Source organism: Anas platyrhynchos, chromosome 32 (genome assembly GCF_047663525.1).
Source record: "Anas platyrhynchos isolate ZD024472 breed Pekin duck chromosome 32, IASCAAS_PekinDuck_T2T, whole genome shotgun sequence".
Taxonomy (NCBI): domain Eukaryota; kingdom Metazoa; phylum Chordata; class Aves; order Anseriformes; family Anatidae; genus Anas; species Anas platyrhynchos.
In genome coordinates this window covers 5,650,181-5,788,997 of record NC_092619.1, presented here as the reverse complement: position 1 = coordinate 5,788,997, position 138,817 = coordinate 5,650,181, and the positions used below count along the sequence as shown (strand labels likewise).

Sequence of the window (138,817 nt, the reverse complement as noted above, 5' to 3'; positions counted from 1 at the left end):
TGTTGTGAAACCACTGCTGAGAGAGATCCATATAGTTGATATCGTCCTCTCTATTTTGGATGTATAAGGATGCCTCTGAAGCTAGAAGGGGTAATAGGCCGTTGTGATGGTGGTAGCACACTGTTTGCTAACTATTACTAACCATGTATTACAAATTATTTATTTTTATAGTAATAGAAAGTGTTCTTAAGCTTTCATTTGTGCTGACTGCTATTTTGTCTTTTTTTTTCTTACTAGGAAATTAAGAAAGAAATCTCAGCCTTCTGGTCCGACAAGTAGTCTTCAACATACTTAATTTTTACTCTCCATAGTCTTTTGTTGCACACTGTTCGGTTATTTGTAAACAACTTAGTAAATAGTATCTCATATAGGTATATAAAATTTCATATATAGGTCTTTTAAGATATTTTAAATAAATTTGTTTATTTGATCTTTCTTAAACATATTTAAGTACTTTTATTTCATATTTCTGTTCTATATATGTAGCTATCTATTTATTATCATATATATATATATATATATCTATATATATATATATAGGATAATAGAGAAGTGAGAAACAAAGGAAAGAAACCAAAAGCACCTTCCCCCCTATCCACCCTCTTCCACCTCCTCCCGCCGAGCGGCGCAGGGGAACAGGGGAACGGGGGTTATGGTCAGTCTACAGTGCTTCTTCTCTGCCACTCCTTGGTCACTCTCGTCCCCTGTGCTGTGGGGTCCCACCCACGGGATGCAGTCCTTGCTGAACTGATCCGGCGTGGACTTCCCACAGGCAGCAGCTCTTCCAGAACTGCTCCAGATATGGGTCTGTAGCACGGGGTCCCTGAGCACCCCCAGACCCCTCTGAGCCCCCCCAGAGCCCTCCTTAGGGCTCTCCCCTGCACCCCCACATCCCTTGGGAGCCCTTTGACCACCCCTGAAGCCCTCTGAGTACCCCCAAACCCCTCCGAGCATCCCCAGAGCCCCCTAAGCGCCCCCGTAGCCCTCCTCAGGGCTCCCACCGTTACCCGCCAGCCCCTCAGGAGACCCCTGAGCATCTCCAGACCCCTCCCAGCACCCCTGGAGCCCTCTGAGCACCTCAGGAGCCCCCTAAACCCCCACAGCCCCCCCTCAGGGCTCCCCCCGTTACCCCCCCTGTTCCTCAGGAGCCCTCTGAGCGACCCCAGATCCCTCCGAGCACCCCCAGACCCTGTCCAAGCCCCCGGAGACCGCCTCAGGGCTCCCCCCATTACCCCCCCACCCCTCAGGAGACCCCTGAGCACCCCCAGACCCCCCCTCGCCCCCTCCCGGCCCCTCAGGAGCCCTGTGAGCACCCCCAGACCCCTCAGAGCACTCCCGGACGCCACCCCCTCGGCCCCCCCACGCCCCTCGGAGCCTGGCCCCGACCCAATCTCCCTCCCGAGCCCCTCCCCCCCCCCCAGGTGACTCCCACCTGGCAGCCACACAGCCCGGCCAGCACCGAGGTGTCACTTGCGCCAAGGGGGACACAGAGGGGACGGCACTGCCACCGGGCCCCGAAAAACCCGGGGACAGAACAATAATGGATGATGCTCAGAGGTCCTTACAGGGAAAGTGAGCTTTCTAGAAACATCTTTTACCCTGATCTCCTGGGAGGCAGCAGACTTCTCCATGGGTTGGGTCAGGTTGGCGTATGCGGCCCTCTGTTCTGCTCAGAAGGGAGTCACTTATGACAGTAACCCTTCTCTTTTTCTTGATGGAGGTGGTCGTGATACTGGGGAAGGCTGACTTGCCCTAGAAAACCCCTCCAACCTGGATGGACCTTCATGCACATCATCATTTGTGTGTCCATTAGTTCCAGAGTCTGTTGTTTCAGGGCACCTGAAAGGAAGGTGAGGTAGGCAAGGAAGGGTTCGCCTGCTGCTCCGAGCAGATCTAAACTTCCATCCCTTCGTCACTGAGATGCACTCCTTCTGCCTGATGGCCAGAGGGTAGGGGATCCTCCATTTCCTCTGCTGTGTCTGCCTGACGCATCTGTCCCAGGGCTGGCAGAGTACAGTTCAACCTTCTCCGACTCCCTGGTGCTCCTCAGCCTGCCCACCTCCTCCCAAAGCTCTGCCAGGAGGCTGAGCAGTTCTTCTACCTGGGCGCACCTACCACAGGTGGACTCACAGGATGGGATGTCAGGAAGAGTTTCTTCATGGAAAGGGTGGAACCGGCTGCCCAGGGCACTGGTGGAGTCCCCAGGCCTGGAGCTATTAAAGAAATGCGTGGACTTGGCGCTAAGGGCCGTGGTTTTGTGGTGGGCCTGGTGGTGTTAGCTGACGCTTGGACTTGAGCTGAAGGCCCTTTTCCAAGCGCAAGGGTTCTGTGACTCTTTCACTGGTTGAGTAGGCACCATGCAGTCACCGGGCCCAGGGAAAAGACGTCCTTGGTGGCCTCCAAGTTAGCTCAGCGTCATGGCACCGAGTCACTTTGAAGGAGCTGCTGGAATAACGAGACAACAACCTAGTTCTATTAAAATATATATTGCTCTTTTGAGGACTGCTGCGGGGCTAGCAGCACCACAGCAGTGGAAATCTCCGTCCTGACATTGCGTTATGCCTTGAAGTCAGGATCAGGGTGGTTTGAACTGCCAGGGAACGGACCATGGGTTCCGGGTCTTTCTCTGAAGGCTGGAGGGCTGCAAAAGAAAGAAGAGCAGAGATGAAAACCCACTTCTTGCAGAGATCCCCAGGCATCCCCTGCAGAGCATGCCAGCCCCACTCGACTCTTCCCCAGGCCAGGAGGAGCAGGAGGGACAAAGGAATCCGTTGAAAGCTGCTGCTCAGCAATGTCCCAAATGCAGCCACCAGTCCTTCCCCACCTGCGCACCACAGGTCAAGTGGGGCACCTTCACAAGCTGGTTCCCTCACCACCTGCCTCCATCCCTTGGGAGGATTCACACACTCCAGGAATCTCCTGGACTCTTTCCTCTCGCTATTGTGCTTCCCCATGAGAGCAAGGGCTAGCAATCGTGACCCTGCTCCTAGCTGCTTGTAGGCTGTCTCATCTCCCTCTTCGTCCTGGTTGCGTGCTCTACAACAGGCTCCCACCTTCTGTCAGCCTTACTGCCCTTTCCCCTGACTCTTCCTCAGGGACACTCAACCCTTTCAGCGGCACTGCCCAGCTCCAGGCTGGGAGGCCATTCCCTGACACCACGGGCTACCCCGTCTCCTCTCCCTCGTTCCTATGGTTGCATTGCTCCTCCGCCCCGAAGCATTTCCCTGGAGCAGGGCAAGGCACGGGGGCCTCTGCCGCTGTCCCCCCAGCCCTAGCACACCCCCCACTGCCCTCACTCACCGCTGAGGATTTCATCCAGCTTCTCCTCGCTCTGGTCCTTGCAGTAGCGTGCAGCAAGACCTAGACACAGAGAATCTTATCAGAGGCCCGCTCCCCAGCAGCTGCCTGGGGGGCATGCCTTCCTCCTCATCCCATTCAGAAGGATCCTCTGGAGTGGAAGACTTCTCAAAGAGAAAATAGCGGCTCCTCTGGGCGGGCGGTTGCGGCATTGTGGGACGTGGGCTATGCTCGGGGACTCCTCGAAGGCCCTGTGCTCCTGCCCTGTCCGTCACTGCCGTGCACCGACACTGAGCGTCCGAGCCATGGCTGTGCTCTTATAAGGTGGAGCCCTGGGGTGTCACGAAGTGACGTCACAATGGGTGCCCACCCAGCCCAGGCACGTGCCACAGTGGCACCCATTGTGACGTCACTTGGTGACACGCCAGGGCTCCGCCTTATAAGAGCGCAGCCGTGGCTCGGACCCTCAGTGTCGGTGCACGGCAGCGACGGATATGGAAGGAGCACAGGAGCCTCAAGGAGACCCTGAGCGCAGTCCAAGTCCCACAATGCCGCAACCACCCACCCAGACGAGCCGCCCTTTTAACCTTGCGAGCTCTCCCACTTCAGAGGCTGCTTCTGAATGGGATGAGGAGGGAGGCATGCCCCCCAGGCAGCCCAGGCTGGCCTGGCAGGAGACCTGGTCTTCTAGGGGCAGCAACCAGCCAGCAGAGGACAGCTTGCTGGCAGAGGACAAAACCCCAGTCAAGGCCATTTTGCCGGTAGAGGACAGCAGCCTGGCAGAGGCCATTTCTCAGGAAGTGGGCAGCAGCCCGGCACAGGACAGGAGACCGGTAGAGGACAGCTTAGTGGTTGAGGACAGCGGTTCGACACAGGATAGCAAGAAGAAGTCGCAGCTGCTGGATTCCAGTGAGTCTTAGGGATGGGGTGGGGAGGGTTGGGGACACAGAGACCGCAGCTTGACTCCAGGACTCCTTTCCTGGGTAAAGTGGCGCTTGGGCTGACGGGACTGAGCTTCCTCCGCAGCACCACAGAATCCCAGGACGCTCTGGGCTGGGGGGGACCTCGGCGATCACAATGCTTCCCCCCAGCCCATGCTGCCCAAAGCCCACCCAGCCTGGCCGTGGGCAGTGCCAGGGAGGGGGCACCGCAGCCTGCGCCAAGGCCTCACTGCCCTGGGCGTGAAGGAGAGAAATCCCTGCCTGGCCAAAAGAAACCTGCCCTCTTTGAGGTTAAAGCTGTCACCCCTTGTCCTGTCACTGCAGTCCATGATGAAGATCCCCCTCCAGCTTTCCTGGAAGCCCCTTTGGGCACGGGGAGGCTGCAGCGAGGTCCCCCCGCAGCCTTCTCCAGGCTCCACAAGCCCAGCTCCCTCAGCCTCTCTTCCCAGCGGAGCTGCTGCAGCCTCTGGGCATTCCCGCGGCCTCCCCACGTCCTTCTGGGGCTGGGGCCCTTCCTCTCCTCACCCCTGCATTCAGCCCCTCTCTGCAGCACTCTTTGCTTTCGTCCTTTCCAGGTAATATATGGAAACTGCGCAGAAACTCGGCTGTGCAATCTATCAGGGCATATGTCAGACGGAAAGAAAAGGTAATGGCAGCTACTTGCATCGCAGCAGTGCTCCTGGAGCTGCCCTCCAGGGGTCCCACACAGCCCCAGACCCCTCAAGGCTTTGGTCCTGATGGCCGTGGGTGTCCCCCTAATGCTCTGTTGGTGTCTTTGTGGCTGCCAGGGCAACGAGGAGCAGAAGATAGTTTTCCTCATCGAAATCTGCGATCTGTGCAGATGTGTCACCGAGAAGGGTGTGCCGATGAACTTGCATGGCTTCTGCAGCAAACATAAGCTGGTGGAGCACATCATGGTGAGAGGATGTGCAGCGGGTTGGGGAAGGGGCAAGGCCCCCCGGCACCAGCCCCCTGGGAGGCAAGGGCTGGGGCAGCGCTGGCTCTGCTGCTGCTGGGTGCCGGCGGCTCCAAGGTCTCATCCTGCTTGCGCTCTGCAGGTGCTGATGGAAAAGGAGCCCGTGGACAGCTTGCGCACAGAATTCTGGCAGATCGCCATGGAGACTGTCGCCCTCCTCAGGTGCGTGCCCAGCCCCTGGTGGCAATGTCCTGGTGGCCCTGAAGCTGGCAGGGAGGCTGCCCGTCCCTCCCAGGGATGCCTGGCCAAGGGAGGTCCATGTCCTCCTTCATAAGCCTCGAGGCACTGCATCCAACAGGCTCCTCTCTCTCTCTCCTTCAGCAACACCGTACCAACAGCACTGCATGGCAAAAGGGAGAGTCTCCTGAACGTGTGCTGCAAGAGCGTCTTCTTTCTGCCTCCGGAGTCGGACATGCCAGAGACAGAAAGAGCGCTCTACGCCAAGGTATGTGCTGGGTGAGGTACCGGCACCCCCAGTCCTGCTGAGCTGCTGCCTTGCTTCCCCGTGCTGACACAACCAGAGACCAGTGCAGGGCCGGGGCCCAGATTTGCTTTCCCAGCCTCACCCTTTCCCCTTCCCGGGCATGATCCCGTGCTGTAGGATGTCTGCACGCAGCGGCTTTTTAGCCCCAAAGCCACCCCTGAACTCCAGAGGGGCTCAGAGCCAGCTCCTGAGGGTGAGGAGGGCCACAGAAATAATTCGATGCTCTTCTGTCCTCCCTGCAGACTATGGATGCCTTGGACACCATGCTGGAGGGCTTCGTACTCAGCTGTCCCATCACCAGTTTCAACACAGAGATGCAGAATATGTTGAAGGTTTGGCATTTGCAAAGAATTTCCAAAGAATCCTCTCAGGTCACATTTGCAGACCACTGTCAACCCCCAGCAACTTCTCTCCTCGCAGGTGATGCTGGACTTTGCTGGCTCCAAAAACTCAACTGTGCGTGAGAGAGCTGTGAGGAGGATTGAGAGGCTGATTACTTTCATCCGCTGGTATTTGGTGACCAAGGTAAGGCACAAGGAACCCTCCACCCTTTCCTGCATCCCAGAGCATCCTGCCATGCAAGGGTGCCTGTGAGGCAAGCCTCGATGTACGTGAGGGCCTCAGCACTGTGAATCGAGGGTCTTTGTCCCTCCTTCACCCCTGCTCTTCCCTCCCCAGGCCCTGCTATCTCTGCCTCCACTAAGCCCTTTGTCTCTCCTCCCTTTTTCATACAGATCTTAGAGAACTTTGAAATCTATAGCGAAGATGAGCCCAAAGATTTCAACCTGTGCATCCCCATCCTGGGCAAGCTGCTGGGCCACCTCTTGCTTTTCAGCAGTGGCGATGATTCCATGGGACACGCAGCTTTGAAAAGTCTTTTTCACATGTACACAGTCGTCACAGAAGGAAGAGGTAAGAAGGTGTGGTGGGCAATGTCCATCTGCACACAGACATCTGCTGGTTTGTCTACCTGTTCTCCCCGAGTATTGTGAAGGATTGTTTTTGTGCTTGGTGGAGGCTGCCCACAGAATTCTGCCAGGTTCCCTGACCTCCTCTGCTCCTCACAGCAGCTTCCCGCAGCATTCTGGCTATCGTTTTCCGCAGAAGCTAGACACTCACCTGATGTCCAGGAGCAGTTCTCTGCTGCTGTCCTTCCCAACCCTCCCCAGATCACCTACCACACTATTTTGTGGTCTCCCCCAGTCTAAGCCATCAATCGATGAGCACTTCCCAAACCACATCTTCCCTGAGGAGTGAACAGCAGAGCCAGCCGTGCATCACCAGGGATGGTGACGCCCTCCAGAATGCTCCCTGACTGTTTGCTCCCTGCCGTCTTAAAGGCAGGTGTCAGGGGGCTTCCTGCACGTCCTGACCCCGAGCAGAAGGGGGTCTGTGACACGCTGCTACCCCCACAGCACCCAACGCCATTGCTTCTCCTCCTTCTGCATCATCCCTGAGGTCCCTCTTGCTCCCAGCACTCCTCACCTTGTGCTTTACATCCCTGCCCATCACTCTCCTCGCCATGGGTCTGAGCCTCCCTCCTCAACCATTCCTAGTGAAAGTGCTTTTCAATATTTGGCAAGCTTGTTGGCAAAGATGCTCTTCCCTACTGACTCTTTGGTGTTGCCCCCTGTTTAGAATGCATATTGAGAGAGGACATGGAAAAGTATGCAAAGAGACACCAGAGTTTGGAGGATACAACATTTCTATTTTCTATAACATCAACTCCCTGTGAAATTGCCAAGGTAATGAGCTCTGGCCTTGCTGGGGATCTTGTCCGCAGCATCAGCAGGCATCTCGTGTAGGCAAAGGGGTCCAGAACCGGTGGGGCTGGCACGGCCTCACTCGCCCTGGTGAGAGGGTTCCTCTTGTTCCCCGAGGGCCCTCTCTCCAGAGCTGCCCTTGCTGCTCAGCTAAGCAGCACCCTTGGGACACTCAGTGAGGCATGTCTTCCCTCCTCCTTCTTCCCACAGGGGTTTGGAGGACATCTCTTCCCTGCTGAGAGGCTGGACATCATCCTCACAGCCCTTGAAGCTTTACAAGACTCCAGCATCCATGACAAGCAGGGGGCCTTCAGTGTGCTGGACGCAGCCTTGGAGGACGCTGGCTACTGGCTGACAGATGTAAGTGGCCTGTGGCCATGGCCCTGCCCTTGAGCTCTTCCAGGCGTTGTTCCTCTCTCCTTCCCTGCCTCCCTCCCCGCCTCCCTCGCACATCGGGGTCTCTTGGGCTCCAGAAGCCACCTGAAGCCAGCAGAGAGCAATGGAAGGGGCCAAAGTTTGAGTGGCAGCTGTGGCAATGGCTGCGGTCTGCTGGCAACACCATTCCCACTTTGTCCCCCAAGGTGCCAACGATCATGGAGTGCATCAGGAAAAACCTGGGCAGCATCCACACAGCATCGGCGTGGCAGTGCCTGGACTCCCTGCTTCTCCAGCTGACCAACGTGATGCCCAGGAGTGAAGTCAAGAACCTGCTGCAGTTCTCTCGGCCACGTGGCAGGTCCTGGCCTTAACATCCTTGAGGGCTTGTTCCGCGTCGGGAGATGCACCTGGAGACTCTCTGCTTGCCACACCAATGGCAAAGGGCAGGACATCCCCAAGGAGCACAGCCCTCCTTCCCACCAATGTGTTCCAGCCCTACTGGGCCAGCCAGGGCTGCAGCAGCCCAGCTGTCCAAGGCAGCCCAGAGTCCCCCTGCCCCCAGGGAACACCAGCTCAGCCCCCTCCTGCCTGCCCAGGCTGGGCCCTCAGTGCTCCCCAAGTCACAGGGGCTGCAGGACAGCCTGGGTCCTCTGGGGCTGGCCCAGTTTGTGGCCCTGCGGCTGAGGCAGCCTCACTGACAGAGTATTCTGGGCTTGCAGCACTGACCTGGGCATGTGGGAGGTGATCCTGGCCATGCCGCAGACCTTGGAGAAGGTTTTAAACATCATGATGGAAGACTTGCCGCTGTGCAACTGGTGCACCGCAGTCACCGAAGACACCTGCATCTGTCGCTTGGCTGTGAGTTCCCAGATGAAACCTTGCTCCCAGCAGGGCTACGTGTGCCCCTTCAGGCACACAGGCACAGCCCTGTGCCCGTCTACCCCCAAACTGCCAGCTCCCGCAGGACGTACGGACACATGGTCCCTGGGGCCGGCAAGCCCCCGTAGCTCCCCGCGCCTGGTGCCTCTTTGGTGCCAGCTGGCGCTGCCCCATCCCTGCCCAAAGGTGGGAGAAGAAGAGGCTGCAGGGGGCCCTGCCAGGCTCTCACTGCTCTTTCTTGCAGATGCTGGCCCAGAATCACATTTCTGAGGAGGACTTTGGTAACCCAGTGCACCTCCAGAGCTACCTGAAGCACCCAAGCCCAGAGATGCGCTTTTTGGTTCTGAAAGGGCTCTGCACCGTGTCAGAGAGCCCTGAGAAGGTGAGCGGGCCATCGTCATGCAAAGCCATGTTGGCAGCCTGGGGCTTTGCTCTTCTGCCCTCCCGTCCCTCCCCGCTGCCAGGAAGCAAGGCAGGAGGCTGGTGCTCAGGAACCAGAGCCCTTTGCCCAGGGTGGTCTCTCACTGCCTCACGGAAGGGAAATGGTGTCTTTCCTACAGGCAAGGAAAATTCAGGTCTTGCTGCCAGACATTGTGGAGGCTCTGCAGGACACCAACACAGACATGCTGATGAAGGCCCTGCCTGTGCTGAGAAACGTGATGGCTCATGTGGAGAGGTGGAAGGCCAGTGGCCCGGCTCTGCAGCTGGCTGAGAAGCTCCTGCCACTCTTTGACCACGTAAGTGTGCTGCGGGAGCCCGAGCCCTCAGCTGGGCCCCCTGTAACGAGGGCTGCCCTTCAACCCGGCCCTGTGGGCAGCACTCAGGCAGGGCCTTCCCAGTCTCCTCGTCAGCCCAGGCGCTGGGGAGCTCTACTTGGGCATGGCTGGTGCGGCTGGTGGCGAAAGTGGGTGGCTGGCGGGCAGCCTGCGATGGCAACCGATTGCGTTGCCCTTCACGGGCACCAGGCCTTGCAGCTGCCCCTGAGCAGCTCCTTTGGGAAGGATCCAGAGCTGAAGCATCTCACAGTGCTTGGAGATCCCTTCACATCAGTCAAGCTGATGCTGAAATTCCTCCTGTCCTCCTCCCTGCCAGGAGTCCAGCCAGGTGCGGGAGCACTCCATCTGCCTCTTCCAAGCTGTGGTGAAGGCTGTGCTGCGGCAAAGGAAGAAGGAAATTAAGAGGACAGTGCACAGGAGCCTTCTCCCACTCTACTTTCACATGAGAGACCAGAGTGAGAGCGTAGCAAAGGTACAGATCTCAGAGCTGAGCAGTTAGGTGGGCAAGGGTGTGCTGATGCCACAGGGTTGCTCTGGGGGATCACAGAATTTCTAGGTTGGAAGAGACCTCAAGATCATCGAGTCCAGCCTCTGATGTCTGGCTGTGATCTCTGGGATCTCTCTCATTGTGAGCTGCCTCCGATGGTGGCTGTCCCGTGGCCTTGCCTTGGCCACTGAACCCAGTGCACGCTGCTCCCCACCACAGCCTCCCATAACACGCTGGGAAAGGCTCGCAGCCCTGCCAAGAGGAGGGGACAGAGGGTCTCCTTCCCAAGGCTGTGCTGCTACCTCCCAACCTCTGCTGCTCCGCAGGCCTCTGGGGAAGCTCTCGCCGTGGCTGCAAAGTTTCTGCGACGCAAAGAGCTCAAGCGCTTGGCCAAGACAGAACAGACGTGGAACATCAGGGAGTGCTTGGTAAGGACCCATCTTGGTTTGCCCCAGCTGGGCAAACGTGCCCGGCCAGAGCCCGCTGCCTGCAGCCGCATCCTCGCTCCCTTCCTGCCAGCACAGAGCCCCAGGGGGCTGTTCTGCAGGCCCCTCTGCCCTCCCTGCCCCCAGGATGCTGGAGGAGACCCTGGAGAGGGTGTGCAAGCCCCGTGACCCTGCGTTCTCTCTCTCTCCAGCTGCAGCAGGACAGAGGCAGAGTAGAAGAATACCTGCAGCAGAGCCAGCCCTACCTGCAGGCCACTCAGACCAACTTGCGACTTGAGGCCGTCAGATTCATTGGTGAGCCCAGCCCCTGAGTCCCTCTTGGGGCAGCCTTTGGCAGCCCCAGGCACAGCCCTGTTGCCCCCAGAGCCCCCCGACTGGGCCCTTGCTCCAGGGTGCAGGAGGGGGCACAGCCTGGCTGGCCAGGCCAGGGGCTGCACTGCTGGGAGCGTGCTGGGGAGCGGGGCTCTGATAAGATTCTCTGTGTCTAGGTCTTGCTGCACGCTACTGCAAGGACCAGAGCGAGGAGAAGCTGGATGAAATCCTCAGCGGTGAGTGAGGGCAGTGGGGGGTGTGCTAGGGCTGGGGGGACAGCGGCAGAGGCCCCCGTGCCTTGCCCTGCTCCAGGGAAATGCTTCAGGGCGGAGGAGCAATGCAGCCATAGGAACGAGGGAGAGGAGACTGGGTAGCCCGTGGTGTCAGGGAATGGCCTCCCAGCCTGGAGCTGGGCAGTGCCGCTGAAAGGGTTGAGTGTCCCTGAGGAAGAGTCAGGGGAAAGGGCAGTAAGGCTGACAGAAGGTGGGAGCCTGTTGTAGAGCACGCAACCTGGACGAAGAGGGAGATGAAACTGCCTCTTCCTGGCCTGGGGAAGAGTCGAGTGGGGCTGGCATGGTCTGCAGGGGATGCCTGGGGATCTCTGCAAGGAGTGGGTTTTCATCTCTGCTCTTCTTTCTTTTGCAGCCCTCCAGCCTTTATGTAACGACCCGAATCCCACGGTCCGTTACACGACAGTTCAAACCACCAAGATCCTGACGTCAAGGCGTTACAGAATGTCAGAACTGCTATCTCGACTGCTGTGCTGCTGTTAGCCCCGCAGCAGTCCCCAAAACCCTTTTGTAAATATTACTATAAATCTTTAAATATTACCCATTTTATAAGTATGACTAAATTCAGATCGAGTTGAGACTTCATTTGTAACAAGCCTAACGTTCAGCTCTCCAGGAGTAGACCCAATCTTCCAAGTTCCTGTTATGGGTCCCTTTTCTCCTGACCCATCCTGGAACCTTCAAAGAATTTCTGAATCCCTGGAACCCTCTAAAAGCTTCCGAATCCCTGGCTGTGCCTGTATCTAGAGGTGTCTAGCAAGTGGTTAACCCACCCAGTGCCTCCCAATATTGCTTAGAGGCCCCAGCACCCTCCCAGTGCCCCCCAGTGTTGCCCAGAGCTCCCCAGCACCCTCCCAGTGCCCCCCAGTAATGCCTATGGACCTTCAGCACTCTCCCAGTGCCCCCCCAGTATTGCCCAGAGCGCCCCAGCACCCTCCCAGTGCCCCCGAGTAATGCCTATGGACCTTCAGTACTCTCCCTGTGCCCCCCCAGTATTGCTCAGAGCCCCCCAGCACCCTCCCAGTGCCCCCCAGTGCTGTCTTCAGCCCCCTCAATTCTGTTCCAGTGTGCCCCAGTAATGCCTGGAGACCCCCCCAATTCCCTCCCAGTGACCCTAGTGCTGTCCTGAGTGTCCCCAGTTCCCTCCCAATGCGTCCCAGTGTTGCTTAGAGCCCACCAGCACCCTCCCAGTGCCCCCCCCCCAGTAATGCCTGCGGATCTTCAGCTCTCTTCCAGCGCCCCCCAGTGTCGCTCAGAGCTTCCCAGCACTCTCCCAGTGCCCTTCAGTAATGCCCAGAGACCTCCTGTAGGCATTACTGGTGGGCACTGGGAGAACACTGAGGGGCTCTAGACAGCAATGTGGGGCACTGGGGTGTTATTGAGGGGCTCTGTGCAGTACTGGGGGGCACTGGGAGAGTACTGGGGGCTCTAGCTACTTCTAGGTGGGTACTGGTGGCTCAGGGGAGCACTGGGAGGGTACTGGGTGGTCTCCAGGCAGTGCTGGGAGGCACTGGGAAGGAATTGGTATGCTCTGGGCATCACTTGGGGATGCTGGGAGGGTACTGGGATGCACTAGATGCGTACACTGGGGACTCTGGGGAGCACTGGGAGGAACTGTGAGCACACTGGGGCACGGGGGCCAGCACTGGGGGTTACTGGGAGGGTACTGGTGACCTCTGGGCAGAACTGGGGGACACTGGGAGGGAGCAGGGGGGTCTCTAGGCATTACTGGGGGTCACTGGGAGGGTGCTTGGGGACTCTGAGCAATACTGGGGGGAACTGGGAGAGAACTGGGGGCACTCAGGACAGAACTAGGGGGCACTGGGAGGGAACCAGGCATCTCCAGACATTACTGAGTGGCACTGGAACAGAACTGGGGGGGCTAAAGACAGCACTGGGGAGCACTGGGAAGGTATTAGGGGTCTCCAGGCATTACTGGGGGCACTGGGAAGGAGCTGGGCATCTTCAGGCATTAGTCATTCAGTCATGCAGATGCCCACGTGCCCAAGAGTCACGCTACTGAAGAACATCAGAACAACGAAGAAGTGGATCGAGCTTCGAAAATCAAAGTGGCTCAGGTGGACCTGGACTGGGAACGTGAGGGTGAGCTGTTTGTAGCCCGATGGGCCCATGAAACATTAGGACATCTGGGGAGGGATGCCACTTACAGATGGGCTCGTGATCGAGGGGTGGACTTGACCATTGAGGCCATCACACAGGTTACCCATGAGTGTGAGACCTGTGCTGCAATCGAGAAAGCCACGAAAGTAAAATCTCCCTGGAACAGGGGGAGATGGCTAGGGTTTCAATATGGTGAGGCCTTGCAGATTGACTATATTGGACCACTCCCAAAAACTCGCTAAGGCAAACGGTACATACTCAGCATGGTAGAAGCAACTACTGGGTGGCTGGAAACGTACCCTGTAAACCACACCACGGCCCGAAACACTGTCTAGGGCCTGGAAAGACAAGTATTGTGGCGTCATGGTACACCAGAGAGAATTGAGTCTGACAATGGGAGTCATTTCTGAAACAATCCTTTTACCTTCTGGGCCAAGAGGCATGGTGTTGAGTGGGTGTAGCACATCCCTTATCAAACGCAAGCTTCTGGGAAGGTTGAGAGGTACCATGGACTGTTAAAAACTATGTAAAAAAAATGATTGTGATTAGTATTGGACTGGCAATGACATCAATGAATATGAAAGGGAAAAAGCAGGGGACTTTTCTGTCACCCTCGCTTAAAATTTCTTTATTGGGATGGATTTAGGACAGCTGTGCTCGGGATGGTTTAGTGGGGACTGTTAGTGTTAGGTCAGAGGTTGGACTCGATCATCTTGAGGTCTCTTCCAACCTAGAAATTCTGTGAAATTCTGTGATTCTCTTACGAGCATTAGGTGCTGGGACGTGGAAACAATGGGACACAAATCTACCAGAAGCCACTTGGCTAGTTAACAATAGGGGGTCTGACAGCCGTGCTGGTCCTGCTGAAACAAAACCCCTACACACTGTGAAAGGAGCTAAAGTTCCCGTAGTGCATGTAGGAAGGTGGATGGGGAAGGCAGTGTGGGTTGCTCCTGCCTCGAGAAAAGGCAAACCCACTCGTGGGATTGTCTTCGCCCAAGGACCGGGTGTGGTGGTTTTACCGTGCTGGGCAGCTAAACCCCATAAACGCTCTCTCACTCCCCCTCCTTTAGATGAGGAGGGGGAGAAGTAAAGCAAAGAACAACTCACGGGTTGAGATAAGGATAATTTAATTAAAGGGAAATAATTATAATAATTAAATAAAGACTACCATGAACTAAACAATTTAACTAAGGGAAAATAAAAGGGAAAGGGGAAAAGGGAGGGGAAAAGGGAAAATAAAAAGAAGGGAGGAAAACAAACAAACAAAATAAATGAAGGCTATATGGAAGTGCAGAGGAAAGAAATTATTCTCTACTTCCCACAAATGAGCGATGATTGACCACGTCCTTGAAGCAAGGCCTCAACGCACGCAGCCGGTGTTCGAGAGGAGGACCGACGTCTTCTCAACGAGAGCCCACCCCTCCCCTCTTCTTCCTGTTTCCACCTTTTATTGCTGAGTGTGACATCCCATGGTATGGAATATCCCTTTGATCGGTTTAGGTCAGCTGCCCTAGTGATGTTTCTCTCCTCACTTTTCGCCCATCCCCTAGGAGGGTTAGAGAAAGGCCCAATACTGTGCCACTGCTGCTCAGCAGTAGACACAACACTGGTGTGTTAACACTGCTGTTCCAGCTACAAGTGCAGAGTACGGCACTGTATGGGCTGCTGCCGGGAAAGTTACCATCCCAGCCAGACCCAGTACAACCGCCACCCCTTATTCCATAACATTTGTGTCACACTCAGATCCCCATACTTTAGCATACAAGCATTCTCATCATTATTCCTTGTCCTTTAACAGGACAAGGATTTAACAGGACAGGATTAATAGGCAGGTGTATCTTCTCATTCCATAGGTCTTTCTTGGAAAATGTTCATAAGAACTGTTGATGATTAGGTCTTCATCTGCCAAAGTGGCCACTCAAGGCAGGTGGAGTTGGATGTCTGGACACGAGCACCAGCTTAGCTCAAGTCCTTGTTGCACTTCCCGGCTCCTTGCAACGTTGACCTGTCGTTGATCCTACAGCATCTTCCTACAACATCTAACTTAGATTATAGATTAGTTTTCTCTAATCCGGCCCGGTCGGATTCAGAGTACTGAACCAGTCGGACGTTCACCAAAAACACATTAACTGTCTGGGGGTCCGTTCAGACATTCACCAAAAACGCATTAACCGTCTGGGGGTCCATTCAGACATTCACCAAAAACGCATTAACCGTCTGGGGGTCTGGTTAGATTCAGAACACTGAACTATCACGGATAACCACCCTCACCCTAGTTGCACTTAATGAGAGCTATCACAATGCAATCAAGTGTGGGTTATTACAGCAACAGATAATCAGGTTCTTTTGCATTGCCGGTGATGGTGACAGTCTGCAAAAGCAAGCTAGTATGCATGAAATACACAGGTGTTATAGGTGTTACAGGTGTTACAGATGTTATAGATGTTACAGATGTTACAGGTGTTACAGGTGTTACAGATGTTACAGGTGTTACAGGTGTTACAGGTGCGCAGCCTAGAAATAAAACTCGTTAAAAGTTCATCATAAACCAGAGTTTAACATACAAACTAATTGTCAGTATAAAACATAATACAGTGAGTATTAACAGAACAATAACAGGGTGAAGCATCTTGTTGAAGATTCCCTTGGCAGCTGGCAACCATCCAAACAAAGTGTCCCACCAACGGTGTCTCTCATCTCTCTTTACTCTTTCCATCACTCGATGTATTTCTTGTGTATCATGATGGACAGTAATCAGTCGTGTCCATTTTCTCGTACTTGTGTCATCATCTGCTTCAGGTCCTCATGTACCAGCAATTTCTTCACCAAGGTAAGGTTCATTCCTATAGGAGTAGGCAGCAGTTCATGAAGCAGAATATAATTAGATGCAATAAGTTGATAAGAAGAGACAGGAACTGAGTATTTAAAATCACATCCTAGAATTTTGGTAAAATTGCAAACACAAACATTAGAGTGATTACTGGTATCTACCACTGTATTATCTACAACTATAGAATCACAATGAGTTCTCATGCAAACGCAACCTTTCCCAATATATACAAGTACAGTTTCAAGGGTTTCATTAGGATGTATCTCAAAGTGGCAAATATTTTGCTCAGTGTCAAGAGAAATGTCTTGAGATTCCAGCGTGTTACTTTCACAGATGAAACCTTTTTGTTCATGCACAATACATGCATTTACATCAATTGTTTGCCACTTTCCTCCCTTTTGATGGGCCCATACTTTACGCTCTTTAGGATAAAGTATAGTTCCATTATGATTGAGTCCTAATGCAATGATTGGATATACATTGTATACAGTGGCATTACTTATAGTAAGTATAAAGGCAACAATTTTATCATTTTCTGCATAATGGGTAAAGTTGACTAATTGCCACCAAGCTTGAAATTCTTTTTCAAATTCTGAAGCATTATCCTAAATCAATTTTCAAATTTCAGTGGGCAAAGTTCCTCCTTCTCCCTCTCTAATAATAGCTGCTGCTACAGCTTGTATCCATAACTGCGCTTGGATGCAACTCAAGGCAAGGGAGGTATTGCCTTGGGCTTTTCCAAGGGCATTTACAATTAATTGATGATCATTTTCCTCAATTTGTTTCCAATGGGGCAAAACATCTGATAGAAGCCATTGATTTGCTCCTAAGGCCAATAAGGATTATTTTATTGGTTTTTCCAGTTTCCTTAGGTCATCTGTAGTAGCAGTTATTCTACTCATTAAGACCTCAGCATCAATGCTATTTAAGATACCTAATCCTGTCCCTAATAACCCAGTTGCATCCCATGGCACGCGCTGAGATTGTTTTGGAGAACGTCCATGTAACCATGCTAACCAGCCGGTGTAGGCAGTTCTCAGAAAGGTGGTACATTGTGAGTTAATTTCAGAGATACTAATGTGCAGCGCTAGCTCTACCCTTTTTAGGGACCAACTAGGGTTAAAGAGAATTTGTTGTTGTCCCACATTTTTAATTATGTAAGGACCTGTGTTGAAGATGGAAGGAGTTAGACCAATGGGAAGCTGAGTCGGTTCGTTTTCAATAATCTGCAGGGGCAGAGGCTTCTTATCCTTTGACCACGAATCCAGACATGGCTTGAAGTTCAGCCATTCTTAGAGAATTGTTCCAACTCCATTCATCTTTTGAAAATATTTTGTTTCCATGTAGAACTAAAGTAGAGAGATTTAGGTCCTTTCTGTTTTGAGATGTTCCAGTGACTGCTATACTGTGACAATACATGGTTAAATGCCATGGTGAAACACCTCAGCTCCAAGCACAGCCACAGTAGCTAAGTTTCCTTTAAGGTCTGTAATTGCGTCAAGGTCAGGGTAAAGCATAGCATCATTAATCCAAACTGTTGATTCGTCATCTTCCAGCTGTCCCTATACAGTTCGCTCAGGGTTCCTGTGAACACAAAAGAAAATAAAATATGCTCGGTTGTATTCAACCGGCAGGGTTAGAAAGAGGGTGAAATAGCAATCTTTGATTTCCCATGCATAGAAATATTTGGGAGTAGTTAGCACTATTGCTACTGTTAGAAACACAGAGGGCTTTCACTATCTCTGCCATGTTTGGAACTGTGGCATTCAAAGGTGTAGTGTTAGCATTTAACTGTCTGTAATCCACTGTAAAATGCCATTGCCTGGTTGGTTTCTTTACTGGCCACACTGGTGAATTGTAAGGTGAATTGGTCCTTTTAATAATGCCTCTTTTTTCCAATTCTGTTATCACCCCGTCAATCCCCATAAGTGCTGCTGCTGACAACAGATACTGCCCGATCATTAATGATTTTAGAGGGGATAGGGGTATGGATGTTTGTAACAGGCTCAGTCTCATGGTGCCTGAATCCCTTTGATGTGTCGCGAAACTCCACACAGTTCCATCAGGGAGTTTCCACATACAACCATGCAGTCTGTCAAATCCTAAAATATTAGTGTATGCAGCACCAACTAATACTTCTACCCTGGTTAATTTTTGTTCCTCTGGCAACCAGAGTGAAATTTTTACAGTGGGGCACTGTTTTTCCACACCATTGATTCCCGTGAATTTAACCCTGCATTGACCAGGTGTTATGCTCAGGGTTTGTGCTGTCTCATGTGTAATTACTGACATTTGGGTCCTGGTATCAATAAGAAAATTTACCAATATTTTTGGGGGTTCAACAGGAATAGCGATAATAGGGTCAGAGTGTTCATTAGAGAGCCATTGAATTGCTAATGCCCGCTGAGCAGGGTGGCTCATTGCCCTCCCCGGGGATAAGAGTTTTTTGCCGACACAACTCACCTCGTTCCCTATTAGGTTTCAACCTCTCTTTGAATTTGGGATATCTGGGATTTTTAGTGTGGATTTGGCGGACTCGCCGAGAGTGGTCTTGGGATTTAATACTGGATGAATTAATCCAGCCCATTCGGTGTCCGTACTTATCTATGTCTTGTACCAATTCACTCCAGGTGGGAATAGGGGAGTTAGGATTTCGCCTACAACCACTATCATCATCCCTACAAGCAGCTAGTATGTGATCTTGGGTGTTTGCTACAAACATCTTAAGACAATCAGGGAGTCCACAGATGAGGGGTTAACCGAACCGGATCAATAGGAGCTAACATCGGGAATTTCCTAAATTCATCTCTTTCATATATCGCTTGAATACAGGCTGCTTTCTGTACTGCTACAGCCAGGTCATCTCCTGGTGTGGTGGTTAAAAATACTCCAGGTCTCCAAAAGCCTCCTACCTCTTCCTTACACAACATCATTCGATCTCCTCCTTTAAGAGAAACTTGACACACATACTCAACTTCTGATTCCCCTGACCGCCTTGAGAACTTCTCCTGTATTTTAACCAACTCTGCTGGTGGCAACGGAATTGTTTGCACAGTAGTGCGGATTTCATCATTATCATCAATAGTAGTCTCAGTCTTAACCAAAGGTCTCAAGGAAATGGATTGGGGTTCAGAATCAGAAATCTCTTCAACACCATCATCACTGTCAGACCAGAAATCACTGTCCCAGCTTTCAGGTTCTACACTATGCAGCCCTCCACGAATCTGTATGACCGGAGTGCAAGGCTGTACTTTGTTTAACAGATGACTAACCCTCTCCAGCAATTGTTTAAGATGATTATCCTCATGCACAAGTTTATCATTTTCACTCACAAGTTTGTCATTTTCATCCAAAAGTTTATCCACTCTGATTCCTAATGTTTTTCCCGTCTCCCTTTCAAAGGCCAATGATGACTTCAACACCTCAATCTCTGATTTCACAGAATCACACCGAATCACAGAATCTCTAGGTTGGAAGAGACCTCAAGATCATCGAGTCCAACCTCTAACCTAACACTAACAGTCCCCACTAAACCATACCCCTAAGTTCTACATCTAAACGTCTTTTGAAGACTTCCAGGGATGGTGACTCCACCACCTCCCTGGGCATCCCGTTCCAGTGCCTAACAACCCTTTCAGTAAAGAAATTCTTCCTAACATCTAACCTAAAACTCCCCTGGCGTAACTTTAGCCCATTCCCCCTCGTCCTGTCACCAGGCACATGGGAGAACAGGCCAACCCCCACCTCGCTACAGCCTCCTTTAATGTACTTATACAGAGCAATAAGGTCACCCCTGAGCCTCCTCTTCTCTAGGCTGAACAAGCCCAGCTCCTTCAGCCACTCCTCATAGGACTTGTTCTCCAGGCCCCTCACCAGCTTCGTCGCCCTTCTTTGGACCCGCTCAAGCACCTCGATGTCCTTCTTGGAGCGAGGGGCCCAAAACTGAACACAGTACTCGAGGTGCGGCCTCACCAGAGCCGAGTACAGGGGGACAATCACTTCCCTAGTGCTGCTGGCCACACTGTTTCTGATACAAGCCAGGATGCCGTTGGCCTTCTTGGCCACCTGAGCACACTGCTGCCTCATATTCAGCCGACTGTCCACCATCACTCCCAGGTCCTTCTCTGCCTGGCAGCTCTCCAACCATTCCTCTCCCAGCCTGTAGCTCTGCTTGGGGTTATTGCGCCCCAGATGCAGGACCTGGCACTTGGCCTTGTTGAACTTCATGCAGTTGACCTCAGCCCATCGGTGCAGCCTATCCAGATCCTCCTGCAGAGCCTTCCTACCCTCGAGCAGATCGACACACGCACCTAGCTTGGTGTCATCTGCAAACTTACTGAGGGTGCACTCAATGCCCTCGTCCAGATCATTGATGAAGATATTAAAGAGGACCGGCCCCAGCACCGAGCCCTGGGGGATGCCACTAGTGACTGGGCTCCAACTGGACTTGGCTCCATTTACCACAACTCTTTGGGCCCGGCTATCCACCCAGTTTCTAACCCAATGAAGCGTGCGCCAGTCCAAGCCAAGAGCAGCCAGTTTCTTGAGGAGAATGCTGTGGGAGACGGTGTCAAAAGCCTTGCTGAAGTCAAGGTAGACCACATCCACAGCCTTTCCCTCATCCACCCAGCGCGTCACTTTGTCACTTTGTCTGCCCTCCGGCCCTTCTTGTAGATGGGCGTCATGTTTGCTAGCCGCCAGTCAGCTGGGACCTCCCCCGATAGCCAGGACTGCTGATAAATGATGGTTAGGGGCTTGGCCAGCTCCTCTGCCAGTTCTCTCAGTACCCTTGGGTGGATCCCATCCGGCCCCATCGACTTGTGCACATCCAAGTGCCGTACCAGGTCACCAACCAGTTCTTCGTGGATAGTGAGGGCCACATCCTGCTCCCCGTCCCCTTCCACCAGTTCTGGGTACTGGGTATCCAGAGAGCAACCGGTATTGCTGCTAAAGACTGAGGCAAAGAAGGCATTCAGCACCTCCGCCTTTTCCTCATCTCTTGTAACTAAGTTTCCCCCCGCATCCAGGAAAGGATGGAGATTCTCCCTAGTCCTCCTTTTTGTGTTGATGTATTTATAAAAGCGTTTTTTGTTATCTTTAACAGCAGTAGCCAGATTGAGCTCCAGATGAGCTTTGGCCTTCCTAATCTTGTCCCTGCACAGCCTCGCTACATCCTTATAGTCCTCCCTAGTGGCCTGCCCAATTTTCCAAAGATTATAAACCCTCTTTTTTCTCCTAAGCTCAAGCCACAATTCTCTGTTGAGCCAGGCTGGTCTTCTTCCCCGCTGGCTCATCTTTGGGCGCATGGGAATAGACTGCTCCTGTGCCATTAGGATTTGCCTCTTAAAGAGCGCCCAGCCTTTCTGGACCCCTCTGCCCTTCAGAACCGCCTCCCATGGGACTCCACCAACTAGTGTCCTGAGCAGCCCAAAGTCAGCCCTCCGAAAGTCCAGTACAGTGGTTTTACTGGTTCCCTTCCTGGCCTCGCCAAGAATAGTGAACTCCACCATTTCGTGGTCACTCTGCCCAAGACTGCTCCCAACAATCACATCCTCCACCAGTCCTTCTCTGTTTGTGAAGAGAAGGTCTAGCAGGGCACCACCGCTGGTAGGTTCACTAATCAGCTGCGTCAGGAAGCTATCTTCCACACTCTCCAGAAACCTCCTAGACTGCTTTCTCTGGGCTGTGTTGTGCTTCCAGGATATGTCAGGGAAGTTGAAGTCCCTCACGAGTACAAGCGCTGACGATTTCGCAACTTCTGTCAGCTGCCTGTAGAACTCCTCATCCGTCTCCTCATCCTGGTTCGACGGTCTATAGCAGACCCCGACCAGGACACTAGCCTTGTTGTCCCTGCCGATCCTAACCCAAAGGGACTCGACCTTGTCATTCCTAGCCTCGAGTTCTACAACATCGAAAGACTCTCTAATATAGAGAGCCACACCGCCACCCCTTCTGTGCTGCCTGTCCCTTCTGAAGAGCCTATAGCCAGGCATCGCAGCACTCCAGTCATGAGACTGGTCCCACCACGTTTCCGTGATGGCAACCAAGTCGTAGCCTGCCCGCTGCACGATGGCTTCCAGCTCCTCCTATTTGTTACCCATGCTGCATGCATTGGTGTAGATGCACTTCAGCTGGGCCTTTACCTTATCCTCCGGCCTTGCCATTGCTCCTCCTGGCACAGCCCCAACAGTCCTTGCTTCAGCCCCATCCCCCTTCTTACCTAGTCTAAAGCCCTATCATTGAGCCCTGCCAGCTCCTGGCCCAGGATCCTTTTTCCCCTAAAGGATAGGGACCCGTCTACAGCCATCAGACCAGGTGCTGAGTAAACTGCCCCATGGTCAAAAAACCCAAGATTTCTGCGTAGGCACCAGCCCCGGAGCCACGTGTTTAACAGGTGGGCTTTCCTTGTCCTCTCCGTACCCCTCCCTGTCAACGTAGGGATGGACGAAAACACTACCTGCACTCCTGCTCCGTCCACTAACCGTCCCAGCCCCCTAAAGTCTCTTTTGATAGCCTTCAGGCTTCTGTCATCAATGTCATCACTGCCCGCCTGGACTATCAGGAGAGGATAATAATCAGAGGGGCGTACCAGGTTGGGGAGCTTCCTGGCAACGTCCCTGACCCTGGCCCCAGGGAGGCAGCAGACTTCCCTACGGGTAGGGTCAGGCCGACAAATAGGGCCCTCTGTCCCCCTAAGGATAGAGTCTCCCATGACAATCACCCTTCTTTCTTTCTTGGTGGAGGCAGTCCTGATGCGTGGAGTCGACCTCCTCGCCCTAGGCATCCTCCTGGGAACACTTTCTATCTCTTCCTCAGTTGGTGGTCTCTCAATCTCCAGGGCCTCAAACCTGTTTCGTAAGGGCACCTGGGAAGGTGGGGCCGGAAGGGGAGGGCATCGCCTGCCCTGTCGCGCAGGGACCTGTCTCCACTCCTCCTCAACTCCCAGATCCCCTCCCTCTGCCCGACGGCGACAGGGCAGGGGGTCCACCCCCGTTTGGGGTGTCTCACCCCGGTACCTCTCCTTGAGGCCCTGCAGGGAGTTGCTCCAGAAGTCTATCTCCCGCTCACACTCCCTGATGGCCCTCAGCCTCTCCACCTCCTCCTTGAGCTCTGCCACCATTTCAAAGCTGTATGTTCCGCATCAGAGATCAGTTTGGGAGCAGGAGTTTCCTTAGCTTTTTGCCGAGCACAAGACAAACAGGCTCCTAACACAGCACAAATCACACCTTTACCCTTTCTTTGACCAGTCTTTTGTGAAGCCTGACACTGCTCAATGCGCTCTACCACTTTCTCCTCATCTTTCCAAAACTTTTGGGAAAACTCCTTGTAGTGGGTTTACGTGGCAAGGTTTTGGTAGCAGGGAGCCATAGGGGTGGTTTCTGTGAGAAAGATCTAGAAGCTGCCCCATGTTTGGGAAGGGCCCCATTGTTTTCCAGATCTGAGCCAATAAGCCATGTTGTTTTGCGCCTCTGTGAGAGCATATTTAAGACAGGGAAAAAAACGCTGTGCCACACAGCAGCCGGGAGAGTCAAGGGAGTGTGAAAACAGCCTTGCAGGCGCCAAGGTCAGTGAAGAAGGAGGGGGAGAGGTGCTCCAGGCGCCGGAGAAGAAGTCCCCTGCGGCCTGTGGTGAGGACCTTGGTGAAGCAGGATGTCCCCCTGCAGCCCATGGAGCACCACGGCGGAGCAGGGTTCCACGCTGCAGCGTGTGGAGGAGACCACGGTGGAGCAGGTGGCCCTGCACCGATGGAGGCTGCCGCCTGTGGAAGACCCCTGCCGGAGCAGATTCTGGGCCACACCTGTAGCCCATGGAGAGGAGACCACGCAGGAGCAGGTGACCTGGCAGGAGCTGCTGCCCGTGGGGGAGCCAGGTTGGAGCAGTCTGCTCCTGAGGGATGGACCCCGTGCTACGGACCCATATCTGGAGCAGTTCTGGAAGAGCTGCTGCCTGTGGGAAGCCCACGCCGGATCAGTTCATCAAGGACTGTATCCCGTAGGTGGGACCCCACAGCACAGGGGACGAGAGTGACCGAGAAAGAGTGGCAGAGAAGAAGTGCTGTAGACTGACCATAACCCCCATTCCCCCGTTCCCCTGCGCCGCTCGGGGGGAGGAGGTGGAAGAGGGTGGATAGGGGGGAAGGTGCTTTTGGTTTCTTTCCTTTGTTTCTCACTTCTCTAGCTTGTTAGTAATGAGCAATAAATCTTACTATCTGTCTTCTTATGCTGAGTCTGGTTTGCCCGTTACAATAATTATTGCGTGATTTTCTCGTCCTTATCTCAATCCTTGAGCCCTTTTCACATATTTTCTCCCCATTCCTCTTTGAGGAGGGGGAGTGAGAGAGCGGCTGTGGTGGAGCTCGGCTGCCCACTCGAGCGGAACCACGACAGTCCTTCCCTGCCTGGGAAGGGGCACATTTGTATTTTTGCAGTAGTTTATCCATAGCAATCCTGCTGACTACACCAATTTTACTGTCGCGTTAAGGGGTTTAGCTGATTAACCGTTACGGGCCCGATCGGATTCAGAGTACTGAACCAGTCGGACGTTCACCAAAAACACATTAACTGTCTGGGGGTCCAGTCAGACATTCACCAAAAACGCATTAACCGTCTGGGGGTCTGGTTAGATTCAGAACACTGAACTATCACGGATAACCACCCTCACCCTAGTTGCACTTAATGAGAGCTATCACAATGCAATCAAGTACGGTTTATTACAGCAACAGATAATCAGGTTCTTTTGGATTGCCGATGATAGTGACTATCTGCAAAAGCAAGCTAGTATGCATGAAATATACAGGTATTATAGGTGTTAGAGGTGTTACAGATGTTATAGATGTTACAGGTGTTACAGGTGTTACAGGTGCGCAGCCTAGAAATAAAACTCGTTAAAAAGATCAAAGACTCTATAGAGATTTATAAGCAAGTATTCAGATCTCACCCAAAGGCGTCCCAATTGGGGGGAAGAGAGGCCCAGCCCGTCGACTGATCCCAGGAGTCAGGAGGTCCTAAGGATGTTGTATGTCCTCGGGATGGTATCTCCCCTGACGGTGGTATCTTCCCTGCCATCCCCTCTCTCTTGGGCCAATTTATATTATTTTCTATCTTTTAGGTGGAGCTTGAGTGGCTCTAGTCAAGCATATCTTAGTTATGATTGGTGTAAAGTTTTCCCATCTCTGTTTAAAGTAATAGGCTCCGAGAAATTCAAAGCGCATGCTCAGTGAAGGGTGGTCGCACCTTGGAGGCAGGTAGCTTTTGGGATGGAGGTGTGTTTTGGTATTATAATGATATTATAATGAGCAAAAAGTACACTAGGGTACAGCATTTGTCAAAACATGACAGGTCTTTGGCTTAGGGTGGCAAAAAGTGCAGCTTTGTGCACAAGAACAATCGAGGCCCCACCTGATTACAGAGCCCAGCTGTGGTGTCTCCACTCCACTCTACGCTCCGTGCTGTTCCTTAGGGCTAGCACACCAAGTTTCCCCAGCGCGATAGCATCTAAGGTTGGGAGCCTAGGGAATAATGCAGTTATGCCCTACCCTGAATGCCTCTTCAATGCTGTACCTTTTCCTTAAAAATGTGAATGTTAGTTTTATTTTCCTAGTTACTTCAGGCAATTACACCACAACACGTCAGCCCCTGTAACAGATCCATAGCCTGTCCAAAGCCACTCCAAACACTGCAAAAGGCCCTGCAGGCACTCCAGCTCCTGAAGTGGGCCCAAAGTTAAACCAACCCCTGTGGCAGGCCCTGTCACTACTCCAAAACCTGCAATAGACCCTGCAGCCATTCCAACTAATCCCAAAATCCCTGCAGACAGAACAACTCCTGTGTTGGGCCCTGCAGACACTCCTGCCCCTGCAGCCACTCCTGCCCCTGCGATGAGCTCCATGGCTGGGCCAGAGAACCAACTTGTGCCAGTATCGGTTGCCTCTTCATGCAAGAGTAAACAATGGGTGTGAAAATCAGTTTTTCTTAAGAAAGGAAAGAAACTCCTACCCAGACAAGAAAGGGGGAAGAAGAAGATGAGGAAGATTTCCTCAAAGTTGTGCCATCATGGAAGCAGGAGGACAAAGAAGCAGAGGTCATATAAGCATCAGAAACCACCAATTCCTATCCTAGGATAAGCTACAAGATATGGGGACAGATTTCATCTATCATCTCGGTGAGCACATTGTCACTTGGCTGCACCAGTGCTCCAAGAAAGGGGTCAATAGCCTGGAATTAAAGGGCAGGGAAGCAAAGCTGCTGGGATCCCCGTCTAGGGAAAGACTGGCTGACAAAACAATTGGAAAAGGGGAAAAAAGAACTTACTCCTGTTAACATTAAGGAAAGGTCTCCCTTCAAGAAAAATCTTGTCAACCAGGCAAGTGGACCACCATGCAGAGGGGTATCCGGTACCTGAGGGAATTAGCCATGCTGAAGGTGATTAGTAGAAACCTAGACAATGAGCAGCTATCCAAAGATGCAGATGAAGTCATGTGCACATGACCCATGTGGCAGAAGTTTTTACAGAGCGCACCATCATCTTGTGCTAACTTGTTGGTAGTAATGAGCTGGAAAGACCAAGAGAAACCCATGGTGGATGAATTGGCTAGACAACTCTGGCATTACAAAGAAAGTCTCTGTTCTTCCCTATGGGCCTGCATCCTGTCTAGAGAGAAACTTTCCCAAGAGGTCCAAGAACTACAAGAGAATACATCTTCCTCCCCACCTGCACGAACCAATAGCTCAGCTATTAGGTGTAAGCATCCCTCTGCTCAATAAAGTTGATATAGTGGGTGCATACTACATGTCACCCTATGGTTTTGACTGTGTGACCATGAAGAGGCCATGAGAAAACGGGATGCAAAAATCTACCCTACCTCCACCCTAGAGGCATAGATGCATGAGGCACAAGGAAAAACATTGGCAAAAAGCGGTTCTTCCGAGAAAATTGCTGCTCCAGTTTCTAGTCAGCAGTCCTCCAAACTAGAGGTTGGACTTAGAGGTTGGACTCGATGATCTTGAGGTCTCTTCCAACCTAGAAATTCTGTGTGAAATAGAATAATGAATACCATGATCTAGAAAGGCCTGACCTCAAGCCAGAAGGAAGATGGGGGCAATTGGGTGTATTGGACTTTGAGCCTGGCACATCACACCCACAGAAGAATCAGGTTCTAGTGGACAGTGTACTGTAATGCCATCAAGCTACAAAGGGCCAGAACCCATTTGCATTTCTTGAATGACAGGGGGGTCCCAAGAGTTAACTGCATTAGAGGCTGAAGTGAGTCTAACTGTGTGGAAGAAGAGTGGCAAAATCACCCCACTGAGACTGGCCCAGATGCTCTGTGAATACTTGGCCTAGACTACTTCAGGAGCGGGTATTTCAAAGATACAAAAGTTTACTGGATGGACTCCGGACATAACTGCCTTGCAGACAGAGGATATCAAACATTTGTCCACCTTGCTCACTCTCTGTCCTGGTTTTAGCTAGGATAGAGTTGGTTTTCCTCCTAGTAGCTGGTAGGGTGCTATGTTCTGGATCTAGGAGAAGAATGTTGATAACACACTGATGCTTTGGTTGTTGCAGAGCAGTGCTTACACTGAGCCAAGGACTTTCCAGCTTCTCACTCTGTCCTGCTAGCAGGCAGGCTGGGAGTGCAGCAGGAGCTGGGAGGGGACAAACCCAGGACAGCTGATCCAAGCTGGCCAAAGTGGTATTCCGTCCCACCTGATGTCATGCTGAATAATATATAAGGGGTGGCTAGCCGGGGTGGTGGGGCTGGCTGCTCGGGGTTAGGCTGGGCATCTGTGAGTGGTGCGCAACTGCATTGTGCATCACTAGTTTCGTACACAGGATTAGTAGTAGTACTATTATCATCATTATTGTTGTTGTTGTTATTATTATTATTATTATTTTCCTGTCTTAATAAACTGTCTTTACTCACAGGCTTCAGTTTTCTCGTTTCTCTCCCCCATCCCAGAGAAGGAGGGAGGAGGGTGAGCAAACAGCTGTGTGGTGTTTAGCTGCCGGCTGGTTTAAACCACAACCCCCTATTTCATCGAAGTTTGCAGACACCCATCTCAGTACACCACCTTGCTCTTATCCCAGCATTTCCATCATTTCACCAATGTCTCATCAACCCTCACCAGCTGTTCCTTGAAACTCAAAACCAGGGTCTTATCACTTACTACAAATTGGGTGAGCTCTGGCAACACAGCAGTATACTCTGAGGGACAATTCTCACTCCTTGTGGCCAGAGACAACCTTCCAAGGTGCACTTTGTAGCAGTTTTTTTTTCTCTCCTGCTCTTTCCTACTATGAAAGAAAGCTCCATCAGGGTGGAAACCACTCCTAAAGCAGGCATCGCAACCCATCAGCCTTCTTGAGGCCTGTCAGCCAACCAGACAGAAGTCGCCTCACCAGCATCGTCCAAGCCATGGGCCTGCCGCTGGCCTTGCAGCTTCTTGGCTAGACACACACAAGCCTTGTGCCTGCTGCAGTCCAGTCATGGACTCAAGCAGAGGGGTCAGGACAATCCATATGTGGGCCTTCTTTCTGTCTGGGTCCTCCTGGGTATGGAGGCAGAGAGGATCCCACAGTCAGCATGCCAGCCAGGTGCCTTCTGCTGGCCTACCAGGGCTGCTGGCAGATGTCAGCCAAAAAGTACAGATCCCAGTTAGAAGTCAAGGGTGACCTGTCAACTACTTCGGACAGAAGTGACCTTAGAGTCCCTTTCGGTGACACGTTCCTGCTGCTGCCCTATCAACTGCAGAAACAGAAGTGACCTCACAGTCATTTCCATAGTCACATTCCTTCTGCTGGTGCAGGAGAGCCTAAGGCAGAGCTGAGCTCCTCAGAGCATTCCTACCCGTCTCTTCTTTGTGGTCCACAATGTGATCAGATCCATGGCCCCTCACATTCATCTTTGAATGCCATGTGACTGCACAGCAATCTCAAATTTCTGCCCTGCCCCAAACGGCCAAAGCATAAGTTGAGGGTTAGGACATGGGTTGGAAGTGAGGAGGTTAAAGCACAGGAACAGGATCTTAGGATGTTAATTATTCATGTATGCGGTTGGGTCTCACCTTTCTGGGGTAGAGATTAAGCAAATGTTTAATGGTAGGATTTGTTGTTCTGCTTGGGGTGTCAGGTCTGTGGTTAGGTTATGTAAAAGCTCTTTGCTGTAGGGTTTTGTTTAGGGTATTTCTGCCAAGCACTGTAGGTTTTAACAGAGCATTTTAATGCTAGTGTTAAGGGCAGGGATCAGGGTGAGCAAGAGCGTAAAGGTAAGGGAAAGGGGCTATCGGCTGAGTTTTGTTTCAAGGGATAGTTTGAGGTCAGGATTACAGTTGTGGAGCCCTGTCAGGGACTGGAGTAGCATTTAGGTTTAGGGATAAAGATTACACATTAAAATAGGGGAAGGGCTTCACATGACTGTTTTAAGACTGTTTTACAGCAGGATCTACTTTACCTGAACCCTCTTACCTTTTCAAAATCATTAATTTTTGCTGGCCAAGCTCCTCTTCCCTACCCCAAATCTCATCTTTCTCATGGCCAGCCTTCTCCTGAACTCCCTGTATCAGTAATCTGTTTGGGAGCAGGATTCTCATGACATTCATAATCTCGGGGTATCTGTCTCACCTCTGTTGGCTACTCTGTTCTTGAGAAAGAAGCAGCTCCTAAGCCAGCATGGAGCACTCTGCACAGCGTGCCCAGCAGGTCTGCACCACTACAAACTTATGTGTCCTGCCTACAAGTTTTGGTTCAAGAATGGCTCCTATGTTTCCAGAGTAATTTTTCCCAAGTCCTCATGTATGCTCCGGTTTCCCCCGGGCATCTTGGAGGCAGCATCCCCCTCTGTGTAGAAAACTGAAAGCAGTCCTGAAGGATGACTTTAGGCAAAAGCTGACACCTCTGTCATTACAACCCCTGTCCAAGACCTCTTCCCCTATGGGTCCTACCCAATACTTAGGAGGAGTGGATTTCACAAACTGTGTGCAAAACAGGTGCCTTCTGCTGCCCTATCATGGACCCCGGCAGATGTGAGCCTAAAGGCACTGATCCCAGCCAGGAGTCAAGGGGTGACCTGTCACCTACTTCAGAAAGAGCTCAACACACAATCCACTTTAGAGACATTGACTTAGGAACAGATGAGGAATTTCTGAGGCAATACATACCTCATAATACCATACCTTCAAAACACACCCTTTTTGGGCCAGAATCTGATCAGGTAGATATGAGCTGGTTGTGACCCTTCAAGCCCGTGGCACTGCTGCTGGACTCCCAGACCCTCTGATGCCTGTGAGCCAGTTCCATGTCAGTCCTGGGAGGTGCTAGGGCAGGAGTGACCCTTCAGAAGGGGCTTTGGGCTTCCTCAATTGTCCTGGTGCTTATTAGCACCTTCCTGGCTCCTTCCAGAACTCAGAGGGAGCCTTCTTGTCCATCATGAGTCCCTGTACTGGTTCTGGCTTGGACAGAGTTACTCACAGAATCACAGAATCACAGAATTTCTACATTGGAAGAGACCTCAAGATCATCGAGTCCAACCTCTGACCTAACGCTAACAGTCCCCACTAAACCATATCCCTCAGCTCTACATCTAAACGTCTTTTAAAGACTTCCAGGGATGGTGACTCCACCACTTCCCTGGGCAGCCTGTTCCAATGTCTAACAACCCTTTCGGTAAAGAAGTTCTTCCTAAGATCCAACCTCAAACTCCCCTGGTACAACTTAAGCCCATTCCCCCTCGTCCTGTCACCAGGCACGTGGGAGAACAGACCAACCCCCACCTCGCTACAGCCTCCTTTAAGGTATCTGTAGAGAGCAATAAGGTCGCCCCTGAGCCTCCTTTTCTCCAGGCTGAACAAGCCCAGCTCCTTCAGCTGCTCCTCGTAGGACTTGTTCTCCAGGCCCCTCACCAGCTTTGTTGCCCTTCTCTGGACTCTCTCCAGCACCTCCATATCCTTCTTGTAGCGACGGGCCCAAATTGAACAGAGTACTTGAGGTGCGGACTCACCAGAGCCGAGTACAGGGGGACAATCACTTCCCTAGTGCTGCTGGCCACACTGTTTCTTATACAAGCCAGGATGCCGTTGGCCTTCTTGGCCACCTGAGCACACTGCTGCCTCATATTCAGCCGACTGTCCACCATCACTCCCAGGTCCTTCTCTGCCTGGCAGCTCTCCAACCACTCATCTCCCAGCCTGTAGCTCTGCTTGGGGTTATTGCGCCCCAGGTGCAGGACCCGGCACTTGGCCTTGTTGAACTTCATGCAGTTGACCTCAGCCCATCGGTGCAGCCTATCCAGATCCTCCTGCAGAGCCTTCCTACCCTCGAGCAGATCGACACACACACCTAGCTTGGTGTCATCTGCAAACTTACTGAGGGTGCACTCAATGCCCTCGTCCAGATCATTGATGAAGATATTAAAGAGGACCGGCCCCAGCACCGAGCCCTGGGGGACGCCACTAGTGACTGGGCTCCAACTGGACTTGGCTCCATTCACCACAACTCTTTGGGCCCGGCTATCCAGCCAGTTTCTAACCCAACGAAGCATGCGCCAGTCCAAGCCAAGAGTAGCCAGTTTCTTGAGGAGAATGCTGTGGGAGACGGTGTCAAAAGCCTTGCTGAAGTCAAGGTAGACCACATCCACAGCCTTTCCCTCATCCACCCAGCGCGTCACTTTGTCGTAGAAGGAGATCAGGTTCGTCAAGCAGGACCTGCCTTTCATAAACCCATGCTGACTGGGCCTGATCGCCTGTTTGCCCTGCAAGTGCTGCATGATGACTCTCAAGAGAATCTGCTCCATGAGCTTCCCAGGCACTGAAGACAAACTGACAGGCCTGTAGTTTCCCGGATCTGCCCTCCGGCCCTTCTTGTAGATGGGCGTCATGTTTGCTAGCCGCCAGTCAACTGGGACCTCCCCCAGTAGCCAGGACTGCTGATAAATGATGGTTAGGGGCTTGGCCAGCTCCTCTGCCAGTTCTCTCAGTACCCATGAGATGGTCCTATTGTTATGTGTCTTGCATGTGTTTCAGCTTTTGTTTAAGGATAAACAACTATTTAAGAATGCCCTCCAGATACCTGCCCCAAGGCAGAAGAGTTAGAAATGGCAGGGAGTGTGGGAGGATATGGGCAGGCACCTAGAGCAGAGGGCACCTACATTGCTTTGGAACTTCACTCCTGAACAAGTGCGGAATCCTTAAAACTGTAGAAATGCTTGAAAAGGAGATGTTTTCACCTTGGCAATTCCAAAGGGATGCAAATCGCTTCAATATGCTGGGACTTGGTCTGTGCTTACTGAGCCTCAGTCAGTGCCACTCCAAGCACTGACAGGCCCTGCAGGTGTTGGAGTACACCTCTGGCATATCCTGCAGCCACTCCAGCTCCTGTGACAGGTCTAGTCTGGGATTAGACCAGACCTGTGGGGTTAGACCACAGGTCTGGTCTAATCCCAGACTAGACCAGACACCACAGGTCTGGTCTTGCTAGGCCAGAGCAACAACCTGTGCCAGTATCAGTTGCCTCTATATGCAGGAGAAAACAATGGATGTGAAAATCCAGCTCCTTAGAATGGCAGAGAACTACTACCCAGAAATGAAAGGAGGAAGAAGAATGTTGATCTGTGAAACCTTGACATAGACTTCCCCACGAGAGGCTACTTCAAAGATCCAAAAGGCACAGGTGGGGTTTTGGGGTAGCTGCCGTGGAGACAGGATATTAAAGAGCTGTCTACCTTGCCCAGCCTCTGGGAGGACAATTCCATTTCCAGAGTTGTTGAAGGTCAAAGAAGAGCAGATGCAGATGGTTACCACAGTGTTCTACCAGCATGTCCCCAGGCTGGACATCAGTCAATCATGAGCAATTGCACTGTGCATAACTTGCTTTGTACATAACAAAAATAATAATAATAATTACTATTATAGTTATTTCTTTTACCTTTCAGTCCTTTAAACTGCCCTTATCTCAACACATAAGCATCTGGGGGGGTTGGTGTGAGCCAACAGCTGTGTGGTGCTGAGTTGCCCGCCAGGTTAAAGCAGAATATGTTTGACAACCACACTCTAATAACACAAATCACACTTGTAAAAGTCATCTCTCCTGTGTTCAGAGAAAGGCAGTCAGTGACGAATTTGGTCTGCTTCAAGCACCACACCCCAGGAGAGACCCTGCTGCCTTCAGGAGGTGTCAGCCCTGAGGCCTTGGGAGACACCTCGAGGGAGCACAATGGCACAGAGCAAGCAATGTCATGGTCGGGTGCTGTGCTGCTGAGCTGGGCCGGGCTCCTGGGAGCTGGGGTTGCTCGTGGCAAGCGGGCAGAGCTGCAGAGAGAGCTCTGTCCAGGAGCAGCTCCTCTGCACAGTGCAGCAGGGCTGGGAGCTCTGACCACAGGTGACACGGGGAGTAGAGAGCAGGAGAGAGGCACTGGAGGCAGTGAGGAGAGCCACAGAGGGCAGCGAGTGGCAGGACATACCTGCAGACTCTTTACATCATGAGTCTCTGGCAGCAGGGCAATGCAGGTGGGGTTGCCAAAGGGGTCTTCTACAGCTGGCACATCCGACGGCTGATAGCATCTGTCAGGATGACTTTTACTCTACATTTAATGTGGAGTAGAAGAAGTTGTAGACAGTGGCATTTATAAAAGGGAATTTCCAGAGGAAGACTGGGTCTTGGTTTACCTGAAGAGGAAAGCTTTTTTGGATTCTGTGCTTTCAGATTCTTGCAGTGGAGGGGAATCTGAGTGAGTCTGAGCACACAGCTTTTGGGATGGGGTGTGTGAGCAAAGACAGGGAGGAGATGTGAGGACACAGAACCAGCTGCCAGCAGGGACATGGGCAGACAGCAGGGACATGGGCAGGACAGGCGGTGATAGGGAGCTGCTGCCAGAATTGCTGTGCGAGGAAGGGCTCAGGCACCTCCCTGCCATCCCCTGCAGGGCAGGCACCTTCCCAGGGACACCCCCTGCTCTCCTCTCCCACCAGCACAGCCTCTGTCCTCAAGCCCCCAGTGTCCCAAGCAGGAGCTGCCTCCTCTGCAGGCAGAGCTGCAGCACAGGAGGATCTGCTGAGTGTCTGTCTGTCCCTCCCTGGCCTTGCCTCCCCTGGCAGCAACACACTGGCATTCCTGCTGGCTTCTCCACCTGGCCATGCTGCTGCTGTTCTTGTTTCCAGGCTGGCTGGGGATGGGGGTTTCACATGCCCATGGAGTGAGGCCTTGGTGTGCTTGGAAGAAAGGGGAGTACAGGGACAGGGTGAATGGTCTGGGGATATGCACTTAGTCTGGATTCAGCAGTGTCCTGGTTCTTCTCGGGTGAACAAGTAAGTACAATTATCCTGCAACTCACAGACATGCCAGCAGAAGAGACTGGATGTCCCCTCTGAAGGACACTCTGTGTTAAAGGGACAGTCACTTTGTCTCTGAGGATCCACAAGGTTTCACTTGGAGTGCAGCACGAATGAAAATATACAAAAAAGAAATTCGCACAGCCCCACTGTGCAGTTGGGTGAATTTGGAACAGCAATGTAGATAATCACCTGATATCAGAAGTGAAATTAATCAGGGATTACCATGTTCCCCTTTTCTTATTGTTATAGGTGAGGACTGACTACTACGCTGACCACAACCACTACAATTCCCTGCTTCCAGAGACACTCTCAGGATACGTCTGTCATAACGCATGAAAGGGACCTGAGCAATGTCTTCTGGAGAGGCCAAAATTGAATTAGTTATGACATAATTCTGTACTATCTTTCTGCCTTTTTCATCCTTGGGCAGGACCCCATGCCCAGACCCAGCAAATGCCCAACAGCAGCTCTGTGAGTGAGTTCCTCCTGCTGGCATTCACAGACACGAAGGAGCTTCAGCTCCTCCACTTCTCGCTCTTCCTGGGCATCTACCTGGTTGCCCTCCTGGGCAACGGCCTCATCCTCACCGCCATAGCCTGCGACCACCGCCTCCACACCCCCATGTACTTCTTCCTCCTCAACCTCGCCCTCCTCGACCTGGGCTGCATCTCCACCACTCTGCCCAAAGCCATGGCCAATTTCCTCTGGGACACCAGGACCATTTCCTATGAAGGATGTGCTGCACAAGTCCTCTTTTTAGCTTTCTTGTTTGGAGCAGAGTATTGCCTCCTCACCGTCATGGCCTACGACAGCTGTGTTGCCATCTGCAAGCCCCTGCACTACGGGAGCCTCCTGGGCAGCAGAGCTTGTGCCCAGATGGCAGCAGCTGCCTGGGGCAGTGGCTTTCTCGATGCTGTCCTGCACACTGCCAATACATTTTCCTTGCCCCTCTGCCAAGGCAATGCTGTGGAACAGTTCTTCTGTGAAGTTCCCCAGATTCTCAAGCTCTCCTGCTCAGATGCCTACCTCAGGGAAGTTGGGGCACTTGTGTTTAGTATTTCTTTATTATTTGGTTGTTTTGTTTTTATTCTGGTTTCTTATGTGGAGATCTTCAGAGCCGTGCCGAGGATGCTCTCTGAGCATGGCCGGCACAAAGCTTTTTCCACATGCCTCCCTCACATGGCCATTGTCTCCCTGTTTGTCAGCACTGCAACAGTTGCCTACCTGAAGCCCCTCTCCACATTTTTGCCATCCCTGGACCTGGTGTTGTCATTTCTGTACTCGGTGGTGCCTCCAGCAGTGAACCCTCTTATCTACAGCATTAGGAACAAGGACATTAAGGATGCCTTGAGGAAACTCTTTGGTACCTACATTTCAGCATTAATAGTGGGCCCCATATCATAATAGGTCTCCCAAGTCATCTGAAAAAACTGTAAGGAAAATTTGTTGTAATTATTTTTCTTTCTTATTATTTCCCATATCTTTGATGTTTTGACTGAGTGTTATTCTTAAACTCCTGCCTGTTAATTATTTATTTATTCTGATCTAATTAATTCATGTACCTATAGAACCAGTCTCTTTTGTGTAGATAAAGACAATAACTAATACAGCAGAAATTCATTGGTCTCAGCTGCCATCTCTTCCCATCTCCTCTGCAGCTGGGCGAGCAGCCCCAGCACACAGAAGGGGCTCAGGGCCATGAGCCCAGCTGCCACATGGAGGAGAAGCCCCAGTGGCCCTCAGGGCTGCCCCTCACTGCCTGCTGGGCTCTGCCTGTCTGCTGCCTTCAGGTCAGGGCTGCTGCTTCCCTGGAGCCATGGCCATGGCCAGCAGCAGGACGTGGCCTTTTCACTGCTGCTCTCTTTTGGCTTTCATTTTGTTCTCTTGTGCACTTGTATTTGGGTAAGACCGTAGATCTCCTGTACTGTTGTTTCTGCAGTGGCGTCCCTATGGCTGCAGGCAGCAGCAGGCAATGTGCAGCCGTGGGTCACAGCTGGCCTCCCTGATACCACGGCAGTAACAAAAGGGGCTGCTCAGGGATTCAGGTTTTCTGGGCTTCTTCATGGAGCGAAGGACACACACTGAATCTCTCAGGAGGGTCTGTGAGAGACCAAGGACTCAACCAAGAGCTCCCTTTATAGTGGCACTTGCCCAAGCAGACAACAACTGGTCTTCAACTGATTTCCATGGGACTGCACCCCCTGCAGAGGGTTGGATGGCCAATGCCAGCCTGGAGAGGAATCCGGAGCTGTCAGGAGATGTAAGGGGATCTCCAGGAACAACATCAAATGAGTGACCATCCAAATAAATGCCTTGTAAAGGAAAAGGCAAATTTGAGGAGTTCTTGGGCTAAGGAGGGCTTTCGTATGCCAAGAGAGGTGGTGAAGAGCCAGCAGACAAAGGCCCATAAGACTATAGAGTAATTGAGGCTCTTTGGAGCCTCGTGGGCCAGGTCTGTTGCAGCACTTGTCTGCCATTTGTGCCCTTAGAGACACCCCATGGCCCTACCAAGCACTGCCCAGTACTGCTGAGCCACCAGGGCAGATGGAAAGGGGCTCAGCAGCAGAGATCCCCATGGAGTTCAGTCTGCTGCCCACCCTGAGCAGCACAGACAGGGCAGAGACCCCGGGGGCACCACAGTCCCCTGGTTCTACAGAGCAGCACTGCCAGCTCGGGGCTCTGTGGGGAACATGGACAAGGAAGAAATAACGGCTGGCCAGGCCAGCACAGACACATTGTCCTGGGTAAGGCTCTCTGGGAGCAGGGAATGACCTGGGGAAGAGCAAGGCAGCATTTCTGTGCCTGCACTGGTGGGTAAAAGAGAAAAAGAAAGCTCTTTGTGCAGACACCTCGGAGAAGGCTGCGCTAAGGCTTGGCCAGGCCTGGGGAGCAGGGCTGGCCCTGTGGGGCACAGGCACTGTGTCCTGGGGATCTCCCAGGCAAGAGACCAGGGCTCCTACATAGGCAAGGACCTCCATTTCTCTGCACCATGGACACCTCCTTACTCAACACATCCAGCAAATAAACACCTATTAGCAACTTGCTTCTTTTCTTCTAGAAGAATTGGGGGAAAGAATAGCAAATGTAAGTAAACTCACAAATTGCAAACCACAGAAGGCCTTGAAGATGTGCAAGCACTGCTCAGAAACAGTGACAACAGTTGTGGGTGATCAACATTGTTCTGGTTACGTTATCAAAAACAGAGCACCACAAGGGGCTGCTCTGCAGAGAGTATTGTGGAGAAAGAGAATTGTGGCTTGAGCTTAGGAGAAAAAAGAGGGTTTATAATCTTTGGAAAAGTGGACAGGCCACTAGGGAGGACTATAAGGATGTTGCAAGGATGTGCAGGGACAAAATTAGAAAGGCCAAAGCTCATCTGGAGCTCAATCTGGCTACTGCCGTTAGAGATAACAAAAAATGTTTTTATAAATATATCAACACAAAAAGGAGGACTAAGGAGAATCTCCATCCTTTCCTGGATGCGGGGGGAAACTTAGTTACAAGAGATGAGGAAAAGGCGGAGGTGCTGAATGCCTTCTTCACCTCAGTCTTTAGCAGCAAAACCGGTTGTTCTCTGGATACCCAGTACCCTGAGCTGGTGGAAGGGGATAGGGAGCAGGATGTGGCCCTCACTATCCACGAAGAACTGGTTGGTGACCTGGTACGGCACTTGGATGTGCACAAGTCGATGGGGCCGGATGGGATCCACCCAAGGGTACTGAGAGAACTGGCAGAGGAGCTGGCCAAGCCCCTAACCATCATTTATCAGCAGTCCTGGCTACTGGGGGAGGTCCCAGTTGACTGGCGGCTAGCAAACATGACGCCCATCTACAAGAAGGGCCGGAGGGCAGATCCGGGAAACTACAGGCCTGTCAGTTTGTCTTCAGTGCCTGGGAAGCTCATGGAGCAGATTCTCTTGAGAGTCATCATGCAGCACTTGCAGGGCAAACAGGCGATCAGGCCCAGTCAGCATGGGTTTATGAAAGGCAGGTCCTGCTTGACGAACCTGATCTCCTTCTACGACAAAGTGACGCGCTGGGTGGATGAGGGAAAGGCTGTGGATGTGGTCTACCTTGACTTCAGCAAGGCTTTTGACACCGTCTCCCACAGCATTCTCCTCAAGAAACTGGCTACTCTTGGCTTGGACTGGCGCATGCTTCGTTGGGTTAGAAACTGGCTGGATAGCCGGGCCCAAAGAGTAGTGGTGAATGGAGTCAAGTCCAGTTGGAGCCCAGTCACTAGTGGCGTCCCCCAGGGCTCGGTGCTGGGGCCGGTCCTCTTTAATATCTTCATCAATGATCTGGACGAGGGCATTGAGTGCACCCTCAGTAAGTTTGCAGATGACACCAAGCTAGGTGTGTGTGTCGATCTGCTCGAGGGTAGGAAGGCTCTGCAGGAGGATCTGGATAGGCTGCACCGATGGGCTGAGGTCAACTGCATGAAGTTCAACAAGGCCAAGTGCCGGGTCCTGCACCTGGGGCGCAATAACCCCAAGCAGAGCTACAGGCTGGGAGATGAGTGGTTGGAGAGCTGCCAGGCAGAGAAGGACCTGGGAGTGATGGTGGACAGTCGGCTGAATATGAGGCAGCAGTGTGCTCAGGTGGCCAAGAAGGCCAACGGCATCCTGGCTTGTATAAGAAACAGTGTGGCCAGCAGCACTAGGGAAGTGATTGTCCCCCTGTACTCGGCTCTGGTGAGTCCGCACCTCAAGTACTCTGTTCAATTTGGGCCCGTCGCTACAAGAAGGATATGGAGGTGCTGGAGAGAGTCCAGAGAAGGGCAACAAAGCTGGTGAGGGGCCTGGAGAACAAGTCCTACGAGGAGCAGCTGAAGGAGCTGGGCTTGTTCAGCCTGGAGAAAAGGAGGCTCAGGGGCGACCTTATTGCTCTCTACAGATACCTTAAAGGAGGCTGTAGCGAGGTGGGGGTTGGTCTGTTCTCCCACGTGCCTGGTGACAGGACGAGGGGGAATGGGCTTAAGTTGTACCAGGGGAGTTTGAGGTTGGATCTTAGGAAGAACTTCTTTACCGAAAGGGTTGTTAGACATTGGAACAGGCTGCCCAGGGAAGTGGTGGAGTCACCATCCCTGGAAGTCTTTAAAAGACGTTTAGATGTAGAGCTGAGGGATATGGTTTAGTGGGGACTGTTAGCGTTAGGTCAGAGGTTGGACTCGATGATCTTGAGGTCTCTTCCAATGTAGAAATTCTGTGATTCTGTGATTCTGTGAGTAACTCTGTCCAAGCCAGAACCAGTACAGGGACTCATGATGGACAAGAAGGCTCCCTCTGAGTTCTGGAAGGAGCCAGGAAGGTGCTAATAAGCACCAGGACAATTGAGGAAGCCCAAAGCCCCTTCTGAAGGGTCACTCCTGCCCTAGCACCTCCCAGGACTGACATGGAACTGGCTCACAGGCATCAGAGGGTCTGGGAGTCCAGCAGCAGTGCCACGGGCTTGAAGGGTCACAACCAGCTCATATCTACCTGATCAGATTCTGGCCCAAAAAGGGTGTGTTTTGAAGGTATGGTATTATGAGGTATGTATTGCCTCAGAAATTCCTCATCTGTTCCTAAGTCAATGTCTCTAAAGTGGATTGTGTGTTGAGCTCTTTCTGAAGTAGGTGACAGGTCACCCCTTGACTCCTGGCTGGGATCAGTGCCTTTAGGCTCACATCTGCCGGGGTCCATGATAGGGCAGCAGAAGGCACCTGTTTTGCACACAGTTTGTGAAATCCACTCCTCCTAAGTATTGGGTAGGACCCATAGGGGAAGAGGTCTTGGACAGGGGTTGTAATGACAGAGGTGTCAGCTTTTGCCTAAAGTCATCCTTCAGGACTGCTTTCAGTTTTCTACACAGAGGGGGATGCTGCCTCCAAGATGCCCGGGGGAAACCGGAGCATACATGAGGACTTGGGAAAAATTACTCTGGAAACATAGGAGCCATTCTTGAACCAAAACTTGTAGGCAGGACACATAAGTTTGTAGTGGTGCAGACCTGCTGGGCACGCTGTGCAGAGTGCTCCATGCTGGCTTAGGAGCTGCTTCTTTCTCAAGAACAGAGTAGCCAACAGAGGTGAGACAGATACCCCGAGATTATGAATGTCATGAGAATCCTGCTCCCAAACAGATTACTGATACAGGGAGTTCAGGAGAAGGCTGGCCATGAGAAAGATGAGATTTGGGGTAGGGAAGAGGAGCTTGGCCAGCAAAAATTAATGATTTTGAAAAGGTAAGAGGGTTCAGGTAAAGTAGATCCTGCTGTAAAACAGTCTTAAAACAGTCATGTGAAGCCCTTCCCCTATTTTAATGTGTAATCTTTATCCCTAAACCTAAATGCTACTCCAGTCCCTGACAGGGCTCCACAACTGTAATCCTGACCTCAAACTATCCCTTGAAACAAAACTCAGCCGACAGCCCCTTTCCCTTACCTTTACGCTCTTGCTCACCCTGATCCCTGCCCTTAACACTAGCATTAAAATGCTCTGTTAAAACCTACAGTGCTTGGCAGAAATACCCTAAACAAAACCCTACAGCAAAGAGCTTTTACATAACCTAACCACAGACCTGACACCCCAAGCAGAACAACAAATCCTACCATTAAACATTTGCTTAATCTCTACCCCAGAAAGGTGAGACCCAACCGCATACATGAATAATTAACATCCTAAGATCCTGTTCCTGTGCTTTAACCTCCTCACTTCCAACCCATGTCCTAACCCTCAACTTATGCTTTGGCCGTTTGGGGCAGGGCAGAAATTTGAGATTGCTGTGCAGTCACATGGCATTCAAAGATGAATGTGAGGGGCCATGGATCTGATCACATTGTGGACCACAAAGAAGAGACGGGTAGGAATGCTCTGAGGAGCTCAGCTCTGCCTTAGGCTCTCCTGCACCAGCAGAAGGAATGTGACTATGGAAATGACTGTGAGGTCACTTCTGTTTCTGCAGTTGATAGGGCAGCAGCAGGAACGTGTCACCGAAAGGGACTCTAAGGTCACTTCTGTCCGAAGTAGTTGACAGGTCACCCTTGACTTCTAACTGGGATCTGTACTTTTTGGCTGACATCTGCCAGCAGCCCTGGTAGGCCAGCAGAAGGCACCTGGCTGGCATGCTGACTGTGGGATCCTCTCTGCCTCCATACCCAGGAGGACCCAGACAGAAAGAAGGCCCACATATGGATTGTCCTGACCCCTCTGCTTGAGTCCATGACTGGACTGCAGCAGGCACAAGGCTTGTGTGTGTCTAGCCAAGAAGCTGCAAGGCCAGCGGCAGGCCCATGGCTTGGACGATGCTGGTGAGGCGACTTCTGTCTGGTTGGCTGACAGGCCTCAAGAAGGCTGATGGGTTGCGATGCCTGCTTTAGGAGTGGTTTCCACCCTGATGGAGCTTTCTTTCATAGTAGGAAAGAGCAGGAGAGAAAAAAAAACTGCTACAAAGTGCACCTTGGAAGGTTGTCTCTGGCCACAAGGAGTGAGAATTGTCCCTCAGAGTATACTGCTGTGTTGCCAGAGCTCACCCAATTTGTAGTAAGTGATAAGACCCTGGTTTTGAGTTTCAAGGAACAGCTGGTGAGGGTTGATGAGACATTGGTGAAATGATGGAAATGCTGGGATAAGAGCAAGGTGGTGTACTGAGATGGGTGTCTGCAAACTTCGATGAAATAGGGGGTTGTGGTTTAAACCAGCCGGCAGCTAAACACCACACAGCTGTTTGCTCACCCTCCTCCCTCCTTCTCTGGGATGGGGGAGAGAAACGAGAAAACTGAAGCCTGTGAGTAAAGACAGTTTATTAAGACAGGAAAATAATAATAATAATAATAACAACAACAACAATAATGATGATAATAGTACTACTACTAATCCTGTGTACGAAACTAGTGATGCACAATGCAGTTGCGCACCACTCACAGATGCCCAGCCTAACCCCGAGCAGCCAGCCCCACCACCCCGGCTAGCCACCCCTTATATATTATTCAGCATGACATCAGGTGGGACGGAATACCACTTTGGCCAGCTTGGATCAGCTGTCCTGGGTTTGTCCCCTCCCAGCTCCTGCTGCACTCCCAGCCTGCCTGCTAGCAGGACAGAGTGAGAAGCTGGAAAGTCCTTGGCTCAGTGTAAGCACTGCTCTGCAACAACCAAAGCATCAGTGTGTTATCAACATTCTTCTCCTAGATCCAGAACATAGCACCCTACCAGCTACTAGGAGGAAAACCAACTCTATCCTAGCTAAAACCAGGACAGAGAGTGAGCAAGGTGGACAAATGTTTGATATCCTCTGTCTGCAAGGCAGTTATGTCCGGAGTCCATCCAGTAAACTTTTGTATCTTTGAAATACCCGCTCCTGAAGTAGTCTAGGCCAAGTATTCACAGAGCATCTGGGCCAGTCTCAGTGGGGTGATTTTGCCACTCTTCTTCCACACAGTTAGACTCACTTCAGCCTCTAATGCAGTTAACTCTTGGGACCCCCCTGTCATTCAAGAAATGCAAATGGGTTCTGGCCCTTTGTAGCTTGATGGCATTACAGTACACTGTCCACTAGAACCTGATTCTTCTGTGGGTGTGATGTGCCAGGCTCAAAGTCCAATACACCCAATTGCCCCCATCTTCCTTCTGGCTTGAGGTCAGGCCTTTCTAGATCATGGTATTCATTATTCTATTTCACACAGAATTTCTAGGTTGGAAGAGACCTCAAGATCATCGAGTCCAACCTCTAAGTCCAACCTCTAGTTTGGAGGACTGCTGACTAGAAACTGGAGCAGCAATTTTCTCGGAAGAACCGCTTTTTGCCAATGTTTTTCCTTGTGCCTCATGCATCTATGCCTCTAGGGTGGAGGTAGGGTAGATTTTTGCATCCCGTTTTCTCATGGCCTCTTCATGGTCACACAGTCAAAACCATAGGGTGACATGTAGTATGCACCCACTATATCAACTTTATTGAGCAGAGGGATGCTTACACCTAATAGCTGAGCTATTGGTTCGTGCAGGTGGGGAGGAAGATGTATTCTCTTGTAGTTCTTGGACCTCTTGGGAAAGTTTCTCTCTAGACAGGATGCAGGCCCATAGGGAAGAACAGAGACTTTCTTTGTAATGCCAGAGTTGTCTAGCCAATTCATCCACCATGGGTTTCTCTTGGTCTTTCCAGCTCATTACTACCAACAAGTTAGCACAAGATGATGGTGCGCTCTGTAAAAACTTCTGCCACATGGGTCATGTGCACATGACTTCATCTGCATCTTTGGATAGCTGCTCATTGTCTAGGTTTCTACTAATCACCTTCAGCATGGCTAATTCCCTCAGGTACCGGATACCCCTCTGCATGGTGGTCCACTTGCCTGGTTGACAAGATTTTTCTTGAAGGGAGACCTTTCCTTAATGTTAACAGGAGTAAGTTCTTTTTTCCCCTTTTCCAATTGTTTTGTCAGCCAGTCTTTCCCTAGACGGGGATCCCAGCAGCTTTGCTTCCCTGCCCTTTAATTCCAGGCTATTGACCCCTTTCTTGGAGCACTGGTGCAGCCAAGTGACAATGTGCTCACCGAGATGATAGATGAAATCTGTCCCCATATCTTGTAGCTTATCCTAGGATAGGAATTGGTGGTTTCTGATGCTTATATGACCTCTGCTTCTTTGTCCTCCTGCTTCCATGATGGCACAACTTTGAGGAAATCTTCCTCATCTTCTTCTTCCCCCTTTCTTGTCTGGGTAGGAGTTTCTTTCCTTTCTTAAGAAAAACTGATTTTCACACCCATTGTTTACTCTTGCATGAAGAGGCAACCGATACTGGCACAAGTTGGTTCTCTGGCCCAGCCATGGAGCTCATCGCAGGGGCAGGAGTGGCTGCAGGGGCAGGAGTGTCTGCAGGGCCCAACACAGGAGTTGTTCTGTCTGCAGGGATTTTGGGATTAGTTGGAATGGCTGCAGGGTCTATTGCAGGTTTTGGAGTAGTGACAGGGCCTGCCACAGGGGTTGGTTTAACTTTGGGCCCACTTCAGGAGCTGGAGTGCCTGCAGGGCCTTTTGCAGTGTTTGGAGTGGCTTTGGACAGGCTATGGATCTGTTACAGGGGCTGACGTGTTGTGGTGTAATTGCCTGAAGTAACTAGGAAAATAAAACTAACATTCACATTTTTAAGGAAAAGGTACAGCATTGAAGAGGCATTCAGGGTAGGGCATAACTGCATTATTCCCTAGGCTCCCAACCTTAGATGCTATCGCGCTGGGGAAACTTGGTGTGCTAGCCCTAAGGAACAGCACGGAGCGTAGAGTGGAGTGGAGACACCACAGCTGGGCTCTGTAATCAGGTGGGGCCTCGATTGTTCTTGTGCACAAAGCTGCACTTTTTGCCACCCTAAGCCAAAGACCTGTCATGTTTTGACAAATGCTGTACCCTAGTGTACTTTTTGCTCATTATAATATCATTATAATACCAAAACACACCTCCATCCCAAAAGCTACCTGCCTCCAAGGTGCGACCACCCTTCACTGAGCATGCGCTTTGAATTTCTCGGAGCCTATTACTTTAAACAGAGATGGGAAAACTTTACACCAATCATAACTAAGATATGCTTGACTAGAGCCACTCAAGCTCCACCTAAAAGATAGAAAATAATATAAATTGGCCCAAGAGAGAGGGGATGGCAGGGAAGATACCACCGTCAGGGGAGATACCATCCCGAGGACATACAACATCCTTAGGACCTCCTGACTCCTGGGATCAGTCGACGGGCTGGGCCTCTCTTCCCCCCAATTGGGACGCCTTTGGGTGAGATCTGAATACTTGCTTATAAATCTCTATAGAGTCTTTGATCTTTTTAACGAGTTTTATTTCTAGGCTGCGCACCTGTAACACCTGTAACACCTGTAACATCTATAACATCTGTAACACCTCTAACACCTATAATACCTGTATATTTCATGCATACTAGCTTGCTTTTGCAGATAGTCACTATCATCGGCAATCCAAAAGAACCTGATTATCTGTTGCTGTAATAAACCGTACTTGATTGCATTGTGATAGCTCTCATTAAGTGCAACTAGGGTGAGGGTGGTTATCCGTGATAGTTCAGTGTTCTGAATCTAACCAGACCCCCAGACGGTTAATGCGTTTTTGGTGAATGTCTGACTGGACCCCCAGACAGTTAATGTGTTTTTGGTGAATGTCCGACTGGTTCAGTACTCTGAATCCGATCGGGCCCGTAACGGTTAATCAGCTAAACCCCTTAACGCGACAGTAAAATTGGTGTAGTCAGCAGGATTGCTATGGATAAACTACTGCAAAAATACAAATGTGCCCCTTCCCAGGCAGGGAAGGACTGTCGTGGTTCCGCTCGAGTGGGCAGCCGAGCTCCACCACAGCCGCTCTCTCACTCCCCCTCCTCAAAGAGGAATGGGGAGAAAATATGTGAAAAGGGCTCAAGGATTGAGATAAGGACGAGAAAATCACGCAATAATTATTGTAACGGGCAAACCAGACTCAGCATAAGAAGACAGATAGTAAGATTTATTGCTCATTACTAACAAGCTAGAGAAGTGAGAAACAAAGGAAAGAAACCAAAAGCACCTTCCCCCCTATCCACCCTCTTCCACCTCCTCCCCCCGAGCGGCGCAGGGGAACGGGGGAATGGGGGTTATGGTCAGTCTACAGCACTTCTTCTCTGCCACTCTTTCTCGGTCACTCTCGTCCCCTGTGCTGTGGGGTCCCACCTACGGGATACAGTCCTTGATGAACTGATCCGGCGTGGGCTTCCCACAGGCAGCAGCTCTTCCAGAACTGCTCCAGATATGGGTCCGTAGCACGGGGTCCATCCCTCAGGAGCAGACTGCTCCAACCTGGCTCCCCCACGGGCAGCAGCTCCTGCCAGGTCACCTGCTCCTGCGTGGTCTCCTCTCCATGGGCTACAGGTGTGGCCCAGAATCTGCTCCGGCAGGGGTCTTCCACAGGCGGCAGCCTCCATCGGTGCAGGGCCACCTGCTCCACCGTGGTCTCCTCCACACGCTGCAGCGTGGAACCCTGCTCCGCCGTGGTGCTCCATGGGCTGCAGGGGGACATCCTGCTTCACCAAGGTCCTCACCACAGGCCGCAGGGGACTTCTTCTCCGGCGCCTGGAGCACCTCTCCCCCTCCTTCTTCACTGACCTTGGCGCCTGCAAGGCTGTTTTCACACTCCCTTGACTCTCCCGGCTGCTGTGTGGCACAGCGTTTTTTTCCCTGTCTTAAATATGCTCTCACAGAGGCGCAAAACAACATGGCTTATTGGCTCAGATCTGGAAAACAATGGGGCCCTTCCCAAACATGGGGCAGCTTCTAGATCTTTCTCACAGAAACCACCCCTATGGCTCCCTGCTACCAAAACCTTGCCACGTAAACCCACTACAAGGAGTTTTCCCAAAAGTTTTGGAAAGATGAGGAGAAAGTGGTAGAGCGCATTGAGCAGTGTCAGGCTTCACAAAAGACTGGTCAAAGAAAGGGTAAAGGTGTGATTTGTGCTGTGTTAGGAGCCTGTTTGTCTTGTGCTCGGCAAAAAGCTAAGGAAACTCCTGCTCCCAAACTGATCTCTGATGCGGAACATACAGCTTTGAAATGGTGGCAGAGCTCAAGGAGGAGGTGGAGAGGCTGAGGGCCATCAGGGAGTGTGAGCGGGAGATAGACTTCTGGAGCAACTCCCTGCAGGGCCTCAAGGAGAGGTACCGGGGTGAGACACCCCAAACGGGGGTGGACCCCCTGCCCTGTCGCCGTCGGGCAGAGGGAGGGGATCTGGGAGTTGAGGAGGAGTGGAGACAGGTCCCTGCGCGACAGGGCAGGCGATGCCCTCCCCTTCCGGCCCCACCTTCCCAGGTGCCCTTACGAAACAGGTTTGAGGCCCTGGAGATTGAGAGACCACCAACTGAGGAAGAGATAGAAAGTGTTCCCAGGAGGATGCCTAGGGCGAGGAGGTCGACTCCACGCATCAGGACTGCCTCCACCAAGAAAGAAAGAAGGGTGATTGTCATGGGAGACTCTATCCTTAGGGGGACAGAGGGCCCTATTTGTCGGCCTGACCCTACCCGTAGGGAAGTCTGCTGCCTCCCTGGGGCCAGGGTCAGGGACGTTGCCAGGAAGCTCCCCAACCTGGTACGCCCCTCTGATTATTATCCTCTCCTGATAGTCCAGGCGGGCAGTGATGACATTGATGACAGAAGCCTGAAGGCTATCAAAAGAGACTTTAGGGGGCTGGGACGGTTAGTGGACGGAGCAGGAGTGCAGGTAGTGTTTTCGTCCATCCCTACGTTGACAGGGAGGGGTACGGAGAGGACAAGGAAAGCCCACCTGTTAAACACGTGGCTCCGGGGCTGGTGCCTACGCAGAAATCTTGGGTTTTTTGACCATGGGGCAGTTTACTCAGCACCTGGTCTGATGGCTGTAGACGGGTCCCTATCCTTTAGGGGAAAAAGGATCCTGGGCCAGGAGCTGGCAGGGCTCAATGATAGGGCTTTAGACTAGGTAAGAAGGGGGATGGGGCTGAAGCAAGGACTGTTGGGGCTGTGCCAGGAGGAGCAATGGCAAGGCCGGAGGATAAGGTAAAGGCCCAGCTGAAGTGCATCTACACCAATGCACGCAGCATGGGTAACAAATAGGAGGAGCTGGAAGCCATCGTGCAGCGGGCAGGCTACGACTTGGTTGCCATCACGGAAACGTGGTGGGACCAGTCTCATGACTGGAGTGCTGCGATGCCTGGCTATAGGCTCTTCAGAAGGGACAGGCAGCACAGAAGGGGTGGCGGTGTGGCTCTCTATATTAGAGAGTCTTTCGATGTTGTAGAACTCGAGGCTAGGAATGACAAGGTCGAGTCCCTTTGGGTTAGGATCGGCAGGGACAACAAGGCTAGTGTCCTGGTCGGGGTCTGCTATAGACCGTCGAACCAGGATGAGGAGACGGATGAGGAGTTCTACAGGCAGCTGACAGAAGTTGCGAAATCGTCAGCGCTTGTACTCGTGAGGGACTTCAACTTCCCTGACATATCCTGGAAGCACAACACAGCCCAGAGAAAGCAGTCTAGGAGGTTTCTGGAGAGTGTGGAAGATAGCTTCCTGACGCAGCTGATTAGTGAACCTACCAGCGGTGGTGCCCTGCTAGACCTTCTCTTCACAAACAGAGAAGGACTGGTGGAGGATGTGATTGTTGGGAGCAGTCTTGGGCAGAGTGACCACGAAATGGTGGAGTTCACTATTCTTGGCGAGGCCAGGAAGGGAACCAGTAAAACCACTGTACTGGACTTTCGGAGGGCTGACTTTGGGCTGCTCAGGACACTAGTTGGTGGAGTCCCATGGGAGGCGGTTCTGAAGGGCAGAGGGGTCCAGAAAGGCTGGGCGCTCTTTAAGAGGCAAATCCTAATGGCACAGGAGCAGTCTATTCCCATGCGCCCAAAGATGAGCCAGCGGGGAAGAAGACCAGCCTGGCTCAACAGAGAATTGTGGCTTGAGCTTAGGAGAAAAAAGAGGGTTTATAATCTTTGGAAAATTGGGCAGGCCACTAGGGAGGACTATAAGGATGTAGCGAGGCTGTGCAGGGACAAGATTAGGAAGGCCAAAGCTCATCTGGAGCTCAATCTGGCTACTGCTGTTAAAGATAACAAAAAACGCTTTTATAAATACATCAACACAAAAAGGAGGACTAGGGAGAATCTCCATCCTTTCCTGGATGCGGGGGGAAACTTAGTTACAAGAGATGAGGAAAAGGCGGAGGTGCTGAATGCCTTCTTTGCCTCAGTCTTTAGCAGCAATACCGGTTGCTCTCTGGATACCCAGTACCCAGAACTGGTGGAAGGGGACGGGGAGCAGGATGTGGCCCTCACTATCCACGAAGAACTGGTTGGTGACCTGGTACGGCACTTGGATGTGCACAAGTCGATGGGGCCGGATGGGATCCACCCAAGGGTACTGAGAGAACTGGCAGAGGAGCTGGCCAAGCCCCTAACCATCATTTATCAGCAGTCCTGGCTATCGGGGGAGGTCCCAGCTGACTGGCGGCTAGCAAACATGACGCCCATCTACAAGAAGGGCCGGAGGGCAGACAAAGTGACAAAGTGACGCGCTGGGTGGATGAGGGAAAGGCTGTGGATGTGGTCTACCTTGACTTCAGCAAGGCTTTTGACACCGTCTCCCACAGCATTCTCCTCAAGAAACTGGCTGCTCTTGGCTTGGACTGGCGCACGCTTCATTGGGTTAGAAACTGGGTGGATAGCCGGGCCCAAAGAGTTGTGGTAAATGGAGCCAAGTCCAGTTGGAGCCCAGTCACTAGTGGCGTCCCCCAGGGCTCGGTGCTGGGGCCGGTCCTCTTTAATATCTTCATCAATGATCTGGACGAGGGCATTGAGTGCACCCTCAGTAAGTTTGCAGATGACACCAAGCTAGGTGCGTGTGTCGATCTGCTCGAGGGTAGGAAGGCTCTGCAGGAGGATCTGGATAGGCTGCACCGATGGGCTGAGGTCAACTGCATGAAGTTCAACAAGGCCAAGTGCCAGGTCCTGCATCTGGGGCGCAATAACCCCAAGCAGAGCTACAGGCTGGGAGAGGAATGGTTGGAGAGCTGCCAGGCAGAGAAGGACCTGGGAGTGATGGTGGACAGTCGGCTGAATATGAGGCAGCAGTGTGCTCAGGTGGCCAAGAAGGCCAACGGCATCCTGGCTTGTATCAGAAACAGTGTGGCCAGCAGCACTAGGGAAGTGATTGTCCCCCTGTACTCGGCTCTGGTGAGGCCGCACCTCGAGTACTGTGTTCAGTTTTGGGCCCCTCGCTCCAAGAAGGACATCGAGGTGCTTGAGCGGGTCCAAAGAAGGGCGACGAAGCTGGTGAGGGGCCTGGAGAACAAGTCCTATGAGGAGCGGCTGAAGGAGCTGGGCTTGTTCAGCCTAGAGAAGAGGAGGCTCAGGGGTGACCTTATTGCTCTGTATAAGTACATTAAAGGAGGCTGTAGCGAGGTGGGGGTTGGCCTGTTCTCCCATGTGCCTGGTGACAGGACGAGGGGGAATGGGCTAAAGTTACGCCAGGGGAGTTTTAGGTTAGATGTTAGGAAGAATTTCTTTACTGAAAGGGTTGTTAGGCACTGGAACGGGATGCCCAGGGAGGTGGTGGAGTCACCATCCCTGGAAGTCTTCAAAAGACGTTTAGATGTAGAACTTAGGGGTATGGTTTAGTGGGGACTGTTAGTGTTAGGTTAGAGGTTGGACTCGATGATCTTGAGGTCTCTTCCAACCTAGAGATTCTGTGATTCGGTGTGATTCTGTGAAATCAGAGATTGAGGTGTTGAAGTCATCATTGGCCTTTGAAAGGGAGACGGGAAAAACATTAGGAATCAGAGTGGATAAACTTTTGGATGAAAATGACAAACTTGTGAGTGAAAATGATAAACTTGTGCATGAGGATAATCATCTTAAACAATTGCTGGAGAGGGTTAGTCATCTGTTAAACAAAGTACAGCCTTGCACTCCGGTCATACAGATTCGTGGAGGGCTGCATAGTGTAGAACCTGAAAGCTGGGACAGTGATTTCTGGTCTGACAGTGATGATGGTGTTGAAGAGATTTCTGATTCTGAACCCCAATCCATTTCCTTGAGACCTTTGGTTAAGACTGAGACTACTATTGATGATAATGATGAAATCCGCACTACTGTGCAAACAATTCCGTTGCCACCAGCAGAGTTGGTTAAAATACAGGAGAAGTTCTCAAGGCGGTCAGGGGAATCAGAAGTTGAGTATGTGTGTCGAGTTTCTCTTAAAGGAGGAGATCGAATGATGTTGTGTAAGGAAGAGGTAGGAGGCTTTTGGAGACCTGGAGTATTTTTAACCACCACACCAGGAGATGACCTGGCTGTAGCAGTACAGAAAGCAGCCTGTATTCAAGCGATATATGAAAGAGATGAATTTAGGAAATTCCCGATGTTAGCTCCTATTGATCCGGTTCGGTTAACCCCTCATCTGTGGACTCCCTGATTGTCTTAAGATGTTTGTAGCAAACACCCAAGATCACATACTAGCTGCTTGTAGGGATGATGATAGTGGTTGTAGGCGAAATCCTAACTCCCCTATTCCCACCTGGAGTGAATTGGTACAAGACATAGATAAGTACGGACACCGAATGGGCTGGATTAATTCATCCAGTATTAAATCCCAAGACCACTCTCGGCGAGTCCGCCAAATCCACACTAAAAATCCCAGATATCCCAAATTCAAAGAGAGGTTGAAACCTAATAGGGAACGAGGTGAGTTGTGTCGGCAAAAAACTCTTATCCCCGGGGAGGGCAATGAGCCACCCTGCTCAGCGGGCATTAGCAATTCAATGGCTCTCTAATGAACACTCTGACCCTATTATCGCTATTCCTGTTGAACCCCCAAAAATATTGGTAAATTTTCTTATTGATACCAGGACCCAAATGTCAGTAATTACACATGAGACAGCACAAACCCTGAGCATAACACCTGGTCAATGCAGGGTTAAATTCACGGGAATCAATGGTGTGGAAAAACAGTGCCCCACTGTAAAAATTTCACTCTGGTTGCCAGAGGAACAAAAATTAACCAGGGTAGAAGTATTAGTTGGTGCTGCATACACTAATATTTTAGGATTTGACAGACTGCATGGTTGTATGTGGAAACTCCCTGATGGAACTGTGTGGAGTTTCGCGACACATCAAAGGGATTCAGGCACCATGAGACTGAGCCTGTTACAAACATCCATACCCCTATCCCCTCTAAAATCATTAATGATCGGGCAGTATCTGTTGTCAGCAGCAGCACTTATGGGGATTGACGGGGTGATAACAGAATTGGAAAAAAGAGGCATTATTAAAAGGACCAATTCACCTTACAATTCACCAGTGTGGCCAGTAAAGAAACCAACCAGGCAATGGCATTTTACAGTGGATTACAGACAGTTAAATGCTAACACTACACCTTTGAATGCCACAGTTCCAAACATGGCAGAGATAGTGAAAGCCCTCTGTGTTTCTAACAGTAGCAATAGTGCTAACTACTCCCAAATATTTCTATGCATGGGAAATCAAAGATTGCTATTTCACCCTCTTTCTAACCCTGCCGGTTGAATACAACCGAGCATATTTTATTTTCTTTTGTGTTCACAGGAACCCTGAGCGAACTGTATAGGGACAGCTGGAAGATGACGAATCAACAGTTTGGATTAATGATGCTATGCTTTACCCTGACCTTGACGCAATTACAGACCTTAAAGGAAACTTAGCTACTGTGGCTGTGCTTGGAGCTGAGGTGTTTCACCATGGCATTTAACCATGTATTGTCACAGTATAGCAGTCACTGGAACATCTCAAAACAGAAAGGACCTAAATCTCTCTACTTTAGTTCTACATGGAAACAAAATATTTTCAAAAGATGAATGGAGTTGGAACAATTCTCTAAGAATGGCTGAACTTCAAGCCATGTCTGGATTCGTGGTCAAAGGATAAGAAGCCTCTGCCCCTGCAGATTATTGAAAACGAACCGACTCAGCTTCCCATTGGTCTAACTCCTTCCATCTTCAACACAGGTCCTTACATAATTAAAAATGTGGGACAACAACAAATTCTCTTTAACCCTAGTTGGTCCCTAAAAAGGGTAGAGCTAGCGCTGCACATTAGTATCTCTGAAATTAACTCACAATGTACCACCTTTCTGAGAACTGCCTACACCGGCTGGTTAGCATGGTTACATGGACGTTCTCCAAAACAATCTCAGCGCGTGCCATGGGATGCAACTGGGTTATTAGGGACAGGATTAGGTATCTTAAATAGCATTGATGCTGAGGTCTTAATGAGTAGAATAACTGCTACTACAGATGACCTAAGGAAACTGGAAAAACCAATAAAATAATCCTTATTGGCCTTAGGAGCAAATCAATGGCTTCTATCAGATGTTTTGCCCCATTGGAAACAAATTGAGGAAAATGATCATCAATTAATTGTAAATGCCCTTGGAAAAGCCCAAGGCAATACCTCCCTTGCCTTGAGTTGCATCCAAGCGCAGTTATGGATACAAGCTGTAGCAGCAGCTATTATTAGAGAGGGAGAAGGAGGAACTTTGCCCACTGAAATTTGAAAATTGATTTAGGATAATGCTTCAGAATTTGAAAAAGAATTTCAAGCTTGGTGGCAATTAGTCAACTTTACCCATTATGCAGAAAATGATAAAATTGTTGCCTTTATACTTACTATAAGTAATGCCACTGTATACAATGTATATCCAATCATTGCATTAGGACTCAATCATAATGGAACTATACTTTATCCTAAAGAGCGTAAAGTATGGGCCCATCAAAAGGGAGGAAAGTGGCAAACAATTGATGTAAATGCATGTATTGTGCATGAACAAAAAGGTTTCATCTGTGAAAGTAACACGCTGGAATCTCAAGACATTTCTCTTGACACTGAGCAAAATATTTGCCACTTTGAGATACATCCTAATGAAACCCTTGAAACTGTACTTGTATATATTGGGAAAGGTTGCGTTTGCATGAGAACTCATTGTGATTCTATAGTTGTAGATAATACAGTGGTAGATACCAGTAATCACTCTAATGTTTGTGTTTGCAATTTTACCAAAATTCTAGGATGTGATTTTAAATACTCAGTTCCTGTCTCTTCTTATCAACTTATTGCATCTAATTATATTCTGCTTCATGAACTGCTGCCTACTCCTATAGGAATGAACCTTACCTTGGTGAAGAAATTGCTGGTACATGAGGACCTGAAGCAGATGATGACACAAGTACGAGAAAATGGACACGACTGATTACTGTCCATCATGATACACAAGAAATACATCGAGTGATGGAAAGAGTAAAGAGAGATGAGAGACACCGTTGGTGGGACACTTTGTTTGGATGGTTGCCAGCTGCCAAGGGAATCTTCAACAAGATGCTTCACCCTGTTATTGTTCTGTTAATACTCACTGTATTATGTTTTATACTGACAATTAGTTTGTATGTTAAACTCTGGTTTATGATGAACTTTTAACGAGTTTTATTTCTAGGCTGCGCACCTGTAACACCTGTAACACCTGTAACATCTGTAACACCTGTAACACCTGTAACACCTGTAACATCTGTAACATCTATAACATCTGTAACACCTGTAACACCTATAACACCTGTGTATTTCATGCATACTAGCTTGCTTTTGCAGACTGTCACCATCACCGGCAATGCAAAAGAACCTGATTATCTGTTGCTGTAATAACCCACACTTGATTGCATTGTGATAGCTCTCATTAAGTGCAACTAGGGTGAGGGTGGTTATCCGTGATAGTTCAGTGTTCTGAATCTAACCAGACCCCCAGACGGTTAATGCGTTTTTGGTGAATGTCTGAATGGACCCCCAGACGGTTAATGCGTTTTTGGTGAATGTCTGAACGGACCCCCAGACAGTTAATGTGTTTTTGGTGAACGTCCGACTGGTTCAGTACTCTGAATCCGACCGGGCCGGATTAGAGAAAACTAATCTATAATCTAAGTTAGATGTTGTAGGAAGATGCTGTAGGATCAACGACAGGTCAACGTTGCAAGGAGCCGGGAAGTGCAACAAGGACTTGAGCTAAGCTGGTGCTCGTGTCCAGACATCCAACTCCACCTGCCTTGAGTGGCCACTTTGGCAGATGAAGACCTAATCATCAACAGTTCTTATGAACATTTTCCAAGAAAGACCTATGGAATGAGAAGATACACCTGCCTATTAATCCTGTCCTGTTAAATCCTTGTCCTGTTAAAGGACAAGGAATAATGATGAGAATGCTTGTATGCTAAAGTATGGGGATCTGAGTGTGACACAAATGTTATGGAATAAGGGGTGGCGGTTGTACTGGGTCTGGCTGGGATGGTAACTTTCCCGGCAGCAGCCCATACAGTGCCGTACTCTGCACTTGTAGCTGGAACAGCAGTGTTAACACACCAGTGTTGTGTCTACTGCTGAGCAGCAGTGGCACAGTATTGGGCCTTTCTCTAACCCTCCTAGGGGATGGGCGAAAAGTGAGGAGAGAAACATCACTAGGGCAGCTGACCTAAACCGATCAAAGGGATATTCCATACCATGTGATGTCACACTCAGCAATAAAAGGTGGAAACAGGAAGAAGAGGGGAGGGGTGGGCTCTCGTTTGGAAGACGTCGGTCCTCCTCTCGAACACCGGCTGCGTGCGTTGAGGCCTTGCTTCAAGGACGTGGTCAATCATCGCTCATTTGTGGGAAGTAGAGAATAATTTCTTTCCTCTGCACTTCCATATAGCCTTCATTTATTTTGTTTGTTTGTTTTCCTCCCTTCTTTTTATTTTCCCTTTTCCCCTCCCTTTTCCCCTTTCCCTTTTATTTTCCCTTAGTTAAATTGTTTAGTTCATGGTAGTCTTTATTTAATTATTATAATTATTTCCCTTTAATTAAATTATCCTTATCTCAACCCGTGAGTTGTTCTTTGCTTTACTTCTCCCCCTCCTCATCTAAAGGAGGGGGAGTGAGAGAGCGTTTATGGGGTTTAGCTGCCCAGCACGGTAAAACCACCACACCCGGTCCTTGGGCGAAGACAATCCCACGAGTGGGTTTGCCTTTTCTCGAGGCAGGAGCAACCCACACTGCCTTCCCCATCCACCTTCCTACATGCACTACGGGAACTTTAGCTCCTTTCACAGTGTGTAGGGGTTTTGTTTCAGCAGGACCAGCACGGCTGTCAGACCCCCTATTGTTAACTAGCCAAGTGGCTTCTGGTAGATTTGTGTCCCATTGTTTCCACGTCCCAGCACCTAATGCTCGTAAGAGAATCACAGAATTTCACAGAATTTCTAGGTTGGAAGAGACCTCAAGATGATCGAGTCCAACCTCTGACCTAACACTAACAGTCCCCACTAAACCATCCCGAGCACAGCTGTCCTAAATCCATCCCAATAAAGAAATTTTAAGCGAGGGTGACAGAAAAGTCCCCTGCTTTTTCCCTTTCATATTCATTGATGTCATTGCCAGTCCAATACTAATCACAATCATTTTTTTTACATAGTTTTTAACAGTCCATGGTACCTCTCAACCTTCCCAGAAGCTTGCGTTTGATAAGGGATGTGCTACACCCACTCAACACCATGCCTCTTGGCCCAGAAGGTAAAAGGATTGTTTCAGAAATGACTCCCATTGTCAGACTCAATTCTCTCTGGTGTACCATGACGCCACAATACTTGTCTTTCCAGGCCCTAGACAGTGTTTCGGGCCGTGGTGTGGTTTACAGGGTACGTTTCCAGCCACCCAGTAGTTGCTTCTACCATGCTGAGTATGTACCGTTTGCCTTAGCGAGTTTTTGGGAGTGGTCCAATATAGTCAATCTGCAAGGCCTCACCATATTGAAACCCTAGCCATCTCCCCCTGTTCCAGGGAGATTTTACTTTCGTGGCTTTCTCGATTGCAGCACAGGTCTCACACTCATGGGTAACCTGTGTGATGGCCTCAATGGTCAAGTCCACCCCTCGATCACGAGCCCATCTGTAAGTGGCATCCCTCCCCAGATGTCCTAATGTTTCATGGGCCCATCGGGCTACAAACAGCTCACCCTCACGTTCCCAGTCCAGGTCCACCTGAGCCACTTTGATTTTCGAAGCTCGATCCACTTCTTCGTTGTTCTGATGTTCTTCAGTAGCGTGACTCTTGGGCACGTGGGCATCTGCATGACTGAATGACTAATGCCTGAAGATGCCCAGCTCCTTCCCAGTGCCCCCAGTAATGCCTGGAGACCCCTAATACCTTCCCAGTGCTCCCCAGTGCTGTCTTTAGCCCCCCCAGTTCTGTTCCAGTGCCACTCAGTAATGTCTGGAGATGCCTGGTTCCCTCCCAGTGCCCCCTAGTTCTGTCCTGAGTGCCCCCAGTTCTCTCCCAGTTCCCCCCAGTATTGCTCAGAGTCCCCAAGCACCCTCCCAGTGACCCCCAGTAATGCCTAGAGACCCCCCTGCTCCCTCCCAGTGTCCCCCAGTTCTGCCCAGAGGTCACCAGTACCCTCCCAGTAACCCCCAGTGCTGGCCCCCGTGCCCCAGTGTGCTCACAGTTCCTCCCAGTGCTCCCCAGAGTCCCCAGTGTACGCATCTAGTGCATCCCAGTACCCTCCCAGCATCCCCAAGTGATGCCCAGAGCATACCAATTCCTTCCCAGTGCCTCCCAGCACTGCCTGGAGACCACCCAGTACCCTCCCAGTGCTCCCCTGAGCCACCAGTACCCACCTAGAAGTAGCTAGAGCCCCCAGTACTCTCCCAGTGCCCCCCAGTACTGCACAGAGCCCCTCAATAACACCCCAGTGCCCCACATTGCTGTCTAGAGCCCCTCAGTGTTCTCCCAGTGCCCACCAGTAATGCCTACAGGAGGTCTCTGGGCATTACTGAAGGGCACTGGGAGAGTGCTGGGAAGCTCTGAGCGACACTGGGGGGCGCTGGAAGAGAGCTGAAGATCCGCAGGCATTACTGGGGGGGGGCACTGGGAGGGTGCTGGTGGGCTCTAAGCAACACTGGGACGCATTGGGAGGGAACTGGGGACACTCAGGACAGCGCTAGGGTCACTGGGAGGGAATTGGGGGGGTCTCCAGGCATTACTGGGGCACACTGGAACAGAATTGAGGGGGCTGAAGACAGCACTGGGGGGCACTGGGAGGGTGCTGGGGGGCTCTGAGCAATACTGGGGGGGCACAGGGAGAGTACTGAAGGTCCATAGGCATTACTCGGGGGCACTGGGAGGGTGCTGGGGGGCTCTGGGCAACACTGGGGGGCACTGGGAGGGTGCTGGGGCCTCTAAGCAATATTTGGAGGCACTGGGTGGGTTAACCACTTGCTAGACACCTCTAGATACAGGCACAGCCAGGGATTCGGAAGCTTTTAGAGGGTTCCAGGGATTCAGAAATTCTTTGAAGGTTCCAGGATGGGTCAGGAGAAAAGGGACCCATAACAGGAACTTGGAAGATTGGGTCTACTCCTGGAGAGCTGAACGTTAGGCTTGTTACAAATGAAGTCTCAACTCGATCTGAATTTAGTCATACTTATAAAATGGGTAATATTTAAAGATTTATAGTAATATTTACAAAAGGGTTTTGGGGACTGCTGCGGGGCTAACAGCAGCACAGCAGTCGAGATAGCAGTTCTGACATTCTGTAACGCCTTGACGTCAGGATCTTGGTGGTTTGAACTGTCGTGTAACGGACCGTGGGATTCGGGTCGTTACATAAAGGCTGGAGGGCTGCAAAAGAAAGAAGAGCAGAGATGAAAACCCACTCCTTGCAGAGATCCCCAGGCATCCCCTGCAGACCATGCCAGCCCCACTCGACTCTTCCCCAGGCCAGGAAGAGGCAGTTTCATCTCCCTCTTCATCCAGGTTGCGTGCTCTACAACAGGCTCCCACCTTCTGTCAGCCTTACTGCCCTTTCCCCTGACTCTTCCTCAGGGACACTCAACCCTTTCAGCGGCACTGCCCAGCTCCAGGCTGGGAGGCCATTCCCTGACACCACGGGCTACCCCGTCTCCTCTCCCTCGTTCCTATGGCTGCATTGCTCCTCCGCCCCGAAGCATTTCCCTGGAGCAGGGCAAGGCACGGGGGCCTCTGCCGCTGTCCCCCCAGCCCTAGCACACCCCCCACTGCCCTCACTCACCGCTGAGGATTTCATTCAGCTTCTCCTCGCTCTGGTCCTTGCAGTAGCGCGCAGCAAGACCTAGGCACAGAGATCCCATCAGAGCCCCACTCCCCAGCACGCTCCCAGCAGCGCAGCCCCTGGCCTGGCCAGCCAGGCTGTGCCCCCTCCTGCACCCTGGAGCAAGGGCCCAGTCGGGGGGCTCTGGGGGCAACAGGGCTGTGCCTGGGGCTGCCAAAGGCTGCCCCAAGAGGGACCCAGGGGCTGGGCTCACCAATGAATCTGACGGCCTCAAGTCGCAAGTTGGTCTGAGTGGCCTGCAGGTAGGGCTGGCTCTGCTGCAGGTATTCTTCTACTCTGCCTCTGTCCTGCTGCAGCTGGAGAGAGAGAGAACGCAGGGTCACGGGGCTTGCACACCCTCTCCAGGGTCTCCTCCAGCATCCTGGGGGCAGGGAGGGCAGAGGGGCCTGCAGAACAGCCCCCTGGGGCTCTGTGCTGGCAGGAAGGGAGCGAGGATGCGGCTGCAGGCAGCAGGCTCTGGCCGGGCATGTTTGCCCAGCTGGGGCAAACCAAGATGGGTCCTTACCAAGCACTCCCCAATCCTCCACGTCTGTTCTGTCTGGGCCAAGCGCTTGAGCTCCTTGCGTCGCAGAAACTCTGCAGCCACGGCGAGAGCTTCCCCAGAGGCCTGCGGAGCAGCAGAGGTTGGGAGGTAGCAGCACAGCCTTGGGAAGGAGACCCTCTGTCCCCTCCTCTTGGCAGGGCTGCGAGCCTTTCCCAGCGCGTTATGGGAGGCTGTGGTGGGGGGCAGCGTGCACTGGGTTCAGTGGCCAAGGCAAGGCCACGGGACAGCCACCATCGGAGGCAGCTCATGCTGCCGGCCAGAGATCCCCCAGAGCAACCCTGTGGTGTCGGCACAGCCTTGCCCACGTAACTGCTCAGCTCTGAGATCTGTACCTTTGCTACGCTCTCACTCTGGTCTCTCATGTGAAAGTAGAGTGGGAGAAGGCTCCTGTGCACTGTCCTCTTCATTTTCTTCTTCCTTTGCCGCAGCACAGCCTCCACTACGGCTTGGAAGAGGCAGATGGAGTGCTCCTGCACCTGGCTGGACGCCTGGCAGGGAGGAGGGCAGGAGGAATTTCAGCATTAGCATGGCTGATGTGAAGGGAGCTCACAGCACTGTGAGATGCTTCAGCGCTGGATCCTTCCCAGAGGAGCTGCTCAGGGGCAGCTGCAAGGCCTGGTGCCCGTGAAGGGCAACGCAATCGGTTGCCATCGCAGGCTGCCCGCCAGCCACCCCACTTTCGCCACCAGCCGCACTAGCCATGCCCAAGCAGAGCTCCGCAGTGTTATAAGTTGCCCCCTTAATTAGTTTTCAGAGAGCATTGCATTAATAATAGGAAGGAAGTTATTGAGTAAGAAACAGCAAGCAAATCATCGCTGGGCGGCCGTGGAGTCTCGGCTCCACCAACGGCGCGCACCTCACCCCCGCCAGGGTCCCTTTTTATATCTTGGCAGTTCCGGGATTACGCAGCACATCCTGGTATATTTTGCGACTGCGCACACTGTTGCTAGGGGGTCGTCTCTGTCCCTCTGGTGGTTGTGAAGATGAAGGCCATAGTCTTCCTCGGCGTTGTGGTTCAACTTCTTTTTTTTTTTTTTTTTTTTAATTTGGTCATGTTGGGCCAGCGTGAGACAGGAAGGCAGGATGTTGATACACTAGTTGAGCAACTTATCAGGAGATGGTTACATGAGCTTTGCAGCAGGGTCTTTGAACAAAAGAGGCAACTGAGATGCAGAAGGAGAGAAGGGGAGGGGGTTCTCTTTTTTGTTACATTAAGCAAAAGAACTTTCATAGTGTCTAGCCAAGCATTATACAGCTCCTTACTTCAGCAGGGAGTTTTCGCAACTCCCGCTCCTCAAACGGAACTCCTTGTTTTTATAATACAAAAGACAATGAACAGACATTTATTGTGTATTACAGTTGTGTTTTTTTATTCCCTGCTTCTTGTGAACATTTGAAGGAAAAGAGGCTGGGTAACTCTTTTCTCACACACACACACAGAGAGCAGAGCTGCAGGTAGCACGGCCTCTGCGCGCTCAGTGCTAGGCCTCGCAGTTTGTAACACACCTGGGCACTTTAAACCCCTTCTCCTCAGGCTAGAGCCTCAAGGTTTTTTAGTATTTGTGAATTCAGTTCGTCTTTATTTGAGAAAGAAACCCTGAAAATGCAAATTTCCCTTGCTTGAGCCTTCAGGAAAGCCCAAGGCCTTGCTGGCCCCAGCGGGCAGCAGGGCAGTGCCTCTGCTACAATACAGGATGGGACACCGTTTATCTCATGCTCCTCATCCCCCTCGTTTGAAATGTTTTGCCTGAGCCAAATGTCCCTGTGCATGCTGTCAGCCTGCCAGAAAGCCCTGTCCCCGAGGCATAGCGGCGAGGCCTTGCCCTGCCACCAGCCTGCCCTGCCCGACTGGTGGCAGCAGGGTTAGCGCCATTCCTGTCCTTCATTTTACAGTGATCCTCTTCTTATTTTGAAGGCAGATGTGGCTGAAGTGTGCAAATCCCTGAAGCAGTACTGTAGCTAATTTTATGGCTTCTTTAGTGCCATCCAAAACAAAAACAGCAAAACCGAACACCAAACAAGCAACTCCCCCTGATGGAGCAGTCTAAAGAAAGGATGTTAAGCAACACAGCATTAGCCTGTGCTTTTGTCAGTGTTTCCACTGCCAGGTCGTCTTCCTAAAGGAACCAAACTTTGGCATGGAAAAAAAAATAATCTTGAAACGTTTCCAAAGGGCTATGTGATGGGGTGACAATGAGAGTTAAAATGACTAACAGCGCTGCAAATTTTGGCCCAAAATCCCGTAAATGTTGCCAGGCAGCAGCAGCCAAGGTGTGAGCATTTCTCAGGAGGTGCCAACTGCCCATGGGAGCGATAAGGGCACATGCACACACATTACGTGCAAATAATTAATAGATGACCTTTAGATGCTGGGCGCTGCAGCATGAGTAATGGAGGTCAGTAATTTCTTGTCAGCAGCAGCTTTTCTTGAACGAAAGGTTTTAAGACGTGGCTCATACTGTGGTGGGGAAGAAATCTTCCTGCATTAATCACGAACTTGTCTTTTTCACGAATGTATTCTGCTGGAGGTAAGTACACCCTGCCAGACTGTCTAAAGCAACCAGAAACAGCATTTGATTTCCAGAGAAGGTGGAAATCTGAACAGAAAAGGACACAGGTTTTCTGAGGGCCTTCATTTTAGTCCCTCTCCATGAGCACGTGTAAACCCTCAAAGTCTCTTGGAGCAGGACACTGGTGGAGGAAGGCAGTCCCAGCCCATTTCTCCCAGCTGCCATGCCAAGCAGTGCAGAGGCAACAGAGAAAGGCATGAATGAGGGATTAAGCATCTAATTCCTCCCAGTAAAACACCACTGGTTCATATGGCAGGTAGGGCACTGTAACCCCCTCCAGGTCCCCTCTTCCCACCCTGCTGCTGGGACCAACGTGGGGGGAACATGGTGCTGCTACCCCTGGTCTAGAGCCAGGCTGGAGGCACTTGGCCTTCCTCTTCTCTTCTTCCTCTGCACCTCAGGACTGAGCTGCTCGGGCTCCGTTTACTGCATAGCAGCTCCCTGGAACAAGGCGTTTGAAAACATCTTCTGGCTAGACACATACCTTAGCATATTAGAAGGTATTTTTAGTACCTCTGGCAGAACGGATCAAACTCGGCTTTCAGCTCTACTAATAGAACCCTGTGGACTGTGCTGGCATCGCCTCGTATTCGTACCGAGGTAGCAGCTGAGCAAAGTTTACTAAATAGTTGTGTTTACTTCACATGAGACAAAAAAAAAACAAGTAGAGAAAAACACCAGAGGGGTTCCTGACGTACAGCAGGCTGGGGTTTTTGTGCTAGGAGCGTGGCTCGGGCTGGTAGACGCTCCGTTTGCTGAAGAAACAGCAGCACACAGCAAGGGCAAAACACGCCGAACGTTGCCGCCCGAGTTTGTGATGACTGTTTTTGCACGGGGATAAATATAACCACGACCATTTCATACAGCAAAACACTCTGTGATGAGTGCATGAGTACAGTATAAGTGGCCTTACTGATTACAGGAGCTATAAGCACGGGCTGGAAACCCTTGTTCCCCTCTGCAAGTCGGAAGCCATGGCAGCGGAGGGAGGTTTTACAGCTAAATTATTAAAAGCCGTGGCAGAGTGGTTTTTCTGGAGGGCTCCGAGTGTGAAGCTGGTGCTCTGCCACCCGACCAGCCATGCCAAGGCGGTGGGAAGCGTGCCACCACAATTACACACTCGGAAGAGGGGAAGGCTGAGCTAACTACCATATTCTTACCGTGTAGGCTGGTTAAAAAAAAAAAAAAAATGTAACATGTAATGATTCCTGCCTTATTGCAGTGTTTGGCTTCCAGATATAGCCCTGCATGGGAAGGCAGGTATGACGTTGGAGGGAGCCAAATGAGCATTTCCTGCTTGTAAGTCATGTAATGTCAGGAATCTGGCCTGCTGGAAACACCCTGCTCATCACACCCAGCAATGCCACCTCCCTCGGGCCTGGCGAGCACCGGTCCACAGCTCAGGTCCTTTGCGTGCTGATTTTCGGCGGCACGAACCCGAGCTCTGTGTGCCTCCCGCATGGGAAGCGGCTTAGCTCCCCCAGAAACTCAGGGACTTGCCAGAGGCCTTAGATAAGTAGGCAAGATTTGTTTTAGCCGCCCTCAGCATCCAAGGTATTTCCTACTGTAAGAATAAGGAAACATTGAGGATGCTTCAGCTGCCATATTTGTTTATCTTAGGTCAAACCGGGGAGATTTTCCAGAACCGCTGCTGCAGCTGTGCTTTGAGAGGCTGCCCTTCCAGCAAGTGCTCCTCTGCTGACACCATGATGACAAAAAAGCTTCGCTCAGATCTTCGCCGAGCTCCAGGGGCAAGGGCGCAGGCAGCTGCTGAGCAAAGCTGCGCGGATGCCTCCGGACACTCCCCGGGTATGCCTCATTCACCTTGACCTCGGCTGGGCCAGCACGGGGGAAGCCAGGAGGGAGAAGAAAATCACCGGCGCTTGCTCCCTCCAATTTCTGAGCAGGAAATTACCGCAGGCGGACGTGGAGATGGGTTTCACGTTGAGATTCCCCGAGCCTGCGAATCCTAAGTGCCCTAAGAGGGCAACCCCACAAAAGGTGGAGGCAGGTGCTCAGCTGCTGGGGGCTACGGCAATGACCCGGCGGGGTTTTCACACCTCCTGCCTGCTCCTTGCAGTGTCCTTCAACCCACCACCCGCGTTTGCTGGAAAGGCAAGGGGAAAAGGAGAAAACAACCTCACGGCACCGTAAAACGGGGAAATTCGGCCCAATTCATCCTAACAAGGGAAAAGCAGACCCTAGAGCTGACCGTTTTCACAGCAGATGGTTTCACAGCACGCATGAGGTCCTGGCTGGATGACGCCGAGCGGGCGAGCAGGGAAGGGCCCCACAGGCCAAAATGTTCCGACCCGGGCTCTGATCCTGGAATCTGATTCATACGAGTGCAGCCCGGTGCCTCCCAGCTGCTCTACTTAATGGTGCAGATCGGATTGCAGCCTCCCGGGTGCCTAAATTTAGCCCCCAAAACCCATATATCGATTAGTTTGACATCCTCAAGTGCCACGCACCCATTTCAGTAGGAATTACAAACGCTGGTTCGATCCAAAGGCTTGGTTTGAAGGCCTTGGCACGCTCCTCGATGCCCTCAGGGGCTCAGGCTGACAAGGGCAACACGAAACCCGGTGCCCCAACCCTGTGAGACACAGATCACCTCTGCGCCGCTGTGGGATGATTTGTTTTGAGCTGTAACAGCTCCTGGCACACCGTGCCAGCAGGGAGCTGGCCGCACGCTTGCTGCGTGCTGACTGCTCTCTCTGCTGGCCAACTGAAAAATTTTATTTCCACGAGACGGGCCTGCAGAAATGCACCAACCGAGAAAATGTGTGTCAGAAAAATAGAGCTTTTTTTTTTCCCCTAAGGTCCCAAACAGGCACGTAAAAGAGGTTGAATTGAATAAATGATATTCTTAACAAAAAGGAAGCAGCAGAGGAGAAAGAGGCAGGACAGACATGGGTCTTCTGTCCCATCCCAGCTCACTGCATCCATAGTTTGGTGGAAGTGAGAGGACCGACCCGTGGGACAGGGTGACCCCAGCGTGGATGTCAGGCTGTCAGGGCCTTGCCCTAACATTTTCAGTAGCAAATGTTGTAGTGTTGGGTTACTGGAGAATTTCCAGTGACCACCAGCACAGAGAAGCCAGGAGAGAGTGGGACTGTGAGGAACTTTTTTCTGTTTGTTCAATGCCTAATTCAGGGGTGACCGAGTCCAAAAAGCCACCGCACGGGGACTCTCAGCACATAAATACTGTAATAGGAATGGACTACAGAAAGTCAGGACTTCTCTGTGGGAAAGGACAAGCTAAAGAGTGAGTAAAGAGAAAAAGGAACGTTTCTTCATGCTGATTTTTAACTTCTACATTCTGAATAATGGTTGTCTCTGTTCTCCTTAACAGCCTTGATCCTGAAATTAGACCAAACGTGGCAAATTCTCTTATCTGAGTCTCACTAAAGGGAGCGTGCCATGGATTTCAGCCACCAGGAACCAGCTCAGGATGGTAGCTCAGTAGTTTAATCAAGGAGCAAACTCATGTCTGGAGGGATGACAACCTGATGTTCTACAGCTCAATGGCTCTGCTGAGTGACACCCAGGTGCTGGGTTTATGTGGCGAGGTTTTGGTAGTGGGGGGAGCTGCAAGGGTGGCCTCTGTTTACAACAGAGCAACACGTTTATGGTGGGATGTCAACCTCTGATCTGATTTATTAAAAAAAAAGAAGTTGACTCTTTTGTAATAAAAATAAAAGACTTTATTCAGTTCAGTGTACCCTGGGTACTGTATTTGCCCAAACGCTTATTCCATATAAAGAAATGTAAACCATTCATAAATACAATGTAAGAGCAGCAAAACAAATCAAACCACCTGCAACCTGCAGCAGAAAGAGCTTCTTTACTTCACTGTGCTTTCACGGAGCAGCTGAGATGAGTCTGTCTGCCAAACTGGCGCACAAAGTCCGATAAGGGCAGCACTGAGCCCCAGCCCACTTTGGGATTCATACTGATGAAATCATCCAAGTTCATCTTGGAATCTAAAACAAGAGCAGAGAAGTGAAATGTCAGAGTTCCCGATTCAGCTTCTGTAGCACATACAGCTACCATGAAAATCCCAAGAAAAACTGTTTGAAAGTATAACTCAGAGCAGCTCACAGCACGCTTGCTGAGCAGCAGTCCAACAGCTCTGCAGACCATACAGAGCCACCAGAACCAAATTCCATAGAAATGGAATTTGCTCCAGCTGCAAAAAGCCTGTGTAATTAGGCTCACCATTACAGATAGTGTAAGCGAGGAAGGGAAGACAACGTTTGGGAATCCCATACCCAGCAGTCCCAGCCAACACGCAGCCCCTGCAGCCCTCTTGTTTGCACCATATCTACACCGCAGCACAGCTTTGGGATTTTCTGAGCCCCAGCTCTCAGCACCTGCAAGGTCTGGCCCCTAACTTGACCTTTTCCTTGTCAGCCCCTTTGGGTACTGAACATCAAAAACTCTCTCAACCACAGTCCCACTGCTGCCACAAGTGCCAGCACAAGGCCACTTTCTACTCGACTACGTGGGGATTTAAAATAGCACAAGCCCAGCAATTTTCTGTTGGAACTCAAGAACAACCAGCAGAGGATAACAGTTCCAGCATGCAGGTAGCCTGGTAAGCTTGTTTTCCAGTCCCCAGCTTGTCTTTTCCTCTCAGATGCTTTTATTTTACAATTAATGTGATTACTCGTGTAGTTTAAGATCTGAAAGATAAACAAGTCCCTGCTTTATGTGCACTGAGCATAGCAGAAGAATAATTTAATTAAAATGTTCTGCGAATGGTGAAGAAGCCCAAGGGGGATTGTTCCAGCAGAGTCACAACCAAAGCAGCTGCTGTTAGCAACTTGGGAGCTGCTGTCACACTGTCTGTAGGAAGGGAAACAGTCTCTGACAGTCAGGAGGGTGGTGGCAGGGCATAACACAGTGCATCAGGAGTTTAATGAGAGCAAAACCTGTTGTAACAGGCAAGCAAGAAGAAGAAACAAGCTTCACCGTCCCGCGAAGAGCAGATGGTCTAAAGACCAGTCAGTAGGTGGCACTAAAGCAGTATGAGAGCCATGTAACTGCCTGTAGTGCTCTCCCATCTCCTTTGGTTCAGGAGACAGAAGTCCCCCTTTGTCATCCTTGTTATTCACGTGTCACATCTAAAGGCTGTGCACTTATGTGAGACCTTACAGCTTTAGCCAACAGCTCCGCAAAAACAGACCACCACAAAAGCCTTTTTCTGAAGCAGATAAAAAGTGGCAAAAAATAATAATGAAAAATCTCCTGTTTATTTTTAAGATTTACAACACGCTCACAGTCCTCCTCTGATGCTGTAGGTGTTACACTAGTCTGCATTTGGGCACGCACAGAGCTAAGGCTTCCTCTTTGCCCAAACTCACTTTGTTTACAGTCCGTGAGACCCACCTGGTGCATTCCGAGATCCGTGCACGTTTTCATTTCTTTTTTGATCAAGTCTGACACTTTTGCCCTGAGCAGGGACAAAACAAAAACGCCATCTGATAGTGCACAGCCTAACAGCCACGATACCTGTGGCATCTGCCAACAGGAGTTTTTGGAGTAATTCCAACCTCCAAAGAGGGTGTTGCTGTAACAATATGTGGATGATCTGTTATTGTTAGGACAGGAGAAAGCAGCTGTGAAGGAAGGCACTAACAAGCTATTTGAATTTCTGGGAAAACAGGGCTTGAAAGGATTGGAAAATAAATTAAAATTCATAGAAAAAGAGAAGCCAAATATTTAGGGCATCTAGTGGCTGAGGGGGAATGAAGAATAAATCCAGAGAGGATTCAGTGAGGAAACAGGGGAGGTGATCAGGCATCGGGTAATAGCGAATAAAAGGTTATGGTTTGTTTACTGAAATGCGCTCCTGATTGACAGGCCGCATGCCATTGCACTCGCAAATAAAATAACTTCACAGAAGATCCTGTCTGAAGAAAATTATTTGAGGTGTTTCTCACAACAGTTTTATTTTCAAATGGGAATCAGGTTATAGCACGCATGAGCTGCTTAGATCTGTATCAGTCCTTCTTTCCTTCCGCTAGGATCCTGCCATTACCTTGTGGAGAAGGTACAGAAGGGAACTGCAGCCACCTGCCTGCCCTGTCTAGCAACTGCCCCTTTACAGAAACACATCACACACGGCACCCACACAGTTCCTCAGCTGCCCTATCTGCATTCTTCAGAAATAAACCCCCAGAATTCATGGCTTCTAGGGATTTCAGTAGTAATAAAAAGAACAAAAAGCCTTTACACATCCATTCTGCCTGTGTGCTGCCAAACACCTGGGGAGAACTGAAAATCAAAGCGAGGCTTTTCAGCGTTAGGAGCTGGTGCTACCAGTTGTATCGAAGCAGTAAGACCTGAGTAACTGCAGGGTGCAAGCTGGATTTTACACAGGCTTGCAGCAAGGAGGGCTGATCTCATCGGGACTTAAACCATGCAGAATCAAACCTCATTCATTTGTAGGAGGAAGACTTCAAAGAAAACCCCAGGCTGGGCTAGCCAGCTCCAGAATGGTGAATCCACACCTCAAAACAGATCTTGTTTAGTTTTATTTAAAAAAGCAGGATGAGCACCCGCAGCAGAGGAACAGAGGCCAGAGCACTGCCAACACAAGACTTATTCCAACACAAGAATTATTCCTTTTGAGTTAGTATTAGGAAAAAAAAATGCTTCACTGGTTCCTGATAGTTTATTGGTTGAATTCCAACAGGAATTTCACAGTCCTTTAACACTTCCTGGTAAACTTCATAAAAAGGCATCACTGGTCCCAGTGCCTTGTCCCAGCACCACAGTGGGTATTTACATTACCCTATTTGGCCTACATTTGACTTAAATGCTACAGAATTTCCTTGCCCAAAGTGCTCTATTTGGGCTCAGCAGCTGCTCTGCCCTGAAGAGGCAATATTTCAGTATCAAGAACAAAACCTCCCATCTTTTTAAGTTTACTAAAAGCTTTAAAACCCCACTGGATAAGAGAAGCAGGGTGTGTTGAGTGTAACTAACATCCTTTAAGACGCAGCAGCACCAGAGCGCTGATTTTCTTTAAATACCCTAAGTTCACAAGCTCATTTCTTTTTAACAGTACAATGCTCACATACATTAAAAAAAATATGTATTTATGCTATTTTTTTCAGTCTTCAAGCATTTGTTTAGCATCAAAGACAGACCAAATAGATGTAATATGAGTCCTTGTAACTGATAAGCTTTTGTAGTCATCTTCTCAAGAGCTTATGACTCTGGCTTCTCTAAATGACAGCAATATAACCTCAAGGAGTAATGTAATGCTCTGATCTCACAAATAAATTGGCACTAAAGCCATATACGTGATCAATTCCGCCACCTGTTAAATTACAGTCACCTCTAACACCAGCAGCGAGCAATTTAATCTTCCACAAACACAAATTAGCATGGAAAAGAGAGTACTCTAAGTGGGGAGGTGTTGAGGGATTTCTTGAAACAGCAAAAATCCCATGGCTTGCTGTAGCTGAGCAAACCAAGCTACCAGGGCAACTATGAGAAGTTCCCATGACAGTGTTCCCACATCGCCCAATTGAGGAACTCAGAAAAATATTGTTACCAGTAGCTGGCTTCAAGGACAAGGTTTATGTGACTGCTAATCACAAGGGGGTTGTTTTCTTGCAGGTGGGGTTGTTTTCTTGCAGTTGTTTGTCTGAGTGCTTTTGACCAATAATCTTGTGTGAAACACTGTCCACCCCTGTTAAGTTCTCTATAAAAGTTAGGCTATTCGGGCAATAAAATGGAGCATGATCTGACTCTACTGTGTGTCTGTCGTGCTTTCGGCCGTGCTTCCTGCAACATATGGCGCCCGAACAGGCTGAGACCTGAACAGGGCCTGAACAGGACATCGCAGCGGGAGACCTGAACAGGACCTGAACAGGCATCGCACAGGAGCAGGACATTGCAGCACCGGAGCAGACATCGCAGCCGAGCACGGACATCGCAGCGGCGCCGGGGCAAACATCGCAGCGCAGCGGGACACCAGCGGCGCCGGCACATCCGAACGCAGGTAGACCAGGAGACCAGCGGCGTCGGGACCAGCGGCGCCGGGACATCGGCGCGGCGCCGGGACCAGTGCCGCCGGGGACCAGCGCCGGAGTCACAGCGCCGAGACTGAGACATCGGAGCGGCGCGGGACATCGGAGCGCCGTCGGGACTTCGGAGCGCCCATCCGACCGGCGCTTGAGCAGACCGGACACCGGCCCGGAAACACGGTACACAGGCCTCACGGTGAGACGCGGTACTCCCGCTGAGAGACGCGTGAAAACGGTGGGAAACGGGGTTTTTGCGGCGGGACGTGGAATTGCGGAGGGCCGCGGGTAAACGGAGTCGCGGCGGGACGTGGAATTGCGGAGGGCCGCGGGAAAAAGAGTTGCGGCGAGACGTGGAATTGCGGAGGGCCGCGGGAAACGGAGTTGCGGCGAGACGTGGAATTGCGGAGGGCCGCGGGGAATAGAGTTGCGGCGGGACGTGGAATTGCGGAGGGCCGCGGGAAACGGAGTTGCGGCGGGACGTGGAATTGCGGAGGGCCGCGGGAAATTGACGTGATCACGGTGCGATGCGGGACATCCGAGATCGAGTTGCTATGGGAGACCAGAGGCATCAGTGGACAACGGCAGCCGACCCTCACCGTGTGGCGAGTCGGCACAGAGCAGAGGGGCGGACATCAGGACCCTGCAGCCTGTCTGACGTAACCATGGAGGCAGCAGCGGCTGTGCTGCTTCTCTTTGGCATTCTTTTTATAAGAGGTTTATCTTGCAATGCAAAAAAGACTCTTCGTCCCCAGATCGGTGTTATAACTATGTTTCTGGATAACATTCCATGGGGTTGCCTCATTCTACGGACTATTAATGACGATTTAGCTCTATTGCAGGGCAGGAGTGCAGAGACGCAGATTACACTGCCAAATGACCACCAGCAGGCTCGTTCACAAACAGCTTCTAGGATTGCAGCTGGCACTGCCTGCAGCCATATAGCAGACGTTACACTCTCTTTCCTAACTAGTAATCATGTGTCTCATCCATTTGTGGTGAATGGTCAGTGGCAAAAAGAAAAGGGGGAGAGTAAGGGGCGGCAAAGACAGAAACGGTACCAGGAGGATGCCACTGACACTACTAGCACGGGTAATAGGAGTAGTATAAGTGACATAGGTGCAGGGCGGCGGCAGGCACTGCCGCGCTGTGGGGCATTCTGCCTGCTGCTCGCCCTCACCTGCCTGTGCACTGCTGCCGACAGTGCTAGAGCAAAATGTGAAGACTGCTCAGATGGCAGTGATGAGAGTGCTTGTGTGAAGAAGACGTGTGCTGAATCTGACTTTGTGTGCAACAGTGGTCAGTGTGTGCCAAACAGATGGCAGTGTGATGGGGATCCGGACTGTGAAAATGGGTCTGATGAGATTGCTGATCTGTGTTATATGAGAACATGCCAGGTAAATGAAATCAGCTGTGGTCCTCAGTCAACCCAGTGTATCCTGGTGTCCTGGAAATGTGATGGTGAAAAAGACTGTAACAGAGATCCTGATTGCAAGGATGGAAGTGATGAAATTAACTGCCCTTCTCAGACCTGCAGGCCAGACCAGTGCAGATGTGAAGATGGGAACTGTGTCCACGGAAGAAGGCAGTGCAGTGGTGTGAGAGACTGTCTGGATGGCACTGATGAAGCAAACTGTAACGATGTTATTCAGTGCTCAGGACCTGGCAAATTCAAGTGCAGAAGTGGAGAATGCATAGATATCAACAAAGTGTGTAACCAGCAGAGAGACTGCAAGGACTGGGGTGATGAGCCCCTGAAGGAATGCAACATACATGAATGTGACTGTCCAGCTGGGTTTGAGTTTGTAGACAAGAGAAACTGTGGAGATATTGATGAATGTCAAAACCCTGGTATCTGTAGTCAAATCTGTATCAACCCGAAAGGTGGCTACAAATGTGAACGTAGCCGTGGCTATCAGGTGAATCCTGCTACAGGAACCGGGAAAGGGCCATACTGGTACAAAAACACAAATAACACCTGTGATTACAATGACGCTGCTAAGCAGGGTTTAGGGGTTTGTAGCATGGAGACAAGGGGTAACAACTACAGTGTTTGGAACAATTGTGCAGCTTTGGCCTTACCTCCTGATGTGCTTCTGATTTGTGGGGATAGGGCCTGGCAAGGTATCCCTGCAAATGCTATCAGATGTCCATGTTACTTAGATAAACTCATTGTATTTGCTCCTAGCTTGTTACAGTTGCGTGAGATCACCAGACATAAATGGGCATTGCTTGCATCGGATTGCAATGATAATGTTGAATTGTGCGGGGTTGCAGCTAGAGCGGCATTGGCAATTTCAGTGCCTGGAGTGGCATCTGCGGCCGCACGTAACAACTTAGAAAAATTGGTATGCTGGGCCAAGAGGCAAGACTATGCCACGACAGAGATACTTGAGGAGATGTTACCAGATCAAAATAGTCTGCGACATCTGCTTTTACAGGATCAAGCTGCTATTGACATCTTGCTTTTGGCTCAAAGAAATGGGTGTGAGGACTTTAAGGGAATGTACTGTTTAAACCTTTCTGATCATAATGAGTCAATTCACAAATCCATTACTTTCCTGAAAGAGCATATGAGAAAGATTCAGTATGGTATCAATCCTTTCAATCAATGGTTCACTGACTTGTTTGAAACAAGGTGTAGATGGTTGCTGGGTTTAGTCACAAGGGGATTAAGGATTTGGTTTATGGTGGTGGTATTCATCGTTGTGTGTTGTAAGTATAGCTAAAGAGTCACTTGTAAAACTGCTGTGTTGGGCTTGGTTTGCTCAAAAGAAGAAGGGGGAATTGTTGAGGGATTTCTTGAAACAGCAAAAATCCCATGGCTTGCTGTAGCTGAGCAAACCAAGCTACCAGGGCAACTATGAGAAGTTCCCATGACAGTGTTCCCACATCGCCCAATTGAGGAACTCAGAAAAATATTGTTACCAGTAGCTGGCTTCAAGGACAAGGTTTATGTGACTGCTAATCACAAGGGGGTTGTTTTCTTGCAGGTGGGGTTGTTTTCTTGCAGTTGTTTGTCTGAGTGCTTTTGACCAATAATCTTGTGTGAAACACTGTCCACCCCTGTTAAGTTCTCTATAAAAGTTAGGCTATTCGGGCAATAAAATGGAGCATGATCTGACTCTACTGTGTGTCTGTCGTGCTTTCGGCCGTGCTTCCTGCAACAGGGAGGAAGCAATTATCCATAAAGGCATTTGGCGTGGATGAACATCAATGTCCCAGGCTGTTTTACACTAACCAAAGGTCAGCCACCTGGCTTCCTATCAAGTTTGAAATCAGGTGCTTTATGCCTGATAAGACTGTGCATACATTGAAGCACACACCATTACGAGGTGCCTCAGGTGAGGAAAGGAAAAACAAAACCAAAGCCTGAGAAACTTGCACTGAGCAAAAGGCAGTGTGAACGAGATGTCCTAGACCTGACAGAGTCTCCTCCTGTTCTGACCCCAATCCCAGAGCTACCCAGCCAGCGATCCTCCACCTTGGGTGGGCGCAGGGTAAGCAGTCACTGTCCCCTGCAACACCCAGGTGACTGCCCAGACAAGAGCACATCACCACAGGTGCACTCAGAGCCTTCCAGGTGGCTGGCAACAGGACAAGAAGCGAAGCACTCGAGTGGGAACACAGGAAACTCTGGTTGCATACTGGAATTGTATTGAATTCATGCCTGGGATCAAATATTGGAACACTGTGCCCAGAGAGGTGGTGCAATGGCCGTCCCTGGAGTTGTTCCAGGCTAGACCAGACAGAGTCTTAAAGCCCCTCAGTCTAATTGCACCGGCTTTGAGCAGGGTCTGGACTGGATGACCTGGGCATGCTCCTCCCAGCCTGGCAAGGTACAGGCTAAGGAATGAAGTACGGCAGCAATCAAAGTCTCTGCATCTTTAGCTACCTACCAACATCCCAAGGATGACCTGGAGGCTGGCTGAGACAGGTGTTTCATAGCCTGGAATTTCTAAAAATGCTTCACAAGGCTGTACCTGTGCTCCCGCCCCCACTCGTAACTCATTTATACCCAAGTGAAACGCCAAACTTTCTTAGAAAGCAACACAAAAACTGTGAATTAACTTGCCTGTAGCTTAAAACCACAATAAACTCGGCTCTAGACACAAGACATGTTCCTTTGACCCCACCTTCTCTAACAGAAATATATGGTAGCATTGTATTATTAAAAAAGCAGCAAAACCAAACGTGCACAGCATCAACAAACTCCACCAAAACAAAACTTCACCACACTTCTCTCCATCTGGGAAGAAAAGGAGAGAATAAGCACATGGCAAACATTAGCCAGCTTGGCAAACACGTGGTTCGAGTAAGCTGAAATGCCGTGTGATAAAAAAAAGTGGGGTAATCACCGTGTTAAAAATTCCCTTTCCAACCCTAGGCAGGTTGCTTGGCCTCTGTTTCAACTCCCCACTGCAACATTTCATACCTCTTACTCTCTGCTCAGTTTCTGAAGACCAGCAGTTCGTGTTTGATAACAGCAGTGGCAGCTGCCAGGAAGCACGCTACACTTTACATGTTCGGAAAAGGCAAGCACTGCAGAGCCCCATTTTGTCCCCATACACTGTGCTGGCTGGATACGCTTCCAAAGCACATGTCCAAAAGCACATTTATTTATTGCACCCACCTCTGACTGAATCATTCAACTCTGTTAAAAGGAAAAAGGAGTCCTGCCAGCTCACCTGCTGTTTCAATGCAGGGGTACGAGGGAGGAGGTTTCTGCCATTTCCCATCTGCATCTTTCATGTGAGATCTGTCCGAAGCAAACGTCTCCAGGTACAGATCTGCTCGTATCATCCGGATTTTCCTAAACAACAATGCACAATTGTATCAAGAGATATATGTACATAACGCTGCATTAGCCACTCTGGAGAAGAGCCCTTTCTTCCTCCCAGGGAGCCTTAGCTTAGTTAAATACTCCACTCAGAAACACTGGGCTAAGCTGCTGGGCTGTTAAGAATAAACATCAGCAAGGAAGGGCTTTTGATGATTAAACAACAGCAATTAAAGAGCTTTAGAAAAATAATGCAGTGCATTGAGTTTCTTGGAGTATAACAGAAGACTTCTATCAGTATATATCCACAGAGACAACTTCAACTTGGACTTCATGAAATAAAATTCATGCTCTTCATCTTTTTTTTTTTGTCCTCACCTGTGAAATTCAGGATGAAGGCTGTCATCCAGCCTGAAGGCCTCCGTGCTGTACACGTCAAAAGGACAGGGGAATGGCAGCACTGTGTCAAGATCATAAATGAAGTTCTGCTCCCCACTGGAAACATGAAGTAGGATAACGTGGTAGTCCTGGGAAGAACGGTAATTGTCAGGAGTTAAACAGTTGTTAACCAGAAACCGGCACAGGGAGTAGAAAAAAAGCCTCCTGGAAGCTGAGGCTACAGCTTCTCTTCTTTAGAGACTGCTTTCTGATGCTCGGGTATCACGCCTGTGATGTTCCAGCACCAGGAGAGAGGTTTCCTAATGCCTGCCTCAGCCCTCGTGCCTTTTGGTAAGCCTTGCTATTCTCCCCGTTACTTGTAGCCTTCTTTGATATCAGCCTGGGCAGCTAACCTGAAGAGTACGCTAGTCCTCATACCACATCTTTGATTCCTTAACATGTAGGAAACACGGGTATGGCAGGGGGCTGCAGAAACTCCAGTTACTATTTTCAGTGTTAGTTACTTACATTCATTGCAGTTTTCCAAAAAGTAAATTGAAGATACTTGTTGTTAACTCCTATTCCTTCTCAGATCATCCCGATAACACTTGGACCTCTTTTTAAGCCAAGCCTTTTGTACAATATAAACACACTGATAATTTTCCAGAAAATGATTCTGTAAGGACAGAATTTCAGAAATTCACAGATTTTTTTTTTTAAAAAACAGAATTTCTGAAACAAATTGCCACGCAAAATTGATTTTTTCCCTCCCATACAGTATAACCATAACTACACATCTTTAAAAGGAATTCTGTAGTGGCAACTACTGAACTACATTACATTAAACGACACGCCAAAAACTCTGGAAGAGCTTACATACAAGCTGGCACCTGAAGACATGTATTGCTCACGTTTTTCCATCCCATGTCAGACCTATATGGATATTTTCACCCGTCAGCTTGTTACAAGACATCTATTTAACATCCTACAAAGCTGGCGGGCCCCAACAAAACCAGACAGTAATTTTCACAGAACTGTTGTGCACTCTTACCGATGCTAACTAAGCTTTGTCACCTGGTGGTTTTATGGGCCATCTCACTGCTATTTCCCTGTGAACAATAAAAGGGTTGCATTTAGGCTGCTGTAGAAGAATAATAAATACTAATACAGAACTACAGGACGGCTGAGGTCGGAAGGGACCTCTGGCACATACAGAGTGCTTCCTGATGCTCAGGGGGGACATAAACCTAAATTCATTCCAGCAGAGGTATCTAACACTACCCACATCTGATCCTGCAGACCTCAGCTGCAGAGGCACGCACTTAAATACTGACAAAGAAAGAACAGAGGGCCTTACCCAGACAACAGGCTCATCTCCATGCCCTGACTTCTGTTTCCAGAGCGGGACCTGAAAGTTAAGCAATTTGGCATAAACCACTCCTGACTTACAGAGATTAGTTTCGGCTTGGGTAAGTTCTTTGCTAAACTCTGCATTTCATCAGCTTGTGTCAGTGCTGCTGTCAGAAAGCTTGCTCCAGTTTTTATCTTTCAGAAACATTAAACTGGACGCTATTCTGGACCATATAATGTAATATTCCCCCTAACTTGATGGATGACAGGGAAAAATCATCCCACAGCCCTTAGGGGCACCGTGATTCCTTCTTCCCACAATCCAAGCGTGTCAGGTAAGGACATTCATAGAAACATTCAGGTTGGAAGAGACCTTTAAGATCATCTAGCCCAACCTTTAACCTTTAATTAAGATTCATCTGTTGTTTTAGGGCAACTTCTTTTAAGCTTGGAAAGAATGCCATGAACCTTTTGTTCCCCTGAGGGTATCCTTATCCTTGGGGCTTCCAGAGGAGAGAGCAGGGCTCTCTTCTGGTGCAGCAGGTCGAGCTGTTTCCTTTTACTGTTTCTCAGGTTCTGGTGTTGCCTTGATGTCTTGAGCAAATACTGCGTGGGGTCTGGAGGCCAGAAACAAATGAAATTCTTCATGCTCCCAGGTGCTGCTGCCTGCGTGCCTCTCAGCTGCTGCAGGGGGGCCTGGGGCCAAGACTCACCTACCGCAGGCTGTACTTAAAAGGCCTGGGGTAGTTAAAGCGCCTCCCACCTCCCCCCGCCTGTGGTTTACCACCCCCACGGAGCGCACAACTCACCCACTCACCATCCTCCTCTCGTTGGAGATGAAAACCGCGTAGAACTCCTCCACAGGGCGCTCCCCCCGACTCCTGATGTAGTCGCACAGCTTCCACACGTTTTCCTCACTGCAAAACACAACCGTCGACGGCACCGTTTTCTTTTCAATCCCCTTTTCACCTTCACTTCCAGCAACCCAAACCGGGCCGGGAAGGTTTCCCTGCGGGGTTTTTAGCTCCGTTTTCAACTCCCCCCCTCAGCGTGCCGCCAGCCTCCAGTCAGGCGCCGGCCGCCATTTTCAGGCGCCTCCCTTACCAGTAGCAGCCGGTGTAGGCGCAGGCGGCTCGGGGAGGCACCGCCGGCCGGTACCGGTCCTCATCCAGCTCCGCCATGCTCCGGGGGCAGACTTCCCGTGCTGGGGAACGGGGCCGGGCTCCTGAGGGAGCCGCCTGAGGGCGGGCGCGGAGCCCGTGAGGAGGCGGCGCCCGCCTGAGGGGGCGGCACGCGCCGCTTCCCGCCCGCCAAAAGGCTCAAACGGTGCTGCGCCTGCCGCCTGTAACCCTCCGCCGGCAAAGATTTAAAAAATACTTCCAAAAAAAAAAAAAAATTTAAAAGAGCGGGCGAGGGCCGGCCCTCAGTGAGGGCCGGAAGAGGGAGCCGCGCCGAGGAGGGAAGAAAGGGGGGAGGAGGGGGATGGAGGGCTCCGTGTGAGGCGGAGGGATCCGCAGCGGGCCGCGGGGCCGCCTCAGTGGGCGCCGCGCCTCCGGGAGGCCCTGCGGCGCCGCCATGGTGGTGCTGAGGCGCAGCGCCGGCAGCCGCCGGCGGTCCCTGGCTGCCATGGACTCGAGCTCCGAGTTCCTCTCGCTGCAGCCCGGCGGCAGGAGGACGAGCAGGCAGAGAGCAGCCCCGGCCGTGAGTTCCCGCGGGGTTCCCTCCGAGCGAGCCCGGGCGGGGAGCTTTGGGGGGGGGTTCGTTCACCAGCCCCCCACCCCCTCAGGCGGCCCCGCGGGCAGGTGCACGCGGGGGGTGCTGAGGGGGCTCGGAGAGCAAGGCTAAAAATCAGAGTTAATTAGTGCTGAAGTAAAAAAACCGTTAGTTAGGGGGTGTAATGTGGTTACGACTTCCCTTAAGGGGTTGATGGTGTTAGGGAAAGCCCGAATTTGCTCTTAGGGACGATTTGTGTGTCTGGTATTTCATCCACACCATTTCCAGCTCCGTCTTGCTGCTCCCATCCCCGCTCAGCATCACCTGAAGGAATTGGCTGCTGTACACACAGCTAGCTAGAGCTCAAGCTCTGCTCTTCCCAAAGGCAGAGCAGAACCACCTCAAAGCACCTCCCAGCTCTCAGGGCGAGCCCCGCCTCCGAGCGATGCTTTCAGCTCTCCGTGCCGCCGAGCTCAGCGTTCTCGGCTGTTTGGGTTCAGGCTGGGGTTTTGTTTTGCTCTTTCTCTTCCCCCTTCTCATTTCAAGTCTACTGAACTAAGCAGGAAGCAGCCCTTGGGGTGTCGTCTCTTTGCAAGCAGGCGCTGGAGGCTGCTTCAGTATCTCCACTTTGCCGTTGCAGTGTGCATGAGAAGCGGTTGTCAAAGCCTGCAAGGACTTGAGCTGCCCGTGGCACGTGAGGGAAGGCTGTGCAAAGTCAGGCAGGGCAAACAGCTGGCCCGCTTTCCTTGTGGGAGCAGGAATGAGGAAGTTAAATGTAAAGTTTTCACTGAAGCGAAAGCAGAATCCTTCTCATGAAACAGGTTGTAAGGTGTGTTTGGTTTGGTTTCTTTCTTTGTGTTTTTTCACCTCTTTGCAGAACTTTCCCATGCTTCGAGGCACAGAGTCACTCCTGTTTCGTTTGTAGGACCGCCAGCCTTTGCTGGAGCACTCATATAGCAGAGACATGTAGAAGTGCCCTAGATGACAGAGATGGCGATCCTGCTCCTAGCTGCTTGTTCACATCCTAATGTCTCTTTCCTGACTTTCTGGTGCGCAAAGACTCGGCAATAGCAGCTTTTGCAGTTTTCCCGATACCAGCAAGCCATTTACCTTCAGTTATTCGGCGTATTTCATCCATCTAGATTAAGGAGCATGCAGCAGAAAGTCTCAGGTAAACCGGAGTCTGATGGCTTCGTCTTCTCCCAAGTTTCCAGTCCCAAGGAGTCCTGTGGCAGACCGTAAGCGGCGGCTGTCCCTCTGGAGGCTGTTTGTCTGCAGCTTTACAACCCCGCTGTGATTCCTCAGGCCGAACAAGGTCGTTTTGTTGTGACCTGTACTTGACACCCGTGTGCTCCAGAGTTCCCTTTTTGTTTGGGGAAAGTGGGAAGTGGCCCTTTTCTCTGCTGAGCCTTCCTGAGTCATCTGCGTAGGGACTTGACACCAGAGCTCCTAGCCTAAACACACTTATCTGTTTGGCTGGCACTGGAGCATCTGCTTGCTTCCTTAGAGACACCCAACAGCTAACTTCTTAGAAGCAATTGTTGATCACTTCCCATAGTAGGAGGAAAATAACTTTCAAACTACTACAAAATTCCTTCCTGCAGTTTCCTTGCTCTGGTTTAGCCACTTGCTTCTGCTGAATTTCACTTCTTGAGTGCGTTTTTTCAGCCTTGTATGACTGATACGAGCCAGTTCTGCCCTGCTGGCAGCCTGCTGCAGGTAACGTAGTGCTTCTCAGTGTCTGCTGTCTCACTGACTTGGGATGCTTTTGTAGGAGCCAGAGGATGGTCAGGGTTCCTGGTCCATTGTTCCCGGCTGTGCCCTTGTTTGAGACAAGGTGAAGATAAAAGAAGAGCTGATAAAGAATAACACGAGTACACGGCACTGTGCTTGTTGCAGAGAAGTCATCAAATAAATGCATAACTATGTGTACAGAGGTCTCCTGAGTTATTCCACTCTTTCCTTTCTTAAGCCTCCCGGAGGAAAAACATTAAACATCACTGTGGCAGACCAGGCTGGTCTCATCAAGCTTTAGGTCTTGTTTCATCTCTGCTGGGTCTGGGGAATAAAAAACGTCTTCAAGAGTTGTTTCAGATGCCTGGATTCAAACTTGTGCTAGGGCAAGCATCTCGTGAGGCCCCTTTCTCTCAGCACGGAGAACAGGAGGAAGAAAAGCATTCTCCCACGTGCCCTTACCAGTGCCCTCCTCTAACTTCTTCATGCCTTTGCTGTTACCTTGAGCAAACGCTAGCTAAGCTCTTAGTAAAGTTAGTGCCAGGAAGCAGAAGAATCTTGTCTATTTTCTGACTTTCGAGTGAAATTTCATTTGATGTACTCTTGCTGGAACTTCATTTTGTAAACAGAACGACCCCCCACTCAAGGATATCACAGCTTCCCTCCCGTACTAAAAATGATAGTACTCACCCTTGTAGGAGCAGCAATGTGAAGAAGGTCAAGGGCAGTAAGAAGGGTTCAAAGCTTTGATATAACAAGCCTTACACTTTTTTTTGACAGAGCTCCTAATAAGCATCTTTAGCAAGGTCTGGAGATGGGAGAAAAACTCGAACTAGATTTTAATTCTAGGATGTATAATGTCAAGCTTGACTGTTCCTCTGAACAGTCAATTGAATTTAATTTTTTTTAATTTAATTAGTTTATTTTTTTTTAATTTAAATTCAATTGAATTTAAAGTTTTGAATTTAAATTCCAATTGAATTTATTGAAAAAAATTCCAATTGAATTTAAAGTTTTTTGTTGTTGTTGTTTTTCACGAAACACTAAGTTTATGTGAAAGGTTTTGCTGCAATATCTTTTTGCCAAGGATATTAAGCTTAAGTTATCCACAAGAAAATGGTGGGGAGAGGGAAGCTTTAGTTTTGAAAGCTTTTTTTTTTTTTTTTTCTCTCCAGGTTTTTCACAGCACAGCAACGCACAGCAGCGTTTCAGTGTCTGCCTGCCATTAGTTGCCCCACTACCAAGTCAGGAGGGTTAATTAAACTTGCGTGAGGAAGAATTTCTTTATCTGAATCTACGTGGTTCACATAAATATATTCTTATTTCCTTCTTTCCCTAGGATTATTCTTCTACCAGTAGTGAATGTTTCAACGGACACCGCTTAAGATCAATGAGAAAAAGCATGCTGCGGTGTTCGGTCTCCAGCTTTGAAGAAAGTATGGCGATACTGAGGGGAACTGTCAACAGAAGACGCTTTTCAAGGTACTGTATTTCTATATGTTCAATCTCTGTTCGATTTGTAGATTGAAAAGCAAGAGAGAAAGCATGTGCAGTGAGTTGTGGCCTGATAAACCTCCGGCTAAAATCAGCAAAGGCCTATGAGCATGCTGATGGTGTACCAGCACCTTAAAGCTAGAATCCCTCTTCTCAGTGAAAGTCTTTTCTACAAAAACATATGTTTTTTTCCCCAACCCCTTTGAGGTGGTGTTGTGGTTTAACGCGGCCGGCAGCTAAACACCACACAGCCCTTCTCCAACCCTCTCACCTCCCTCTCTGGGATGGGGGAGAGAAACGGGAAAGTGAAGCCTGCGAGTTGAGATAAAGACAGTTTATTAAGACAGGAAAATAATAATGATAATGATGATGATAATAGTACTGCTAATAGTAATATGTACAAAACAAGTGATGTACAATGCGGTTGCTCGCTACCCGCTGACCAGTGCCCAGCGTAACCCCTAGCAGCCCGGCTGCCCCGCCCTATCCATGGTGCAGCATGTTGCCATAAGGCAGAGCTACAGGCTGGGAGATGAGTGGTTGGAGAGCTGCCAGGCAGAGAAGGACCTGGGAGTGATGGTGGACAGTCGGCTGAATATGAGGCAGCAGTGTGCTCAGGTGGCCAAGAAGGCCAACGGCATCCTGGCTTGTATCAGAAACAGTGTGGCCAGCAGGGCTAGGGAGGTGATCGTCCCCCTGTACTCGGCTCTGGTGAGGCCGCACCTCGAGTACTGTGTTCAGTTTTGGGCCCCTCGCTCCAAGAAGGACATCGAGGTGCTTGAGCAGGTCCAGAGAAGGGCGACGAAGCTGGTGAGGGGCCTGGAGAACAAGTCCTATGAGGAGCGGCTGAGGGAGCTGGGCTTGTTCAGCCTGGAGAAGAGGAGGCTCAGGGGCGACCTTATTGCTCTTTACGGACACCTTAAAGGAGGCTGTAGCGAGGTGGGGGTTGGCCTGTTCTCCCACGTGCCGGGTGACAGGATGAGGAGGAATGGGCTTAAGTTGCGACAGGGGAGTTTTAGGTTGGATCTTAGGAAGAACTTCTTTACCGAAAGGGTTGTTAGACACTGGAACAGGCTGCCCAGGGAAGTGGTGGAGTCACCATCCCTGGAAGTCTTTAAAAGACGTTTAGATGTAGAGCTGAGGGATATGGTTTAGTGGGGACTGTTAGCGTTAGGTCAGAGGTTGGACTCGATGATCTTGAGGTCTCTTCCAACCTAGAAATTGTGTGTGTGATTTCTGTGTGCATAGAATTCTTTGGCCAGTTGGGGTCGGCCATCCTGAATCTGTCCCCTCGCAGCTGTTGCTGTGTGCCAATTCTGATTGCTAGTAGGACAGTGAGACACCAAAAGGTCCTTGGCTTGTTGTAAGTACTGCTCTGCAGCAATTGAAACATTGGGGTGGTATCAGCACTCTTCTAAACATCCTTTCACACATCCTAAGCCAAAACATAGCAACCTACCCGCTACTAGGAGAACTAACTGTCCTAACTGAAACCAGGACATGTATCTTTTCCACTTGGGTGCTATTGCTCATAATTTTGAGAATTCAACATGAGCAAGCTAGGAAATGTGGGTACATACAGAACCGCATGTATCTGGTACACAACAGACTTGGGATCTGGATCCTCCGTGAGGCCTACAGGCTTCTCTTTGTATACCATGGAGCACTGGCTTGTAAACGTGGTGAAATTTCCCATCCTTGATGGGTCTAATACAAAAAGTCTCTTCTCCCTTCTCTCCCCTGTCCTCTTTCTTAATGTAGGCAGTCGAGAAAGCCGAAATTGGAACAAAAAAAAGAATACAACACAGGTAAGTGGCTGTAACTCCCCGGGATACCGATTTATGCTGGTTACTGAAGAGGATGGCACTTGGTCACTCCATCGCTTTCATTTGGCCCCAAAGCCTTCTGTAGTCAGCTGAATTCACTCATCAGTGACTTTTCTGTGAAGAGAGGTAGGTGCAAATAGGAGATTTTATGAATTCCTTGGGGAGGGAGCAGTGTGAATTGCAGCTTCGTAGGCACAAAGCAAACTGTTCTAATTGTGCAAAGTAAATTGATACTTGGTAAGTTTAAACTTAGTTTTATAGTTGGCAACCACAAAACTAAACCTTAGCTGTGATCCTACCACCACAGTGGTGTAGCTCTTCCCTTCCCCTTGTCCTCTTGGCTCTTTTAATGACAGTGCAAGCAACAAACCTGTGCCAAAGGGTGCTGTACGGTAAACAATGGGCAGGCTTTTTTCTAAAAAGCACGAGTTTGAGTTATCTGGTGTTTGGGTGTTTCTCTTGAAACGATTCTTACCTCCTTGAGCTGTCCATAATGCAGGAAATGAAAGTGCTGCATGCATAAACGGAGTAATAAAACATACACCTCTTAGGAAGAGGCTTGCAATGTAATAGTGTTTTTTTTTGAGCACTGTTAGATACAGTTTGACATGAATGGAGTGAAAACACCTTAGAGAAAGGTGTAGATTGTTCTCACTTTTCCAAGACAGAAATAACTGGAGTAAATTTCCCTCCTGCATGGAACAAAAGTTGCACGTTTGTTTTTGTCTGGCTAGCTTTCAGTCTCTTTAAAAATTTCTCTACAGGTCACAGTTTTAAGTAGACAGTTTAAACGTGCAGAGCGATAAATAAGTGGAATGCAGTGGTTGTGTCAACAACTTCTGATCTGAAATTTAAAGAAAAATCAATCCACTTCAGGGTGCCTTTTTTGTTTGTCTGTTTACATTTTACAAGAGCAACGGTGAAATAAGGAGAATCCCATCTTGACTGTTTCAAAATACTTTTTCTGCGTTTCAGTCACCAGAACATTGAGGAGTAGAGCTGGTGCAAAAACTGTGAGACGAGTCCATGGAGAAAACAGGGACTTGGAGCTGCGCCGCAGCTGTAGAGTCCGACGCAGTCGGTACTCTACTACTAACTCGTCCGTTCTATTTGACAAACTTATAACAAAGTAAGTCATCTTTTCTTGCAGACCTCTTAAAATGATCTTTCTTAGCAAGCCTTTGCACTATGGCATGATGTTGGCCTTGACTTGCTCTTTTTTTTGACAGCAAAGAGGTATGGCTGCTCCTGGCATTGAGAGTTCAATTCGTTGAGTTTTCCCCATTTGGCAGTTTTCTTAGCATCAGAAGTGCCGTCATTTTTAATGAACTTTTTGTTCCATACTCACAAAAGTGAATGTAATGCTTGGTTAAGAAACTGAGGACGGTTTGATACAGTCAAAGCAAAGTAGTCCTAGCGATTCTGCATTTCTGTCCATGGTTGATTTCTGTTTCTGAAGCCAAAATTGTTTTCTGCTTCAGAATTTGCTTTCCTTTCATTTCATCATTTTCTACAACACAAAACTTAGATTCCCATGTAGAGAAGAACAAACAGCCTTTCCTTGGTTAACAAAAAATGGCTTAATGCTACTGTGCAGAGCAACTTAAGTAGGATTAAAAGTTGACATAATTTTTTTATAACATCTTACTAGGATGTCAGAATTCTTATTTTCCTCCTGCATTTAAATATATATATATTTTAAATGTGCTCAGTAAGAGAGGAGAATAAACCTGAAAACAGCGTATGTTTGCAAATCCTCAAAAGCTTGTTCTTAAATCTCTATCAAAACTAAAGATTTGACCTAATGTTTTGGTAATGTCTAAAATCTTGGCTAAGTGTCAATGACTTTTGCTTTGTGCGTACTACATTAAAATCTCTTATTGATTGTGTGTGCTGTTTTATTTTTTCATACATGCCTAACTTTGCTCTTACATGTCAACTTTGTATCTTAGTACTGCGGAAGTTGTGCTACAAAAAATGGATGAAATGGAGCAGATGCGTAGATGCCAAAGATGTTGGGAAGATGTTGAGGTACAAATGACAGAGCAAATACTCCGTCAGTTTGCCATTTTTGTAGAGTATTTCACGTAGGGAAGTAACTTAGTTGTAATTTTAATTGAACTGAAATAACTTCCTTCCAAAGAATAGTGTGGTCTAAACTACCATTTGGTCTTGCTCTCTGGTTATATCTTCATGTCTTACTGATACGGTTGTGCTCCAGATGTCTTTTAAGAGTGGAGGAAGCATCTTCTGCAGAAGATGTGGGATAACGGGGAGATGCTGAAATGCATGTCTTCCACTCCAGTTTCTGAATTGCCTTCTGCTTTTTGAATGGACGCTGTTTACAAACAGCTGTTTCGGACTTGGGTTTTTACTCCAAATGTTACTAAAAGCTCTGCCTGGGGGACTGAATATGCAAAAAGACTGGTGCTTTCCATCAGCTTGGCAGTTTAAGCTGTTCAGCTTTTTATCCTTAACTCCTAAATCATATCTCTCGTCATGCTCAGGAACGCACTTACTTGGAAAGCTTAACAAAAGGCAGTGCATAGCTTCCTGTGTTGGTCACTCACTCGAATTTTGATTCCTGTTAACATTTTTTTTTCCTGAGAGCTCACAAAGAATCTCCAGTATCATGTAGCTTTAGTCATCTGTTACAGGCAAATGGAGCTGTTTTCTTTAATTGACCTAACTTGCATTTTAGAATTCTTCCTTGGCTGCAAACTGCTCCCAGAGTTTTCAGGAACTTGAAGCCTTTCAAATTTCCAGCTGAATGAACTGATGGCTACTTTATGTATATTTGTTTGTGTGCTGGCCTTCCCTGAGAGCTTAAATAAACCCCTGTCTCTAGAGGAACCCCTGTTAAAGTTGTATGCAGCAATCATACTTCCTCTGTCTTGGTTTTGCTCTATTAAATTCAACTATTTTATTAAATTACTGTTCTTTTGAATGATAGGCACATCATTTTAAAACTTCCCGATAACCTACTTTCATAGCTTTTAGTTTAGCTCTGAATTCCCTTTTTTTTCTCTCAAATCACAGAATGGTTGAGGTTAGAAGGGGCCTCTGGAGGTCACTTGGTCCAACCCTCCCCTGCTCAAGCAGGGACACCTAGAGCTGGTTGCCCAGGGCTGTGAAATGAATCCAGAATTGTCCACAGTACTTTTTATTAGCATCTCTCACACGCCTGTATGATTTCTTTTGTTATGTCTGCTAGAAAGGTAGTTCTTTTTCCCTGGTTCTGTCACGCTGTAGGTTATTAACCTCTGATTAACTAATGCACTCAGTTGTGTATCTGGGCAAGTATTTAACCACTGCATGTACTGAGCCCTGGTTTAGAGCAGAAATTCTTGTTACTGATTGTGGGTGCACGCAATCATATTCCCATTCTCTCCTCTTGTGCAATAATTTATTTTTTGTGTGTATACGGGGTGCCTCGATAATGTTACTGTGTAAGCATCAACAGACAGACGTGTCTGTCAGTGGATGTACGTGTATGCACGTCTGTTTTTCTGCACGTTTGTGACCGATCTTTCTTGCTGCTTGGAATTAGGAGAACCTTGATATCTTCACCTGTGTGAAGTCAGACTTTGAAAGAACTGGACCTGGCAGTCCAGATGAGGTTGGTGAGTTCTGGTTTTAAGTTTTCTTTACTCTGTTCTAACCAAAAGCCTTAAACAATTGAAAGAAGCTAATCTACTGGGTGTTTGTCTTCTGTAAAAATTCTGTGTTGCTATTGACTTCACAAGCCTTAGTATGAGCTCTAGGGCTGTACTGTAGTGAGCTCAGAACAGGTGAAAAAAAACCACCAAAAACAACAGCGCTTTTCCAAACTGCTTACCAGATAAAAGGCAACAGATGGTTGTAGACAGGTGGGAATGGAAAGAAATGGACAGCATTACTATTACTCAGCATGCGAAACGGTGATACCGCTACAGCAGGAGCGTGACAGTTTTCATGGTTTTGAGCAGCACAGCAAGAATTTTCAGGAAGCAAGGTAGATAGGCTGCCAGATGTTTATGAAAAGCTCCTCCCAAGCGTGAAGCTCAGCAGGAGGGAGGATAGCGTTGTGCATTTCTGTGTTTAGGAGGCAGTCACCGTAAGCTGCTGTCAGGGCCTGTAATTAGGAGCTGTCATCTGGGTACTCAGTGACTTGTGGAATGAGGTTAAGCCACGAAAGGCCGTATTAACTTGGAAGTGATGGGAAAACTTACAGTTTTTAAGAAGAACGTTAGTTGTGATTAAGGCAGTAAATTAGATCATCCTCGTAGGAGCTTTCTAAACAGATCAGAACAGGGCAAGACTGTACTTAAGGACCAAAAAGGGTGTTGCAGTAGATGAGCTGACAAGTTAGATTATGTGATAGAGCTCACCTGCACACCTGCAAAGGAGCTCAGAGAGACAGTGACAGGAGGCTGAGCCCCAGAAAATACTTTGCTCCTCCCTTCAGAGGCCCAGAGGAGCAGAGAGATGCACAGTGGCAGGTGGGAACCCGAGGGAAGTTCTTCGGAGGAAGAATGGCTGGGCCATGGACTAGTAAGGGAGAAGCAGAGTTGACTCCTTTGGAGGTTTAGTTAGGAAAACATTAGCTCAAAGTCTGAATAAGAGTAGCTTGAATACAAGGCGGGGGCCAGTCTAGAGGGAGAAGCTTGGTTAAAGTGTGTGGGTTTCAGGGAGCTGTGCAGTAGAGACTTGTAGAGAGGAATTTTAAATAGCACGTTGAATGGGAAATGAGCCCGGAGCAATTAATTGATGATCAAAATGCAAACTACAATTTTAAATCAGGAAAGAGCTAGAATATACTTTTATAATGAAAAATACGCCAGAAAAGAGTGAGGAAAGTGTCAGTGTTGTTACAAAGGAAGTTATTGGAACAAAGGAAAGGATTAGTGGAGCAATAAAGCAGAGAAATTCATGCTTTTGTGATAGAAGTGTTGGAACACCAAGGACTGGAGATGGTAGTGATCGCAAACTCATTTACTGATCGCTCAGTTTTCCGTGTGCTGTCTGTATACCCCATGGCACCTACCTTGCATTCAGAAAGCAATGCAACCTTTGGGGTTAAAAAATAAAAACCAAAGAGGGCGGTGCTTTCCAAGAAAAAAAGATAAGTCCTTTTGGCAAACAGGTAGGTGAACGGAGTATGTACGTTCCTTCCTCGGTGTCCTGCTGTTAACGTGAGAGGATATTCACCAGAACCCAGTAGATAATTGCACTCTGTTTTTTGTGTTTTTTACCATCTTTCATGAAACAACATCAGGTTACTTGACAGAAGCTAAGGGCCTAAGCTTATGTGCATTTGGCATTGTTTTCTCATTGGTGAGCTTCAAGCCTGTGTCTGGCCCATTATTGCTCACAGAATTTGTGGCAGAGCTAGACTTGGACTTAGATTACTATGCTTAGTCTTAGCACTACAGATTATTAAAACCCTTTCCATTAAACACTTTCTCAAACTAAGAAGTGACTTTCTGAAATAGCTGTTTTCAGAAGATCTGCATCTTAGCTAAGCAATATGACAGAATTTTGCCTGTTGTTAAACACTGAGGCTGACGACAAGTCCATCAGCAGTTTCAGAGAGGACAGAACAACGTCTAGATGCATGCTCATCTGCTAGGATTTGTGATTTCTGAAACGTGACTTGCATAAATTCATCTTAAGGTTTTGCAGGATCCACTGTGTCATTAAAATAATGATAATAATAAAACTTACAGGCATCTGTGTAATGCATTTTGGATTTCATATAATTTGCAAAAGTACTTAACGATTCGGTGTCATTTTGTGGTACAGTACAAACATCAAGAGGAAGTGAGAACAAAGAAAATGACGGTGAAGATGTTCCAAGGCGTTACAACCTTCGATGGAGGAAACCTGTTGACCGCTACCAAGCTCCTATGGAAAGTAGGTTGAACGCACAGTTTCTCTTAAAACCTTATTTCTTGCACATAAGTGAGATAAAATTTTTGAATGCAAATACATGTGTTTGCGCACACAGTTCTGTTTCAGTTCTGTACCTTCATTCTGCACATGAACTTCGCTGTTTTTATCAGACACGTGTGTCCTGTGCCCGTTGTATTTCTTTGCTGTTTGGCGTACTTAGTGCTATGCATCCTTGATATAACAGTAATTAATCACACTTAATAGTCTTGCTCTTGTGATTTTCAGTTCACCTTTAAAAAGGGCGTAGTTTTCCACTTGTACCATGCACTGATGAAAAGCAAAAACAGTTAAAAATTCTTCTGGAATTAGGGATGAGTGAAACACGTGGCATTTTCTTTATCTTTTGATATCCTCCTCTCTTAAATGTATCTGTATCATTATTCTAAATTCTTTCCTTTCAGTAAGACAAAGAGATCGAGAGAGGACTAACTCGGGCCAGCCCTGTTCTGTCAGACAGAAAGAGTCACTTGAAAATGCTGGGTCACAAAAATATAGAAGACGTGCCAGGTTGGTGTATGGCTAGTGATAGCTCTAACTTATCCGTAGAGCTGTCAGTCTCCTTACTGCATAATGCTTCAAAGGGTTTTCAGTTTAGTGGTAATTACAGAGTAAGTTTATGATCGGTACTTTGGTAGTCTGAGGATAGAGAGGAAAAACATTTGGAGGGGAGGAGGTGGGTACTTTTAAGTTGGTTTCTTTTTTAAATCCAATATTTGTGGGTCGCTGATAAGATGATTATGGAGGTAGTGTCTGAGTTTCTGTAACTGAAATTCTTTGGTTCTGGAACTGAAGCCAGAATCCCCCCTTAAAAATCTTAGTCAGACTATTTAATCTTGAAGGATACAAATTATTTTCTTAAAACCAAAAATAATTTTATTCGATTTAGAGGGAGAGGCTTTATGGAAGTTTTGTTGGATTAAAAAAAAAAAAAGTTATCACTCAAATACTGACTGTAGTTTCTGTTTGGAATCAACTAATGTTTCTGTATGAAGTTAACCTTAAACAATAAAAGATCTAAATGAAGTCATAAATTGCCTTAGTAATGATAAAGGCTTTTTGGATTCTGTAAGCAGTTAGTGCGTAGAGAATGCTGTTGATTGCCAGATATTTTGTTGAGCATTCTTGAAAGCAGACAGTTGTCACGAGGAAAATCATGTCATGGCCTTTGAAATCAGATTGCTAAGGAGTACAATGGACTGGAAAATAGATCTCAGAGTAAATTTTGAGATAGAATTCCCTTAACTTTTGGTGTTACTTAGTATCTGCTCTATTTTCTTTTTAACTTTCTGGTTTATATGCTGGCTTGCAGACGGAGACATGCAGATGACATCAGTGATTCTACACCCTCTTGCTCATCTCCCTTGCTTAGCACATGTGATACGGAGGAGAGTGGTGAGAGCAGTGAGGACAGCGAGAGCACATCTCCAAGAAGGTTGCTGTCATTAGAGAACAGGGGAGGGATGAATCTCCTTCAAATGGATATTTAGCCATGTTTAAGTTTATCTAAATTTAACTGTGTGAGTTTATGTCAATTAATTAGGTCTTCTATATATTAATTAATGTTTTCTACATTTGCTTGGCATTCTTATGAAAAACAAAAATCTTCGAGTTGCATCTTAAAGAAAAAGAAGCCCTATAACTTCTCCTTAATTCAAATCAGGACTTTTCGAGTGAAACTTCAGAAACAGGACCTAAAGAGAGTTCAGAGGGATCAAAAGAAAGTTGGAGGAAGTCAGGGAGATGCAATGCAAATAGATAGTGCGGTAAGTCTTAAACTAATCATCGTGTCAGCGAGTGTTTCCAGGGATTATGAAAGATCTCAGTGTGCCATCTACAACTACCTTTGTTGATGGTTTTCTCTAAAGCAACTTCAAAAATTGCCCAGAATGTTTCCGTTGTGCTGAGATAATTTCTGATGAAACCTTGATCTAGGTTGCTGCTTTCTTTAACATACAGACTCTGTTGTGTTGAATTTCTCTTTAGATTGGATTTGAGAACGTGGGTGGTCTTTCCGAACACATCGCAGCTTTGAAAGAGATGGTGATTTTTCCCCTCCTGTATCCAGAAGTTTTTCAGCGGTTCAATATTCAGTCCCCAAGGTAACTCATTAAAGTGATAAATCGTAAGTCAGCTGTTTTCAGGAGAAAGTTCAGTTAAGGTATCAATATGCTTCCATGCTTCAACATTTTGGCAGCGGTGAACGTTTGTTTTAGTAGTAGCAAAAAGTGGTTTCTTAAAAATGGATAGAATCCAGAATATTTGTAGGTTAAAAATATAAGCAACGTCTTAAAATTTTAAGTTTTACCGTCTGGTGTCTTTAAAAAGTTGGGTTAGTTGGGTTGGAGTGGTTTTGTTCTCAGTTTTATGTACAAGTCAGCTTGATTAGTTTGTAAGCAAGAAGGGATTATCTAGTGGAAGTCAATTGTAATATGTTGCCTGGAAGCCCAATTGTTTTTCCTGCCTACTTTTGTTTTCTTTTTTTTTTCCCTCTGAGTGCTAAGGCATCGCTTTTCCTTCCGGCTTTAGGCTTCCTCACGTGCCATCAGCAATAGATGGTCTGAGAGACCAAACCCAGTAACTTAATGCTTTTGAGAGGAGCATTAAATGCTTTACTATCAGATTCTGCATATTGTGAAAGCAAGAATATGCAGTTTATCACTGAAGAATGAAGTGGTGATTCACCATTCAGCCCATTCTCAGATTCTGTGCTGAAGTTTGCCTGTTTGGCTCCGGTTTGCTGTAATCAAACTGTTTGTCAGCAGTTTTGGAAGTGTCCTTCTGGGACAGTATGCTCTCTTTTGAAGGTTTTATACACTTGAGTTACCCCCTTATTCATTTCTTTGGGTGAAAAAAATGAATTTTCTTGTGAAACGTTGTAAAAATGCAGAACTTCTATCTGTTCTGACTCTACCCACACTTCAGCTATTACTGCTGTCCTGTACGTGATGTGTTTTGGTTAGGAAAGACGCTTGTTCTAGAGATGATGGTTGTAGGAGGTACTCATCATGATGTTTTTTTTTCCTATCTGGATCTTTTTTTATTGCAGAGGCTGTCTATTTTATGGCCCCCCAGGAACAGGGAAAACACTAGTTGCTCGTGCACTTGCCAATGAATATAGCCGAAGTGACAGAAAAATACCATTTTTTATGAGAAGTGCTTTGGACTGCATGAGAAAATACGTGGGGGAATCAGAACGCCAACTTCGTGTGTTATTTGAACAGGTAAGGTTGAAATGCACAGTGTGTTCTGTCAGAGTTGAAACCATTATTTTCTGTGGTCAACGTTTTTAAGTAGAACTTGCTTTTTTTGTATTTTGTTATTTTTTTTTCCCACTGAAATGGAAATGCCAGTGTTTCTGCTGTGAATGTCAGCTGTAGGAACTACTGGAACGATTTGCTTCCTGTCACCCGGATACAGTGGGTTGACACAGACTGCTGTCTTCTGTTAGACATGCCAGATACTCCAGTAGCTCTATCGGTAGATGTCCCAGAGGCTGAAGTGAAAAATCTAGTTTAGATGACATTCCAACCATGATGTTTCTGTGCATTTTTCCTTTAAATAATGGTGTTTTACTCTGTGTTTTTGTGCTAGGCCTATCAGATGCGACCTTCAATTATTTTCTTTGACGAGATAGATGGTCTCGCTCCTGTGCGCTCCAGTAAACAAGACCACATTCATAGGTATTACAGTTTTGCACCTACATAAAATCTGCTTGATCTCTGGGGAATGAAAAAAAAAAAAAGGATGATGACCTGTTTAATTTACTGTGAACACGTTAATTTATCCTGAAAACTTGTAACTCAATGCCAAAACAGGTGCTTCTAAACGATAGTTGAAACCAATTTACTAAGCCTGATATCAGCATGTGGTCTGTGTTAACTTACCTATTGTTTATGTCTTAAAATGAGTCTTGTCCTTAAAGCTTGTCCTTTTTGACTACTCATGGAAGAAAGTCATGTGGAATGTGACAAAATTTACTGAACCAGTAAGTAAAAATTATATTTTTCTATTAGTTCCATTGTTTCAACTCTTCTGACGCTTCTGGACGGCATAGTTAACAGAGGGGAGATCGTGGTAATTGGAGCTACCAACAGACTGGATTCTATAGATCCTGCTTTACGAAGACCAGGACGCTTTGACAGAGAGTTCCTCTTCAACTTGCCAAATAAAGAGGTGAGAACTGAAATTCAACATTAGTGCTACCATGGCAAAGTCCAACTTTATAGGAAAAAAAAATTGACAACTTGAACAAGAGAGTGATATGTGGAGACACTGCGTTGTTCCATGGAGGGCAAATCTGGTACTGAATATATATGGTCAAGATGATACCACCAAGTAGTTAGTTCTATAATCAAACCTTTCATTCCCAAAGTTGTACCTGTTTGCTTAATTATTTAGTCCACTTGGGCGCTTTCATCATGAAGTTGTGTTTTTGGTCTCAATCCTTCACTTCTGAATGAATAGGGGACGTGTGTGCATTTGATTGTGCCCCGGATCAGTGGTAGTAGTTTGAGTCATAATTATTTTCTTCTTTATAGTAATTGTAGCAATTTGAAACATTGTGCCAGCAGTGCTTTCTGTGAATCTACTGCCTGAAAAGCAAATGTGATGAAGTAATGAGACTGTCACAATGAAAGCTTGTTAAATTTTAGAGAAGTTTTTTTGGACAACAAAGAAAAGTTTCTGGATAAATTTTTCATTGCAGTATTTTCCTCTGGGTCCTTAGGTCTCATAGTTTGGAAACTTGTTATTGAAGCTATAAATGCCTTTTCTTTCACTGTAGGTTCCTAGAAAAAAGTCCAGTGTAACAAATAAGAAATATTCAATTTCCTGGTTGACAATGCAGAGTGTATATTAAATAACTGTAAAATACTTGAAAGTTGAGCAAGTAAGAAAAGCGTATTAATAGGTGAGGGGTTTTGAGGGAGGACTGTTTTGGGTTTTTTTGTTTGTTTGTTTGTTTCTTGTTGGTATTTTTAAGGAAAACTTGAGACAAGCTAAAATGCAATGATTTTGCTTCCAGGCTAGAAAAGAAATTTTCAAGATTCATACTCGTGACTGGACCCCTAAGCCACCGGACATGTTGCTTGATGAACTAGCTGAGAAATGCCTTGTTAAGACTGAAACCAAAATGGATTCTTGCTTGTGAGCAAGTTGTAAAGAACCTTAGCTTGTACCAGGCAGTACCCAAGCTCTTGTGCCTTGCTGCACAACTAGTCAACGAGGCAGCTGGCACGCCTTCATAGCGATCAGAGTTAGATGCTTTCATCTATTTACTCTTTGTTGTCGTTCCTCTTGTTGTCTGAGAACGTTAAATGGTTCTGGGGCATCTTCCTCAAGAGTATAGTTTTTGATGAGGAGTCTGCTTCAGCTGCATAAGCGCAGGATATCAGGCAGTGAGCAACATGAAACTTCCCTGCAGAGCGGTAGCACTTTGAATTCCCTGTTAACCTGTTTGGTTTTGGCATTACAAATTCTTTAAATGTTGCATGTTGTAAACCTGGGCCTTGACTGATGTAACGTTTGATTTTTGTTTGTAAGGATACTGTGGTGCAGATATCAAATCCTTATGTACTGAAGCTGCTCTGTGCTCTCTGCGCCGATGCTATCCTCAGATTTATGCAAGTAGGGAGAAATTGCAACTAGACGTTAATTCTATTAAAATAAAAGCAAAGGACTTTTTCATGGCTCTGAAGAAGGTTGTTCCGGCATCAAACAGGATCGAGGCTTCACCCGGACAAGTACTATCACCCATTTTCAAGCCACTTTTTAAAAGATCAGTAGCGAATATTTTACAAGTTGTGCAGAAGATCTTCCCGCATGCACAGCTAGTGCTAAAGGAGGACCGACAGCAAGGTATAACCACAGCATCCACTTCTTTATAATTCTGCTAAAGATTGTTCGTAAGCTCCTTTATTCTAAGGGGGAGAAAAAAATCACCAAGAGTAGCGTACCTTATACGTACACATCAGTGGGACTTGGTACAGCTTTGTAGGGCCTTGTGCCATCTCCTTAGATCTGTGGTGGGATGAACTCTAGGAAATAGCTTTCAGTGTGTGCTCTCAAATGAAGAAAGGGTTTTGGCACTGATTTAGAAGCTGTATTAATGTAAGAGAAAGAGACAAAGGCTATTCAGGGAAGTTAACAAACCTCTTTTGCCTTTCAGACCATTTAAATCCTATTTTACAAGATGATATGTTCGACAGTGATGACGATGCATCCTTGGTTTCTGGAGATGAATTCAAAGATGGAATGCCTGACGGACCAGAGAAAAAACTCCTCTGTTTCAGCAGGTAAAGAAAGACAGATCCCTGTTATGTTTAAATTCTCAGGTCTGATGAGCCTTTGTAAACAGTTCCAGCTGTTAAAAGTGTGAGGGGTGGTAGACGAAGGGGTAACATCAAGTTAGTGTGTAGAAGGGGTGCTTGGTATTCACAAGAAGAAAGGGTGAAGGGACTAAAGTTGTAATGAAGTTGCTCTGAATGACCCAATTGAAAAGCCCAGGCTTCTCTTCCTAAGCCAAAGTGATCCGTAGACTACCAGAACACGTTGACTTAATCCATGGCATTCTTTGAAAGACTCAAGACCACATACATGTCCTGTCTGTCCTTTTAGCTAAAAGTACCCCAACTTTATGGGTTTGTGTTGCCACCTTTTGCCCTTCTGTTTTCCAGGATTGTTAAACCAGTAGTGAATTTTGTAGTAGAAAGAACACTGAGAAATGGCTTGTTAAAACACCTTGAGAAAAATTTGAATGGTGTCTGTCTTTGTTAAGCCACCAAGTTGTGTTAATCTTGTGGTATTTTAGTATGGAAGTCATGCAAGCCCACGGTTGTTAAGTTAGATCATGTTGTCGCAGCTGGATCAGTTATTTTTGTCAGTTTCTATTGCTGTGTTGTCCAGAAGATTTTCTGTCCTCTAGAGCAAGGCTAAGTCTCTAGCATCTTTGATTTAAGCCAGCAAAGATACAGCCTGATTGTAGTGGGGAAACAAATGCTCATTGCAAATTTATTTCCTAGTAGTAAAGCAAGATTGCAGGGATATTAATTTGCAGTCTTGGTTTAGTAAAGAATAGGAAACACAAGGGAAGAAGATGAAACAATTGGAATGACTGAACATGTATTTAATGTGCCATTTGGATTATTTGGGGAGGGAAAAGAAAATCTATAGGAAAAGTATTTGGAACATCTGTGTGTCTATTCAGCACCTCATTTATAAGCTTGTTTTCTTAACTCTTGTTCTAGGAGTGCTTTCTGCGAACCAACATCATGCTGGCCCCGTCTGCTAATAGTAGGAAAAGAAGGGTACGGCCAGGTTTCTTACGTGGCACCCGCGGTGTTGCACGCTTTGGAGAAGTTTCCCGTTCACACCCTGGACCTTTCTGTTCTGCTTACAAACGTTGCACCGCCAGAAGAAATCTGCAGACAGGTACCTTTTTTCTTTTTATTCTCATCGGATTCACTGACTGTACGTAGAGGATCAATCGAGTTGCAAGTAAGGTGAGCAAAATTCATTGGTAATGGAGGTGGCCTTGTTTTAATGTGCTGGGATGTTTGCTTCTGTCTGAAAATCCCCTTTTCTTTTAGACAGCACCGCAAACAATCTGGATGTTGTACATGTCCACATTTTCCATACCCAATTTCACAGTGAGGATGTTGCTAGCAGCTCAGGAAGCTGGGCGGTGTTGCTAATGAACATCTCTTTGTGGAAAGAAATGTTGCTCATCTCCCTGGGATCCAGAAAGTAGTTCTCATTGCCTCCTAAGACTGTGTGCTCCCAGTAGATGGCTCTGTACCAGACTGCATGTCAGCTACTTTTTGTAGCCTTCTTTTAAATTATATTAGTAAGGCAACCAAGGTTTGGGGCTTCTGTTTATTTTGTTTTCACACGGACATACACAACTTGTGCTGTTGCAGTGTGTGCAATAAAAGCATTAACACGCTGATGTGGTTTTAACTAGAAAAAATGAACAGATTTGGTGTTTTTACTTTTAGGCAGGAAATCCATTTTATTGTTTGGCATCACTACCTTAAAATATTTTTACCTTTAGTGGAAACATTTGAGAGCTATACAAGTAAGGACAGACATGTTACACTACTGAATACTGATGTGTCCCATAAGAGGGACATTTCCTTTCTTTGTTATGCGATGATTGTGGCCGTGGCCATATAGCTACGGTGTCTAGCCACTGCCTGAATATATCCTTCCCATCTTCTGACTAGAGTTCTCCGAATACTGATAATCTGAAAGGGTGCCCAGAGAAATTCCTTATGTGAAAGGATGCTTGCCACTCTGTTCACATAGTTTCCTTTCATGGGGCAGTCAGATGGCTATGTAGCTATGTATTAACAGGTTATTCTCCGTGTTTTAGTTTTCTTACCCAAGCTTTCCTTTTCACTAGCTGATCCGAAATGCTCAGAAGACAGCACCGAGCATAATTTATGTCCCAGATATCCATTTATGGTGGGACAACGCTGGACCTGCCTTGAAACTTACTTTTCTAACTCTACTACGTAACATTCCAGCATTTTCGCCAGTTTTGCTGCTTGCTACGTCTGATGTACGTCACTCAGAGCTCCCAGAAGAGGTATTTTTCAATACTTTTCTTACTATTTCTTCAGTTTCTTGTAATTTATGAATGCTTTCAGCATCAAAATGCTGTGCTGTTAAATGCCTGCTGTTATTACTCAGGCACCCTAACAAATCACTTAAAATTTGCTTAGAGAAAAAGAATACTGTGAAAGCATCTGCTTAAAGTTTTTTCTGAGTCAAGCAAGTGACTTTCACCCCCTTCTCACGCATGCAAATAATAAATTAATACAATAATTCCGGTGGCTACAAAGTGGTTCAGTCAAGAATATGCAGTGCTTGAAATGACAAGAGGATGTCTTTACTGAAGAGATTTCTTCTGACAGTCTGCCATTCCATGCTATGTTGGGTAAACTGCTAATAATGCAATTTAGTAGAGAATTGAAACACTTTGATTAAAAAAAAAAAATCAGTTTGTTTCTTCATATAGGCCAAAGCTTTCCAAGCTGGAAAGCTGAGTTCCAATTTCTGCTCAAGTAACTTTGGAATGGAATTCTAGTTGTATTCCTAAATAAACTGTAGTAAAAGTACATGCAGAACTTCATTGACTTCTGAGAGTTTACATTAAGGGAAGGTGCCCAAAACAGGAACACGCTGTTCTCGTTCTGATTATTTTGTCTCAGTTATTGGGGGAAGAGAACGGGTCTTACCTAGACGTGTTTATTATCAACTGCTTTGAAAGTGCTTGAGTTCCCACAGAGGTTTTGTACAGGTTCTAAATTCCTTCTAAAATAAGTAGTGAAATTCCTTACCTACCTTTTAATACTAGAAATGGAAAATGGAAGAAGACGTAGAGGTACTAGCTACTTCAGACACCTTTTGGTAGAGAAATAAAAACTCAGCAAAAAGCCCTCACTTGTCTGCTGAAGCCTTTCTCTTCCCTCTATAGCCATAAAGGTTCTAACTAAGGGATGAAGCAAGGCAAGTAAATACAAAGGAAGCGATGTTGGATGTGGTGAAAGCCATTACTTTATCAGTGTAGCGTACAATCCCTTCAGCGAGCTTTAATTCTATAGGTGATTCTTAAAGGTGATATTTGAATTTGCCGTGCTAGCCTGTGAAAATGTAGTCTTTTAAGGCCAGGAAGATAACTTTTTTCAGTTTGTGTTCTTCAGGTTATTATTAATTTTAAAAGGTACTCGTCTTTTTGGAATAGAAGATGAGTTTTTGTGGCCTTAAATCTGAAATGTCTTTCCTCCTTCTGCTTTAGATCCAAAAATTATTTAATAAGGAATTTGGAGAAGCGTGCAATATTGAGTTGCCTGGAAGGGCAGAGAGAGCAGCTTTTTTTGAGGACCTAATTCTAAATCAAGTGGCTAAGCCTCCTGTAAAGAAAACAGGTGAGGAGGATATAAGGAGTACATCTAAAACTTTCCTATCGAAGTTACTAGCTCTTTGGGATTTGCTTTGGTGGTCATTTTCTGTCAGTAATTTGTCATATGCTTCAATTTGAGTACTGTAAATTGGCTAATTTTTCCTGATTAATTGAAGTTGATCAGACATTGGAAGTCCTGCCTGTAGCACCACCAGCTGAGCCTCAGAAGCCACAAGAGGAAGAAGTAGGGATGCTGGAGGAGAAAGAGGAGGATACCTTGCGTGAACTTAGAATTTTCTTGAGGGACGTTACTCACAGACTTGCCACTGACAGACGTTTCAGGGAATTTGCAAAGCCCGTTGACCCACAGAAGGTAACCTAGTGCTGATCTGTGTGTGTCTGTAACTTCTCAGTGTTCGTATTTCTCAGCGTTTTGGGGAAGGTTCAACTTTGTTTTTAGGGCTGCACTATTAGGATTTTGCAAGAAGCAGAGGCAGTGCTTTTACTTCTGCTGACTCTCAAATGTCTCTTATTGGATTATTCGCTGAAAGCCCTGGTTTCATTCTAAAAAGCCAGTCCAAATGCCAACACAGTTTGCTCGTGAAAAGGCTTTGATATGTAGGCATGTCACAGCACTGAAAAGCACAGAGATCTTTCCTTATAATTACAAACAGTATTTACAGGACTACTTTAATGAAGTCTAAAGCCCTTTATTGGACTGTCAGTACCTGTGGGAACAGGAATAGGAGCAGCCGTTTGTAAAAGTAAGTTTTGAGATCCTGTTCTCTGTTTCATCTGGAACTCCTCAATAGGAATCAACCATAAGTGCAGTGTGTTTTCTTTTTCCTCCAATTGGCTGCTTAGATCCCTTTTTCTCCATAATTGATTAGATAAGCCTAAACTAGGGGCGTATGTTTCAAAGGCAGATATAACTTGAATATACCTGCGGATCAGCAAAGTCCTCTTCATGTGGGCGTCCACTGGCTTTTCTTCCCCTTTTCTCCTAGGTTCTTGAGCTGTGAAAAATCTAGACAGATACGTATGTCCTCATCTGAACTAGTCATGAGGCTCCTCTTACTGTCTGAGGGAAGAACTCAGCACCTCTGGGCCCAGTTATCTCATTCTAAAGTAGATGCCTGCAATAGGTACTTCACAGGTGCAATTCATGCACCTTTTCCTCAATGTCGACAACAAAGAGAATGTCGGATGGCTTACTCAGCTTTCACTGTTGTGATTTTCTGAAGCAAAGTGAAATGAATCTCCCACCCTCAGTGTTTCTTCTCTACCATGCACGTGCTTCTGACCGCCCTACTTCTTGTTGTCCTCTCCTAGCAGCTCTAATGCCAGTTGAAAGAGCCCTTCCATTTTTGAGAAGCAAACTGGTTAATTTCAGCATCTTCTAATGCATCGCAAATGTTCAGAGTTTTTAGGAAGTCGTTTATTTAAAGTTTTCAGAATAATTTGGTAGACAGTGTGCAAGGTTAAGAAAACCTCTGAATGCTTGTATTTGATCTGCAGGTACCTGACTGTGCCACAAGGATTAAAGAGCCGATGGATCTTTCAACAGTTCTGACTCAAATTGACTCACGCCAGTACCTCACTGCAGGAGACTATCTGAAGGACATCGATCTAATCTGTAACAATGCCTTAGAGTACTACCCGGATCAGAGATCTACAGGTGAGGATGTGCTTTTTAGCCCTAGTTTAAAAAATCGGTCAAACGTATAGATGGATAAATGCTGTGTTCAGACAGTAGACTTCAGATGGATTAGATGATTTTGGACATCCACAGAGAACATCTCTTACCACATTGTAAATATTTTACCATTTTGCTACTTGGGTATGGAATTGTGATATAAGTGTTCCCAAGGAACTAGTGCTTTTGTTTTAATTAACTTCTATGTTGTTATGCTGAAAATATTCACTGAGATAAACTTTCGGAACCAACCTATGAAGAAAGCAATTTTTTTCTGTGATCAAAACAGTTTCATTGGTTGGTAGACAACATTCAGTTAAAGTCTGTAAAAATTTCAGATCGTCACAGAGCCTATGTTTTGCAAGACACTGCATATTCAATGGTGAGGAACGAAATAGATACAGAGTTTGGACGACTTTGTGAACAAATTAAAGAATCTCATGAGAAAAGAGGTACGTGCTTTAACGCTAAGGATTTTAAGACTTGTCTCTGCATTTGTAACTGAAAATGCACGACAAAGATCTTTGTTATCTATTCTTTATTGCAAGGTCGCACCTCTCCAGTGTGTGCTCCATGGGACGACTCCAAGTCACCACAGCAGAACCCTGCTACTGAAGACGACAAACCAGATGAAGAGAGTAATGAAAATGAGGAGATGACAGCGGCACCTGTAGATGCCAGTACACCCATTTCTAATGGTAAGTTGCATTTTATTCAGCTGCTCTTGTCATTCATACCTTCTCTGTTCTTGAGGCGCAACAGGTGTCTCTGATGCCTGGCTCTTTATGCCAGAGGTATTTTGTTTTCAAATTTACTTCAAAATGTGAGAGAGAAATCCAGAGGACATTCATTCAATATAGTGATGAATTAAAGTTCAAATAAAGTTGGTTTACAATATAAAAAACAAACAAACAAACAAAAACAACTTTGATGGCCCAATTGACATTTAGCCGCCCCTAAATTGCTAATTCTTGAGGTAAAAAATGTTGTGGATGGCAGTTTCTGAATACTTAACTAGTTTTTAATTATGCAAAATGGCATTTTTACCCCCACTCCACCCCTCCCTTCCCCAAATGCTAAAATCTTAGCTACCTCATACTGTGATTCCCAGTTGAAGGAGGGAAGTCTAACTAGTGAGAGTGGGAATTTTGCCATGGACTCCACCCATATCCTTTTGCAATACTATATGAATACTACGAATGTTGGGCAAAACCACAAAGTTTGTTTTTTCACAAAAGGTTTACCAAATCAGGAAGCGTACGAGGTATAAGTCTTCACGTTTTTTCTCCTTTGAATATTCCCTTAAAATTGTCTCATTAATTAATCTCTTCCAAACACGTATTCAGCTTTTGAAGTCTTCAGCTTGATACCAGACTCGAAGGAGAGCTTATTTCCAGAGGCTTTTATGATGTTCATCTGTATTAGTTCATGTAGTAAGACAGTGACTTTATCAAATAACCTCACGTTGTATTAATACTGCCCATCCAAAGTAAGAATCCTCAGCATTTAAAATCCTGAAAGTGACTGTTTAGTGAATGAAATTCCGTAGCTGTGTGTGTGGTTTGTTTGCTTGTTTTTAATCTTAATAGCAAACTGACCCCATTAACTTTCAACTCTTTTCTCAGCATATGTAGGGATATAGGCAGTGGTAGCTCAGTTCCTTTGTTTTCCTTGTCAGTTGAGTAAGATGAAGATAATGGATTTTGAAGAAAGAATTCTTTTGGTTATGTTTTGGATTATTTTTTTTTTATGCTGTCTCTTTGTAGGTGCGTCAGAAAGAAAGCGCAGAAGGAACAACTGTGCGCGTGCTGCAGCAAAGAGGAGTTCTCAATTCGATAAAGAGAACAGAGTACCAACAGATGACCAAAACGATAGTGATGAAGAAGAGTTTGTGGACAAACATGTTTCTGACATATGTCAAGTTAAACTTAACACTGAAAAGGAAAGTGCTAAGCTTTGTGGATATTCAACACCAAGATGGGGAACTATAACTAATGAAAATCCAAGTTCAAATGGTAAGGGAGAAGTCCATCAGATCCTTTAGCACCCTATTCTTGCTGAGGAGGATTGCACTATTTATTAGCTTTAGCCTTCAATTTCACTCTATTTTTTCTGTTACAGCTCTCAAAAATCATCACACAGTTTATTCCGTAATGATGTTGCTCCTCTAATTGTACAAGCCAAGCCCACGTTTCTGTAGGTGCTGGTTTCTTGATTCTAAAGTCTGTTTTTTTCTAATGGTACCTAACTGAAAGCCAGCAGTCACTGACACTCTTTTATTGTACGAGGTGCTTTCCAATAACGAGCAGCTTAGGTGAAAAAGCAGCACTTCAAGATGCGTGGATCCAGAGTAACATGTGGAATAGGAGACTTAAGCCCTAATGTTGTATTCTAAGATGTGTTCCCTAACCTGAATTGGCAACATGACTATTTTTTTCCACTATTAACCTTTTCGTTAGTGCTTTTTGTTTGTTTGTGGGTATTTTTGTGTGCTTTTTTTTGTCTTAGTTTCTAATTTTTATGGAGCAGTGGCTTTAGCTGGAAAGAAGGGAGAAGCCAAGTATTTCTCAGTGCAGACGATAACAATTCTGTCTCTGTATTTGTAGAGAGAGACTGTTTTGCAGGTACAGGATACTTCACTGAGACTGTATTCTAGATAAACAGAAAACCTGACTGAAGAAATTTGTGTCCTTCCAGATTCCTGGGCATTTCAAGCAGTGACTCCTGAACGTTCTTGGGAAGAAGACCAGCAACAGATAAGTGATGAGAACCCTGTACAAGTTCCTACAGAGACAGACTACATAGTTATCGTGGATCGCTATGAGCTCAAAGTATGTCTAATTTCAGCTTTTTTTTTGATGCTCAAATAGGACATATTCCTGCGACATGTAAAATTGCAAATTAAGCCCATTGTTAACCAATGCCAATTAAAACAATAATTGGAAGGACATATAGATAGTGAAATAATTCAGCCTGTAATGCACTGTGACTGTTTAGTTTCCATACTTCGTGTAGATTTCTGTAGGCTACCATTTGCTTCTGGTCATCTGTAGTTTAGGAGATAGATTCTTTGCCTAATTTTTAAGATAAAAGGCCTTGCTGAATTTTAAAATACCACATTGACAACCTGCTAGTACTATTATGCATATCATTTAATGATTTGTAATTTTAATGATGGGTTTGAGGGCTTTTATTTGGGGATTTTTTTTTCATGCTTTGATGTATTAAGAACCTGAAAAGGATCCTTATTTCTTGCAGTGATGATTTTAAACCTGAAGTTAGCAGGTTGACGTAAACTAGCTAGCCATGGAGAAGTGACTACTTTTCTGAAATTCCTTGAAAGTGCAGTATTAGAAGTTCTTATATTGTGTGTGTGTGTATATATATATATACATGAGGGAGGCAGAGTTTGCTGATAAGATGATAAGCAGCATTATTTCCAGGGGGCAGTAGTATTTCCATTTGGTATGGCTGCTCCCTAAAGCTACATGCTTGCAGGCTCACACAGGTAATGGACAGCTGTGGCAGTGGAAGAAGGTGCTGCCACTAGCTTGTCACTGTTGCTGTGCCAGAGATTATCATCTCTGCATCTTTGGTAATAGAAATGACTGTGTGAGAGAGAGGTGATTGCTACAAGCAGTCACTTTGCTATTTACCCACCCCTGAATTTAAAGGTAGGACTGAGCAAACTAATCCACCTTTGCTCTGGGCGTTTGAGCAACCTGTTCTGCCAGCAGAGTTGTAGGCATGGCACACGTGGGTAAAGGTAATCACCTAAGGGTGCTTCCTTTTCCAGCTGGCACAGCTGTATCTACAAGATCTGCAGCCTTTTTACAGTGCCCCGCGCTGCTGCAACGCTTCTCTAATGAAATGCAACAGTGGCTTCGCTGTGGCAGCAGCTGTCCTACAAAGAGGATCGTGTCATTCCCTGCTGCTTTGGGAGCAGTCGACTTGCAATTGCAACCGTTGATGTGATTGATTAGTAGTAAAAGATTGTCCGAAATTTCAGCCTTTCCTTTCTCTGAAATATGAAAAATTAACTCATATTTTCCCTGCTGAAATCTCATGGGATATTTAATCTGTTCTCTGAAGTGTCACATTTTATTTAATAGCGTAAGAAAAAGTAGGCTGTCACTTGTATTGTTACTGTTCAACCTCTGAAAACATATAGAGCGTATTCAAAGGATCTTATACTATTCTAAAGTTGTTGTTTTGCTCCATTGTTGTCTTCAGAAACTGTTATGCTTTGTCACTGAGATAACGAAGGGATTTGACATTTATCACCTGGAAAAAGTATATGGCGTCATTAATCAGTGTATTTACAACCATAGAGAAGACTACGACAAAACCGATTTGGTGGAGGTAACTTTTGTTTTGAATTCTAGCACTTTCTGTCACTGTTACACAGTATTTGTGTGTTCTGGGATATCGTGGTTGTTTAGCATTGCTCTTTACTGCTTAGGTGTCTGTGCACAGACAACAACAACAGTACGACTTCTCCCTTTCAGTCTGGAAGACGTTTATCCATCTTGCAAAACCATTGTTATATTTGGCATAATTGTTGGCAGTTTCTGCAGGAAAAAGCTTGAACTTGAAGACAACGGGTCCACCCACACAGCCCTTTCAAAGCAGTTAACTTTAGTCTGTCAGTAGTTTTCCTTGAAGAACCATTTTGGGAGTGGGAGGACTACGAAGGGAAGGTGCTTTTCTAAGTCTTTCACTCGCTCTCTCTCCCTCTACAGCCAGTCATACACGGTGATAGCAGTCGTTCATCCCTGGAGAGAAATTTAAGTATATAACAAGAGTTTGAGACTTCTCTCTAGTCACACTCTAATCTCTTTTTAACTAATGCGCTTGAGCATCTGTAATTGGGGAGATTTCTGCCTGTGCCAGTTCTACACTGAGTCAAATTCTCTGGTCTCTTCCTGTAAAAGATGATTTCTGAGTTGTCCGAACTCCTCCAAAATCTGCGTGAGGCGTCCATGGTCCAAGTCAGGTGTTCCCAGTATACGCTGGATATTCACTCTTCACATTGAAGATCCTTGAACCCATTTATCTTAGAGTTGCTTGTGCTTGAGAACAGATAAAATGTGTTGTGCCGATCAGTCTGCCTTAAAAAGAGAGTGCCTCTTTTTTTTAGGCACTGGTCATCTCAATCTCTTTTTCCACATCTGATAAAGAGTTAGAACGGACACTCTGTTCTGCCTGTGAGAGGATTATTTAGATTCAGGGAGGCCGCTCCTGAAAAAAAAAATGAGATCTTTTAGCTCGAGAAGGGGTTTATTTCTAATCTCATGGCCTGTGAACTTTTGTAACTTAACATTTAATTTAAGTATTAAAAGTTAAGTAGCCTTCTTGGTTTTCTATTTCTTCCTTTAGCATAGGCAAACAAATCTCTCCTATTCAGAGTGCACTGTACAAGTTAGTCAGGAGCGTGCTCTACTGTATGGAGAGAGAGAGAACTTAAGGAGTAATTATTCAAAGTCCAGAAATTAACTTGAGCTTGTTGTGGCTTCTCAGGAACTGTTTCTTCTTTCTAATTGTTGTGAAACCACTGCTGAGAGAGATCCATATAGTTGATATCCTCCTCTCTATTTTGGATGTATAAGGATGCCTCTGAAGCTAGAAGGGGTAATAGGCCGTTGTGATGGTGGTAGCACACTGTTTGCTAACTATTACTAACCATGTATTACAAATTATTTATTTTTATAGTAATAGAAAGTGTTCTTAAGCTTTCATTTGTGCTGACTGCTATTTTGTCTTTTTTTTTCTTACTAGGAAATTAAGAAAGAAATCTCAGCCTTCTGGTCCGACAAGTAGTCTTCAACATACTTAATTTTTACTCTCCATAGTCTTTTGTTGCACACTGTTCGGTTATTTGTAAACAACTTAGTAAATAGTATCTCATATAGGTATATAAAATTTCATATATAGGTCTTTTAAGATATTTTAAATAAATTTGTTTATTTGATCTTTCTTAAACATATTTAAGTACTTTTATTTCATATTTCTGTTCTATATATGTAGCTATCTATTTATTATCATATATATATATATATATATCTATATATATATATATAGGATAATAGAGAAGTGAGAAACAAAGGAAAGAAACCAAAAGCACCTTCCCCCCTATCCACCCTCTTCCACCTCCTCCCGCCGAGCGGCGCAGGGGAACAGGGGAACGGGGGTTATGGTCAGTCTACAGTGCTTCTTCTCTGCCACTCCTTGGTCACTCTCGTCCCCTGTGCTGTGGGGTCCCACCCACGGGATGCAGTCCTTGCTGAACTGATCCGGCGTGGACTTCCCACAGGCAGCAGCTCTTCCAGAACTGCTCCAGATATGGGTCTGTAGCACGGGGTCCCTGAGCACCCCCAGACCCCTCTGAGCCCCCCCAGAGCCCTCCTTAGGGCTCTCCCCTGCACCCCCACATCCCTTGGGAGCCCTTTGACCACCCCTGAAGCCCTCTGAGTACCCCCAAACCCCTCCGAGCATCCCCAGAGCCCCCTAAGCGCCCCCGTAGCCCTCCTCAGGGCTCCCACCGTTACCCGCCAGCCCCTCAGGAGACCCCTGAGCATCTCCAGACCCCTCCCAGCACCCCTGGAGCCCTCTGAGCACCTCAGGAGCCCCCTAAACCCCCACAGCCCCCCCTCAGGGCTCCCCCCGTTACCCCCCCTGTTCCTCAGGAGCCCTCTGAGCGACCCCAGATCCCTCCGAGCACCCCCAGACCCTGTCCAAGCCCCCGGAGACCGCCTCAGGGCTCCCCCCATTACCCCCCCACCCCTCAGGAGACCCCTGAGCACCCCCAGACCCCCCCTCGCCCCCTCCCGGCCCCTCAGGAGCCCTGTGAGCACCCCCAGACCCCTCAGAGCACTCCCGGACGCCACCCCCTCGGCCCCCCCACGCCCCTCGGAGCCTGGCCCCGACCCAATCTCCCTCCCGAGCCCCTCCCCCCCCCCCCCCAGGTGACTCCCACCTGGCAGCCACACAGCCCGGCCAGCACCGAGGTGTCACTTGCGCCAAGGGGGACACAGAGGGGACGGCACTGCCACCGGGCCCCGAAAAACCCGGGGACAGAACAATAATGGATGATGCTCAGAGGTCCTTACAGGGAAAGTGAGCTTTCTAGAAACATCTTTTACCCTGATCTCCTGGGAGGCAGCAGACTTCTCCATGGGTTGGGTCAGGTTGGCGTATGCGGCCCTCTGTTCTGCTCAGAAGGGAGTCACTTATGACAGTAACCCTTCTCTTTTTCTTGATGGAGGTGGTCGTGATACTGGGGAAGGCTGACTTGCCCTAGAAAACCCCTCCAACCTGGATGGACCTTCATGCACATCATCATTTGTGTGTCCATTAGTTCCAGAGTCTGTTGTTTCAGGGCACCTGAAAGGAAGGTGAGGTAGGCAAGGAAGGGTTCGCCTGCTGCTCCGAGCAGATCTAAACTTCCATCCCTTCGTCACTGAGATGCACTCCTTCTGCCTGATGGCCAGAGGGTAGGGGATCCTCCATTTCCTCTGCTGTGTCTGCCTGACGCATCTGTCCCAGGGCTGGCAGAGTACAGTTCAACCTTCTCCGACTCCCTGGTGCTCCTCAGCCTGCCCACCTCCTCCCAAAGCTCTGCCAGGAGGCTGAGCAGTTCTTCTACCTGGGCGCACCTACCACAGGTGGACTCACAGGATGGGATGTCAGGAAGAGTTTCTTCATGGAAAGGGTGGAACCGGCTGCCCAGGGCACTGGTGGAGTCCCCAGGCCTGGAGCTATTAAAGAAATGCGTGGACTTGGCGCTAAGGGCCGTGGTTTTGTGGTGGGCCTGGTGGTGTTAGCTGACGCTTGGACTTGAGCTGAAGGCCCTTTTCCAAGCGCAAGGGTTCTGTGACTCTTTCACTGGTTGAGTAGGCACCATGCAGTCACCGGGCCCAGGGAAAAGACGTCCTTGGTGGCCTCCAAGTTAGCTCAGCGTCATGGCACCGAGTCACTTTGAAGGAGCTGCTGGAATAACGAGACAACAACCTAGTTCTATTAAAATATATATTGCTCTTTTGAGGACTGCTGCGGGGCTAGCAGCACCACAGCAGTGGAAATCTCCGTCCTGACATTGCGTTATGCCTTGAAGTCAGGATCAGGGTGGTTTGAACTGCCAGGGAACGGACCATGGGTTCCGGGTCGTTCTCTGAAGGCTGGAGGGCTGCAAAAGAAAGAAGAGCAGAGATGAAAACCCACTCCTTGCAGAGATCCCCAGGCATCCCCTGCAGAGCATGCCAGCCCCACTCGACTCTTCCCCAGGCCAGGAGGAGCAGGAGGGACAAAGGAATCCGTTGAAAGCTGCTGCTCAGCAATGTCCCAAATGCAGCCCCCAGTCCTTCCCCACCTGCGCACCACAGGTCAAGTGGGGCACCTTCACAAGCTGGTTCCCTCACCACCTGCCTCCATCCCTTGGGAGGATTCACACACTCCAGGAATCTCCTGGACTCTTTCCTCTCGCTATTGTGCTTCCCCATGAGAGCAAGGGCTAGCAATCGTGACCCTGCTCCTAGCTGCTTGTAGGCTGTCTCATCTCCCTCTTCGTCCAGGTTGCGTGCTCTACAACAGGCTCCCACCTTCTGTCAGCCTTACTGCCCTTTCCCCTGACTCTTCCTCAGGGACACTCAACCCTTTCAGCGGCACTGCCCAGCTCCAGGCTGGGAGGCCATTCCCTGACACCACGGGCTACCCAGTCTCCTCTCCCTCGTTCCTATGGTTGCATTGCTCCTCCGCCCTGAAGCATTTCCCTGGAGCAGGGCAAGGCACGGGGGCCTCTGCCGCTGTCCCCCCAGCCCTAGCACACCCCCCACTGCCCTCACTCACCGCTGAGGATTTCATCCAGCTTCTCCTCGCTCTGGTCCTTGCAGTAGCGTGCAGCAAGACCTAGACACAGAGAATCTTATCAGAGGCCCGCTCCCCAGCAGCTGCCTGGGGGGCATGCCTTCCTCCTCATCCCATTCAGAAGGATCCTCTGGAGTGGAAGACTTCTCAAAGAGAAAATAGCGGCTCCTCTGGGCGGGCGGTTGCGGCATTGTGGGACGTGGGCTATGCTCGGGGACTCCTCGAAGGCCCTGTGCTCCTGCCCTGTCCGTCACTGCCGTGCACCAACACTGAGCGTCCGAGCCATGGCTGTGCTCTTATAAGGTGGAGCCCTGGGGTGTCACGAAGTGACGTCACAATGGGTGCCCACCCAGCCCAGGCACGTGCCACAGTGGCACCCATTGTGACGTCACTTGGTGACACGCCAGGGCTCCGCCTTATAAGAGCGCAGCCGTGGCTCGGACCCTCAGTGTCGGTGCACGGCAGCGACGGATATGGAAGGAGCACAGGAGCCTCAAGGAGACCCTGAGCGCAGTCCAAGTCCCACAATGCCGCAACCACCCACCCAGACGAGCCGCCCTTTTAACCTTGCGAGCTCTCCCACTTCAGAGGCTGCTTCTGAATGGGATGAGGAGGGAGGCATGCCCCCCAGGCAGCCCAGGCTGGCCTGGCAGGAGACCTGGTCTTCTAGGGGCAGCAACCAGCCAGCAGAGGACAGCTTGCTGGCAGAGGACAAAACCCCAGTCAAGGCCATTTTGCCGGTAGAGGACAGCAGCCTGGCAGAGGCCATTTCTCAGGAAGTGGGCAGCAGCCCGGCACAGGACAGGAGACCGGTAGAGGACAGCTTAGTGGTTGAGGACAGCGGTTCGACACAGGATAGCAAGAAGAAGTCGCAGCTGCTGGATTCCAGTGAGTCTTAGGGATGGGGTGGGGAGGGTTGGGGACACAGAGACCGCAGCTTGACTCCAGGACTCCTTTCCTGGGTAAAGTGGCGCTTGGGCTGACGGGACTGAGCTTCCTCCGCAGCACCACAGAATCCCAGGACGCTCTGGGCTGGGGGGGACCTCGGCGATCACAATGCTTCCCCCCAGCCCATGCTGCCCAAAGCCCACCCAGCCTGGCCGTGGGCAGTGCCAGGGAGGGGGCACCGCAGCCTGCGCCAAGGCCTCACTGCCCTGGGCGTGAAGGAGAGAAATCCCTGCCTGGCCAAAAGAAACCTGCCCTCTTTGAGGTTAAAGCTGTCACCCCTTGTCCTGTCACTGCAGTCCATGATGAAGATCCCCCTCCAGCTTTCCTGGAAGCCCCTTTGGGCACGGGGAGGCTGCAGCGAGGTCCCCCCGCAGCCTTCTCCAGGCTCCACAAGCCCAGCTCCCTCAGCCTCTCTTCCCAGCGGAGCTGCTGCAGCCTCTGGGCATTCCCGCGGCCTCCCCACGTCCTTCTGGGGCTGGGGCCCTTCCTCTCCTCACCCCTGCATTCAGCCCCTCTCTGCAGCACTCTTTGCTTTCGTCCTTTCCAGGTAATATATGGAAACTGCGCAGAAACTCGGCTGTGCAATCTATCAGGGCATATGTCAGACGGAAAGAAAAGGTAATGGCAGCTACTTGCATCGCAGCAGTGCTCCTGGAGCTGCCCTCCAGGGGTCCCACACAGCCCCAGACCCCTCAAGGCTTTGGTCCTGATGGCCGTGGGTGTCCCCCTAATGCTCTGTTGGTGTCTTTGTGGCTGCCAGGGCAACGAGGAGCAGAAGATAGTTTTCCTCATCGAAATCTGCGATCTGTGCAGATGTGTCACCGAGAAGGGTGTGCCGATGAACTTGCATGGCTTCTGCAGCAAACATAAGCTGGTGGAGCACATCATGGTGAGAGGATGTGCAGCGGGTTGGGGAAGGGGCAAGGCCCCCCGGCACCAGCCCCCTGGGAGGCGAGGGCTGGGGCAGCGCTGGCTCTGCTGCTGCTGGGTGCCGGCGGCTCCAAGGTCTCATCCTGCTTGTGCTCTGCAGGCGCTGATGGAAAAGGAGCCCGTGGACAGCTTGCGCACAGAATTCTGGCAGATCGCCATGGAGACTGTCGCCCTCCTCAGGTGCGTGCCCAGCCCCTGGTGGCAATGTCCTGGTGGCCCTGAAGCTGGCAGGGAGGCTGCCCGTCCCTCCCAGGGATGCCTGGCCAAGGGAGGTCCGTGTCCTCCTTCATAAGCCTCGAGGCACTGCATCCAACAGGCTCCTCTCTCTCTCTCCTTCAGCAACACCGTACCAACAGCACTGCATGGCAAAAGGGAGAGTCTCCTGAACGTGTGCTGCAAGAGCGTCTTCTTTCTGCCTCCGGAGTCGGACATGCCAGAGACAGAAAGAGCGCTCTACGCCAAGGTATGTGCTGGGTGAGGTACCGGCACCCCCAGTCCTGCTGAGCTGCTGCCTTGCTTCCCCGTGCTGACACAACCAGAGACCAGTGCAGGGCCGGGGCCCAGATTTGCTTTCCCAGCCTCACCCTTTCCCCTTCCCGGGCATGATCCCGTGCTGTAGGATGTCTGCACGCAGCGGCTTTTTAGCCCCAAAGCCACCCCTGAACTCCAGAGGGGCTCAGAGCCAGCTCCTGAGGGTGAGGAGGGCCACAGAAATAATTCGATGCTCTTCTGTCCTCCCTGCAGACTATGGATGCCTTGGACACCATGCTGGAGGGCTTCGTACTCAGCTGTCCCATCACCAGTTTCAACACAGAGATGCAGAATATGTTGAAGGTTTGGCATTTGCAAAGAATTTCCAAAGAATCCTCTCAGGTCACATTTGCAGACCACTGTCAACCCCCAGCAACTTCTCTCCTCGCAGGTGATGCTGGACTTTGCTGGCTCCAAAAACTCAACTGTGCGCGAGAGAGCTGTGAGGAGGATTGAGAGGCTGATTACTTTCATCCGCTGGTATTTGGTGACCAAGGTAAGGCACACGGAACCCTCCACCCTTTCCTGCATCCCAGAGCATCCTGCCATGCAAGGGTGCCTGTGAGGCAAGCCTCGATGTACGTGAGGGCCTCAGCACTGTGAATCGAGGGTCTTTGTCCCTCCTTCACCCCTGCTCTTCCCTCCCCAGGCCCTGCTATCTCAGGGGCTGGCTCTGCCTCCACTAAGCCCTTTGTCTCTCCTCCCTTTTTCATACAGATCTTAGAGAACTTTGAAATCTATAGCGAAGATGAGCCCAAAGATTTCAACCTGTGCATCCCCATCCTGGGCAAGCTGCTGGGCCACCTCTTGCTTTTCAGCAGTGGCGATGATTCCATGGGACACGCAGCTTTGAAAAGTCTTTTTCACATGTACACAGTCGTCACAGAAGGAAGAGGTAAGAAGGTGTGGTGGGCAATGTCCATCTGCACACAGACATCTGCTGGTTTGTCTACCTGTTCTCCCCGAGTATTGTGAAGGATTGTTTTTGTGCTTGGTGGAGGCTGCCCACAGAATTCTGCCAGGTTCCCTGACCTCCTCTGCTCCTCACAGCAGCTTCCCGCAGCATTCTGGCTATCGTTTTCCGCAGAAGCTAGACACTCACCTGATGTCCAGGAGCAGTTCTCTGCTGCTGTCCTTCCCAACCCTCCCCAGATCACCTACCACACTATTTTGTGGTCTCCCCCAGTCTAAGCCATCAATCGATGAGCACTTCCCAAACCACATCTTCCCTGAGGAGTGAACAGCAGAGCCAGCCGTGCATCACCAGGGATGGTGACGCCCTCCAGAATGCTCCCTGACTGTTTGCTCCCTGCCGTCTTAAAGGCAGGTGTCAGGGGGCTTCCTGCACGTCCTGACCCCGAGCAGAAGGGGGTCTGTGACACGCTGCTACCCCCACAGCACCCAACGCCATTGCTTCTCCTCCTTCTGCATCATCCCTGAGGTCCCTCTTGCTCCCAGCACTCCTCACCTTGTGCTTTACATCCCTGCCCATCACTCTCCTCGCCATGGGTCTGAGCCTCCCTCCTCAACCATTCCTAGTGAAAGTGCTTTTCAATATTTGGCAAGCTTGTTGGCAAAGATGCTCTTCCCTACTGACTCTTTGGTGTTGCCCCCTGTTTAGAATGCATATTGAGAGAGGACATGGAAAAGTATGCAAAGAGACACCAGAGTTTGGAGGATACAACATTTCTATTTTCTATAACATCAACTCCCTGTGAAATTGCCAAGGTAATGAGCTCTGGCCTTGCTGGGGATCTTGTCCGCAGCATCAGCAGGCATCTCGTGTAGGCAAAGGGGTCCAGAACCGGTGGGGCTGGCACGGCCTCACTCGCCCTGGTGAGAGGGTTCCTCTTGTTCCCCGAGGGCCCTCTCTCCAGAGCTGCCCTTGCTGCTCAGCTAAGCAGCACCCTTGGGACACTCAGTGAGGCATGTCTTCCCTCCTCCTTCTTCCCACAGGGGTTTGGAGGACATCTCTTCCCTGCTGAGAGGCTGGACATCATCCTCACAGCCCTTGAAGCTTTACAAGACTCCAGCATCCATGACAAGCAGGGGGCCTTCAGCGTGCTGGACGCAGCCTTGGAGGACGCTGGCTACTGGCTGACAGATGTAAGTGGCCTGTGGCCATGGCCCTGCCCTTGAGCTCTTCCAGGCGTTGTTCCTCTCTCCTTCCCTGCCTCCCTCCCCGCCTCCCTCGCACATCGGGGTCTCTTGGGCTCCAGAAGCCACCTGAAGCCAGCAGAGAGCAATGGAAGGGGCCAAAGTTTGAGTGGCAGCTGTGGCAATGGCTGCGGTCTGCTGGCAACACCATTCCCACTTTGTCCCCCAAGGTGCCAACGATCATGGAGTGCATCAGGAAAAACCTGGGCAGCATCCACACAGCATCGGCGTGGCAGTGCCTGGACTCCCTGCTTCTCCAGCTGACCAACGTGATGCCCAGGAGTGAAGTCAAGAACCTGCTGCAGTTCTCTCGGCCACGTGGCAGGTCCTGGCCTTAACATCCTTGAGGGCTTGTTCCGCGTCGGGAGATGCACCTGGAGACTCTCTGCTTGCCACACCAATGGCAAAGGGCAGGACATCCCCAAGGAGCACAGCCCTCCTTCCCACCAATGTGTTCCAGCCCTACTGGGCCAGCCAGGGCTGCAGCAGCCCAGCTGTCCAAGGCAGCCCAGAGTCCCCCTGCCCCCAGGGAACACCAGCTCAGCCCCCTCCTGCCTGCCCAGGCTGGGCCCTCAGTGCTCCCCAAGTCACAGGGGCTGCAGGACAGCCTGGGTCCTCTGGGGCTGGCCCAGTTTGTGGCCCTGCGGCTGAGGCAGCCTCACTGACAGAGTATTCTGGGCTTGCAGCACTGACCTGGGCATGTGGGAGGTGATCCTGGCCATGCCGCAGACCTTGGAGAAGGTTTTAAACATCATGATGGAAGACTTGCCGCTGTGCAACTGGTGCACCGCAGTCACCGAAGACACCTGCATCTGTCGCTTGGCTGTGAGTTCCCAGATGAAACCTTGCTCCCAGCAGGGCTACGTGTGCCCCTTCAGGCACACAGGCACAGCCCTGTGCCCGTCTACCCCCAAACTGCCAGCTCCCGCAGGACGTACGGACACATGGTCCCTGGGGCCGGCAAGCCCCCGTAGCTCCCCGCGCCTGGTGCCTCTTTGGTGCCAGCTGGCGCTGCCCCATCCCTGCCCAAAGGTGGGAGAAGAAGAAGCTGCAGGGAGCCCTGCAGGCCCTGCCAGGCTCTCACTGCTCTTTCTTGCAGATGCTGGCCCAGAATCACATTTCTGAGGAGGACTTTGGTAACCCAGTGCACCTCCAGAGCTACCTGAAGCACCCAAGCCCAGAGATGCGCTTTTTGGTTCTGAAAGGGCTCTGCACCGTGTCAGAGAGCCCTGAGAAGGTGAGCGGGCCATCGTCATGCAAAGCCATGTTGGCAGCCTGGGGCTTTGCTCTTCTGCCCTCCCGTCCCTCCCCGCTGCCAGGAAGCAAGGCAGGAGGCTGGTGCTCAGGAACCAGAGCCCTTTGCCCAGGGTGGTCTCTCACTGCCTCACGGAAGGGAAATGGTGTCTTTCCTACAGGCAAGGAAAATTCAGGTCTTGCTGCCAGACATTGTGGAGGCTCTGCAGGACACCAACACAGACATGCTGATGAAGGCCCTGCCTGTGCTGAGAAACGTGATGGCTCATGTGGAGAGGTGGAAGGCCAGTGGCCCGGCTCTGCAGCTGGCTGAGAAGCTCCTGCCACTCTTTGACCACGTAAGTGTGCTGCGGGAGCCCGAGCCCTCAGCTGGGCCCCCTGTAACGAGGGCTGCCCTTCAACCCGGCCCTGTGGGCAGCACTCAGGCAGGGCCTTCCCAGTCTCCTCGTCAGCCCAGGCGCTGGGGAGCTCTACTTGGGCATGGCTGGTGCGGCTGGTGGCGAAAGTGGGTGGCTGGCGGGCAGCCTGCGATGGCAACCGATTGCGTTGCCCTTCACGGGCACCAGGCCTTGCAGCTGCCCCTGAGCAGCTCCTTTGGGAAGGATCCAGAGCTGAAGCATCTCACAGTGCTTGGAGATCCCTTCACATCAGTCAAGCTGATGCTGAAATTCCTCCTGTCCTCCTCCCTGCCAGGAGTCCAGCCAGGTGCGGGAGCACTCCATCTGCCTCTTCCAAGCTGTGGTGAAGGCTGTGCTGCGGCAAAGGAAGAAGGAAATTAAGAGGACAGTGCACAGGAGCCTTCTCCCACTCTACTTTCACATGAGAGACCAGAGTGAGAGCGTAGCAAAGGTACAGATCTCAGAGCTGAGCAGTTAGGTGGGCAAGGGTGTGCTGATGCCACAGGGTTGCTCTGGGGGATCACAGAATTTCTAGGTTGGAAGAGACCTCAAGATCATCGAGTCCAGCCTCTGATGTCTGGCTGTGATCTCTGGGATCTCTCTCATTGTGAGCTGCCTCCGATGGTGGCTGTCCCGTGGCCTTGCCTTGGCCACTGAACCCAGTGCACGCTGCTCCCCACCACAGCCTCCCATAACACGCTGGGAAAGGCTCGCAGCCCTGCCAAGAGGAGGGGACAGAGGGTCTCCTTCCCAAGGCTGTGCTGCTACCTCCCAACCTCTGCTGCTCCGCAGGCCTCTGGGGAAGCTCTCGCCGTGGCTGCAAAGTTTCTGCGACGCAAAGAGCTCAAGCGCTTGGCCAAGACAGAACAGACGTGGAACATCAGGGAGTGCTTGGTAAGGACCCATCTTGGTTTGCCCCAGCTGGGCAAACGTGCCCGGCCAGAGCCCGCTGCCTGCAGCCGCATCCTCGCTCCCTTCCTGCCAGCACAGAGCCCCAGGGGGCTGTTCTGCAGGCCCCTCTGCCCTCCCTGCCCCCAGGATGCTGGAGGAGACCCTGGAGAGGGTGTGCAAGCCCCGTGACCCTGCGTTCTCTCTCTCTCCAGCTGCAGCAGGACAGAGGCAGAGTAGAAGAATACCTGCAGCAGAGCCAGCCCTACCTGCAGGCCACTCAGACCAACTTGCGACTTGAGGCCGTCAGATTCATTGGTGAGCCCAGCCCCTGAGTCCCTCTTGGGGCAGCCTTTGGCAGCCCCAGGCACAGCCCTGTTGCCCCCAGAGCCCCCCGACTGGGCCCTTGCTCCAGGGTGCAGGAGGGGGCACAGCCTGGCTGGCCAGGCCAGGGGCTGCACTGCTGGGAGCGTGCTGGGGAGCGGGGCTCTGATAAGATTCTCTGTGTCTAGGTCTTGCTGCACGCTACTGCAAGGACCAGAGCGAGGAGAAGCTGGATGAAATCCTCAGCGGTGAGTGAGGGCAGTGGGGGGTGTGCTAGGGCTGGGGGGACAGCGGCAGAGGCCCCCGTGCCTTGCCCTGCTCCAGGGAAATGCTTCGGGGCGGAGGAGCAATGCAGCCATAGGAACGAGGGAGAGGAGACTGGGTAGCCCGTGGTGTCAGGGAATGGCCTCCCAGCCTGGAGCTGGGCAGTGCCGCTGAAAGGGTTGAGTGTCCCTGAGGAAGAGTCAGGGGAAAGGGCAGTAAGGCTGACAGAAGGTGGGAGCCTGTTGTAGAGCACGCAACCTGGACGAAGAGGGAGATGAAACTGCCTCTTCCTGGCCTGGGGAAGAGTCGAGTGGGGCTGGCATGGTCTGCAGGGGATGCCTGGGGATCTCTGCAAGGAGTGGGTTTTCATCTCTGCTCTTCTTTCTTTTGCAGCCCTCCAGCCTTTATGTAACGACCCGAATCCCACGGTCCGTTACACGACAGTTCAAACCACCAAGATCCTGACGTCAAGGCGTTACAGAATGTCAGAACTGCTATCTCGACTGCTGTGCTGCTGTTAGCCCCGCAGCAGTCCCCAAAACCCTTTTGTAAATATTACTATAAATCTTTAAATATTACCCATTTTATAAGTATGACTAAATTCAGATCGAGTTGAGACTTCATTTGTAACAAGCCTAACGTTCAGCTCTCCAGGAGTAGACCCAATCTTCCAAGTTCCTGTTATGGGTCCCTTTTCTCCTGACCCATCCTGGAACCTTCAAAGAATTTCTGAATCCCTGGAACCCTCTAAAAGCTTCCAAATCCCTGGCTGTGCCTGTATCTAGAGGTGTCTAGCAAGTGGTTAACCCACCCAGTGCCTCCCAATATTGCTTAGAGGCCCCAGCACCCTCCCAGTGCCCCCCAGTGTTGCCCAGAGCTCCCCAGCACCCTCCCAGTGCCCCCCAGTAATGCCTATGGACCTTCGGCACTCTCCCAGTGCCCCCCCAGTATTGCCCAGAGCGCCCCAGCACCCTCCCAGTGCCCCCGAGTAATGCCTATGGACCTTCAGTACTCTCCCTGTGCCCCCCCAGTATTGCTCAGAGCCCCCCAGCACCCTCCCAGTGCCCCCCAGTGCTGTCTTCAGCCCCCTCAATTCTGTTCCAGTGTGCCCCAGTAATGCCTGGAGACCCCCCCAATTCCCTCCCAGTGACCCTAGTGCTGTCCTGAGTGTCCCCAGTTCCCTCCCAATGCGTCCCAGTGTTGCTTAGAGCCCACCAGCACCCTCCCAGTGCCCCCCCCCCAGTAATGCCTGCGGATCTTCAGCTCTCTTCCAGCGCCCCCCAGTGTCGCTCAGAGCTTCCCAGCACTCTCCCAGTGCCCTTCAGTAATGCCCAGAGACCTCCTGTAGGCATTACTGGTGGGCACTGGGAGAACACTGAGGGGCTCTAGACAGCAATGTGGGGCACTGGGGTGTTATTGAGGGGCTCTGTGCAGTACTGGGGGGCACTGGGAGAGTACTGGGGGCTCTAGCTACTTCTAGGTGGGTACTGGTGGCTCAGGGGAGCACTGGGAGGGTACTGGGTGGTCTCCAGGCAGTGCTGGGAGGCACTGGGAAGGAATTGGTATGCTCTGGGCATCACTTGGGGATGCTGGGAGGGTACTGGGATGCACTAGATGCGTACACTGGGGACTCTGGGGAGCACTGGGAGGAACTGTGAGCACACTGGGGCACGGGGGCCAGCACTGGGGGTTACTGGGAGGGTACTGGTGACCTCTGGGCAGAACTGGGGGACACTGGGAGGGAGCAGGGGGGTCTCTAGGCATTACTGGGGGTCACTGGGAGGGTGCTTGGGGACTCTGAGCAATACTGGGGGGAACTGGGAGAGAACTGGGGGCACTCAGGACAGAACTAGGGGGCACTGGGAGGGAACCAGGCATCTCCAGACATTACTGAGTGGCACTGGAACAGAACTGGGGGGGCTAAAGACAGCACTGGGGAGCACTGGGAAGGTATTAGGGGTCTCCAGGCATTACTGGGGGCACTGGGAAGGAGCTGGGCATCTTCAGGCATTAGTCATTCAGTCATGCAGATGCCCACGTGCCCAAGAGTCACGCTACTGAAGAACATCAGAACAACGAAGAAGTGGATCGAGCTTCGAAAATCAAAGTGGCTCAGGTGGACCTGGACTGGGAACGTGAGGGTGAGCTGTTTGTAGCCCGATGGGCCCATGAAACATTAGGACATCTGGGGAGGGATGCCACTTACAGATGGGCTCGTGATCGAGGGGTGGACTTGACCATTGAGGCCATCACACAGGTTACCCATGAGTGTGAGACCTGTGCTGCAATCGAGAAAGCCACGAAAGTAAAATCTCCCTGGAACAGGGGGAGATGGCTAGGGTTTCAATATGGTGAGGCCTTGCAGATTGACTATATTGGACCACTCCCAAAAACTCGCTAAGGCAAACGGTACATACTCAGCATGGTAGAAGCAACTACTGGGTGGCTGGAAACGTACCCTGTAAACCACACCACGGCCCGAAACACTGTCTAGGGCCTGGAAAGACAAGTATTGTGGCGTCATGGTACACCAGAGAGAATTGAGTCTGACAATGGGAGTCATTTCTGAAACAATCCTTTTACCTTCTGGGCCAAGAGGCATGGTGTTGAGTGGGTGTAGCACATCCCTTATCAAACGCAAGCTTCTGGGAAGGTTGAGAGGTACCATGGACTGTTAAAAACTATGTAAAAAAAATGATTGTGATTAGTATTGGACTGGCAATGACATCAATGAATATGAAAGGGAAAAAGCAGGGGACTTTTCTGTCACCCTCGCTTAAAATTTCTTTATTGGGATGGATTTAGGACAGCTGTGCTCGGGATGGTTTAGTGGGGACTGTTAGTGTTAGGTCAGAGGTTGGACTCGATCATCTTGAGGTCTCTTCCAACCTAGAAATTCTGTGAAATTCTGTGATTCTCTTACGAGCATTAGGTGCTGGGACGTGGAAACAATGGGACACAAATCTACCAGAAGCCACTTGGCTAGTTAACAATAGGGGGTCTGACAGCCGTGCTGGTCCTGCTGAAACAAAACCCCTACACACTGTGAAAGGAGCTAAAGTTCCCGTAGTGCATGTAGGAAGGTGGATGGGGAAGGCAGTGTGGGTTGCTCCTGCCTCGAGAAAAGGCAAACCCACTCGTGGGATTGTCTTCGCCCAAGGACCGGGTGTGGTGGTTTTACCGTGCTGGGCAGCTAAACCCCATAAACGCTCTCTCACTCCCCCTCCTTTAGATGAGGAGGGGGAGAAGTAAAGCAAAGAACAACTCACGGGTTGAGATAAGGATAATTTAATTAAAGGGAAATAATTATAATAATTAAATAAAGACTACCATGAACTAAACAATTTAACTAAGGGGAAATAAAAAGGGAAAGGGGAAAAGGGAGGGGAAAAGGGAAAATAAAAAGAAGGGAGGAAAACAAACAAACAAAATAAATGAAGGCTATATGGAAGTGCAGAGGAAAGAAATTATTCTCTACTTCCCACAAATGAGCGATGATTGACCACGTCCTTGAAGCAAGGCCTCAACGCACGCAGCCGGTGTTCGAGAGGAGGACCGACGTCTTCTCAACGAGAGCCCACCCCTCCCCTCTTCTTCCTGTTTCCACCTTTTATTGCTGAGTGTGACATCCCATGGTATGGAATATCCCTTTGATCGGTTTAGGTCAGCTGCCCTAGTGATGTTTCTCTCCTCACTTTTCGCCCATCCCCTAGGAGGGTTAGAGAAAGGCCCAATACTGTGCCACTGCTGCTCAGCAGTAGACACAACACTGGTGTGTTAACACTGCTGTTCCAGCTACAAGTGCAGAGTACGGCACTGTATGGGCTGCTGCCGGGAAAGTTACCATCTCAGCCAGACCCAGTACAACCGCCACCCCTTATTCCATAACATTTGTGTCACACTCAGATCCCCATACTTTAGCATACAAGCATTCTCATCATTATTCCTTGTCCTTTAACAGGACAAGGATTTAACAGGACAGGATTAATAGGCAGGTGTATCTTCTCATTCCATAGGTCTTTCTTGGAAAATGTTCATAAGAACTGTTGATGATTAGGTCTTCATCTGCCAAAGTGGCCACTCAAGGCAGGTGGAGTTGGATGTCTGGACACGAGCACCAGCTTAGCTCAAGTCCTTGTTGCACTTCCCGGCTCCTTGCAACGTTGACCTGTCGTTGATCCTACAGCATCTTCCTACAACATCTAACTTAGATTATAGATTAGTTTTCTCTAATCCGGCCCGGTCGGATTCAGAGTACTGAACCAGTCGGACGTTCACCAAAAACACATTAACTGTCTGGGGGTCCGTTCAGACATTCACCAAAAACGCATTAACCGTCTGGGGGTCCATTCAGACATTCACCAAAAACGCATTAACCGTCTGGGGGTCTGGTTAGATTCAGAACACTGAACTATCACAGATAACCACCCTCACCCTAGTTGCACTTAATGAGAGCTATCACAATGCAATCAAGTGTGGGTTATTACAGCAACAGATAATCAGGTTCTTTTGCATTGCCGGTGATGGTGACAGTCTGCAAAAGCAAGCTAGTATGCATGAAATACACAGGTGTTATAGGTGTTACAGGTGTTACAGATGTTATAGATGTTACAGATGTTACAGGTGTTACAGGTGTTACAGGTGTTACAGATGTTACAGGTGTTACAGGTGTTACAGGTGTTACAGGTGCGCAGCCTAGAAATAAAACTCGTTAAAAGTTCATCATAAACCAGAGTTTAACATACAAACTAATTGTCAGTATAAAACATAATACAGTGAGTATTAACAGAACAATAACAGGGTGAAGCATCTTGTTGAAGACTCCCTTGGCAGCTGGCAACCATCCAAACAAAGTGTCCCACCAACGGTGTCTCTCATCTCTCTTTACTCTTTCCATCACTCGATGTATTTCTTGTGTATCATGATGGACAGTAATCAGTCGTGTCCATTTTCTCGTACTTGTGTCATCATCTGCTTCAGGTCCTCATGTACCAGCAATTTCTTCACCAAGGTAAGGTTCATTCCTATAGGAGTAGGCAGCAGTTCATGAAGCAGAATATAATTAGATGCAATAAGTTGATAAGAAGAGACAGGAACTGAGTATTTAAAATCACATCCTAGAATTTTGGTAAAATTGCAAACACAAACATTAGAGTGATTACTGGTATCTACCACTGTATTATCTACAACTATAGAATCACAATGAGTTCTCATGCAAACGCAACCTTTCCCAATATATACAAGTACAGTTTCAAGGGTTTCATTAGGATGTATCTCAAAGTGGCAAATATTTTGCTCAGTGTCAAGAGAAATGTCTTGAGATTCCAGCGTGTTACTTTCACAGATGAAACCTTTTTGTTCATGCACAATACATGCATTTACATCAATTGTTTGCCACTTTCCTCCCTTTTGATGGGCCCATACTTTACGCTCTTTAGGATAAAGTATAGTTCCATTATGATTGAGTCCTAATGCAATGATTGGATATACATTGTATACAGTGGCATTACTTATAGTAAGTATAAAGGCAACAATTTTATCATTTTCTGCATAATGGGTAAAGTTGACTAATTGCCACCAAGCTTGAAATTCTTTTTCAAATTCTGAAGCATTATCCTAAATCAATTTTCAAATTTCAGTGGGCAAAGTTCCTCCTTCTCCCTCTCTAATAATAGCTGCTGCTACAGCTTGTATCCATAACTGCGCTTGGATGCAACTCAAGGCAAGGGAGGTATTGCCTTGGGCTTTTCCAAGGGCATTTACAATTAATTGATGATCATTTTCCTCAATTTGTTTCCAATGGGGCAAAACATCTGATAGAAGCCATTGATTTGCTCCTAAGGCCAATAAGGATTATTTTATTGGTTTTTCCAGTTTCCTTAGGTCATCTGTAGTAGCAGTTATTCTACTCATTAAGACCTCAGCATCAATGCTATTTAAGATACCTAATCCTGTCCCTAATAACCCAGTTGCATCCCATGGCACGCGCTGAGATTGTTTTGGAGAACGTCCATGTAACCATGCTAACCAGCCGGTGTAGGCAGTTCTCAGAAAGGTGGTACATTGTGAGTTAATTTCAGAGATACTAATGTGCAGCGCTAGCTCTACCCTTTTTAGGGACCAACTAGGGTTAAAGAGAATTTGTTGTTGTCCCACATTTTTAATTATGTAAGGACCTGTGTTGAAGATGGAAGGAGTTAGACCAATGGGAAGCTGAGTCGGTTCGTTTTCAATAATCTGCAGGGGCAGAGGCTTCTTATCCTTTGACCACGAATCCAGACATGGCTTGAAGTTCAGCCATTCTTAGAGAATTGTTCCAACTCCATTCATCTTTTGAAAATATTTTGTTTCCATGTAGAACTAAAGTAGAGAGATTTAGGTCCTTTCTGTTTTGAGATGTTCCAGTGACTGCTATACTGTGACAATACATGGTTAAATGCCATGGTGAAACACCTCAGCTCCAAGCACAGCCACAGTAGCTAAGTTTCCTTTAAGGTCTGTAATTGCGTCAAGGTCAGGGTAAAGCATAGCATCATTAATCCAAACTGTTGATTCGTCATCTTCCAGCTGTCCCTATACAGTTCGCTCAGGGTTCCTGTGAACACAAAAGAAAATAAAATATGCTCGGTTGTATTCAACCGGCAGGGTTAGAAAGAGGGTGAAATAGCAATCTTTGATTTCCCATGCATAGAAATATTTGGGAGTAGTTAGCACTATTGCTACTGTTAGAAACACAGAGGGCTTTCACTATCTCTGCCATGTTTGGAACTGTGGCATTCAAAGGTGTAGTGTTAGCATTTAACTGTCTGTAATCCACTGTAAAATGCCATTGCCTGGTTGGTTTCTTTACTGGCCACACTGGTGAATTGTAAGGTGAATTGGTCCTTTTAATAATGCCTCTTTTTTCCAATTCTGTTATCACCCCGTCAATCCCCATAAGTGCTGCTGCTGACAACAGATACTGCCCGATCATTAATGATTTTAGAGGGGATAGGGGTATGGATGTTTGTAACAGGCTCAGTCTCATGGTGCCTGAATCCCTTTGATGTGTCGCGAAACTCCACACAGTTCCATCAGGGAGTTTCCACATACAACCATGCAGTCTGTCAAATCCTAAAATATTAGTGTATGCAGCACCAACTAATACTTCTACCCTGGTTAATTTTTGTTCCTCTGGCAACCAGAGTGAAATTTTTACAGTGGGGCACTGTTTTTCCACACCATTGATTCCCGTGAATTTAACCCTGCATTGACCAGGTGTTATGCTCAGGGTTTGTGCTGTCTCATGTGTAATTACTGACATTTGGGTCCTGGTATCAATAAGAAAATTTACCAATATTTTTGGGGGTTCAACAGGAATAGCGATAATAGGGTCAGAGTGTTCATTAGAGAGCCATTGAATTGCTAATGCCCGCTGAGCAGGGTGGCTCATTGCCCTCCCCGGGGATAAGAGTTTTTTGCCGACACAACTCACCTCGTTCCCTATTAGGTTTCAACCTCTCTTTGAATTTGGGATATCTGGGATTTTTAGTGTGGATTTGGCGGACTCGCCGAGAGTGGTCTTGGGATTTAATACTGGATGAATTAATCCAGCCCATTCGGTGTCCGTACTTATCTATGTCTTGTACCAATTCACTCCAGGTGGGAATAGGGGAGTTAGGATTTCGCCTACAACCACTATCATCATCCCTACAAGCAGCTAGTATGTGATCTTGGGTGTTTGCTACAAACATCTTAAGACAATCAGGGAGTCCACAGATGAGGGGTTAACCGAACCGGATCAATAGGAGCTAACATCGGGAATTTCCTAAATTCATCTCTTTCATATATCGCTTGAATACAGGCTGCTTTCTGTACTGCTACAGCCAGGTCATCTCCTGGTGTGGTGGTTAAAAATACTCCAGGTCTCCAAAAGCCTCCTACCTCTTCCTTACACAACATCATTCGATCTCCTCCTTTAAGAGAAACTCGACACACATACTCAACTTCTGATTCCCCTGACCGCCTTGAGAACTTCTCCTGTATTTTAACCAACTCTGCTGGTGGCAACGGAATTGTTTGCACAGTAGTGCGGATTTCATCATTATCATCAATAGTAGTCTCAGTCTTAACCAAAGGTCTCAAGGAAATGGATTGGGGTTCAGAATCAGAAATCTCTTCAACACCATCATCACTGTCAGACCAGAAATCACTGTCCCAGCTTTCAGGTTCTACACTATGCAGCCCTCCACGAATCTGTTTGACCGGAGTGCAAGGCTGTACTTTGTTTAACAGATGACTAACCCTCTCCAGCAATTGTTTAAGATGATTATCCTCATGCACAAGTTTATCATTTTCACTCACAAGTTTGTCATTTTCATCCAAAAGTTTATCCACTCTGATTCCTAATGTTTTTCCCGTCTCCCTTTCAAAGGCCAATGATGACTTCAACACCTCAATCTCTGATTTCACAGAATCACACCGAATCACAGAATCTCTAGGTTGGAAGAGACCTCAAGATCATCGAGTCCAACCTCTAACCTAACACTAACAGTCCCCACTAAACCATACCCCTAAGTTCTACATCTAAACGTCTTTTGAAGACTTCCAGGGATGGTGACTCCACCACCTCCCTGGGCATCCCGTTCCAGTGCCTAACAACCCTTTCAGTAAAGAAATTCTTCCTAACATCTAACCTAAAACTCCCCTGGCGTAACTTTAGCCCATTCCCCCTCGTCCTGTCACCAGGCACATGGGAGAACAGGCCAACCCCCACCTCGCTACAGCCTCCTTTAATGTACTTATACAGAGCAATAAGGTCACCCCTGAGCCTCCTCTTCTCTAGGCTGAACAAGCCCAGCTCCTTCAGCCGCTCCTCATAGGACTTGTTCTCCAGGCCCCTCACCAGCTTCGTCGCCCTTCTTTGGACCCGCTCAAGCACCTCGATGTCCTTCTTGGAGCGAGGGGCCCAAAACTGAACACAGTACTCGAGGTGCGGCCTCACCAGAGCCAAGTACAGGGGGACGATCACCTCCCTAGCCCTGCTGGTCACACTGTTTCTGATACAAGCCAGGATGCCATTGGCCTTCTTGGCCACCTGAGCACACTGCTGCCTCATATTCAGCCGACTGTCCACCATCACTCCCAGGTCCTTCTCTGCCTGGCAGCTCTCCAACCATTCATCTCCCAGCCTGTAGCTCTGCTTGGGGTTATTGCGCCCCAGGTGCAGGACCTGGCACTTGGCCTTGTTGAACTTCATGCAGTTGACCTCAGCCCATCGGTGCAGCCTATCCAGATCCTCCTGCAGAGCCTTCCTACCCTCGAGCAGATCGACACACGCATCTAACTTGGTGTCATCTGCAAACTTACTGAGGGTGCACTCAATGCCCTCGTCCAGATCATTGATGAAGATATTAAAGAGGACCGGCCCCAGCACCGAGCCCTGGGGGACGCCACTAGTGACTGGGCTCCAACTGGACTTGACTCCATTTACCACAACTCTTTGGGCCCGGCTATCCACCCAGTTTCTAACCCAATGAAGCGTGCGCCAGTCCAAGCCAAGAGCAGCCAGTTTCTTGAGGAGAATGCTGTGGGAGACGGTGTCAAAAGCCTTGCTGAAGTCAAGGTAGACCACATCCACAGCCTTTCCCTCATCCACCCAGCGCGTCACTTTGTCACTTTGTCTGCCCTCCGGCCCTTCTTGTAGATGGGCGTCATGTTTGCTAGCCGCCAGTCAGCTGGGACCTCCCCCAATAGCCAGGACTGCTGATAAATGATGGTTAGGGGCTTGGCCAGCTCCTCTGCCAGTTCTCTCAGTACCCTTGGGTGGATCCCATCCGGCCCCATCGACTTGTGCACATTCAAGTGCCGTACCAGGTCACCAACCAGTTCTTCGTGGATAGTGAGGGCCACATCCTGCTCCCCGTCCCCTTCCACCAGTTCTGGGTACTGGGTATCCAGAGAGCAACCGGTATTGCTGCTAAAGACTGAGGCAAAGAAGGCATTCAGCACCTCCGCCTTTTCCTCATCTCTTGTAACTAAGTTTCCCCCCGCATCCAGGAAAGGATGGAGATTCTCCCTAGTCCTCCTTTTTGTGTTGATGTATTTATAAAAGCGTTTTTTGTTATCTTTAACAGCAGTAGCCAGATTGAGCTCCAGATGAGCTTTGGCCTTCCTAATCTTGTCCCTGCACAGCCTCGCTACATCCTTATAGTCCTCCCTAGTGGCCTGCCCAATTTTCCAAAGATTATAAACCCTCTTTTTTCTCCTAAGCTCAAGCCACAATTCTCTGTTGAGCCAGGCTGGTCTTCTTCCCCGCTGGCTCATCTTTGGGCGCATGGGAATAGACTGCTCCTGTGCCATTAGGATTTGCCTCTTAAAGAGCGCCCAGCCTTTCTGGACCCCTCTGCCCTTCAGAACCGCCTCCCATGGGACTCCACCAACTAGTGTCCTGAGCAGCCCAAAGTCAGCCCTCCGAAAGTCCAGTACAGTGGTTTTACTGGTTCCCTTCCTGGCCTCGCCAAGAATAGTGAACTCCACCATTTCGTGGTCACTCTGCCCAAGACTGCTCCCGACAATCACATCCTCCACCAGTCCTTCTCTGTTTGTGAAGAGAAGGTCTAGCAGGGCACCACCGCTGGTAGGTTCACTAATCAGCTGCGTCAGGAAGCTATCTTCCACACTCTCCAGAAACCTCCTAGACTGCTTTCTCTGGGCTGTGTTGTGCTTCCAGGATATGTCAGGGAAGTTGAAGTCCCTCACGAGTACAAGCGCTGACGATTTCGCAACTTCTGTCAGCTGCCTGTAGAACTCCTCATCCGTCTCCTCATCCTGGTTCGACGGTCTATAGCAGACCCCGACCAGGACACTAGCCTTGTTGTCCCTGCCGATCCTAACCCAAAGGGACTCGACCTTGTCATTCCTAGCCTCGAGTTCTACAACATCGAAAGACTCTCTAATATAGAGAGCCACACCGCCACCCCTTCTGTGCTGCCTGTCCCTTCTGAAGAGCCTATAGCCAGGCATCGCAGCACTCCAGTCATGAGACTGGTCCCACCACGTTTCCGTGATGGCAACCAAGTCGTAGCCTGCCCGCTGCACGATGGCTTCCAGCTCCTCCTATTTGTTACCCATGCTGCGTGCATTGGTGTAGATGCACTTCAGCTGGGCCTTTACCTTATCCTCCGGCCTTGCCATTGCTCCTCCTGGCACAGCCCCAACAGTCCTTGCTTCAGCCCCATCCCCCTTCTTACCTAGTCTAAAGCCCTATCATTGAGCCCTGCCAGCTCCTGGCCCAGGATCCTTTTTCCCCTAAAGGATAGGGACCCGTCTACAGCCATCAGACCAGGTGCTGAGTAAACTGCCCCATGGTCAAAAAACCCAAGATTTCTGCGTAGGCACCAGCCCCGGAGCCACGTGTTTAACAGGTGGGCTTTCCTTGTCCTCTCCGTACCCCTCCCTGTCAACGTAGGGATGGACGAAAACACTACCTGCACTCCTGCTCCGTCCACTAACCGTCCCAGCCCCCTAAAGTCTCTTTTGATAGCCTTCAGGCTTCTGTCATCAATGTCATCACTGCCCGCCTGGACTATCAGGAGAGGATAATAATCAGAGGGGCGTACCAGGTTGGGGAGCTTCCTGGCAACGTCCCTGACCCTGGCCCCAGGGAGGCAGCAGACTTCCCTACGGGTAGGGTCAGGCCGACAAATAGGGCCCTCTGTCCCCCTAAGGATAGAGTCTCCCATGACAATCACCCTTCTTTCTTTCTTGGTGGAGGCAGTCCTGATGCGTGGAGTCGACCTCCTCGCCCTAGGCATCCTCCTGGGAACACTTTCTATCTCTTCCTCAGTTGGTGGTCTCTCAATCTCCAGGGCCTCAAACCTGTTTCGTAAGGGCACCTGGGAAGGTGGGGCCGGAAGGGGAGGGCATTGCCTGCCCTGTCGCGCAGGGACCTGTCTCCACTCCTCCTCAACTCCCAGATCCCCTCCCTCTGCCCGACGGCGACAGGGCAGGGGGTCCACCCCCGTTTGGGGTGTCTCACCCCGGTACCTCTCCTTGAGGCCCTGCAGGGAGTTGCTCCAGAAGTCTATCTCCCGCTCACACTCCCTGATGGCCCTCAGCCTCTCCACCTCCTCCTTGAGCTCTGCCACCATTTCAAAGCTGTATGTTCCGCATCAGAGATCAGTTTGGGAGCAGGAGTTTCCTTAGCTTTTTGCCGAGCACAAGACAAACAGGCTCCTAACACAGCACAAATCACACCTTTACCCTTTCTTTGACCAGTCTTTTGTGAAGCCTGACACTGCTCAATGCGCTCTACCACTTTCTCCTCATCTTTCCAAAACTTTTGGGAAAACTCCTTGTAGTGGGTTTACGTGGCAAGGTTTTGGTAGCAGGGAGCCATAGGGGTGGTTTCTGTGAGAAAGATCTAGAAGCTGCCCCATGTTTGGGAAGGGCCCCATTGTTTTCCAGATCTGAGCCAATAAGCCATGTTGTTTTGCGCCTCTGTGAGAGCATATTTAAGACAGGGAAAAAAACGCTGTGCCACACAGCAGCCGGGAGAGTCAAGGGAGTGTGAAAACAGCCTTGCAGGCGCCAAGGTCAGTGAAGAAGGAGGGGGAGAGGTGCTCCAGGCGCCGGAGAAGAAGTCCCCTGCGGCCTGTGGTGAGGACCTTGGTGAAGCAGGATGTCCCCCTGCAGCCCATGGAGCACCACGGCGGAGCAGGGTTCCACGCTGCAGCGTGTGGAGGAGACCACGGTGGAGCAGGTGGCCCTGCACCGATGGAGGCTGCCGCCTGTGGAAGACCCCTGCCGGAGCAGATTCTGGGCCACACCTGTAGCCCATGGAGAGGAGACCACGCAGGAGCAGGTGACCTGGCAGGAGCTGCTGCCCGTGGGGGAGCCAGGTTGGAGCAGTCTGCTCCTGAGGGATGGACCCCGTGCTACGGACCCATATCTGGAGCAGTTCTGGAAGAGCTGCTGCCTGTGGGAAGCCCACGCCGGATCAGTTCATCAAGGACTGTATCCCGTAGGTGGGACCCCACAGCACAGGGGACGAGAGTGACCGAGAAAGAGTGGCAGAGAAGAAGTGCTGTAGACTGACCATAACCCCCATTCCCCCGTTCCCCTGCGCCGCTCGGGGGGAGGAGGTGGAAGAGGGTGGATAGGGGGGAAGGTGCTTTTGGTTTCTTTCCTTTGTTTCTCACTTCTCTAGCTTGTTAGTAATGAGCAATAAATCTTACTATCTGTCTTCTTATGCTGAGTCTGGTTTGCCCGTTACAATAATTATTGCGTGATTTTCTCGTCCTTATCTCAATCCTTGAGCCCTTTTCACATATTTTCTCCCCATTCCTCTTTGAGGAGGGGGAGTGAGAGAGCGGCTGTGGTGGAGCTCGGCTGCCCACTCGAGCGGAACCACGACAGTCCTTCCCTGCCTGGGAAGGGGCACATTTGTATTTTTGCAGTAGTTTATCCATAGCAATCCTGCTGACTACACCAATTTTACTGTCGCGTTAAGGGGTTTAGCTGATTAACCGTTACGGGCCCGATCGGATTCAGAGTACTGAACCAGTCGGACGTTCACCAAAAACACATTAACTGTCTGGGGGTCCAGTCAGACATTCACCAAAAACGCATTAACCGTCTGGGGGTCTGGTTAGATTCAGAACACTGAACTATCACGGATAACCACCCTCACCCTAGTTGCACTTAATGAGAGCTATCACAATGCAATCAAGTACGGTTTATTACAGCAACAGATAATCAGGTTCTTTTGGATTGCCGATGATAGTGACTATCTGCAAAAGCAAGCTAGTATGCATGAAATATACAGGTATTATAGGTGTTAGAGGTGTTACAGATGTTATAGATGTTACAGGTGTTACAGGTGTTACAGGTGCGCAGCCTAGAAATAAAACTCGTTAAAAAGATCAAAGACTCTATAGAGATTTATAAGCAAGTATTCAGATCTCACCCAAAGGCGTCCCAATTGGGGGGAAGAGAGGCCCAGCCCGTCGACTGATCCCAGGAGTCAGGAGGTCCTAAGGATGTTGTATGTCCTCGGGATGGTATCTCCCCTGACGGTGGTATCTTCCCTGCCATCCCCTCTCTCTTGGGCCAATTTATATTATTTTCTATCTTTTAGGTGGAGCTTGAGTGGCTCTAGTCAAGCATATCTTAGTTATGATTGGTGTAAAGTTTTCCCATCTCTGTTTAAAGTAATAGGCTCCGAGAAATTCAAAGCGCATGCTCAGTGAAGGGTGGTCGCACCTTGGAGGCAGGTAGCTTTTGGGATGGAGGTGTGTTTTGGTATTATAATGATATTATAATGAGCAAAAAGTACACTAGGGTACAGCATTTGTCAAAACATGACAGGTCTTTGGCTTAGGGTGGCAAAAAGTGCAGCTTTGTGCACAAGAACAATCGAGGCCCCACCTGATTACAGAGCCCAGCTGTGGTGTCTCCACTCCACTCTACGCTCCGTGCTGTTCCTTAGGGCTAGCACACCAAGTTTCCCCAGCGCGATAGCATCTAAGGTTGGGAGCCTAGGGAATAATGCAGTTATGCCCTACCCTGAATGCCTCTTCAATGCTGTACCTTTTCCTTAAAAATGTGAATGTTAGTTTTATTTTCCTAGTTACTTCAGGCAATTACACCACAACACGTCAGCCCCTGTAACAGATCCATAGCCTGTCCAAAGCCACTCCAAACACTGCAAAAGGCCCTGCAGGCACTCCAGCTCCTGAAGTGGGCCCAAAGTTAAACCAACCCCTGTGGCAGGCCCTGTCACTACTCCAAAACCTGCAATAGACCCTGCAGCCATTCCAACTAATCCCAAAATCCCTGCAGACAGAACAACTCCTGTGTTGGGCCCTGCAGACACTCCTGCCCCTGCAGCCACTCCTGCCCCTGCGATGAGCTCCATGGCTGGGCCAGAGAACCAACTTGTGCCAGTATCGGTTGCCTCTTCATGCAAGAGTAAACAATGGGTGTGAAAATCAGTTTTTCTTAAGAAAGGAAAGAAACTCCTACCCAGACAAGAAAGGGGGAAGAAGAAGATGAGGAAGATTTCCTCAAAGTTGTGCCATCATGGAAGCAGGAGGACAAAGAAGCAGAGGTCATATAAGCATCAGAAACCACCAATTCCTATCCTAGGATAAGCTACAAGATATGGGGACAGATTTCATCTATCATCTCGGTGAGCACATTGTCACTTGGCTGCACCAGTGCTCCAAGAAAGGGGTCAATAGCCTGGAATTAAAGGGCAGGGAAGCAAAGCTGCTGGGATCCCCGTCTAGGGAAAGACTGGCTGACAAAACAATTGGAAAAGGGGAAAAAAGAACTTACTCCTGTTAACATTAAGGAAAGGTCTCCCTTCAAGAAAAATCTTGTCAACCAGGCAAGTGGACCACCATGCAGAGGGGTATCCGGTACCTGAGGGAATTAGCCATGCTGAAGGTGATTAGTAGAAACCTAGACAATGAGCAGCTATCCAAAGATGCAGATGAAGTCATGTGCACATGACCCATGTGGCAGAAGTTTTTACAGAGCGCACCATCATCTTGTGCTAACTTGTTGGTAGTAATGAGCTGGAAAGACCAAGAGAAACCCATGGTGGATGAATTGGCTAGACAACTCTGGCATTACAAAGAAAGTCTCTGTTCTTCCCTATGGGCCTGCATCCTGTCTAGAGAGAAACTTTCCCAAGAGGTCCAAGAACTACAAGAGAATACATCTTCCTCCCCACCTGCACGAACCAATAGCTCAGCTATTAGGTGTAAGCATCCCTCTGCTCAATAAAGTTGATATAGTGGGTGCATACTACATGTCACCCTATGGTTTTGACTGTGTGACCATGAAGAGGCCATGAGAAAACGGGATGCAAAAATCTACCCTACCTCCACCCTAGAGGCATAGATGCATGAGGCACAAGGAAAAACATTGGCAAAAAGCGGTTCTTCCGAGAAAATTGCTGCTCCAGTTTCTAGTCAGCAGTCCTCCAAACTAGAGGTTGGACTTAGAGGTTGGACTCGATGATCTTGAGGTCTCTTCCAACCTAGAAATTCTGTGTGAAATAGAATAATGAATACCATGATCTAGAAAGGCCTGACCTCAAGCCAGAAGGAAGATGGGGGCAATTGGGTGTATTGGACTTTGAGCCTGGCACATCACACCCACAGAAGAATCAGGTTCTAGTGGACAGTGTACTGTAATGCCATCAAGCTACAAAGGGCCAGAACCCATTTGCATTTCTTGAATGACAGGGGGGTCCCAAGAGTTAACTGCATTAGAGGCTGAAGTGAGTCTAACTGTGTGGAAGAAGAGTGGCAAAATCACCCCACTGAGACTGGCCCAGATGCTCTGTGAATACTTGGCCTAGACTACTTCAGGAGCGGGTATTTCAAAGATACAAAAGTTTACTGGATGGACTCCGGACATAACTGCCTTGCAGACAGAGGATATCAAACATTTGTCCACCTTGCTCACTCTCTGTCCTGGTTTTAGCTAGGATAGAGTTGGTTTTCCTCCTAGTAGCTGGTAGGGTGCTATGTTCTGGATCTAGGAGAAGAATGTTGATAACACACTGATGCTTTGGTTGTTGCAGAGCAGTGCTTACACTGAGCCAAGGACTTTCCAGCTTCTCACTCTGTCCTGCTAGCAGGCAGGCTGGGAGTGCAGCAGGAGCTGGGAGGGGACAAACCCAGGACAGCTGATCCAAGCTGGCCAAAGTGGTATTCCGTCCCACCTGATGTCATGCTGAATAATATATAAGGGGTGGCTAGCCGGGGTGGTGGGGCTGGCTGCTCGGGGTTAGGCTGGGCATCTGTGAGTGGTGCGCAACTGCATTGTGCATCACTAGTTTCGTACACAGGATTAGTAGTAGTACTATTATCATCATTATTGTTGTTGTTGTTATTATTATTATTATTATTTTCCTGTCTTAATAAACTGTCTTTACTCACAGGCTTCAGTTTTCTCGTTTCTCTCCCCCATCCCAGAGAAGGAGGGAGGAGGGTGAGCAAACAGCTGTGTGGTGTTTAGCTGCCGGCTGGTTTAAACCACAACCCCCTATTTCATCGAAGTTTGCAGACACCCATCTCAGTACACCACCTTGCTCTTATCCCAGCATTTCCATCATTTCACCAATGTCTCATCAACCCTCACCAGCTGTTCCTTGAAACTCAAAACCAGGGTCTTATCACTTACTACAAATTGGGTGAGCTCTGGCAACACAGCAGTATACTCTGAGGGACAATTCTCACTCCTTGTGGCCAGAGACAACCTTCCAAGGTGCACTTTGTAGCAGTTTTTTTTTCTCTCCTGCTCTTTCCTACTATGAAAGAAAGCTCCATCAGGGTGGAAACCACTCCTAAAGCAGGCATCGCAACCCATCAGCCTTCTTGAGGCCTGTCAGCCAACCAGACAGAAGTCGCCTCACCAGCATCGTCCAAGCCATGGGCCTGCCGCTGGCCTTGCAGCTTCTTGGCTAGACACACACAAGCCTTGTGCCTGCTGCAGTCCAGTCATGGACTCAAGCAGAGGGGTCAGGACAATCCATATGTGGGCCTTCTTTCTGTCTGGGTCCTCCTGGGTATGGAGGCAGAGAGGATCCCACAGTCAGCATGCCAGCCAGGTGCCTTCTGCTGGCCTACCAGGGCTGCTGGCAGATGTCAGCCAAAAAGTACAGATCCCAGTTAGAAGTCAAGGGTGACCTGTCAACTACTTCGGACAGAAGTGACCTTAGAGTCCCTTTCGGTGACACGTTCCTGCTGCTGCCCTATCAACTGCAGAAACAGAAGTGACCTCACAGTCATTTCCATAGTCACATTCCTTCTGCTGGTGCAGGAGAGCCTAAGGCAGAGCTGAGCTCCTCAGAGCATTCCTACCCGTCTCTTCTTTGTGGTCCACAATGTGATCAGATCCATGGCCCCTCACATTCATCTTTGAATGCCATGTGACTGCACAGCAATCTCAAATTTCTGCCCTGCCCCAAACGGCCAAAGCATAAGTTGAGGGTTAGGACATGGGTTGGAAGTGAGGAGGTTAAAGCACAGGAACAGGATCTTAGGATGTTAATTATTCATGTATGCGGTTGGGTCTCACCTTTCTGGGGTAGAGATTAAGCAAATGTTTAATGGTAGGATTTGTTGTTCTGCTTGGGGTGTCAGGTCTGTGGTTAGGTTATGTAAAAGCTCTTTGCTGTAGGGTTTTGTTTAGGGTATTTCTGCCAAGCACTGTAGGTTTTAACAGAGCATTTTAATGCTAGTGTTAAGGGCAGGGATCAGGGTGAGCAAGAGCGTAAAGGTAAGGGAAAGGGGCTATCGGCTGAGTTTTGTTTCAAGGGATAGTTTGAGGTCAGGATTACAGTTGTGGAGCCCTGTCAGGGACTGGAGTAGCATTTAGGTTTAGGGATAAAGATTACACATTAAAATAGGGGAAGGGCTTCACATGACTGTTTTAAGACTGTTTTACAGCAGGATCTACTTTACCTGAACCCTCTTACCTTTTCAAAATCATTAATTTTTGCTGGCCAAGCTCCTCTTCCCTACCCCAAATCTCATCTTTCTCATGGCCAGCCTTCTCCTGAACTCCCTGTATCAGTAATCTGTTTGGGAGCAGGATTCTCATGACATTCATAATCTCGGGGTATCTGTCTCACCTCTGTTGGCTACTCTGTTCTTGAGAAAGAAGCAGCTCCTAAGCCAGCATGGAGCACTCTGCACAGCGTGCCCAGCAGGTCTGCACCACTACAAACTTATGTGTCCTGCCTACAAGTTTTGGTTCAAGAATGGCTCCTATGTTTCCAGAGTAATTTTTCCCAAGTCCTCATGTATGCTCCGGTTTCCCCCGGGCATCTTGGAGGCAGCATCCCCCTCTGTGTAGAAAACTGAAAGCAGTCCTGAAGGATGACTTTAGGCAAAAGCTGACACCTCTGTCATTACAACCCCTGTCCAAGACCTCTTCCCCTATGGGTCCTACCCAATACTTAGGAGGAGTGGATTTCACAAACTGTGTGCAAAACAGGTGCCTTCTGCTGCCCTATCATGGACCCCGGCAGATGTGAGCCTAAAGGCACTGATCCCAGCCAGGAGTCAAGGGGTGACCTGTCACCTACTTCAGAAAGAGCTCAACACACAATCCACTTTAGAGACATTGACTTAGGAACAGATGAGGAATTTCTGAGGCAATACATACCTCATAATACCATACCTTCAAAACACACCCTTTTTGGGCCAGAATCTGATCAGGTAGATATGAGCTGGTTGTGACCCTTCAAGCCCGTGGCACTGCTGCTGGACTCCCAGACCCTCTGATGCCTGTGAGCCAGTTCCATGTCAGTCCTGGGAGGTGCTAGGGCAGGAGTGACCCTTCAGAAGGGGCTTTGGGCTTCCTCAATTGTCCTGGTGCTTATTAGCACCTTCCTGGCTCCTTCCAGAACTCAGAGGGAGCCTTCTTGTCCATCATGAGTCCCTGTACTGGTTCTGGCTTGGACAGAGTTACTCACAGAATCACAGAATCACAGAATTTCTACATTGGAAGAGACCTCAAGATCATCGAGTCCAACCTCTGACCTAACGCTAACAGTCCCCACTAAACCATATCCCTCAGCTCTACATCTAAACGTCTTTTAAAGACTTCCAGGGATGGTGACTCCACCACTTCCCTGGGCAGCCTGTTCCAATGTCTAACAACCCTTTCGGTAAAGAAGTTCTTCCTAAGATCCAACCTCAAACTCCCCTGGTACAACTTAAGCCCATTCCCCCTCGTCCTGTCACCAGGCACGTGGGAGAACAGACCAACCCCCACCTCGCTACAGCCTCCTTTAAGGTATCTGTAGAGAGCAATAAGGTCGCCCCTGAGCCTCCTTTTCTCCAGGCTGAACAAGCCCAGCTCCTTCAGCTGCTCCTCGTAGGACTTGTTCTCCAGGCCCCTCACCAGCTTTGTTGCCCTTCTCTGGACTCTCTCCAGCACCTCCATATCCTTCTTGTAGCGACGGGCCCAAATTGAACAGAGTACTTGAGGTGCGGACTCACCAGAGCCGAGTACAGGGGGACAATCACTTCCCTAGTGCTGCTGGCCACACTGTTTCTTATACAAGCCAGGATGCCGTTGGCCTTCTTGGCCACCTGAGCACACTGCTGCCTCATATTCAGCCGACTGTCCACCATCACTCCCAGGTCCTTCTCTGCCTGGCAGCTCTCCAACCACTCATCTCCCAGCCTGTAGCTCTGCTTGGGGTTATTGCGCCCCAGGTGCAGGACCCGGCACTTGGCCTTGTTGAACTTCATGCAGTTGACCTCAGCCCATCGGTGCAGCCTATCCAGATCCTCCTGCAGAGCCTTCCTACCCTCGAGCAGATCGACACACACACCTAGCTTGGTGTCATCTGCAAACTTACTGAGGGTGCACTCAATGCCCTCGTCCAGATCATTGATGAAGATATTAAAGAGGACCGGCCCCAGCACCGAGCCCTGGGGGACGCCACTAGTGACTGGGCTCCAACTGGACTTGACTCCATTCACCACTACTCTTTGGGCCCGGCTATCCAGCCAGTTTCTAACCCAACGAAGCATGCGCCAGTCCAAGCCAAGAGTAGCCAGTTTCTTGAGGAGAATGCTGTGGGAGACGGTGTCAAAAGCCTTGCTGAAGTCAAGGTAGACCACATCCACAGCCTTTCCCTCATCCACCCAGCGCGTCACTTTGTCGTAGAAGGAGATCAGGTTCGTCAAGCAGGACCTGCCTTTCATAAACCCATGCTGACTGGGCCTGATCGCCTGTTTGCCCTGCAAGTGCTGCATGATGACTCTCAAGAGAATCTGCTCCATGAGCTTCCCAGGCACTGAAGACAAACTGACAGGCCTGTAGTTTCCCGGATCTGCCCTCCGGCCCTTCTTGTAGATGGGCGTCATGTTTGCTAGCCGCCAGTCAACTGGGACCTCCCCCAGTAGCCAGGACTGCTGATAAATGATGGTTAGGGGCTTGGCCAGCTCCTCTGCCAGTTCTCTCAGTACCCTTGGGTGGATCCCATCCGGCCCCATCGACTTGTGCACATCCAAGTGCCGTACCAGGTCACCAACCAGTTCTTCGTGGATAGTGAGGGCCACATCCTGCTCCCTATCCCCTTCCACCAGCTCAGGGTACTGGGTATCCAGAGAACAACCGGTTTTGCTGCTAAAGACTGAGGTGAAGAAGGCATTCAGCACCTCCGCCTTTTCCTCATCTCTTGTAACTAAGTTTCCCCCCGCATCCAGGAAAGGATGGAGATTCTCCTTAGTCCTCCTTTTTGTGTTGATGTATTTATAAAAACATTTTTTGTTATCTCTAACG

The 138,817-nt window shown here is 49.2% G+C and overlaps 6 protein-coding genes and 3 long non-coding RNA genes across 15 annotated transcripts in view; 6 read left to right on the top strand and 3 right to left on the bottom strand.

The window, feature by feature from the left end:
- The window catches only part of LOC140000402 (uncharacterized), a 5,634-nt gene extending 5,220 nt beyond the window's left edge, over positions 1 to 414 (top strand). The window contains exon 6 of one of the 2 annotated variants that reach the window (XM_072030283.1): positions 238 to 414. In XM_072030283.1, coding sequence (XP_071886384.1) covers positions 238 to 279 — 42 coding nt within the window. In that variant the 3' untranslated portion in view covers positions 280 to 414. The other variant, XM_072030282.1, reaches the window with a different exon arrangement.
- Positions 415 to 3,756: 3,342 nt separating this feature from the next.
- LOC140000483 (maestro heat-like repeat-containing protein family member 7) lies at positions 3,757 to 11,596 on the top strand. The gene is made up of 19 exons (XM_072030378.1): positions 3,757 to 4,206; positions 4,814 to 4,884; positions 5,027 to 5,155; positions 5,297 to 5,376; positions 5,536 to 5,659; positions 5,941 to 6,030; positions 6,119 to 6,223; positions 6,433 to 6,610; positions 7,337 to 7,443; positions 7,672 to 7,821; positions 8,043 to 8,197; positions 8,559 to 8,697; positions 8,963 to 9,100; positions 9,279 to 9,455; positions 9,811 to 9,966; positions 10,308 to 10,409; positions 10,619 to 10,721; positions 10,916 to 10,975; positions 11,385 to 11,596. The coding sequence occupies exons 1-19, from the start codon at positions 3,792 to 3,794 to the stop codon at positions 11,510 to 11,512; spliced, it is 2,607 nt and encodes an 868-aa protein (XP_071886479.1). The 5' UTR covers positions 3,757 to 3,791; the 3' UTR covers positions 11,513 to 11,596.
- A 4,850-nt stretch (positions 11,597 to 16,446) lies between these two features.
- On the bottom strand, positions 16,447 to 26,880 carry LOC140000486 (uncharacterized). Its single transcript, XR_011805540.1, has 2 exons — positions 24,921 to 26,880; positions 16,447 to 17,567 (listed from the first exon to the last, which is right to left on the bottom strand). It is a non-coding gene; the product is annotated as an uncharacterized lncRNA (long non-coding RNA).
- Positions 26,881 to 43,103: 16,223 nt separating this feature from the next.
- LOC140000485 (uncharacterized) lies at positions 43,104 to 53,537 on the top strand. Its single transcript, XR_011805539.1, has 2 exons — positions 43,104 to 45,063; positions 52,417 to 53,537. It is a non-coding gene; the product is annotated as an uncharacterized lncRNA (long non-coding RNA).
- Positions 53,538 to 60,920: 7,383 nt separating this feature from the next.
- Positions 60,921 to 77,896, bottom strand: LOC140000407 (protein N-terminal glutamine amidohydrolase-like). 4 transcript variants are annotated; one of them, XM_072030292.1, is made up of 6 exons: positions 77,762 to 77,896; positions 77,475 to 77,574; positions 76,665 to 76,715; positions 75,308 to 75,456; positions 74,838 to 74,962; positions 60,921 to 64,214 (listed from the first exon to the last, which is right to left on the bottom strand). In XM_072030292.1, the coding sequence occupies exons 1-6, from the start codon at positions 77,836 to 77,838 to the stop codon at positions 64,162 to 64,164; spliced, it is 555 nt and encodes a 184-aa protein (XP_071886393.1). In that variant the 5' UTR covers positions 77,839 to 77,896; the 3' UTR covers positions 60,921 to 64,161. The 4 variants fall into 4 exon arrangements, with proteins under 4 accessions (XP_071886393.1, XP_071886391.1, XP_071886392.1 ...); XM_072030290.1 differs by lacking the exon at positions 60,921 to 64,214 and adding an exon at positions 65,792 to 66,093; XM_072030293.1 differs by lacking the exon at positions 60,921 to 64,214 and adding an exon at positions 66,164 to 67,565.
- Positions 77,897 to 78,224: 328 nt separating this feature from the next.
- Positions 78,225 to 92,683, top strand: LOC140000406 (ATPase family AAA domain-containing protein 2-like). Its single transcript, XM_072030289.1, has 12 exons — positions 78,225 to 78,358; positions 81,444 to 81,586; positions 83,360 to 83,406; positions 84,400 to 84,553; positions 85,377 to 85,455; positions 86,975 to 87,047; positions 89,209 to 89,319; positions 89,760 to 89,865; positions 90,668 to 90,790; positions 91,019 to 91,121; positions 91,342 to 91,457; positions 92,405 to 92,683. The coding sequence occupies exons 1-12, from the start codon at positions 78,233 to 78,235 to the stop codon at positions 92,646 to 92,648; spliced, it is 1,425 nt and encodes a 474-aa protein (XP_071886390.1). The 5' UTR covers positions 78,225 to 78,232; the 3' UTR covers positions 92,649 to 92,683.
- A 253-nt stretch (positions 92,684 to 92,936) lies between these two features.
- Positions 92,937 to 106,919, top strand: LOC140000405 (ATPase family AAA domain-containing protein 2-like). 3 transcript variants are annotated; one of them, XM_072030287.1, is made up of 14 exons: positions 92,937 to 93,038; positions 93,372 to 93,531; positions 94,900 to 95,214; positions 95,525 to 95,651; positions 96,603 to 96,786; positions 97,760 to 97,945; positions 99,158 to 99,287; positions 99,439 to 99,635; positions 100,781 to 100,940; positions 101,297 to 101,410; positions 101,507 to 101,656; positions 102,725 to 102,973; positions 103,656 to 103,789; positions 105,192 to 106,919. In XM_072030287.1, exons 3-14 carry the CDS (start codon positions 95,043 to 95,045, stop codon positions 105,609 to 105,611), a joined length of 2,223 nt encoding a protein of 740 aa, XP_071886388.1. In that variant the 5' UTR covers positions 92,937 to 93,038; positions 93,372 to 93,531; positions 94,900 to 95,042; the 3' UTR covers positions 105,612 to 106,919. The 3 variants fall into 3 exon arrangements, with proteins under 3 accessions (XP_071886388.1, XP_071886387.1, XP_071886389.1); XM_072030286.1 differs by having other exon boundaries at positions 94,382 to 95,214; XM_072030288.1 differs by having other exon boundaries at positions 92,939 to 93,038; positions 93,372 to 95,214; positions 105,192 to 105,320; positions 106,737 to 106,917.
- A 3,339-nt stretch (positions 106,920 to 110,258) lies between these two features.
- LOC140000488 (maestro heat-like repeat-containing protein family member 7) lies at positions 110,259 to 118,119 on the top strand. The gene is made up of 19 exons (XM_072030379.1): positions 110,259 to 110,708; positions 111,316 to 111,386; positions 111,529 to 111,657; positions 111,799 to 111,878; positions 112,038 to 112,161; positions 112,443 to 112,532; positions 112,621 to 112,725; positions 112,947 to 113,124; positions 113,851 to 113,957; positions 114,186 to 114,335; positions 114,557 to 114,711; positions 115,073 to 115,211; positions 115,486 to 115,623; positions 115,802 to 115,978; positions 116,334 to 116,489; positions 116,831 to 116,932; positions 117,142 to 117,244; positions 117,439 to 117,498; positions 117,908 to 118,119. Exons 1-19 carry the CDS (start codon positions 110,294 to 110,296, stop codon positions 118,033 to 118,035), a joined length of 2,607 nt encoding a protein of 868 aa, XP_071886480.1. The 5' UTR covers positions 110,259 to 110,293; the 3' UTR covers positions 118,036 to 118,119.
- Positions 118,120 to 121,094: 2,975 nt separating this feature from the next.
- LOC140000484 (uncharacterized) lies at positions 121,095 to 133,422 on the bottom strand. The gene is made up of 2 exons (XR_011805538.1): positions 131,463 to 133,422; positions 121,095 to 124,109 (listed from the first exon to the last, which is right to left on the bottom strand). It is a non-coding gene; the product is annotated as an uncharacterized lncRNA (long non-coding RNA).
- Between the last annotated feature and the right edge of the window lie 5,395 nt (positions 133,423 to 138,817).

Coding starts and splice junctions, on each gene's coding strand:
- LOC140000483 (XM_072030378.1), top strand. CDS start 3,792: ATGGAAGGAGCACAGGAGCCTCAAGGAGACCCTGAGCGCAGTCCAAGT. Junction 6,224..6,432: donor GCTGGTATTTGGTGACCAAG/GTAAGGCACAAG, acceptor TTTTTCATACAG/ATCTTAGAGAACTTTGAAAT. Junction 10,976..11,384: donor GCTGGATGAAATCCTCAGCG/GTGAGTGAGGGC, acceptor TTTCTTTTGCAG/CCCTCCAGCCTTTATGTAAC.
- LOC140000407 (XM_072030290.1), bottom strand. CDS start 77,838: ATGGCGGAGCTGGATGAGGACCGGTACCGGCCGGCGGTGCCTCCCCGA. Junction 75,457..76,664: donor GAGATGAGCCTGTTGTCTGG/GTAAGGCCCTCT, acceptor CGTTCTTCCCAG/GACTACCACGTTATCCTACT. Junction 66,094..74,837: donor CCCCTGCATTGAAACAGCAG/GTGAGCTGGCAG, acceptor CTCTTGTTTTAG/ATTCCAAGATGAACTTGGAT.
- LOC140000406 (XM_072030289.1), top strand. CDS start 78,233: ATGGTGGTGCTGAGGCGCAGCGCCGGCAGCCGCCGGCGGTCCCTGGCT. Junction 81,587..83,359: donor AACAGAAGACGCTTTTCAAG/GTACTGTATTTC, acceptor TTCTTAATGTAG/GCAGTCGAGAAAGCCGAAAT. Junction 87,048..89,208: donor TGGCAGTCCAGATGAGGTTG/GTGAGTTCTGGT, acceptor TTTGTGGTACAG/TACAAACATCAAGAGGAAGT.
- LOC140000405 (XM_072030287.1), top strand. CDS start 95,043: ATGGCTCTGAAGAAGGTTGTTCCGGCATCAAACAGGATCGAGGCTTCA. Junction 99,636..100,780: donor AGCCCGTTGACCCACAGAAG/GTAACCTAGTGC, acceptor TTTGATCTGCAG/GTACCTGACTGTGCCACAAG. Junction 100,941..101,296: donor CCCGGATCAGAGATCTACAG/GTGAGGATGTGC, acceptor TAAAAATTTCAG/ATCGTCACAGAGCCTATGTT.
- LOC140000488 (XM_072030379.1), top strand. CDS start 110,294: ATGGAAGGAGCACAGGAGCCTCAAGGAGACCCTGAGCGCAGTCCAAGT. Junction 113,958..114,185: donor CTCCCTGTGAAATTGCCAAG/GTAATGAGCTCT, acceptor TTCTTCCCACAG/GGGTTTGGAGGACATCTCTT. Junction 115,624..115,801: donor TGTCAGAGAGCCCTGAGAAG/GTGAGCGGGCCA, acceptor TCTTTCCTACAG/GCAAGGAAAATTCAGGTCTT.